The sequence below is a fragment of the Hyperoodon ampullatus genome (assembly GCF_949752795.1).
Source record: "Hyperoodon ampullatus genome assembly, chromosome: 12".
Lineage (NCBI taxonomy): Eukaryota > Metazoa > Chordata > Mammalia > Artiodactyla > Ziphiidae > Hyperoodon > Hyperoodon ampullatus.
The window spans coordinates 61,276,466-61,420,644 of NC_136925.1; the positions used below are offsets into that span (position 1 = coordinate 61,276,466).

Genomic DNA, 144,179 nt, shown 5'->3' on the forward strand with positions numbered 1-144,179 from the left:
CCAGGGACCTGGGGAGTGGGGAGACACCTGCACCCATGTTTCACAAAGTGTCTTCTAAGTCCATCCATGCTGAAAGTGTAATCAGGTCCCACTGCAGACCAACTGAATCTGAGTCTGCATTTTAACAAGAGTCCTCGGTGAATCAGAAGCGCATCAAAATCTGAGAAGTGCTGCTCCGCAAGGTCCTTGTTGCTGCCCCTTCAGCTCCTGCTCTCCATCCCTGCTGCCTGAGCCCAGGCCCTCGGAGGCTGGCGTGGCTCCGCCTCTGCTCAGCACTCTCCTGGGCATGCTCCAGGTTGTCTTTCACATCAGCCACTCTCCCTTTGGTATATAAGTATTTCCTACTTAGGAAATAGTATAGTAAATGCCCAAGTGCCCATCATCCAGCTTAGAAATAAAATGTTACAAATATAGTTGAAACCCTTGTGACCATCGCTCCTGATTCTCTTTACTTCAGTTCTGAGCACAGCCCCATGGCCACAGAGGTACCACTCTGGTGGGACTCTGTAGTGGGGTAGGCACAGACCCAAATGGCACCCTTAGCTGATGTGGGGCCTGAGACAGTATGAGATGGCCAGGGGCGGGTAAGGTCTTAGGACTAAACTCACCCACTTGGTTGGGATAGAACAGATGAGGAAAAATCTAACTGGGGTGCTGAGACACTGTAGCCAATGGTTTGAACTGAGAACTAAGGCAGTGGTGAGTTGAGGGAGAACAGCATTTGGTCAAATCTGCATCCATGAGACTGACACGTGAGCCCAGAGGAGCTTCTAGAGACCCAAAGAGACACAGATACAGGGAAATGGCATCCAGAATGTGTCAGTAGGAAGCCGGCCCCTCCACAAGGCGGAATCCAGAGCCCAGGCAAGAAGTGACAAGAGCAGGGCTGACTTCAAATCCTAAAGAGAATACTCTCCTGGACAGAAAACCAGTGTGGTGGGAGATGGGTATTCAGGCACTGGGAGCTAAGAGGTTCAGTTGCCAGAATTTGGAATCAAAATAGGGCTTAGGTCTTAGAAATAAGGATGAGCTTGGATCAGACCAACTACAAGAGTGAAGATGCAAATTCTTAGACACTGGAGCTACTGAATTTCTTCCTGCTGACACTCAGAACTGGTCCTAGACTTATCTGATCAAGGTCAAGGAACCTCAGCTGGGGAAGAGGGAAAGCAAGGAAAGGAGAGGAGAGAGGAGGCAGAAGCTAAGAACCAGGTATGATCCAACACCACCACTTGACCTCAAAGGGACTTATATTTTTCAGCATTTGTAAACAAGCCAACATATGCCAAGTCCTACACAGAAGTATAAAGATTATTCTGCACCCCCTGACCCAACCCCCAATCGCCACACAAAAAAATACCCCAGTGCCCCAGGAAGACCTCGTTCCATCCCATAACTCACTCTGAGCACCTTCTATGTGCCAGGCACTGGGCTGTGAACCGAGACTTCAAAGGGGAATAACATCTGCCTTGACCTTCAGCAACTCCTGTCCCATCAGGAAATGAGACATGCAAACAGATCGTTTCAGTCAGCATGGAAAGGGCTGTACTGGAGAAATTCCTGGCTTCATGGATTGGGTTGCATGACTGAGTGGAGTGACGTAGGAGAAAAGGGGTGGGGGGGGGAGGAGAGGCAAAGCAGGAGGGAGACACAGAGGGGACACCCAACACGATGTGTTCCATGAACCATAAGGACTTCGCTGCTTCTGAAGCACAACCCAAGGTAAGCACGAAATGGCCAGAGATCATAGGGTATGGAATCTGAGAGCCCCGGGTTCAAATCCTTCCTCTTCCCCACACCATTTGTGTGACCTTGAACATTCTACTTAATCTCTGTAAACCTCAGATTTCTCCTCTGATTATTGGGGGATTCAGGAAACAAGTGCTAGATATACCACTATTACTTAGTAAAAAGTCCATGCTTCTAAGAGGATGAGGCTAAGGATGAATAAAAGACAATTCATAAACAAGGTGTATGCCATACTGCTTACTAAAATTGCTTAACATTTATTGCTTCCTTTAGGATTAGTAAATTTTAAGTCTCCTGAGATACATACGCTAAGAATTGGAATTGATTAGACTCCATAGTAGGAATGGATCAAACACTCCTTGTTCTAAGTTTCCTCCAAAAGTAGTAGTTATTTTATTCTTCTTTGTCCTTATACAGATATATTTAGTGAGACCTACCATATATGCCTGCTCTGACAAACCCCATGTAAAGTACATCATCAACATTCACGGCCCCCTTGCATAATGAGGTACAGTCAATTACCAGTGAGCCATGCCCGTGTCTGCTGGATGGGGAGACAATCTCTACAATCTCCCCAAAGGTAGAAATTATGGTGATTTGTTTCTCTTGGCTTTGTAGATTTTTTTTTTTTTTTACTGTATACTTGCAAATGAAAAAAATAAATCTGGTTATCTCTGAATTTCCAAGAATTTTATCAAAATGATGAAAAAATACTATGAAGACACAAGTTAAGAGGAGCCTGATCATTGTCTGGCTTCCTTTTTGTGCCTTCCTATTCTTCAACTCTTCGTTGAAAAGAGAGAGCATCTCTTCACCAGAGGGTAAAAATACTAAGTACAGAGGATAAGCTATAGAGATAACCTTCTGCTGAGTCAAGACATGGTTGAAATTTATGCCAGGAATTCCGTTCACCACACTGGACGACTGATTCTCTCTGCAGCCAGGCATCAACTGTAACAGCTTCTCCAATGGCCAAGGTCAGTGTTTAATGGTGATGGTTTTGATTTCAGTGAAGAATTCATAAGAGTCCTTGGCTCCTTCTCTACCCACACCAGAACTCTTCATCCCCCCGAAAGGCAGGTTCAGCTCTCTGATGAGCCAGCAGTTGGTCCAGACCAAGCCTGACTGTAACTTCTTGGCCACCCGGTGGACACGCCCCACGTTGCCTGACCACACCGTGGCGGCCAGTCCATATTTAACGCTGTTGGCTCTTTGAATCACTTCCTCTTCACTATCAAAGGGGACGACACACGTCACTGGACCAAATATCTCTTCCTTCATGCAGCAGGACTCGTCCTTAATGTCTGTTATCACCGTGGGAAGCATGAAGTACCCTGCTTGATTCCTGGGGGGGAGGTTTAACTTATCCACTCCCTCACCACACAGAATTTGGGCCCCTTCCATGCGAGCTTTCTTGATGTAACTTCTGACCTGGAGAGGTAAAAAACATACTAACAACTTATCGTTTGTCTTCACGCAAAGCAGAGAAAATTCAATATTTTTGAAGCATCAAGATGTATAAGGTCATTCCCCCCCAAAATCTAAGGTTGATTATATTTTCACTCAGCTGCTAAATACGCCTGAGTGCAGAAGTGCTCTAACTATTATCTGGGCATTCAGCCCTCATAGGTAAGAGGAGGAGAGTTTTTAAATTTAATGTCTAAGTGCTAGGCATGCAGATAAATGCTTTTCTCACATTCTCAGGTAATTCTCTCAAAACTATTAACTACATATTATTATCTCCTATTTGCTGATTATATAATTGAGCCTCAGAATTGAGCCTCAGAAAGGGTAGAGGGTTCAAACGGATAATAGACAGTAAAGCTAGAACTCACACTCAGGTATATTCAGTAGTTAAATACACAGACTAATATTTTCTTACTTTTGGGGAGACTATGTCCATTGCAGAAAATGGGAAGTTGAATGGTGTATAAGACTTAATTAAAAGCCAGGGTGCCCTTCAATAGCTGAGCTTCCAGAACAAATAATTGCTAATGTCTCATCTCAGTACTGATTATATTGTGAAAATATATCTAGGTAATAGAGTAAAGCTCACAATAATGGGAAATAAATTATGTAATAAGTTGATCCAGTGACTCGGAGATAATGACAGATGTTTTTTAATATTGGTTATAGAAATGACTCATTATAATAATGGTATATCTATTTATATTTGAAAATGTTGTTGAAGTCACAATGATACACTCTTCTACCCTTGAGGGGAGTTATAAGCATAGAAGAAGTAGAAAAGTAATCCCCCAAAGTAAAAGTCTAAAACAACAGTCAACTAGTACATCAAAGGCCGGGTAAAGTTTGGAATGATATTTTGGAATCCTACGGATTATCATTTATCTATCTGAGCATTCTGCCCCAATATTAGATTAGTACTCCATTGTAGAACTATATTCATTGTAGAGCTATATGTTTGCCATGTAAAAATAAAAAGATAATGTTGTCTCATTATTAATTTTGCTTCAGTTTATAGAACACTTAATAAGCCATGAAGTCAAAGACGTTTGAAAAATAGAGCATTTGGTAGAGCTTTATATTCCCCACTATTCTTCCTCCCCAACATGAACAATGATCTCAAAGCTTTCCCAGAAAAGGTCTCGTTGAGTTCGTGGGTAGAGTCCACAATAGATCTGGACTTTTCCTTCCCTGACTCTCTTGCTCTTTTGAAGCAACCCGGTCACATTAATTAAAAGATGCCAGAGGCAGCGTCCTCTGTGAACAAGGCGAGTGCAGGTGAGTCTCCAGGGGCCCCTGCTGGATGCAGAGCCAAAACCTTTATCAGTGATTCAAACAGTTCAAGGAGCATTCTGGTTTGAGATGATTATGTCTAAACAAAATTACATGATTCTCTCTTTGAAGCTCTTGGGATAATAAAATACCAAGAGAAGTGTCAGTCTTCAAGTTGTGAACTTATCAAATTATTTAACGTGTAAGTTACACACTAAACTGAATTTCTTTTCTAGAGAAAGTATCGCTGGATGACACAATGATATCTACATTTGCAGCTCAGGAAAACAACTTTGTAACTGTTAATGTGCTATAAAATGCAATGAAATATTCTTATAAAACCTTTTCTTGAGAGGAGAGAGCAGAGAGTAGTTAGCACTTAATATTGAATAGTTTTGGCCATAAAATCAAAGCATAGAAGTTAGAAGAGTGGGCTTGGGAGCACAGCAGTGCTCAAATCCCAGTTCCTCCACTTATCAGCTGAGGGATTTTAAATGCTCTAAGCCTGGACTTCCCTGGTGGCGCAGTGGTTAAGAATCCATCTGCCAGCGTAGGGGACACGGCTTCGAGTCCTGGTCTGGGAAGATCCCACATGCCGCAGAGCAACTAAGCCCACGTGCCACAACTACTGAGTCTGCGCTCTAGAGCCCACGAGCCACAACTACTGAGCCCGCGAGCCACAACTACTGAAGCCCGCACGCCTAGAGCCCATGCTCCGCAACAAAGAGAAGCCACCTCAATGAGAAGCCCGCGCACCGCAACGAAGAGTAGCTCCCACTCGCCACAACTAGAGAAAAGACCGCACGCAGCAATGAAGACCCAATGCAGCCAAAAATAAATTAAAAAAAAAAAAGCTCTATGCCTCAGTTTCCTCACTGGAAAACTGGGATTGACTGTACCACTTATTCACAGGGTTCCTGAGAGGACTAAATAAAATAATATACGTAAAATACTTAGTGTGATACCTGACACACAGTAAGTCTTTTGAAAGTCAGCTGCTGTTGTTTGTGTTGATGTTGCTGGTGATGGTGATGATGATGATGATATAATGCACGGTCTGACACTCACGAGCTAAGAGACTTCAGGGATGCTCCCCACTGTGTACGTCGGGGTGCGGGGTTAACTGACAGAGGAGGACAGGAAACCACAAGAGTGGACCTTAGTTAGACCTGAAGCCTGGCCTTATTGGGGGATATACCCGTGAACTTCCTCTGTGCTTCCCCCCGCCTCACTGTGAACACTCAAGGGTTCTCTTTCTCTGGTTATTTGCATCTTTGGAAGGCTGGCCTAGAGCCAGATTCTCCAGACAGTCAAGCAGGGAAGGATTCTGGAGAGTCAAAAGAAAAACAAAAATGAAAACAAAAAGCAACGCTGTGAAATAGGCAAGGGAGATTTTTCTGCATTCCCTGAGGATAGAATCACCTGCCATTTCCTGTGGGTCTGCGCTGCCATCCTGGGAACCTACAAAGTCACACTTGCACTTAGGAGCCCTTGGCCATTACAAAACAACTGTCACAGCCTATAGCTGGATTCTTCTGTCACTGCTTCACCATCTGTTGTGACAATCCCACAGGATGGAAACAAAGATCCCGTGGCTGATTTTATTTATTTATTTATTCATTCATGCATTTATTTTTGGCCGTACACGGCATGCAGGATCTTAGTTCCCGACCAGGCGACCAGGGATCAAACCTGCGCCCGCCTGCAGTGGAAGCACGGAGTCTTAACCACTGGACTGCCAGGGAAGTCCCTTAATTTGATTTGGAGAAGACAGAGACCTACTGCAGAAGAGGAGGGGTGGAATGCAAAGGTGGCAGCCAGCCCTTCCTTGGCTCGCAGACCCCAAAGCTTCCTGGCGAAAGGCGAGGAAAGACAACTGCCAGTGGAGTGTGCCTGCTGCCTCCTTGATCCCAGATCAAGGTTTGGCACACTGAACTGAAAAGAGTCACAGCCTGAAAAAGACACACATACACTTCCCAAGCTGCTTCCATTGGCTCCCTCTCAAAGGGCAGAAACACCTAGGGCTTCCTCACAAGACCTGAGCTGAAAGCCCCCCATCAGGGGCCCACTTGGTGAGAGACCAGAGGGTAAAGCTGTGACTTCTTGCATCCAGGTGCACATATTCTGGGCAGAGTAGTAGGGATGAAAGGTGTCCAGGGACCCTCTGAGCCACAGCAGGATGGTTCTGAGACTTTATACTGGGGAGGGGTGGGGACTCTGAGCACAGCTGAGAGGAGGGGTCCATCTACAGGACCACAAAACAAGGGGAACCCAGAGCTACCCGAAGTTTTATGTGTGGTGGGATAATGGAAATACCATCTTTATTGTTCTTCCTTAAAAAATAAAAATAAATGGCTTATGATAAACACTATTTTTAAGTTTTTAACTATGAAAAACTATTTTTAACACTGTGCAAAATCTTCCCCCTTAGAAGCAATAGAACCATGGAGCTTTCTGAGATGAGCTACCATCTTTACGAGCTGGACTTCTTAAAAGGGCAGCGTATGAGCTCAGCACAACCAGGTTTTAAGTCATATCCTCTTGGCTGTCTTGTTATCATGGGGCATCATCTAAGGGGCACCCACAGGACCTTGATTACCATTCTCCACTGAAAGGAACCAGGACTCAGTAGACAGAGGTCCTGTTGGCTGTGTGGGGCAGAACAACTCACATGGCCTGAGGCTGCTTTGCTGTCAGAGAGCAGAAATGCTTCGGGGAGGGCCTGTGGTGGAGCTCAGGAGGGCATTGGGGGGGCAGGCTAAAGCGAGGGCCCCTTTGGGCCAGCAGAGATACACTGACCATCACAAATATTGTATTAAAGCCCACAGGCGTTACAATACATTGAAACCTGGTGAGCCTGTATTTGACCCAAGTTCACTAGGCGGGGAAAAAGAGACAAATACTCAGAGTACAACAGAGAAAAGCCCTAACTACCAATAGGAGTCAATGAATGGCATCAGTTTCTCTCACATACAAAAGACAGGGGTCTACAAATCTTTCAACTGCTACAGGAAAGTCAAATACTTTGATTTGTTTCACTGATACACCTCCCCTCATTGGGGAACTTAAATAGTTATTATAACAGTGCCTACGATGGAAGAACAGTTTCTCTGCTGAGTTGATAAAGAGAACTTGGAGTCTCAGGTGAATGGTGAATTGCAAAGGGGACCTTAGATGACACCATGGCCTGAGTCTACTGGAAGATGCTTCTGGGAAGTTAATTCTGTGCCACAGAAAGCATTCGGGAACATGCAGGAGGTTATTTTCCACCACTTATTTGCATGTGTGGGCAGGTAGCATGGATCCCTGTGTCTAGAACAGCCAGATAAGGGAGGACAAGGGAGCCTCTTGCACGTGGTGATGCCTCACTCCACGAGGGTGGGAACATCCACAACTGTGGGTCCACCACAGGCACTCTGGGGACAGCTGCCCATGTGCCTGCAATCTTGTAGGTGAATTTGACTGGAGGAAAACACAGTCATGCTGGCCGGTCTCACTTTAAATAAATGACCACATATTTATTTAATGTGATCATAAATGATCACAGCTCCAGGTGAGCCCTTGGAGCTGCCCCGGCAACAACACGGTCACTTCGAAGCCCATTCTCTCTCCTGATCTCCTGCAAGACTATCTCACACTTTTTCCTCCTTCTTGAAACCTTCAACACCATCTCCCCGTCTCACCCTGCTTCCCATTTTACTGAGAAAACAAATAAGAAGAGACCAGCAAGACTGAGGCTACACCTTCCCACCTACGGGCATCTGTGCTCCACACTAAAGTGAAGGTAAAAGTTAAAATGTAGTAAGTCTACCAGATCTGTGCAGTGTCAGAGAGTTCTTCAAACTTAAGTAAAGGCTCTGTCCCTCACTGGTTAACTGATAGGGGTGTATCACCATTACCTTTGGTTGGCCTGAGTTACTACAGCTGAAAATGAGGTCTTTTTAGCTCTGAAATTCTATGACTTATTTTGGGATTCCCATCAGGTAATGAATTAAAATGACCTTGAAGACCCAAATTCCATAAGCCGCCCAGAGAACATCAATGGCTTCTCCCATGGAGGCTCCCACAAGTCACCCCACCAACTAAGGACAGCATCATTTGGATTGGATTCACACTTCTGGACTCCCGTTTGCTGTAAGCCAGAGGCAGAACCTTACTGCCTGGGGACTGACTGGGAACATTTACCGGTGGAAATCCCTGCCACTCTCAGCCCACATCATTCTCGTCACCTGACCTTTATGCTCTGCAATTTGCCTTCCTCACTCTACTGGTGGCATCTCTTTACTGACTTCTCAAGTTCATTTATTTCATGTAGATGCTGCTTTAACCTGGACTACATTTGTGTATTCATCTCTAACATTTTCAGACTCTGTATCCAGAGACAATTTCCCACACATCATAATTATTAAAAAATAGGGTAGTAATTAACAGTATTTCAAAGCACAGATGGTATTACACCTCGCACTGAGCTCCTCTCAAAATAAGAAATCTTTCTGTGACTTACACACAGGGATTTACTTACTTTCTCCAAATGAGCTTTACTGATCAGAGCTCCCATGTCAGCTGATGGGTCAGAGGGAATGCCAACTTTCCACATTCTGGTAGCTTTTACAAACCTCTTTAAAAATTCACTATAGATGCTCTTCTGGACAAAGATCCTGCTGGTGCAGAGGCAAATTTCACCCTGCCAAGAATGACACATGAGGACAGTGACAAAACAGGAGGGCCCACTCCTTCATGGATAGATCACCCTGCACTTCTGAGTGCCTGTCACATATCAGGCACTGGTCTGGACAATGGGAGACAGTGGTAAACAAGATGAAGTTTCGCCATGTGGAATGCACTGTCTTCTAGGGAAGACAGGCAACAGCACAAGTAAAGCTCAATGAAAAATATAACTTCAGGTTGTGACCAAAACAATACAAGAAAACTAAGCAGAGAATGAGAATAGAAAATAATGGGGGGGGGCAGCTTTTACTCCCTTTTATTAAAGGGAGTCCTAGAAGGCACTGGTGAACAGGGGATATTTGAACTGACCCTTGATTGACGTGAAGGAGCTGGATGGATGAAGATCTGAAGGAAGAGAATTCTCAGCAGTAAATGCAAAGGACCTGCCACAGGAATGAGCTTGGAGTGTGTGAGGAAAGGGAGGAAGGTGAGTGGGGCTGAGGGTGGGGATGGAGGCAGGGACAGGGGTCAGAGAGGTGTAGAAGACAAAGGCAGGGGGTGAGGAGCGAGGCAACATCACACAGGGTCTTAAAGGCTCATAGACTCACACAGAGCTTGCATTTTATCCACAGTATCATGAAAGGACAATGGAAGGCTTTAAGCAGCAAGATGATGGGATCGGATTTACATTTTAAAATGATCATTCTGGCAGCTGTGTGGAGAATAGAATTGGAGAGAAGGAGAGTGGAAACAGGGGAGTGTTAAGAGAGCTTTTCAGACATTCAGATAAGTGGAGGTAGCTTGGATCAGGCAGGATCAATGGAGATGAGAAAAGTGATAGGAGTCCACTGAGGTTAACAAATTCTTAAAGGGGCATGGGACCCCAAAAGTGTAAGGAAACTGGCATAGATGCTCTGGAGAAGTGATAGGATTCAGGATAGATTTTAAAGATAGAACTAACAGGACCTGTTGGTGGATTAGTGAGGTATAAGGAAAAGAAAAAGTAAGAACAAGGATGAGTCCCAGATTTGGGGCCTGAGACTCAGAGTGGCTGGTAGTCTCTTCCCTGGAGAGTCAAACACAAGGCGGAGAGAGCAGAGGTACCACAGGGAAAGGAGAGGGAGGGGAATCAAGAGTTCTTCTCTGCACAGGTTAAGTTTCAGATGCTACCGGACGTCCAAATAGAGGTACTGAGTGTTCCAGGGAGAGGCGCTAACAGATTTCTGAGTGAAAAATCATCCTTATTGTCATTTGAACATAACATGTAATAGTTTACAAACCACATTCTGGACTTGTCAGTATTGTGTATGTATGATTGTACATATATGCATAAATAAATATTTTCATCACATTGATATTTCATCTTCACAACAACCCATCTAACAATCAGGAGAAACAAAGTTGCCCAAGGCTCCTCCATGACGTTAAGTTAAGAAACTTGCTTGAGACTTGTTCAGGTACTTATTTCTAAGTGTGTGAATGCACTTGGGATGCTCTGGGGAGGGATAATAAGGTTTCCAGGAGCTAGGACACCTGGACAGCAAGAAAAGACTGGGAAAACTATAAATAAAGGAATGAGGAAGCTTGGAGAAGCAAAAAAAGAAGTCATCGCCCGATAAAAGCCGTGTAACTCAAGAAGAGGAGTTTGCTGCACAGGAGACGCCACAAGGCTTCTGAGTGACATTATGATTGAACAGATAGTCAATGGAGTAACACAATGTAACCATTCTCCTTTCACTGAAATAGTCCTGGATTGACTTACTCACCCCAGTTTTGCACTGTGATGCAACAGATCCAGCTTGACAGGGCTACTGAGTTAAAAACAAGCAAATAAACAAAGGGGAAGAAAAAACCCAGAGGACATACCTGGTTGGCAAAGCTGGACCTGACTGTGGTCGGAACACACTCCTCCAGGTTGGCATCTTCAAAGATGATGGCAGGATTCTTGCCCCCCAGCTCCAGCGAGAGCTTCTTGCAGTGGGGAGCACTCAGCTGTGTGATCCGCTCGGCTGTGGGCTGGCTCCCAGTGAAGGAGATGAGGGGCACCGCTGGGTGGGACACCAGCGCCTCGCCTACCCTGGGTCCCATTCCAAACACAATATTTACCACACCTGGTGGAACACCTGGATGGGAAGCAGTATCGGTTTCAGTGATTCTTCTCAGTATGTCGAGGACTTCAGGTTACATGGAGATTCTCCTTCAAAGTTTAACGGCGTGAATGGGGTTGGGTGGGAATGTTAACGGCTGTCTCTGGTTCAATAGCAAAACAAAGACTACAGCATCACCTCTGCCTATGCTATACCCCAGGTGGGATTTCTCAGGGGGCTTTGTCCTAAAAAAATGCAGGGTTGAACATTCTATATAATTCATTCCATAGTATTGACTGGGCCTCAGGGGCTGAAGATACAAATACATCCTCAGGCAGGTTGGGCCCCAGGAGGGAGGAAAGCCCTGCTCCAAGCTGGCATCCACGACTCACAGTTCAGTGGGCAAATGTGAAGTAGAGGGAGCATTCATGCACTAAAGAAGCCAGAGAAGAGACTGACTACCTCGGCCCAGGGGAGTGAGGGAGGGCTCCCCCAGGAAGGTGAGTCTTGAGTTGAAGGTCCGGCTCCCCATGATATGGATGCACCATCATCCTCTAAGACTGACTGACCAAGAACACCCCCAAGTAGGTGCCCCAATCTTTTCTATCACGAAACTCTACTGCTCTATATCTGCATGTATTCATTTATGTGTTTTATGGATTTTCCTGTTCATTACATATCGACCACTAGAAGGTACTCCAGGCAAGGGCAGACATGGGGTCTGTGTTTTGCCTTTCATTGTATCCACTGTGCCATGCCCTACTTTGCCATATAGAATGAATACCCATTAAAAAAATTTTTTTTAACACATCACATTTAAAATAAATTAATGATAGCCATTATCAAAAAATCTGGAAACAATAAATGCTAGAAAGGGTGTGGTGAAAAGGGAGCCCTCCTGCACTGTTGGTGGGAATGTAAATTGGTACAGCCACTATGGAGAACAGTATGGACGTTCCTTAAAAACTAAAAACAGAATTACCATATGACCCAGCAATCCCACTACTGGGTATATACCCTGAGAAAACCATAATTCAAAAAGAGTCATGTATCACAATGCTCATTGCAGCACTATTTACAATAGCCAGGACATGGAAGCAACCTAAGTGTCCATCAACAGATGAATGGATAAAGAAGATGTGGCACATATATACAATGGAATATTACTCAGCCATAAAAAGAAACGAAACTGAGTTATTTGTAGTGAGGTGGATGGACCTAGAGTCTGTCATACTGAAGTAAGTCAGAAAGAGAAAAACAAATACTGTATGCTAACGCATATATATGGAACCTAAAAAAAAAAAAAAGGTACTGATGAACCTAGTTGCAGGGCAGGAATAAAGATGTAGACATAGAGGATGGACTTGAGGACACAGGGTGGGAGGGGAAAGCTGGGGCGAAGTGAGAGTAGCATCGACATACATACACTACCAAACGTAAAATAGATAGGTAGTGGGAAGCAGCAGCATAGCACAGAGAGATCATCTCAGTGCTTTGCGATGACCTAGAGGGGTGGGATAGGGAGGGTGGGAGGGAGGCTCAAGAGGGAGGGTATATGGGGACATACGTATGCATATGGCTGATTCACTTTGGTGTACAACAGAAGCTAATGCAGTATTGTGAAGCAATTATACTCCAATAAAGATCTATTAATAAATAAATTAATTAAATAAATTAATGAAAAAGAAGATATAATGCTACATATGTATGCTATTAAAATAATTTTAATGAGAATAAAATATAAAAATAAAAAATTTAAAGAGTACCAGTAAACGCTCACATTTATTGTGTACTTCCTGTGGGTTGGTCATTGTTGTAAGTGGACTACACCCTATAGATCTCCCAACAGCTCTGTGAGGTTCGTCGTATTAATACATTGCTTGATTACGTTTCTTTGAGCTCCGATGTTAATAAGTTAAGAGCTATCTACTGGCCAGTACTTCTCAGAACCATCTTGCCATTTGATCCAGATACTAATGAAATTTTTCTAGATAAATCTGCCTTCTACCCTTGAAAGATTCTGGTTATAAGAGAAAGAAGGCAGTTTAATTGGCAAATAACAATTCAGTAAAACTCAGAGTAGGCGGCTAAGAGACAGCAAAGGGAAGGAAGTCCCTCCAGTGCCAGGATGTGCCTGGGTCACGACAAGGAAAATTTTAAGCTTAAACAGAGCAGAACCAAAATTAATAGGAAGGGCCAGAAATCTGCCATCAGTGGACACTTCAGGAATGAGAGCAAACGTTTGGTGCCCCCAAGGGAAAAAACCAAATATTCTAGGGCTCCCAAAGAGGTATTCATGGTGTATCTATATAAATATTCGATGATTTTATTTCAAAGAAAGTTCATTTACCAAGTCTGTTTGAATGCCCCGGACTAGAGGAGCTAGCTGTTGAAATATCCAGAATGCCTTAGCAGGTTGTTTTAGCTTTCTTTTTTTACACTATTGCAAGTTTCTCTTAGAGTGCTCTAAAGCAGAATTAAGTGATGTAATTCACACCCCTTCCCAATCCCAGTGGAGAAACTGAGGGCTCATGTCAGGTGCAATTGGACCAACATACTCTCAGTGTTTGTTGGAGGAGGAAAGTTTGGCAAAGCCAGCCCAGGGAGGGAGGGAGGATGGGAGGGAGGGAAGGACTGTCTCGGTACAATAGGTTTATTCATTCACAAGAATAGGAGCAATGCTGGGTAAATAAATGGAAACATAAAACTTTCATGCAGACCAGGTTCTGGGTTATATGAAAGAGGAGGGTGATTAGAAAAGAGAAATCATCATAGATCAAGATGTAGCTGATTTTAGGAGTGAGTGGTCTCTGGAACACGGCTCTGTGGCACCCTCCCCAGCTCCCTGTGTATCCAACACAGGATCAAAGCAGAGTGGAGGCCCCACTTCTATCTCACACCAGGGAACCGGCAGTCAAGAGGCAGGGAAGAAACACCTTGGACCTTTGCAGATACTAGAGTTTCAATTTTGCAAGGAAAGGGGTAGAATGCAGTCTCTTTTGTAAGGGAGGGATGGCACGTTCTGGGACAGGAGGGAGGTAGGGATGTTCATATCATGCACCTTCCAGAGGCCTAGGGCAGCCATCGACATCATCCCAAAGACCTAGGCTGGGTGGCCTCATTCCTCCATAGGATACGAGGGAAATGAGCAGCTAAACTAGGGTCCTGAGGCCCAGTGCTCTTCCCTCAATGGGCACAATTTAACCTGTCATCTAAACCCTGGAGTAGGAACTGGCTCAACTTTCCTGGAAGCCAGTGTGTATGTTTTTGCTTTGAGAGAAAAGGCATCCAGGAGAGAGATTGGCTCTTACCAACCACCCCTCTATGCATCTAAGTGAGCCCAGCAACACCTTCCCTGTGGGCTTGAAGGAAACGAGCACAGCAGAGACTGACAGAGCCTGTTCCCCGCCACCTGCCCATCATTCCCATCCAGGCTGGGCAGAGACATGAGCTGAGAGCCTCACAGTGAGGGGCTTCCTGTGGGTTACAAGCTAGAGCCTCCTGCCTGTGACCTTCCAATCCCGGTGCAGTGTCGGCTGAACACTCCAGGCGAAACCAGGAACACACCCTCCACATTTTAAACCATCGGCAAAAGGGGGACAAGGAACTGTAGTATAGCAGCATCTCAGCAGTGGTTCCAAATGCAGGGAAAACTGAGGGGTGTGTATTCAATTCTCTTGAAAATGGGCTGTTTCTCTTGGGCATTCTATAGCTGTGCAAACCAGAGAGGTACCTAGCAATATTCTTTTTTGCATCAAAATCCACTTGTGTTTCAAATGTAGTATTTAAACTGACTATTGGAGACACGGTCTGGGGCAGGCTGGTGTCTGAGTTCATCAAGTTCTTTAAGCCGTTTGCTGTACTGCTATCCTGTGCTCAGGGGACTCTGCCTGTGGAGCCCGTGCAAGGAGGAGCTGTCCTGCAGTAGCACGTTCTGGGGATGAAGAAAGGAAGCAGTGGGCACGAACCCCGTGGATGAAGGGGATTTCTCAGAAGAGGATCAGGGAAATGAAAAATCAGAGATGTCCCTGGGATCTGTTTCGGTGCTAAGCAGATTTCTATCCATAAGAACTTTTCAAATGTCAGTGACCCTACGGTGGCCGAAGCCTACAAAACGTACATCTCCAAAGCCAACCGCGTGCCCCCCCTTAAACCCCATCTCCCAATTACCTGCTTTCTCCAGGAGTTTGCACATCATCCACGCGGTCACAGAAGTCAGCTCGCTGGGCTTGGCTATCACAGTGTTGCCAGCGGCGATCGCTGGGGCCAGCTTCCAGGTCAGCAAGTAGAGGGGCAGATTCCAGGGACTGATCAGACCAGCTAACAGAGGATAACAGAAGCATTGTCAGCAATGATATGCCCCTCAAAGCAGATGGGCCAGACAGGCTTTATGAATGAAAACTCCTTCATGCTACACCAAACTTCAGCTTACTCTTCCAAAATCCCAAACTTTTGTAGCCAACTTCAGGGAACTAATTCTAAACTGTATTACAAGCAGCTGTACCTTTAAAAACTATAATCAGTACAGTTTACTCGTTTCTTGATGACTTACAATTATATTTATGAACAACAGCAATATAAGTTCTGGGGCTAAAAGACTGTCACCTGTCCCTAAACATTCTCAGAATGTGACCAGTTTTGAGATTTGTAGACTGATCTCTGCACTGTTTAAACTTCTCCCTCCTCATTATCAAACAGGCCAGTTACTATTTCTTCTAAATTCCTCCATCTCTGTTTCTAATCTCTTGTGGATTGAGACATAAAATCTCAAGCTGTTCAGAATTATTTGTAAAATAAGAGCAATAGGTTCTGAGACTGTGAAATCCATTTTAGCTCACCCAGAGTATTTTTTAATTAAAAAAAAAAATCTTTCCAGGTTCTCACCTGTATCCTGACTAGATAGGTTTGCTGGGTAAGTAACAGAACCAACATCTACAGTGGGTCTCCATGTAACATTCTGAAACCACCTAGGCTTCTGACCATAAAACGTGAAAAATAAAACCTACATTATGAATAAGTAAATGGATTCACCTTATTTTATACACTGCCCTCAAGCCTGTTTACATTATTATTAGTTTACATTATTAAATTTCCCACTGAAAAATCTGCTTTTTATGGAATAACAATATTTTTGCAGCATAATGTACGAGCATACTTCTTAGGAGGAGGTTTGAGCTTTTATAATGCCTTGAAAATACCGTTTCCGAAGGGCTCAGGTAAAATGTTCCATTTTCTTCCCCTTTAAAATATCTTCTTTTATTCTATCATAATATATAACTAGTAGGGCTTCCCTGGTGGCACAGTGGTTGAGAATCTGCCTGCTAATGCAGGGGACACGGGTTCGAGCCCTGGTCTGGGAGGATCCCACATGCCGCGGAGCAACTAGGCCCGTGAGTCACAACTACTGAGCCTGCGCGTCTGGAGCCTGTGCTCCGCAACAAGAGAGGCCGCGATAGTGAGAGGCCCTCACACAGCAATGAAGAGTGGCCCCCGCTTGCCACAACTAGAGAAAGCCCTCGCACAGAAACGAAGACCCAACACAGCAAAATAAATAAATTAATTAATAAAATATAACTAGTAAAATATGGACAGTGGTTGGTTTTTTTCTGAGGAAATAGTGACATCTAGTGGAAATTTTTAGTTATTGCAGATATTTATATGTCCTCTAAAGGGCAAGAAGCAGGAAATGAAAGAGGGAAGTAGATAATCCAGTCAAGGCTTATTTACCATGTACCTGGCACTGTTCTAAGTGCTGTACACTTACTAATTTACATAATTCACACAAAGATATAGAAAGATAAAATTAAACCATCCTCCCAGCTTCCAGATCAGGATACTGAAGCACACAAAAGTTAAATCACTTACCCCACACATAACCTAAAATCTATGATCTTAATCACAACGCTCTCTGGAAATAAACTGTTTTTTTTAATTACAAGGGACAAAAAGTCCTGAATTGTGAATTTACAATCAGCATCATTCTTTTTTTCTGTGATTCCTCCGATGTTCCAGGAATAACTAGGGAATTTGACACAAAGAAAATAAACTAGAATTGGATTTTTAAGGCCAATTAAATTTCAGATAAAGTAGAAGAAATTTCTACTTTCCTTTTTTTAAAGTCTGTTCCTTTAGATCAATTCTACAGGGCTGAGCATCTCTACATGCAGCTGTGGTCCAGGCTTTCACTGCAGCACCTACCGATGCCCACGGGGGTCCGCACCGTGTAGTGGAGACAGCCCAGGTGGTCCATCTGTGTGCACTCGGATGTGTGGTGCAGGATGGAGGAAGCGAAGAACCGGAAGTTCTGTACAGACCGGGGAATGTCCATGGTTCTCGCCAGGGTTAGGGTTTTCCCTGTAAAAAGTCAACAACAGAAGGCACTGTCAGTGTTCTTCACCTCGGACTGGGAGGAAGCAATACCACACACGTATCCTAGTTCACACTGAAGTAGCCTGTTTCTTCTAGCCTGGGATGGGCGTTCCTTGGTTACAGAGCGTTGATCATAGTTTGATAAAACTATGAAACAATTAGACGTGAGGTTATAAGATGAAGTAGAGGGGGTTAGAGTTGAGTCAAATAATCTTTGTTTTGTGGACTGAACAATTCATAGCTGTCATCAGGAATTCGCCAGATGCTATCACTTCACCCACACCAGCTCTTTCAATTCAAAATCACCAAGCTTTGGACATGCTACAGAGGGGTTGGAATAATGGGTGTTAAGACAGCTGTATTTGCACATCATCAAAAAAGCATGTGATGATATTAACTGTCCCCTCAACACACAGTGGAGTCACTAAGATGGACACATGGCAGAACCACTGATGGGAACCTGGCACAGGATGCTGTGTGGCCCTTGCCTACCCATCATGTGCCCCATGCACATCCTAGATATATGCTTACCTGGATTGTTCCTTAGTTGTCTTTAGTGATACAGGGAGACTCTGCAGTGTCAGGAAGCATTTTCTTCTTAAGGTTTGGAGTCAGGCTGCTTCTTAACTTTAGGTTGCTTTACAGCACGCATATAAATTAAAAAGATCTTGGCAGTGGTTGAGAGTCCGCCTGCCAATGCAGGGGACACGGGTTCGTGCCCTGGTCCGGGAAGATCCCACATGCCGCAGAGCGGCTAGGCCTGTAAGCCATGGCCGCTGAGCCTGCGCGTCCGGAGCCTGTGCTCCACAACGGGAGAGGCCGCAACAGTGAGAGGCCCGCGTACCACACACACACACAAAAAAAGATCTTGGCCTTTCCTAATAGATATCATTACAAAGATTTACAGACATTTACTCCATTACCCTGACTTCTGGGAAGCAGTTAAAAAAATTGGGAAATTGTGTTGGGAGTGGAACAGTGACCAACATATCGGAAATCTTTCTAAAAAACCATGTGACTGTTCTTCAAGTTATCTTTGCTTTTAGGAAACAAACTTATGTTTACCAAAGGGGAAAGGAGGGGGAGGGATAAATTAGGAGGTTGGGATTAACATATACACACTACTATATATAAAATAGATAACCAACAAGGACTTACTGTAGAGCACAGGAACTATATTCAATATCTTGTAATAACCTATAAGGAATAAGAATCTGAAAAAGAACATATATATGATATATACATACATATATACATATATAAGACAATTTGAAGAGCTGTCACATGTATATGTATATGTATATATATATATATCTATATATCTTTCTGAATCACTGTGCTGTACACCTGAAACTAACACGTTGTAAATCAACTATACTTCAATTAAAAAATAAATATCATGCCACAACTACTGAAGCCCATGCACCTAGAGCCTGTGCTCTGCAACAAGAGAAGCCACCGCAATGAGAAGCTTGCGCGCCGCAACGAAGAGTAGCCCCTGCTCACCGCAGCTAGAGAAAGCCCGCACGCAGCAAGGAAGACTCAATGCAGCCAAAAATAATTAATTAATTAATTAATTAATTAAAATTTTAAAATAATAAATGAATCACGTAGTGAAAAGAAACAAATTTGCTTTGAAACTCTCTACTTAGAACTAGTGGAGGGTTGCACCCTCAGCCCTCCTTCTTCCTCTCTCCCTATGTCCATGCCCTTTGCCATACATCTTTGCAGTTCCTTCCACCAAACATACAGTGTATTTATTTCCGTGCCTCTTGAACTTGCGCTGGGCCTTGACATGCTTTGGCTATCAGAATGAAGCAGAAGTGGGCCAGTTGCAAGCCTCGGCCTTCAGAGGCCTTGGCTGGTTTGGCTTTCCATCCTCTACCACTGCCGTGAGAAGCACGTGGGTGGGCTAGCTGATGGGTCCAAGGGGGTGGGGGTAACATGAAGAAAGTGTCCTGAGTTCCATCCACACGGTTAAGAGGCAAGAGAGCAACTGACAACCTGGAAGGAGCGTGTGAACCGCCAGGAAGATAGTGCGTGCACTTCCCATGAAGAAGGGACAGTGGCGCTAAACCCCGGCTCCGCTAGAGAGAGCGAGCGTGGGAAAGAGGGAAGAGGCCGGCACAGATGCCTCTCACCTTGGTCCCTGGATTCAGCCTGAGCCAGCTCCTCCAGGGACTGTTCCAGCAAATCCGCCAGCCGCTGCAGCACCTGCGAGCGCTCCTGGGGGCTCCGGGAGGACCAGCCCGGAAAAGCTGCTCTGGCGGCCTCCACTGCGGCTTCGACCTCGGAGGAGCAAACGGAAGAGGGTCGCCTTAGACTGTTGCTCCCGAGGGTTGGATGAATCCAGAATCCACAGGTCCGTACATGGCTAACGTTTTTCTGCCTAATTGCAAGTATTCAACACTCCCAGTACTGAGTCGCCCACAAAGTGGTGTTTACATGACCAGCAAAGTCGAGGCACCACAAAAAAAGAAAAATGCTCCATTTTGACCAAGGTATCCAGAATGTGGCGATAATAGAATCTATTTGAGTAGCAGGTATACGTTTTCAATAATTTCAAAATACAGAAAATTTCTGAATATCATATGAGAGAGGAAACTTAATTAAGATGTATGGAATCTCTAAACTCTTAATGCAGTTTTGACACACTTGATAAGGTCTAAAAGTTTCTTTGAAATCACATCCCAGACTGTCATTTTCACTTGGAATGACTAATCATATTAGTTATTTATTGACTAATTTTTATATATAACGGAATGTGCTAAATGCTTTACACAAATTATTTCATTAAATCCCTTTTAAAATTCTGTAACATGAGTGTTGCTAAGCCCGTTTTACAGATAAGGAAACTGAAACACAGAGAGCTCAAGTAATTTGCCAGAGGTCACACAGCTAATAAGTGGCAGAATCAGGATGCAAACTCAGATCTCTGTGGCTCCCAAGACCACAGCTGGCCTGCTATGGCATAACCACAGTCCCAGTCCCCTGCCTGGCTCCGCCCAATGGAAAGGTCCTCTGTTGGAGAAGAGGGCATCTGTGGTTGAACAGATAGCTTGGGGACCTGGTTTTAGAGCTAAATCCAAAAGGAAACAATGTATAGGAAGGTATCAGCAAAGCCAGTTCATGGAGGCAGAATGAATTATCAGGGCTTCTGCTGTCTTTCTCCTCTCTTAGGCAAACGTCTAAGCAATGCCTTTTCCAGAGATGGCAAATCCAGAGCCTGTGTCTCTCCCTTCTCCTCTCTCACAGGCATGACATTTATAATCACTCACAGCTTTCTTCCACCACTGGACCCAGGCTGGCTCAGAATCTTTTTCCACAAGCTTCCGGCATCTTTCTTGTATTACATGATCTGACAATTCAGCTGCCCTATCACCCCAAATCGGATCTACATGCCTTCTCGTTTTCTTTATGTAAACAAAGTCGCCTTCGGCTGAGCTAAAATAGGTATAAAAGGATTCTTGTCTTAATTACAAATGTTTGGAAAGTTGGTGGTTGATGCCCTGCTGCCAGCCAACAAGAGGAGGGTTCCTACCTACAGCAGTCAACGTCAAATCGAATCTTCCTACAGTTGTCGATGCAAAACTCTGATCTTTTAGAAAAGCAGAAAACTCAAGTCCAGTCATATTTTCTAAGTTGTCCTATGTCACATGTCCTACATCCATTTAATGTAGAACACATATAATGTACTACATACAATAATATTAGCAAAGGATAATACTTATAAAGCATTTACTATATGCCAGATGCAAAGGGCTCTACATATGTCAGTCTGTTTAATCTCCAGAACAACACTCTGAAGTAGGTATTATTATTATCCCCATTTTATAGATGAGGAGACTGAGGCACAGGGAGGTTCAGCTGTAGGTCAAGAACATAGGTATTAAGCAGTGCAGCTGATCTCTGAAGCCAGGCAGTCGGACCCCAATGCTACGGTGCAAATGTTACTGCGTGTGTGTGACCACTAATCTAAGCATGCTGTGACCTGTAAAATAAGGATGATGATAGAGTCTTATTTATAGGTTATGACTCAGATTTGGGACAATTTGTGTTCAATGGCTTAGTGAATGCACAGCACAGAGCAAACGCTGAATGAATGGGAGTCCTGTTGACAGACTGGCAGCACTGTGAGTGACTTGGGGAAATTGGGCATGTGGCTTGCATGGTAACCATATTTTTCAAGCCAGAAAAACCTTTTATGGTATCAGATGGAATGTTTGCAAGCTGGATTGCTGGGAAATCCAAAATATCTATTCCTCTGCGAGCAGGTGTATCCATCCCTCATTCTCTCTTCTGCAAGGGCTGAGCCATTAGCTGCAGAAAATATTTCACCTGAATTTGGCATACTTGTCAATTTTAACTTTACTTTGGAAAGGACTCTGAGACAATGAGGGCTGGAAAAGCTGGATTTCCCATGTCTATCCCAGGTCATTTGAAGCAAACAAAATTTCAGGTTACAGATTAACCAACAAATTAGCCAATATTTGCAAACTTTAATCCAAAAGTCTAAAGGTTTTTTTTAATGCAAGACAGATTTAGAATATTATTAACAGTAGAGAAAGAATAGCTTAGTTCTTTTTTTTTTAAGAAAAACGTTGCACATAATACTCATTTACATATGAAGGCTACAATTATCTTTTAAATAATCTAGTTCTTTGTGCCTTAAAAAAATAAATTAAAATCCATTTAATTTGAGCATAAATCCATTTAGATGAGTATACATTCATCAGCCACATTTATCACCCCAAATATATTTATCCTCTCAGTGCAATAACTAATCAAATATATCACAAATATTTTACAAAACTCTTCAATAATATTAATTCTACATCACTGAAAAAAAAGTTTTAATGTGTGCACCATTAAGTACTTTGAGTAAGAAAAAGTAGTGTTAAATTTAACTTCAAAAATATGCAGGAATTTGATTCTGCATTTCATCATTCAAATGATTGGTTTTACTTTACTAGATATTTTGAAGACATGAAGAATTATTACAGGATAATATAAAATAAATCCCTGGGTTTTAAGATTTTGTTAATTTTTGTGAAGTAATGCATTTTTTGGGAATCCATGAATATAATGGCAAATTTAGGCAACACTTGGTGGAGAAAAAGGATCACTTAGTAATACTGATCATTCTTACAAATAATGCTTTTTACTAGGCACCCATCAGGGAATGTCTGTGAGTTGTGGCTTTGTGTTAGGCTCCCTGGATTATTATTTGTTTCTGCATATGGTAACCTGAGATTGGTGCCGTGTATCATATATACCCAATTACAAAATAAACCTTCCTAGAACTAAAAACCTTCCTTCTGCTAATGTTTAACAATCCTACACCTTTTCTCAACCCCCTTTGCTCCTAGAAAATTAAGTTACCATAAATCACCAACAGGCAAAGTCGATTTCAGTCTTCTCTGAGTGAATATACTCACCTCTTCTTTTCCACTGTCTGGAACTCGGCAGTACACTTCCCCCGTAGAGGGATCGTAGGAATCTAGGTATGAGCTACAAGGTAAAAATTTCCCATCTATGAAATTTTCCAGCGTCAAAAGGGCCCTTGTTCCAGCCATAGCCAAGGACATGCCTGCCCTTCCCCTTGGCGTTCCTCAGGGAGGTTATCCCCCCACTCTCCCGACTCCTGACTTAGTCTCCTCCTCACTTCCAGACCCAGTGACCCCATCTGCCAATCAGTGAAAGTGGGAGGTGACCTGACATTCTCCGAGAGTATTTCAGTCTCTAAACTCCGAATGAAGAGAGTTCCCAAATATTTCACAGCCGTCCAGTACGTTGTGAGAAATGGATAATGATATGTTAAAGTAACATCAGCTTATGTGTTCATGGCCCTTTAAAATGGTCAAAAGGCATCTGTGTGTATCATTTTATGGGATTCACACTATATTCACTGCTCGAACATTGATTAAGTGCCAGGCCCTGAGGCAGGTCTTTACATGAATTTACTCATTTATTCCACACAACAATCCTATAGAAAGTAAAGGTCATTACTTCCCCTCTTTTGTCCTCGGAGGGGTGAATTTGTCCAAAATTGCATAGTTGGTAAGGGTCCTTTTGTCTCCAAATCATGTGCTTTTTCCTCAGTGCATCACTGCCCTCACCCTCAGAGGTGGCTGAAGGCAGACTTTCTCTTTCCACCACCCACCAGTTTCTCTCTGCCTTGTCGCTGAACTGTCCATCCTAAAACCAGGGCTGCCACCGCAGCCCACATCTTCCCAGATGTGCCATGAAGATGACGGTATCAGCCCAAACTATATACAATGTATGTAACACACCCAGGACTCATGTCCATGATGTATATAAGAAGTTAAACAAATTGGTAGGAGAAATGAACAACCTCATAGAAAGGTAAGCAAAGGATATGGAAAAGCAACTCATAGCAAAGGGAACACAGTGGGCTAATGAGTGCGTGAAAGGATGCTCTGCGTCACAGTTAATCAGGGAATGTGAGAGACAAAGAAGACTGGAAAAGGTTTTTTTTTTTTAATTGAGGTAAGTTGATTTACAATTTTGTGTTAGTTTCAGGTGTACAGCAAAATTATATGTATGTATATATACATATATATATATATATATATATATATATATATATATATATATACACACACACTTTTTCAGATTCTCTTCCCTTATAGGTTATTACAAGATATTGAGTAGAGTTCCCTGTGCTATACAGTAGGACCTTGTTGCTTATCTATTTTATATATAGTAGTGTGTATCTGTTAATTCAAATTCCCAATTTATCCCTCTCCCCTTCCCCTTTGGTTACCATAAGTTTCTCTGTGAGTCTGTTTCTGTTTTGTAAATAAGTTCACTTATATCATTTTTTTTAGATTCCACATATAAGCGATATCATATGATACTTGACTTTGTCTGACTTACTTCACTCAGTATGATAATCTCTAGGTCCATCCCTGTTGCTGCAAATGGCATTATTTCATTCTTTTTGTGGCTAAGTAATATTCCATTGTGTATACGTACCACATCTTCTTTATCCATTCATCTATGAATGGACATTTAGGTTGTTTCCATGTCTTGGCTATTGTAAATAGTGCTGCCACATTTATTTCATCATTAATTTACTAATACATATTTAAGTGGTTTCAACGTGAGAGAGAAAAGGGATCTTCTGAAAGCTAAAAGCTGGCCTGGCACTCACAGCTGGGCCATGGTGTTCTCCTACTGAACACTGACAATTCCTAAACCTGACATCAGACAAGGTTATTCTGTGCTCCTGATGCAGTGAGATAGTGTCGTCACACCTGAGCACAGACCAAAAGGCACCGTGTAAACCATGAAAATGACTTAACATCGCCCTCTTGTGGTCAATATGCATGACTGCTGCTGCTCTACTGCGTTCCATTTCTCCTACCTCCTATATGAAAATTGATACCCAACTGCAGAATTACTCCCACTTTCTGACAGTGCCCAGTCCAGAAGAAACCCCTGCTCACCTGAGCCCTCCCTCCTCATTACCTACATGTGCTCAATTCCTCACACCTTCTTATGAGAAGCACCTAGACTCCATGGCGGTCTCTCTGCCTGCAAAAAGCATCAAAAAAAATAATTTTGACTACGGTTGTGTCCTGGTGGTCTTTGACTGATGACATCAACAAACGATGGGCATCAACATACGCTTGCTAAAGAATTTTCTACCATGATGTCCCCAACCTTAAAGTGTTCAACCACCTCTTCATGATCTGGACATTTTAAATCCTGCCTCCCCAATCCCTTCACCCTCTCCCAGAAGGACATCTTTTGAGACTCTTACCCTGCCTATAAATGATGTCATATGAGTGATGAATTTGTGAGTTACAGTCCCTCTAACTTTGAGTTTTATATATTTAGTTCCTGTGTCCCTTTGTCTTTTGGAATTTAGTGCTGCAGAAAAGACTAAAGCTAATTTTTTGTTTCTTTGAAGATGAGTTTTGGGGGTTTTGTTTTGTTTCCAAGATTGGCTTAATCTCGTTGAAATTCCCTTGTGATGTTTTACATAAAATATGGTGCAATCTTGGGGTCTTCCTGTTCATCATTTTCACCTATCTGCATTCTAGGAGTGGTTTCCAAGGACAACCTCTATATCATCAACTCTTCTGCAATTGTTATCTATTTTACAGGCTTCACTGAATGTTTAAATTTTGCTATTATGATTTAGGCTTCCAGGCAGTCTCTTCTAATCTGTTCTGATTCTTTTCTCAGCTCAGCAATATCCCCCTTACATCTCACAGACACCATGCAGCAGTTATTGAAAGAAAATTTTTGTTTCCTGCAATACACCTGAAAGAAAGCTTTTTGCCTGCATGTGCTCAGGTACTACCGATTTTGCCACAAGCCTCTTATTTCTTAACCATCTTTAAATAAAAAGAAATATACCCAAGCCCAGTATTGGAAAGTACTAATGTGTCAATTACTCCCACCATCTCATAGTCCACCTGAGAGCTAGGAGAATCCCTAGCAGCCAGCTGATTGCTGGTTCCCTTTCTGAAATGCAGGCACATTTGAATCTTCCAGGATCAAGAGGGTCACCCCAGCTCAAGAAAGACTCCAAATTAGAGCTGAGGTTCACCAGACAAGAGGACAGACAGAAGCAGTTTTAAAGTTTGCTTCTAACAAGTTTTCCCTTTCCTTCACTTTAAAAAACAGCCCCCCCCAAAAAAACAGCCCCTTCACACACAGCATTATAATTTTTTATAGAAATAAAAGCTTGTAATTTTCTGACAATACAGATGTAAAGAAATGAAAATCCTCCATGCCACCACCAGTGTTAATTCTTTCACTAACAACTGCATGTGTGAAGGACTACACCAACTGCTGAAAAAGAATCAGAAGCAAAACAGAAGAGGTCTCTTCCCTCTTGGGACTTACATTTCAGCAGAAGGAGAACATAAATTAATCATACAAGTCAATATAAAATTGCACCCACGAAAATATTCCAAGGAGAGAGACAAGGTCCCACTAAAGCACATAGTAACCCATTTTCTTTACACTAGTCAGAGGCCGGGGGTTCCCTGAGAAAACAGCAATGAGCTGGTACACAGGAGTAGAACCCAGTGTTCCACAGTGTTCTAATGAATCATTATCACATAGTTACATGGTTCATCTCACCCCTAGTGTGTTCATATTTTTTTCCTTTTAAAAATCTTGAATATCTTTGGCATTTTCAAAGAACCAGGTTGTAAATCACTTGATCCGTTCTACTTTTGCTCTGCTGGCAAGATTCTAAAGCTAAGAAGGACTTTAGGTGTCTTCAACTAGGATTATTGCTGGGCTCTCCTCATCTTGGCACTTGTACCCATACCTCACGTCAATGTGGGGTTCTGCTGGCTTGTGCCCCACTGTTAAGATTCTCACTGACGTGCTTCTTCTTACTGGAGGTGGGTAGGTTCTAAAGAATGGTTTTTACTGTTGGTGGGATCTTGATGCTGCTACTTTGAAGGCTAAAAGCTGCCCTGTTGGATGATTTTGCCAAGGCAAAACCTGCGCCCCCTGCCTCCACTAATTCTGAATTGGTAGGAGATTGTGGCTTACGGGTTGAATTAGTTTAACTCAAGAGACTCTTTTATAGAAGTATTACAATTTTACTTCAGTATTAATGGTCCCCCCTCCTCACCTAGCCCCCTTCTAATGTTGTCTTTAGGGTGCATTCCTCCTGAATGCTTTCACACTGTTAATTCTCATTTGTAGTTTGTAGTGCTGAGAACGGTGCCTGGCTGAACTGTCAGCCCCATGACGACGGGTGCTCCAGAGCTCCCTCTGTGCATGGATATGGCAGACTCGCATTAGGGATGAAGGAAGGAATGTTTTCCTATTTACATATTTCTGTGACTATTTTAGAGGGAAGTTGGAAAATAATGACCCAGGAGTTTTTATTGAGCCTTCTTATCTAGAAGCATTTTAAAAATTAGCTGTATAATCCTAATTCCAATATATCTAGGTTTCTAATTTTATATTTTTACATCATTTTTAAAAAGCTACTAATATTTCTATCAAAAAATCTTGATTACATTATAAAATGAAAAGAGCTTGACTAATGATCACAACTCCAAGAAAAAATATGCCCTAGAGACAGAAAAGAAATACACCAATATGTTAGCAGCAGTAATATTGATATTTAGGCAATATTACTATGGGTGAGTTTTATTCTTTACTTTTCTGTATTTTCCAGATTTTCTAGAGGGAATGATTACATTTTAACAATAGTTAAAATTATTACTGATCTGCATATTTATGGGAGAAAAAAAACTATGTCCAGAAATTGTTTTCTAAACCAATATTTGAGTTTCTAAAATTCAAATATTGTCATAAATAACGAACGTGTGGAAAAACATTAACAAGTCCAAACATGGACCTGAAATTTTTTTAAGGCAGGTTACCATAGAGGCAATTGATCCAGTGGAGACCCATGAAGAGTCACCGTAAGAGGACAAAGCCACTTGTGTAAAGAAACAGCGTGACCATAAATAGGACGAAGCAGAGACAAGAAGTACCTGAATCACAGTGACCCAAAATGGATGTACTATTTAGTATGGTAAGTGTCAGGGGGAGGATTTCAGACCAAACCCAAGCTTGGGCGTGCTCGCCGGACACCTTGTCACTTAACCCCAACCTCCCACAGTGGGTTCTCTTAATATTACCACCCCTCAACAACAATCAATTGTAAACATAATGTAAATAAAAAGATCACTCTATCACAATTTAGGAAGGAAGAAATAAACTCATTTTTACTACTGCTGCTACTATTTGTTTTACGCTAAATTTGTATTTAAAATTCTTAATGCTATCATGACCTTGTATGCTATACAGAGTGGATGTTTCTTGTTTTTGCATCCCACCCCCCTCCCCCCAGCCCCAATCCATTTCCCCTTCTTCATAGCATCCTGAATTTCCTTCCAACCCTTCCATAATTCTCAGCTACGCACTTCGGGTGATATTCACATCACAACTAAAGGATGCCCCAAGGAAAGAAATTAAACTCAGTTATAGTCCATGGTGAGATGTTTCTAGGACTTCTGGAAAAGACATGTTCTTTTAGCCTGTCCTTGCCCTTGATGGAGGGTCTGAGGATCTATGTGTGGAATCGCAGGGGGTTCCGTATGGAGTCTGAGGGCAAAACCAACACTGGAGAAGGCAGAGTACAGATTAGTCCTTGCCTGACACTGTGACTCGAGCAAGACCAGCTGAAGTCAGGGCTACTGCAGGTCTTTCTTTTTTGCTTAAGTCATTTTAAATTAGGTTTCTGTCAGCTGTATCTGTTAAATTTCTGACTAATATAAATAAAACACTTTTTTGCCTTAGCAAGTTTACTCTCAAATAACAGCTACACATATACTTTTTAGTAAAGAAATGTGTTCACCTTGTGATCGTCCACCAAGCAGCACATTCATGTTCTGTACACTTTACCATATGGATGTTATTCTTCAATTAAGAAGAAATGCTGTTGAATATGGTAAGCCATCAATATATAAATCACACCATTTCCCAATATAAAAAAATTGTATCAGGGCTTCCCTGGTGGTGCAGTGGTTGAGAATCTGCCTGCCATTGCAGGGGACACAGGTTTGAGCCCTGGTCTGGGAAGATACCACATGCCGCGGAGCAACTGGGCCCGTGAGCCACAACTACAGAGCCTGCGCATCTGGAGCCCCTGCTCCGCAACAAGAGAGGCCGCAATAGTGAGAGGCCCGCGCACCGCGATGAAGAGTGGCCCCCACTTGCCGCAACTAGAGAAAGCCCTCGCACAGAAACGAAGACCCAACACAGCCAAAAATAAATAAATAAATTAATTAATTAAAAAAAAATTGTATCATATGGTCCATCAGAACACAGTCCCAGCCTCGGCTGAGGACAAAATCCACTCGAAAGCAATGGTACCCAGGAGGGAGCTCAACAAATACCTGTTACCTAAATATACCTTGGAGTTCCTTGAAACTTTAAAGAAAAACATGACTCTTACTCATAGGGGACTTACAGTCTACAAGGAATATGAGATAAAGTCATCATACATGTAATTATAAAAGTGAGAATGGGAAAAATAAAATTAAGTTATGGTTAGAAATGGATGAGATTAAATTTGATCTGCTATTAGGATAAAAAGCAAGAACTCACGTGAAAGAGTGGGGAAACCCTCAGGTGAAAAAGATCCCATAAAACCCAGGTCCTACTTAGAATCTCATAAACATCGAAGAAACACAACACATTTTGTTGTTATGCTCACACTAAGGCATTTTATTAGCTGGCTTTACACCTTAAATAATATCTTGGTTACCAAAGGAACAATTTCCAACAACTGCAAACTAAGCAGTTCCAAATGGTTGTTTGTTGAAGGAAGAACACTCACTGCTCAACACAAAATACCTTTATTAACCTTCAACAAATCTTTTCCTACAGTTAACTAAAAAACTGCTCAGGTCAAATATTAACTACCTCAATAACCCATTTTAGTTATTCTTCCTTAAAAATGTGTGTTGTAAGTTGAAATGAAAAGAGAAAACTGTAAAGGTTTTGTGATTTGGCTGGAAGTAGAGTTCACGTCATGATGATTCAATGTCTTCTAACACATATTTCTGATAACTTCTGTAAGTCTAAGCAAGGTAAACCCATTAGTAACATTTCAAAGGAAAAGCTATTTTTTTTTAATGAAAGTGCAATATTTGCCTTTCTTTGCCAGTTGGCAACTTAAAATTTTTGTAGGAGTGGTGAATGATACTTCTTTGCAGCTGATTATAGCTTGAATTTTCTCTCTCATTTAAAAAAATATCAATTGCACATTGTTGCTTTAACTGAATAACTGGATTCTTTCAAAACACGGAGGTTAACTATCTCATTGTGTTTAGAAACATAGTAGAAATTCTGACCCATCAGCCTTTTATCTGTAAAAGAAAAAAAAAAAGCATTTGCTATAATTTAACCAATCACATTATATGAACAACAACAACAAAAGGAAAAAATGGCAGTGGAGTAATCATTACATCAGGTGAAACTTTTTTGTTTTTCCTGCAACTTTTTTCCTTCCCTAGTCTTGTTATTTGAGATTTTCTATAATCTCTCCATTATTTTCCACAAGAGACTGCATCTTATTTTTAGAATGCTCTTTTATAAAGAATGTTTTGATAGTTAAATGTGATGCTGCCGCTGCTGATATTAGGTAACATTTACTGAATGCTTTCTAAATGCAATCACTGTGCCAAGTGCTTTATGCAGACCATTTCATTTCACAACTCCAGAAGGTAGATTCTATTACTCCATTTTCATAGATGGATAAATTACAGGACAAATGTTGTTCTTCTGCAGCTAGGAATTAGTGGAGCAGTAACTCAGACTTAGACTTAAGTTTAACTCCAGAGCCTTTTACATGGTACACGTATAACTGAATTTTGAGGCAACCTAAAGCCCTATGTCCAAAGTATCCATCCAGTTAAATGAACTGAGTAATTTTTATGCAGAAAACAAGCATATGAAGTAATGAAGCCCCTTTTAAAAATACATGCATACCTCGGAGATATTGTGGGTTCCGTTCCAGGCCACCTCGATAAAGTGAGAATCGCAATAAAGCAAGTCATAGGAATTTTTTGGTTTTCCAGTGGATAGAAAAGTTATGTTTACACTATACTATAGTCTATTAAGAGTGCAATAGCATTATGTCTAAGAAAACAGTGTACATACCTTAACTTAAAAATACTTTATTGCTAAAAAAGGCTAACCATCATCTGAGCCTTCAGTGAGTCATAACCTTTTTGTAGGAGTAACATCAAAGATTACTGATCACAGATTGCCATAACAAATATAATAATAATGTAAAAGTCTGAAATACTGCAAGAATTACCAAAGTGTGAAACAGAGACATGAAGTGAGCAAATGCTGTTGGGAAAATGGTGCCTAGAGACTTGCTCAATGCAAGGTTGCCACAAACCTTCATTTTGTAGAACGCAGTATCTGTGAAGTGCAATCAAATAAGGCATGCATGTATTCATAAGATCTATATTAATCATGATAGTGTGGAAGAAAATTTAAATCACTGAAATTCTGGTTCATTTCTGGCTATTTTCTCCAAAACTCAACTGTACCTTACATTATATATTAATGTTTCAGAAACATTACTGATATATTAACTGAACTTTCTGAAGGAATGAACTGAGAACCAGTTATTTAAAAAAAGAAAATGTAATGAGGGCACTTTGTTAAACAAAACCACTACCCCCAATTCATTTGACTCCTATTAAAGTCTATTCTCATGATTTGGACTGCATACAGATGATCTGAACTGCATACAGATGTACTTTTCAATGGATTTCCTTTAATTTTGAGCAATATTACTGGTGGAGAAGACAGTTTGGAAGTCTCGTTATGAGAAGATCTAAGATGAAACATTTTCTTCCCATCATTCTTTTAATCTTTAATAAAATTTTAAAATGTTGTTCTAATATAACTGCACTCCCGTTAAGCCATAAAATCTCAGTAATCATTCTTAAAAAGTAGAAAAAGAGGGCTTCCCTGGTGGCACAGTGGTTAAGAATCCGCCTACCAATGCAGGGGACACGGGTTCGATCCCTGGTCCAGGAAGATCGCACATGCCGCGGAGCAACTAAGCCCGTGTGCCACAACTACTGAGCCTGAACTCTAGAGTCCGCGAGCCACAACTACTGAAGCCCATGCACATACAGCCTGTGCTCCGCAACAAGAGAAGCCACTGCGATGAGAAGCCCACGCACCGCAACGAAGAGTAGCCAGCCCCCGCTCGCCACAACTAGAGAAAGCCCGTGCGCAGCAACAAAGACCCAACGCAGCCAAAAAATAAAATAAATAAGTAAAATTTTAACAAGAAAGTAGAAAAAGACATAATAACCACGGACACATAATCAGTCACTTTAAAATACCTCGGTGACTACACCAGCAGCTATGGTAGAACCACTGTAGCGCAGCATGAATCTCCCCAGCTCTTTAAAGTCTTTGTACAGCTCAAGAGCCACTGGTCTTTGTGTCTGTAGCTCCACCAATGCATTCTGGCCTTTGGTCAACAATCTATCACGAAAAATAAAATGGAAATCTAATAAAGGTAAAGAAATGTAATTAAAACCTGAAAAATATTTCACATTCCAACTACACATCAACTTAAGTGTTTCAAAAACTTAAAAAGTAAAAAGGGATTTTCTTAAAATGAAAATATATGCCTTTGAATTTGGGGGGGTAGTTGAAAGAAATGAGAGGAGTAATTCTAGATTTAAGAAATATTAGCTAGTTCGTGTGTGTATGAGTGTGTGTGTGTGTGTGTGTGTGTGTGTGTGTGTGTGTGTGTGTGTGTATTTTTTAAACAATCCTCCAAATTGAACTCTATCCTTTGAAGGACACTATAATCTAAAATACTCAAGACCCCTCCACCAAAGTCTTCCCTTTCATTCCCTCATGAAATGAAAGAAAGTGATGCGGTTGCATTTTAAGAAAGGAATGCAATGTCCTATGTCTTCCATAGTAAAATCCTAATTGGTAGACTATGTGTTAAAAAGTTATCTTTAAAGAGGATAATCTCCTAGTGCCAACACACTACCCTAGATCTCTCTCTCCCTTCCTCCTCTCTCTTTTCTCACATAGGAAGAGTGGTTCTTTAACAGACGTTCAGGATAAAATCATGTAAGATTCTTCCACAGTATGATGTTTATAGGAAATGAAGGGAGATGAGGCACAGGCCTGATTGCAAACAGCTTCACACAAATAAGCAAAACAACCAAGAATCCTTGTGCACGGGCCCCACCAGACTTACTGAAAGAGGGAGAACCCAAAGGGGACATTCTGAAATGTTCTCTAATTCAATTTTGATGTGTTCTAGAAGGATAGAGAACAGCATTCATAAACTCCCCTTCTGAAAGATTAATTCAGGGACAGACAGATAGAATAAGCCAAGGGTTCTAAAAAAAAGTATTCCCCAAATTCTAAATATTGGTTTTGGGCAATTTCAGCTTAAGGTCCCATTCCTTAGGAAGGAGAACATCTAATATACTCATAATTTGTATTAAGTTTGGTTCTAGAAAGTTTGATTCTATCCCATAAAAAGCAATCGAGTCTACAATGTGCCAGGAATGGAAACAAAGGGGAAAGGCCAAATGGTGTTGGTGCAAAATAAAAGGACAAAGCTACAAATACGGTGACAGGAAAAACTAGCATGAGAATATATTAAAACCTAGAATTAGCATCATTGAGCTAGAATCTGCAGCAGGAGCAGGGAGGGTAAAATTCAGGATTACATCTGATGAGCCAATGTCACATTAAGAATTTTCCAAGTCAAAGAGCCTGGCTCCTGCCAAAAGAATTTTTTTTTTTTTTAAGGAAAACATTTTTTTTCATCTGAAAATACTGCAATATGTATCTCTAAAGGACAAGGAATCTTTCTATAAACATAACCACAAACCTATTTTTTTTTATATTAGTCTCTGTTTTACAACAAAGTGAATCAGTCATACATATACATCTGTTCCCACATCCCCTCCCTCCTGCGTCTCCCTCCCTCCCACCCTCCCCATCCCACCCCTCCAGGCGGCCACAAAGCACCGAGCCGATCCCCCCGTGCCACGCGGCCACCCCCCACCATCCATCCACCCCACGCCCGGCAGTGTATCTGCCAAAAGAATTTATGTGACCCAGCTAACTAGATTAGAATCCTGGGCCTGCCACTTGCTAGCTTTGTGATCTCAAACATGTTATACAATCTCTCTAAGCCTCAGCTTCCTCATTTGAAACATGGGAAACATAATAGTACCTGCTTCATATGGTTGCTGAGAATGGAAACCATGTGAAAGCACTTATGACAGAGCCTAGAAAATAGTGGTCCTCAAGAAACATCAGCCATTAGTTCTATCACACTTCTCAGTACATTATGGCAGACACTCATGCTAGAAGCTAAAGACTCAGGTTAAAAATAAAGAACTATCTTTAAAAGAGAGGTGAAGTAGCCTCTTTTTTCTAACTAACGGAGAAACAGGCATGGGTTTAGAACAGTGTGAAGATTCTTTCTTCTACGTGCAGCCAATCCTAAATTAACCCTCTAACCACCTTGGCCTCTTACACAGGTGCAAATGAGGAGGAACACCCCAGGACTGAAAAAAAAGGGGATTTTGGGTGGGATTCCCCACAGGGCTGAAGTGAGGAAAACCCCAAAGCTGAAGCAGCCAAACCAAACTGTGGTCAACCTTTAGTTGAATTAGAGTAAGAAACTCAAGATTCTCAGGAAGCACCTCCTCTGAAAAATCCCGTGCCTATCCCAGCCAAGGGGGAACTGTCCACACCTAGACCTAGATGTTAATGGTAAGCAGAGGGGACCAACATGTGGTGACCACCTCAGCCTAGGCACCAGGTGGACTTCAAGCAGAAAACAAAAGTACTTTCCAGGTGGGAAAAAAGTGTTTAGTTCACTCTCTTCCTGAGGTATTCTTAGCATAGGGCATGATTCCCATGAGGAGGTGACAAGAAAGTTAAGACGCACAATCAACTGGAATTTGGGACAAGTGGCTAGGCATAAATCAAATTCATCTTCAAAAATGTAGGACTGATTTTTTTAAATGCCTTCATTTTTACATCATCAGTATCTAGGGCTTGATACTTACATATAAACTTATATTTACATTTTTATTTACAATTCACACCCATCGCCATCATATATAACTGAAATTATATCTAGCATTCCTACCTAAACAGGAGCTTAAATATTTTTGTGTTTTCATCTAGTCCTTTAAAAAAATGATTTCTGGAACAAGTAAAACCAGACTTCACTTATCACAAAGAGAAATATTATACAAATGAATTAATCTGTAAGGAATGTGCTTAAATTGTGTTTATTATTTAAGCATTAAAACACTTACTTAGGCTTTTTCTTTGTGACTTCACCAGTGCTTTTGTTCAAGACGCTAATCAGTCGTTTAACAACAGCAGGTTCACTGATGGTTTGGTAGTGCAACAGCACCTAAAACAAAAAATTGTAACACTACAAAGCCGTTCGCTGCAGCATCTCTGGCACTCACACTGAATCACGTTAGCCTCAGCACTACTGCCTGGAGTTGCAGGATCTCCAGCTGCTTCCCCTAAGTCCCACCACTCCAATCAGGTTGTCCCTTAACTCACTAGGGGAAAAGGTCATGGGAAGCAGTTCCAATTTCTCCTCCACCACCTGTGTAAACTTGAGTAAATTACATAACCTTCCTTACAGGATTATGATGAGAACTAAACAGCAGAGACAGTGTCTGGTACCGCAGATGTTCAACAAATGTGAATTGTTTCACCATAAAAATGAGGGAAGGGGAATCGCATGATATTCAGCAGTAATGAACTGTATTCATTGCTGGATAATGAGAGTAAAATATTATATGGGAGTTTAGACAGGCTTTGAAGTCAGGCAGACCTGAGTTCAAATCCTAACTTTACACATTCTAGTTGTGTGATCTGGGGCAAATCCTGTAATTACCGTTTTTCCCCCAATATCCCCAGCATCAGGTCTCTCGTCACTAAATGAGGAAAACCAGATAATGTTATTTTAAAGTGGTGCCTAACACATGGTAAACCTGAATGAAGTTAACTGATGGCCTTATATATTAACTATTACTGTTCACGTTTTATATGTAAGGAAATGCACATCAAATAGGTTAAGCAGCAATAAGGGTGCCAAGACCACTCAATAGGGAGAGAACAGTCTTTTCAACAAACGGTGCTGGGAAAATTAGATATCTACATGCAAAAGAATCTTACACCATATACAAAAATTAACTCAAAATGGATCAAAGACCTAAACAAAAGGACTAAAACTATGAAACTCTTAGAAGAAAACAGAGTGGGAAATCTTCTTAATGTTGAATCTGGCAATGACTTCTTGGATATGACACCGAAAGTAAAGGCAACAAAAGAAAATGTAGATAAACTGGACTTCATCAAAATGTAAATCTTTTGTACATCAAAGGACACTTAAGAGTAAAAAGACAACCCACAGCATGGAAGAAGATATTTGCAAATCATACACTGATAAGGAATTAAAACCCAAAATACATAAAGAAATGAAAAGATGCTCAACATCACTAGTCCTTAGGGAAATGCAAATCAAAACCACAATGATGGGGCTTCCCTGGTGGCGCAGTGGTTGAGAGTCTGCCTGCCGATGCAGGGGACATGGGTTTGTGCCCCGGTCCAGGAAGATCCCACATGCCGCGGAGCGGCTGGGCCCGTGAGCCATGGCCGCTGAGCCTGCGCGTCCGGAGCCTGTGCTCCGCAACGGGAGAGGCCACAGCAGTGAGAGGCCCGCGTAGCGCAAAAAAAAAAAAAACAAACCACAATGATACACCCCTTCACATTCATCAGTATGCCTGTTATAAACAAAGAAACAAAAAATCACCCCCCCAACACCCACACACACAAGAAAGGAAAATAACAAGGAAGAGGAGAAATTCGAACCCTTGTGTACTGCTGGTGGGAATGTAAAAATGGTGCAGCTTCTGTGGAAAACAGTTTAGTGGTTCCTCAAAAGTTAAACACAGAATTTCCATACAATCAAGCAATTCTACTCTGAGATATATACCCGGAAGAATTGAAAGCAGGGGTTCAAACAGATACTTGTATGCCAGTGTTCACAGAAGCATCATTTACATCTGCCGAAAGACAGAAACAACCCAAACATCCATCAACGGATGAATGGATAAATAAAATGTGGTAAATACTTACAATGGAATATTATTCAGTTTTAAAAAGAAATGAAATTCTGATACATGTTATAACATGGATGAACCTCAAAAACATTATGTTAAGTGAAATAAGTCAGACACAAAAGGACAAATATTGCATGATTCACTTATATGAGGGACGGAGAATAAGCAAATTCATAGAGAAACAAAGTAGAACTGTGGTTACCAGAGGATAGGGGGAAAGCGTGATAGGGGGAGTTATTGTTTAATGGGTACAGAGTTTGGGATAAGGAAAAAGTTCTGGAGGTGGGAGGTGGTGATGGTTGCACAAGGTGAATGTACTTAAGGCCACTGAACTGTACACTTAAAAATGGGTAAAATGGTAAATTTTCTGTTACAAATAGTTTATCACAATAAATCAAAATCAAAACATGAATTTAGTTAAAGTCTAACCCATTCTTCTTTTTTTTCTTCTTAAATATATAGACAGTTAACCATATAAACTAAGGGAAACAAAAATATTTATGTATTAAGGAACTAGTCCCTAAATAGTGAAATTTAATTGCTTAGGAAGCCTCTCCTTGGTTAAATTTTTTAAAATTGTGAAAGTTTCTTCCCACAGAGAGTGGACTAAATGACAAAACGTGATCGTTTTTTTCTGAAACAAATTTCATCCTGGTATTCGTGAATCAACATAAGCAAGTAGAATCTCATAAAGCAGCACTGAAAAACTTTTAATTCATAAAAGAAACTACAGTACACAGGAAGACAGTATTACTATTCAAAGTAACTACCAACCTCCTGACCTCTCCACCTCTCCATTGGCAAAAATTATTGCCGCATGAGTAAAAACACAGTAACCAACCTCTTCAGTTTCTCGCCATTGGACATACTGCTTTCTAAGAATGAGTGCCATTCGTTCATAGCAATTTCTTGCTTATCAACACATGAATTTTAAAATTTAAAAGAAGTATTTGCAACAATAACTGTTTCTTTGGACAGAAGCTTTTGCCCCTCCCCTTTTTTAGCATATGGGAGAAATGGAATATAATTATAAAACTAAAATACTTAAACACTATTTTATAAATATAATTTTATAGGATCAAGTTTACATAGAAATAATTATAAAGAATTATAAGCAAAGCACATGATTATCTCAAATAAAGGTGCAGAGGTATAAAATAAATTTAAATGAGCTAAATAAATTTATTCCCAATCTTTAAAATACTATCACTAATTTAAATAAAGTTTAAAGGTCTATTACTATTACTGCCTTACTCTTATTTCAAAGATGCATCAAATGGAGAAAATGATCTGTTTATATTTTTAAAGGCAAGCCATTTAATTCCACCGAGAAACATTTTTGATTCTCATGCAGAACCTGTACTATGTAATAAGCTGATCAAGAAAAGAAAAATAAGTCTAATGGGGAAAATGTCCATTAGTTAAATGGCAAAAGCAAGGTTCCAAACTATAAACAGAGTATGGCCCCAAATAGCTGAAAAAAAATTTACACATAAAACAAAGAATTCATGCTATTCACAGTAGTATCTTTTCTGGATAAGTAACAGTATAGTATAAAATCCCCCTCTTCCCATAAATGTGTATGTTCAAATGGTGCTAGTCAATGATAACCTGCAAACCAACCTCACAGCTTCAGCGTAATTAAAGTTTACCTAGGTCAAGCATCCCCAAAATATACCCATAGATACCAATGTACACAATAAAATACTCTGAAATGTAAAGAATAGATAATTATAGGTTACACAATTATAGAAGATTTTTTTAATAAGATGTTAAATATGATTTTTTTAATTAATTTATTTATTTTTGGCTGTGTCGGGTCTTTTGGTGTGCGTGTGCTTTCTCTACTTGTGGAGAATGGGGGCTACTCTTCGTTGCAGTGCACAGGCTTCTCATTGTGGTGGCCTCTCTTGTTGCGGAGCACGGGCTCTTGGGTGCACGGGCTTCAGCAGTTGTGGCTCGAGGGCTCTAGAGCGCAGGCTCAGTAGTTGTGGCACACAGACTTAGTTGCTCTGTGGCATGTGGGATCTTCCCGGACCAGGGCTCGAACCCGTGTCCCCTGCATTGGCAGGCGGATTCTTAACTGCTGCGTCCCAGGGAAGTCACAGAATTTTCTTATCATTTTTATTTTTTGTGTGTTTTCCAAAATTTTCCATAACAATGTATTACTTTTATAATCAGAAAAACTACAAATAAGCTTATTATAGAAAAAAAAAAACAGAAAGACCCAATCTAAGAAGTAACATTTGGAACTCAGCAAAAAAGTATCTACCATTTTCCCTAAATGATTTTTTTATTATCATCAGTTTGTATCCTATTGATTATGAAATTTCTTCTCAATGCCTTTTTGAAAAAAACATCCCCAGACTTAAGGATCAAAATAAAGATGATTTTCAAATTCCAATTTCATGTTTTTCTGAATGAGAGTAATACAAATGTTAGTTGAAAATAACCATAGCATCATCACTTATAAAGAGAGTTACTACTTTTTAGGATAAAGTTATATTCAATTTATAAAAATAGTAACAAACATTTTGAAACTTACAGGAAATCCTTTAGTGATAGGAATTTCAATATTAAAGATGAGGATTCGGGCTCTGAAACGAGTGCAAACCTTAATGGGTTCTTTGGGGCCACAAAATATGCAGCCAACACTGTAACAACAACAAAACAAAAACAAAAAAGGAGAGCAGGTAGTTGGGGGGATAATTAAATACACATCCAATAGGAAACCTTTAAAACCATTAACAAGGTAAAACAATCCAGTAAATTAGGGACTTTTTCTAAATAGTCCCTTTTGGGTTAAAGCATGGCTTTACACCATTATTAACCTTATGTCATTTTCATACATTACAGTTTTCCCTCAAAGAACATGTCAGGTACACACGTTGACGCATATTAATTTAAATTTTAGTAGGTTCTGCTTATCATTCTTACACTTCCACAAGTGCCTATTTTTGGCCAAATGAGATTCAGAATTAACACTCATTCTCTCATTTGAGCTGGTGAATTGCAAATTTACGCGTTTTGAGGTCCTACATCCAAAACAATGGTCGCTTAAACTCATTTTCTCACTCACTTGATTTTGATGACATCCATCCCAACCAACGTAAGACTAACATGATCGCCCGCTGCCGCCCAGTCGACAGGTTCATCATGCAGAGTGATTCCTGGAAATGAGTAAGAACCAAAGCATACAGTGAAACACCTCAATATCAAACCATAACAACCAAGGGAGTTTGGCTGATTTGTGCCTCATCAGTCACTACTCATCATTTTCAATATGAATGGATTGAGATTGAGAAGTGTTAACTGTAAGCATTGAGGAAAACACACTTCCTCTAGACTTGACTCTTCTGGACCACCACCCTAAACATAAAGTGACTTGTATTTGTCCATAAAAGGCTGATTTCTACTTATTTAATCAAGATTTTTTAAACTCATGTACACGAGTCGTATATTCATTAAATAGGCCCCATTCTAATATTTCTCTTATATTAATGGATATAGGCATAATAGTACAGTCCCAGTTATTTTCAAGACATAATAGATGAGACTGGGGAAGATGTCTAGTAGTATTTAAGCTTCGCTCTAATTAGACAACCACGTAAACAATCTCTGAGTAACCCACAGGGCATCGGTACTCAGTCAGATGGTACCCTCGGCAAGCCCCTTCATTATTCCTGACTCAAAAGAACTGCTTCCGGGGCTTCCCTGGTGGCGCAGTGGTTGAGAGTCCGCCTGCTGATGCAGGGGACACGGGTTCATGCCCCGGTCTGGGAGGATCCCACATGCCACGGAGCGGCTGGGCCCGTGAGCCATGGCCGCTGAGCGGGCGCGTCCGGAGCCTGTGCTCCGCAGCGGGAGAGGCCACAACAGTGAGAGGCCCGCATACCACAAAAAAAAAAAAAAAGAACTGCTTCCCAGAGAGACAGATGCACAATGATAAATAGTTTTATGAAAAGGAGGAGATTAATAGTGTAAGAAAATTTAATTTAAAAATGATCCCAGCTATTGCTACCTTTATTACCTAGGGAAAATCCTAGAGTATAATTGCAAAGGGCAATAAAACTCAGGTATTTGAATAAAGGCTTTTAAAAGGTTTCTCATATTTTCTGATTCTGTGGGGCAAGTTCCTTTCTATAGGAACTTGAGTCTTATGATGAAGACAGTATGTAGACCAACAACTGGGGAACAGTTCTTGATTGACATGTTTTTAGTAAATTACAATTCACCCATCTCTTCCTGAAAATACTTATTTTTTCCATGTAGCATACTCTTAAGTGAGTTTCTTTGAGACTCTTTGGGAGTTCAAGGAGAACTTTAAGGGCTCTGAGACAACCTAAAGTTTTATTCAAAGTTTCATGTAGGTGCACATCTGAGTTAATCTGAGAAGAGGGGCCATACTTTCATGAAGGTATCAAAGAGGTTCCTGACTCTAAAAACGTTAACAATTATGATATTTAAAAATGTTTGTCAAATTTTCAACTAATTAAATTTAGTTTTTACATGTAAATTTAAAATGACCATATCTGAGTTTTGGTATGAAATGCGGAATTGAAGTCAGGAGCTAGCTACTTACATAGACTAGAGATTGCCTTTAGCTTAGGATTTAAGAGCTTTCATACTAGAAGTTCAATTAACAATATAAAATTTTCTGAAGATAATATATAATCTGACTTCCTTCCCCCAAACATGTTACACTGTCCTACATGTGATATTTATCTTCTTAAGCACTTTCTTCATTGGAGAAAGAAGTTCTTTTTTAACACTCTATGAACTTATATGTTAATCAAGTGAAAATGTAATTTAGAATTTCCACTTGTTGGTAGCAGATTTAGTCAGTTCTCTTTTTTAGGACACTACTGGTTAGTGAGCCACAGAAGCACCTAAAGTGTTCAGATGGAAGCATGCATTAAACAATCAAGTAAATCAATCAAAAGCATTAGGGTTAGAAATTGAGGACTGAGAATCTCCAAGTTGGGTTAGAAGGGTGGCTCTCAAGGAGTGAAGCAGTGCTTCTCATATGGCTTCCCTTTAAGAACCACTGGGTTAAAGATAAGTGGTTGGAGTTTTTCTGGTAGGGTAGGGACAGGAAAGAAAGAGGGAAAGAACACAGAACTTTCAGAGGTGACCAAATTATGATTTTGGAGCTCACAAAGGAGCCAATCTGTAAGGTCTATGACCATGGTTTAGGGTCATGGTTTTAATTCATGTCTGATTATATTAAAAAAAATTTCTTATTCTCAAAAAGGTCTTTAACATATAAAGAAATTCGTATTTCAATAGTATTGCAGCTCTTGATCACTTTAAGAAACAACAGCAGAGATAATTTAACCTAAATTTAAAGATGAAGAAGGGAATGAAAGCCAAAGTTATTTCCATTTAACCTTTTTCTTTCTACTTGCTTAGAGATCAAGAAAATTTTGTTTGATAAAAATAATATACACTTTTTTAAAAAGAATCATTTTCCACAGACCTTTTGTTTGCAAGTTTACTTTATAGTATAAAACAGATCTTCAGTTTTATGTTGAAGTCAGAAGTTTAGTTGGAAGCTAGAATAAGGTAAGTGCAGAATTATAAACTTTTAAGCAGAATTCAAAAAAGAAGAACATGTATACATGTAAGGTCAAATGATCAGAAGATAGAAACAGTTATAAGCTATTATGAAAGGTCATATACATGCAAAAGCAATAATTGCGGCACTTAAAACTAGCTCAATTTCTCTTTTCAACATTAGGATTCTCTCCATTTGCATCTTATTTTCTTAAGTCTTCCTGTAAAAAATTTCTTTTGGTATAAACATGATCTAGGTTGTTAACTTATAGTAATTCTGAAATACACATTTCAAAACAACAGACTATAGCACTCTGCTTTGCCATTGACTATTTAGTGCCAGGATGCCAGACTTAATTTCTGCTACTGAATACTATTTTAAATGTATCTGACAGGTGTCTATACATCTGGTTCAATCCTAGCCAGGCTTCTAGAATCAATGTCAAAAAAAAAAATGCTACCACAGTTAGAATGTTATATGTACATTTATACACACACAGTCACAACAGAAAAAAATCGTTTAATGTTTTCACATTTTTAACTTCAACAGTTAGTATCATTTTGACAGTCAGTTACAATTTCAGTAAGAGGTTAGTTACTCTGGAGTTAATAACTAAACTACTTTTAAAAATCTGCCGTCTCAACTTAAGGGTTATTTAACAAAAGAATCTTGCAGAAGAATACCTTTTGCAGTACAAGTTTCATTAGGAGGCATCGCTAGTAGTCGGTCACCAGTTTGGATAAAACCAGCTTCAATTTTACCAGTTACACAAAATCCAGATCCTTGATCTGCAGAACATGCCAAAATTTTATAATGATTCACATAACAATATCATCTATGTTTAATACTGCTAGCTATACTAAGTTCCCTAGTAGTTATATAAAACTAGTTCAATGAACATTAAGCAATGATCATTTCAGAATTTTTAATATATCTACTAAATATGACACACCACATTCTACTCTTGATTTTCTTATATATAAAAATATTTATGTTAGAAAAAGTGGGAATTCATTCCTTTTTCAATTTTATTGAAATGAAATTTATTGAATACTTTCTAAGTACCAGGCACAGTGCTAAACTCTGGGAATAAAAGATGAAAATATAAGCCCCTACCTACAAGGAGTTTACACTAGTGAAGAGAAAGGCAAAAACAATTACATTGTCCTGAGACAAATGTTATTTATAATGTGCAATGGAAACAAAACAAGGCTCATCAAAGAATCCATGATGATGGGGAACGACTACACTTTAGCGAGGCACTTAGAAGAAGGAACAGGAGTTTACCAGATCGTTTGTGTGCATGTGCAAAGGCACAGTCATAACCAAATGTGGGACGTGCTAAGGCCCATGCGTCATTTATATGGAACTTATATGGGGACCATTTGGAATAATGAGGGAAAGGGCAAGACAGGAGGCAAAAGAGATAGACATGGGACAAATAATAACGGGGCCTCATAAATCACACTTAGGGCTTGAATTTCATCCTCAGTTAAGTAATGGGAAACCAGAAAAGAATTGTGAATGGAAAAGTGACATGATGGTGTTTCTGTGTCAGAGAGATGGGGAGGTTGACTGAAATGCATACATGGACTACAGAAAGGGAAGAAACTCAAGAATTTGAGAATAAGGTATGACAGATTTAGGGTGATAAGGTAAATGGGGGATAATGGCAAAAACAGAAAAATCTGAGATGTGCATTAACAGTGAGATAGGAAATTAAAGAACAAGATCCATTTTAGCCTTGGTGAATTTGAAGTATCTGCAAGACATACAGATGGAGAAGAGGCATTCAAGGGGGCACCAATCACACCAAACCCATGAGAATGGTACCCTGGGAGCACACTCCCTGTGGCGATGCCCAGCAGCAGTTAGCAGATGTATCTGCAGAGTGACAACAGGTTTGGGTTGGAGATTTGTGAGGCATCAAGACGCAGGAGATAGATGAAATCATGGATGTCGGTCCAAAGGGAGCATGTAGAATAAGAAGAGGACTGAAGTGACAGAACACGAGTCAAGGGACAGAGAAAGAGGAGCCCACAGAGAAGATACAGAGAGGTGAAAGGAACAGAAGAGCAGGAGAAAGTCGGTCACGGAAACCAAGGGGGAAAAGTTTCAAGGTGGATGTGGCTACGAGCCTCAGAAGTAATGCCAAATTCAAGTAAGATGGAAGTAAGATAGAACTGAAAAATGTGTACTGACGTTGGCAACCAAGAGGTCATTTGATAATCTCAGTGGGAACTGAGATTGAGGCAAGCAATGCAGGCAGAAGCCAGGAAGCTGCCTGAAGAGAGAAGAGGTAAACAAGTAGAGTCAGCAAACCCTATTAATCAAAAAGAAAATTAAGCACCTCTTATATTTTAAATAGATAATAGGCATTTTGAAAAGAATTACCGTACCTCCTCTTCTACTAGAATGCTGGAAAATGATAATAATAAATTTCAATTTCATTGAATGATTTTTGCGAAGCACCTTCATTTATTCATTTATTAAACAACATTTATTAAGTGTGTGTTATGTGCCAGGCACTGAGCTAGGTCTTGCAAATATGGATATAGAAGTGATAGTACTTGCCCTCAAGGAGTTCACAATCTAAGTGAAATAAACAGCACAGCAACAATTATAAAACTGCATGAAAAATGCAGTGACAGAGGATACAGAGAACAGAGCGACACCTTAGGGTATGTGTGTGGGTGACCTCAATTATCACCCCAGAATTATCACTTTATTGCTGCTCAGTTCCAGATCTACTCTCTACTTCCTGCTCTGTGATAATGGAGATCTGGGGAGCAGCTGACATCTTTACCATACTGATTATTCCAATATATAAGTTATATATTGGAATAATAAGTTACATCCTTTTATTTATTAAGAACTTTTATTCCATTTCCATTTTATATTTTTCTGTGTGGGGCCTTGTACACCTTAAACTGGATGTATTCTTAGGTATTTAATACAACACCTCCTCCAACACCTCTTCTGAGTTTGTCCTTCCTTGGGTTCTCTTCCTCAGCCCTAGGGTACCATATAGTGCCCTTGTATCTTACAGTCATTCTTTTTAATATATTAATAATCCTTTATATTAAACTTCCCATTTTACATATGTGTGGTATCTATTTCCTGACCCAGACTGCTATATATGGGTAGGAAATGGACAAGTAAAGAGAGAGAAGAGCACAACATGGGTAGACATAGTGGCAATAAAAACCCTATGTGATTAGGAAATACTGAATGATCCAGTTCAGCTGAAGGATTCAGAAACTAAAGGAATCTAATGGGAGAAAAAAACTATGAGGCTAGACAGATAAAGGATCAGGGTTTTTTTATACTTGGAAGGTGAGTATGAGATGGGAAAATGGTAAGTAAACTGAAGATTCTTCTGGGCAGGGGTGTTAAGTAACTAGAATTGTATACCACTGGCATAAAGAAGGAAGAATCTGAAGACAACATAATAACTTTGTCCAACAAAAGAGGTCAGGAGAGAATGGAAAGGCAGGGACCATACTGAAGAAGGCCAATAGAGGTAGCACTTACCTTTAAAAACATCAGATACACATAATCTAAAAGGCTTGTCAACGGATCTTCGAGGAGGCTTGAAGGAATCTGGAAAAAAATGGAAAAATGGCAAGGTTTAATTTTCAAGTAATTTTTGACTCATGTCCAATGAGTCCACTATACTCCCATGTCTCTCAGAAAATAATTTTTTAATAAATACTAACAGCAAATTGACTGTGATTCATATAATACTCTAGTTTATAAAATGTTTTCACATGTGTTTTCTCATTAATGTCACAACAGTCTGTGAGGTAGATAGAGCAGGCATTAATTAAACAAGAAAAATTTAGCATCAGTTTAAATATTGCATATAATTTCAAAATTGGTGACCTAGCTCCTCTGACTACAAATCCTATGCTTTTTCACACATATCATGGTCCCCCATAAAGAACTCTAAATAATAATTAATATCAAGTTCATAATGCATTAAAATTAATATGGCAGTATCCTTACCAATTTGTTCTAATAAACAGAGTCCTTTGTACCATTTTGTAAGTTCACTTGACTGAGATCTTGTGATTAGATTATCACCACTGAGACCACTTGTAGGGATAAAAGCTACATCACTTTCCTATAAAAAAGATTGAACATATGAAACTCAATACAACATTGTTTTTAAAAAGTTAAAAGGTTCACTATTAGCATAACTGTACCAAGTTTGCAAAAGCAATACTGTACTTTTTAAAAAGTAATAGAAATCAGAGAACTACTGCCCTGAAGTTATCTGATACAACAGTTTTCAACCTTCTTGATTTTGTGGGAGGGAAACTTACAAGCATTAAGCATTGAGTGTTTCCAAAACACTCAAGCATTTTTACCTAGTAACATAGGCATATTTCACATTTTTACTGGAGAAATTTCTCTCTACTAGTTTCCACATTCCTCTGTGACCTCACTAAACCTATACATCTAATTTAATAGGTGGAGAAAAAGTCTTCTACTTATACTAGATCCAAGCCAATTTATAAATTGTATGCAATTTTCTAAAATGAAGTAATCCAGGGAATTCCCAGGAGTCCAGCGATTAGGGCTCTGCACTCCCACTGCAGGGATCCCTGGTTGGAGAACTAAGATCCTGCATGCCACGCGTGGCATGGCAATAAACGGTCAGTCAAACAAACAAACAAACAAATAAAATGAAGTAATCCAAAGAATGTAAGATATACATAATACCAGGGAGAAATAAAAACAAAAAGAATTAAAATACTGAACAAGAATAGCAAAGTAGTTTTTTCTCTCATATCAGTAAGATGAGACTTAAGGAAAGTACCCAAATAAATTTAAAATTATCTTACCTTAAAACCTGCTTGCTTAAGAAAGTGCCCAAGTTTTCCAGTAATCTCTTGAAACCTTTCTTGTTGCCAATTAACCTGATAAAGATCCAATTTATTTTTAAAACTATGCTTCAGACCATGCTATATATAAAAATTTAAATTTTTGCAATAAAATATAAAGTCAAGACTATAAAATATAATTATAAAATCTATTAAATATGAAATCTATTAAAATTAAAGCTCACAATGTCAGTTCTTACTATTAATATGATCTAAAAGTAAATTTTCTTACGACAGAAAGGCTGGAAACAAACTCCAATGTTTATAGAATTTTTTGGATATGCTAAAAGAGACTTCAAATGTGGGGAGAAAAAGCGAATAACTTATTAAATTGTGCCTGGACCAACTGCTGAAATAAAATAAAATTACTGACACCCCCCCCAAGTCAAACAGACATCTTAGTATATGTATATGTAATATGAACTCTAGATAACCATTCCCATGCTATAGTATTTAGGAGTAAATGTAACAATGTCTGTAACTTGTAACTTACACGGAAATTCATGTCAAAATAAGATAGATTAATGGATGGATACAGGGGTAGATAGACAAAAATGAGATAAAGCAAGTGGTAGAATATTATGTAGCAGGTATAATATGGGTGTTACTGTAAAATCCTTTCAACTTTTCTTTATGTCTGAAAATTTACATACTAAAATACTGGGAAAAAATAAAAGGTATATGTAATAATGACACTATAAAAGAGCTATGTAGAAAAACTTAGGTGAATATGAATTTGATCTCAGGGTAAGAAAATACCTAAGCATAATGAAAGAAATCAAAAGGAAATAGTAATATCTTTAAATTAAGCTTACAAATTGATTTTTTTAAAGTTTCAAAAATGAGCAAACTATATAAATTCCAAAAGAAAAAATACAAATGATAATATACAAAGTATATTTAAATATTATGACCATTCATAGAAGAGTAAGTTTAAAGAAGAAAAATCATGTTTTATATATCAAATTGGAATACAATCTTTTAATAACAGCAGTGTTGATAAGAATTTGGGGAAGTGAACACACCATACAGAAGTAAATAACTAGAACTTTTCTCAAAGGTATTTTCATCATGTACAGCAAGTCTTAAAAAAATATATATATATGTATATCCTTAGGCCCAGAATTTCCATAGAATAGACTATTTCTAAACACACACACACACATACACAAAACTGGAAATATTCAAAAGTAGGGGATTGTCCGAATAAATGTTAGTGTATCTTTAAAATACACTAGAATAAAGCTATAAAACCGGCCTCTTTGCCTCTTTGCATAAAAATTATTAATTACTTGGAAACATGAACAAGAATATTGTCAATTTTTTAAAAAAGTAGATAATGAAACAGACTAGAACCCAATATTATTAAAAAAAGATTTTTACGTGTAAAAATAAAATGGATGGAAGTACAAAATGAAAAGTTAAAAATTGGGCGGGGGAGTTAGAAATATAGGTTATTTCAGGTTTTCTTTATACTAAAATAAATATGCATTTTTATAACTTAAAATGACTTTAAGATTTATAAATTAATTCTGAAAGTGAGAATTTATCTTCTTGCTTAAAAATTACTAATATCTCATTTATTTAATATTAGCATCATGAATTTATTTTTTTAAATATGACAACTGGACTAAGAAAATGTATACTAGTCACACCTGAGGTCATCAATATGGCAGAACATCATCTTAACTACCATCGAAAACGAATTCTCAAGAAGCCTTTAAATACCTGATCCATTTTATTGACTGCAACTGCGAGCTGGGTCACTCCCAGAGAACGAACCAAGAGGCCATGTTCTCGTGTTTGTCCCCCAGTCTCAAATCCAGCTTCAAACTCTCCCCTGCTGGCATCTACAACTAAAACTGCTACATCTGCCTAAAAAAGAAAAAAAAAAACAATCAAAACTAGAAATAATGTCACAGCCATTTTAATTCAAAGGACAGATTATTAAATTAATTGTGTTGGTGAGATTTTAAAGGCAGACTCTAACCTGACACCAAATACAAAGCAAATCAAAGGAATTACACAGATGGATTAAAATTTTAAATAGAAGAAAGTACTAGCATGTGACAAAAAAATAATGACATGAATAAAAAATTCCCATATTTGATTACATAATAATTATGATAACCAGGCAAAGGAGGAAAAACATAAAATTAAAACATACTTAAACAGGGACAAATATTTATAACATTTAAGGTAAAAGTTATAATCTTAATATCAAGTCTTTATCAAAGAAGAAAAAAAAGTACAGCTCCATATAAAACTAGTTAAAGGATACAAGCAACTTGCTAAAGAAGAAATATAAATAGTCAATAAACATTAAGAAAATTCAAATTTATTAGAAACCAAAAAAAAAGGACATTAAAAACACATCAACAGGACTTCCCTGGTGGCGCAGTGATTGAGAGTCCATCTGCCGATGCAGGGGACACGGGTTCGTGCCCCGGTCCAGGAGGATCCCACATGTCGCGGAGCGGCTGGGCCCATGAGCCATGGCCGCTGAGCCTGCGCGTCCGGAGCCTGTGCTCCGCAACGGGAGAGGCCACAACAGTGAGAGGCCCACGTACCGCAAAAAAACAAAAAAAACCCACATCAACATATTCCTCCCTTCTCCAACTTTACAAATCGCAATGTCAAAGATTTAAAAGACAAAATTATTACACAGGCAAGGGTGCAGGGAGACGGGCATTCATATACATTGCCTGGGGGACAGTAAGTCCACCACCTTCCTGGAGGGTTTTCTTTTTTTTTTTTTTGCGGTATGCGGGCCTCTCACTGTTGTGGCCTCTCCTGTTGCGGAGCACAGGCTCCGGATGCACAGGCTCAGCAGCCATGGCTCACGGGCCCAGCCGCTCCGTGGCATGTGGGATCTTCCTGGACCAGGGCAGGAACCTGTGTCCCCTGCATCAGCAGGCGGACTCTCAACTACTGCGCCACCAGGGAAGCCCCCTGGAGGGCATTTTCACAGTAAGTATCAATAGCCTTAAAATTATGCTTATTTTGTTTCCCATCAACTCTGTATCTAGGAATTTATCCTAGAGAAGTAATTATGGATCTACAAAGAAATTTGTCAGAGTACTGTTTATAATGATAAAAAGTTGTCAATAAATGAATTTTCAAAAAATAGCATAGGTTCCCACTATTCCTTTGTGTTGTTGATGCTTCTTTATGTGACTCCACTTGCACCATATGAATGCAGTGTTTGAAAATTTGCAGAAAACAGTTTGTGCAACCATAGATGTTCCTCCATTCTCATTCTCATCAATGATTTCTGTCAGTGCATCATCAGGACATTTCTTAAATGAACACTCCATCTTTCATTTACCCCTTTCACAGTTTTTGCCTTGTATGCATACCTGTTCTTATAGAAATCTGCTTTTCTGTAATTCAGGATATAATGGCTAAATTTGGCACTCCCCTCTTCAGCTATCTCAGACTGTTACAAAACAATCACTTTTTCTCAGGGGTCCTCTTATATTCGATTCACATCAAGTGCTCTGGCCTTTTGATCAGAACAGAGTCCAGAACAGCTTTTCTCTTTGTTGTTTCCTCAATGACACTTCATGTTTCTGCTATCAGTTTTTAAAGATTTTCACATGTCATCATATAATCCACACCATAATGGGAAATGAAATGGTCATAAAGTAAGTAAAGAATTTATCAGATACTTTGTTCGGAATACAACAGAAGTTTATAATTTAAATCATAAGTATCATGTACATACTTTGGTGGGGGCAATTTACACTCTTATTTCTATTCTTTTTCCTTTAATTCTTACCCAAATATTCCTTCTGCTTTATATCTACTCTTAAGTGCATCATTCATACCCAATCCTTCATGACTTCTAATGTTAAACTCCTAATTTCTTCAATGAGATCCAGTTCTTTTGATCAAGGATTCTTAGTTAAGAGCACAAACTAAAGCAATCAATTTGAAAACTGGCTCTTTCACTCATGTGTAGTCACTAGCAGGTCTCACACCTCAGGCAAATAGACAGCTATCCCACCTCACAGAAACACTTGGGGACAAATGTAGTTTACTTAAAGCCCTGACCTTCCAAATCCTAGGCTCAATGACTGTAAATCTCCTTCTCATCAGGTTTTGCTAATAACTGTCAAATTATATTTACTTTTTTAGATTAAAAATTGAAAGTCATTGAACTGGTATTAAGATACCTAAGTCAGTAAGTATTCTTCCTGATCCTCTTTCCTATTAACATCTCAAAAAAAATTACTGGGCAATTTCTCTATTCTTTCTAAGCAACAGCTTGTCTTTGGGAGCGCAAATGCCTATACATTTTCAAGGAAGCCTTTTAAGTGGTAAAAAGCGATCTCTCCTCATCCATCATGTATACTGTGTATATTCTTCTTGTAGTACATCTGTGTTAGCCTTTCATTGTTACATGTCTTACCTTTCTACACTGTGATTTCCTTGAGGAGAGGCTACATGTACTATATGCATCTCTGTATCCAGAAAAGCCTACCACAGTACCTCATACACTGGGTACGTTACTTAATATCTTTGAGCCTATTTCTTCATTTGTCTTATAATGGAATTCAATTAAATAATCTCTAAAATCCTTTCCTACCTTAACTCCATCAGGAGTTTGGAATAAATGTTCTTTACGACTACTCTGGACTCTAAGATTCTAGGATTAAAAAACATTTCAGTGTCATTGTGTGTTCTGGTGTTTGCCTCTCCCATTAAACTATCAAAATGTGCTTTATAGTCCATCATATCTCCACACTGCCTACCATTGTGCTTGGCACATAGCAGGCATTCAGTAAGTTTTCACTGAATGAAAACATACATACAGACACACACACACACACACACATACACACATACACATACATACACATACACACACATACACATAAGGAAACAAAGAGAAAAATATCTCCTTTGGTAAATGCAGTGAGAAGTATATCAATTTAAAATGGGGCTAATATGTATTTCACAGAATTGTTACAAGGATTAGATTAAACTAAATGCATGCAAAATACCTAGTAGAGTCTGGCCTGTATTCAGTACTCAATCAATGTGATAATTATTACTTTTCAATCTTCCTTATCTCATTCAGTCCATAGACTGTAAATTAATATTCTGAAACTATATGTCAACTTCCTTAAATAGAATCAAATACTTCCTTATTTATCTTCAAATATATTCTAATTTATTCATATAACATCCTTTTTAGGTTGACATGCTCATAACACTTGTTGATAAACATTCCCTTTAAATGGGTGGAAGAACTCAGAAAATGGTCAATCACTGAACACTTTTGCCAAGTGACACAAACTTTTGAACTCTCCATATTTTCCAATAGTCATCTATTATAGAAGAAATCAATGTCCTATATGTGTAGTTCTATTTGCATTGTTTTAATTATTTAAAGTTATTATCTTTGGTTTTTTCAGTATCCTCATTAAGAATCATGTAAGCTTACAAATTGCAATGGCTTTTTAATCTTAAGAAAGCAAATAAACCACAGGGGGAAGACTCCCAAGCTTCACTATTTCTGCATAAATTAACTCTTTAAAAAGATATACGACTTGAATATAAATATAGTAAAAAGGCAGATGTTGAAATATTCACTCCAACTTAGTAATAAATGAATTATAAAGCTATACCTCATTGAGCCCTTACCATTATTTTTACTACAAAGAAATTCATAGCTTTTATACATTTGCTTTGTTGTAATAAATTAGAAAAGGTTTTATAAAGTACCAATAGAGATCATGAAAAATACATTTCTCTATTTTTTTTCAAATTTTTTAAAAAGTTAAAATTTTAATATTTTAAAAGTTATAATCCTAGCATTATAACCTCAGCATCAGGAAATTTTATGTACAATCAGTGTACTTTGGTTAAGAAAATATCTGGTACCTGGGCTGCTCCTGTAATCATATTTGGAATGAAATCCTTATGGCCTGGAGCATCCATTAATATAATAACTTTGGTTTTGGTCTCAAACTTTGTCATACCAACATCCATTGTTACTCCCCTTAAAGAAAACATAAAATGGTTAGAATGCACTATAGAAATAATCAGTGTTATGGATTAAATTATTTACTAATATAGGTGAAATGACAGTCTAGAAAGTAATAATGGGAATTCTATTATATAGTCTATTATTTTGAATAAGTAGGCTATCTGGAAATTCTGCTGTAACAGAATTACACTGATATGGCTTTAAAACAAGGTTTGGATACAACAAGAGCTTAATCAAAATGATTGATGCTTCCCATTTCCTTTTTTTTTTTCAGTAAGAAGCCATACAGATTGTGAACAAAAAAAGATATATAGGGACATATCTGGAGTGGGAAACAATAAATATTGCACATAAGAAAAGATAAAAATGAAGAATGACCACTATCAGAATGTACCTTTCCTCATTTTCTTACATTTATGCTTCACTAATTATAGAAATAAACTTATAAAACTTTCATTTGTAAGGTTGGTCAGTATGTTACACATTTAGCAAACAGGAAATATCAAAGGAGATGCACAATTTTTTAACAGTTGAGAGACAGGGACAGTAGTGGTTTTGCATCCCATGTCATCCTCTTGGAGTCCAACACAGTGCCTCTCCTTAGCCACAAAAACACAGATTCAGATATAAGAAAGCCCAGGAGGGTCTACAAAAGTAGCAAGTCTTTCTAGACTTTAGGAATTTAAAAAGGGAAATCATGTGGGCAATAAACTAGGTAATTATTCATCCTGGTTTGCCCAGGATAGTCCATAGTAAGGAATGAGCACTCCCTTCTACTGCCAAAGTGTCCCAACAATTATAATGGTAAATTATGTGTCCACCCTAGCAGTCAGGTAACTGTGGGTCTCCTTAGTCAAGTTATTCTAGTTTAATCCGAAACCATGGGCCATTTGAGTTTGCAAAAATGATACTTAATTCTCTTTAATAATCCCCAAATAACTGCCTGAGAATAGTGATGAACCAAGACTAAGTCTGAGCTCCTCCCTGGACTGCTTTAACCATACTCTTTTGACCCAGCTCTGCTCTGCATTTGTAACTGAGAGGATATGAAAATGTCACTTAGGCTACTAATTTCTGTCCAACACCTGAGCAGAACAGAGGATTTATAAATACTTAACATGGTGGGATAAGCAATTCACTGTATTTTTGAAATGCTACTAAGGAATATATAGCGGTGAATTAAAACTCCCATTATGTATATGGAAGCTTCTGCTACCCACAGAATAAAGGAATATTCTAAAAATTGTAGCATGCTGAGCAATAGAAAACTACCAGCAGCAAAAGTATGACAGCCAACTAGCAGATTTATTATTAAAAAACACTAAAATTATTAATTATTCTAGGAAAGAGATAGATTATTAGCTTACTTGCCTGCTCAACTCACACATGAAGTAAATTCAAACAAAGCCATTCTAACTTAATTATACTGTCCTCAATCTCTTTACCTACTTAATAGATGGTACAAAGAAAACTAAAAAGCCATATATCAATAATCTGCTTAATAAGCTGATAGGTGGAATTTTAGTCTTCTAATACTGACATCATACAAAATTCTGTTTTCCAATATTTGTTTTCCAAAAATGTGTAACTGTCCAACTATTTTTTCTTACTAGGTTGTAAAACAAGCTTGTGATACTATGAAGAATAAGAAAGACACCTACAAGAAAAAAACAAAACAAAACTCAAACCACTATGATATAAAATTCTATTTACCAGAAGAGCTAAGGAATATTGTGACCTGCTTTATTGAGAATTATCTTATATCAATACTCCAAGAAAATAAACATACATACTTTTAAAAAGTATGAAAATCCAAATATGTTCTCTAATCATATTCAGAATGAAGACATCAGAGAACAGAGTAACTTCTTTGTTGATTCAGGACTTTCAGAGGGCTTCAGTCTATTATTTTGAGACAGTAGGTATATTTGCCATTTCACTTAATTATAAGTGTCCTCTTTCTTTCCTGACAAAGGTGCCATTGGCTTCCCCATCCCTACCAGTTCTAACATGAAATATCCAAAAAGACTTCAAGAGAAATACTTTGGCCAGAAGTATATGAATATCTATATTCTCCTAAAATCTCACCAAAGTTAGCATTGAACACAGTAACACAAACAGGAGTAATCGAATGGATTAGATCTACCTGGTAGGAGACAGGTTTAATTACTTGTTTGTTGACTCTGTCTCATAAAAGCATAGTACAGAAAGTATAAAGATGAATTAAGCCTGGTAATTTGAATTTACTGGTCATTTTGATTCTAGATAGAAGACAGTTTACTACAAAAAGTTACCTTTCCTTTATAACCTGATATAATAATCTTATGTATATTAACATTATATATATTAATTTTAAATTAAGAGTCTTACTCATAATACTCATAATTCAAAATCAAGACAATTTGACATATACTCAGGGAAGTGACAACCGAAACTTCTCCCACAGAATAATTAGCTAAGGGTTTTTACTGCCTTTTTCTCTCTTTTTTTTTTAACTTTTAATAAACATTTTTTAAACTATTTTCATAGAATTTGGAAGAGTAAAAAATGTATGTAGACTACAATGAAAACTACAATAAAAACATTTCCCTGATAATTTGAAAACTTTTTTCTAAAAATGGTCTCTAAAATATTTCATGCTTTGTTTCATGCATATTCAACACATATTACATACTTATTTAAAAGACTATATACCATTTCAGAATGAAAATTTTGAAATATAGTGACTACCTTTCCCTTTCTTCGCCAGTCTCATCCAAGACCCATGCATATGCAAACGAAGCTTTGCCAGCCTTTTTAGACTCTTGTTCATACTTATGCATAGTTCTTTTGTTTACATTACCCAGAAGATAAAGCAAATGGCCCATCAGAGTACTTTTCCCAGCATCAACATGACCTAAGGAAAATTGATTGAGGATTAATATTAGGTACATTTTCTAGATGTTGTTCACATTGAGGTGTTGCGTGAATATGTAATTCAATAGTTCATGTCAGTGTTTAGAGTAATAAATACCAATTTTTATCAAATAAGAGTTAAGACGTCTAAATAGAGGGGAAAAATCATGTCTCTTTAAAGGGGGGAAAAGTTCCTTGATTTCTGGAAATTAAGATTGTCAACAAGACAGGCAATTTTCAAATGTTCACAAAATGAAAATGCCACAACCAAGTCTAATGACCTCTTTAGTGACTTGGCATTATTTCACCCAGAGTGACCTTGGAAACTTGACATTATGATGCAATGGCTCCTTGCTTCATGTCTATTTACACCCACACAGAAATGCAGAGGGGACCGAGTTTCCATGCTGCCACTAGCAAGTTGGGCTTGAGCAGTTGACTGACAATCCGGAGGAACAAAGGGCATTACCAATGACCACTAGGTTGAGGAGTTGCTTCCCTCCTTGCCGCTTTTCCAGCTCCGCTTTGATATCTATTTGTTGCCTCAGCTTGCTAGACTTTTTCACTGGTGTTGGTGTTGAACTCTGCTCTTCTGATGCTTGAATGGTGTGGGATGGAAGAGCTGATTTAGAAGCGGTCTCAAGTACATCAGAAGAAACAAGGCTGGTATCTTCACTAGAATGTCCTTTTTGAGGTGTGTGGAAAATATGACCATTTTCTTCAGCAGTTACTCTACAGAAAGCATAGGTAGGAATAAAGTGCTTAGAACAATTCGACTGACATCCTATAATGTCAGAAAGGCAGAGAAGTTGTCTCTTCATATTCCTTACACTTGCAGACCAAAAAATGATCTTCACTAAGTGGCTAGAGTCTGTTAAGGTGGAAATGATAAGTAGCTAGACCCAAACCACACAAATACATACATGGAAGATCCCAGGAGAAAAACAGACGACCAAAAACTAAGATAAGAAGAAAATATCCCATAGAATAACTGAAATTCAATGTGTTAGCCCATAGCTTAGCCATACAATCCTATCAAAACAGATGGCATAAAGGAGATATTTTGTAAAAATTGGCACTGTGCTCCTGGAGATAAATCAGTACTAAAAAAATAGCTTTATCAGTTTTATCCCTAACTCATTTCTCCAACCGGACAGAGACTTACAATTTTTTTTGCTCAAACACTATCCTTAAGGGATATATCACTAAATGTGTACATTTTCTTATTACTTTTGGCAAAAGAGGTTTAATTCATTAATTCAACAAACACTGGATTCACTAAAAACTATATTAACATATACTAGCACTGATGTTGAGAAGAAAAGATAAAGAAATGAAAAAGTTATCAACTGATCCCAAAAGCTTACAATCTATTGAGGAGCTCAGATATGTAAAGTAGAAGCAATACCATCTAGCTTAACTTATTTCCTCCTTGACAATGACAATGCCTCCAAAAGTAAACACTGATCTTAGTTCTTCAATAGTTCTTGGACTATCCTCCATAGAAACTATACCAGTGCTATGCCACGGATAGCTATAAAGGATGTAATCTAATCAACAAGACTATGATGTGTCTTACCTTTTCTTCAATGACACAGAGTTAGGACAAAGAACAGGTTAAATTGCAAGTTATTAAGAATGAAACCAATTATATGTGACAATGTGGATCTGGCAGAGAAGAATTACATACAGAAAGCAGTTTACAAAAATAACTTAAGGATTGCAGCGTAATGGAAATGTGTACGAACAGTAAATCTGTCAATATTTTCTTCTTGCCCACAATAACAAAAACAGATTCATTGTTCCCCTTCAGGGTGTTTTTACATGCTCAACATTGACCCTTCCTCCTATGCCTCAGGAAAGAATCACATTCGTTATATTTGCAACTTCATTAAAAGTCTCATATTCATTCCCATTTTATTTTGGTTTTGCAAATCTCCACTAACCAACTTTGGTGTTCACTTTTTAACACTGCTTAAACAGATTAGCTTCATCTCAAACTACAGGGAAAAAATATAAGTATGTGGAAAATGTTCCCATTCTTTTTTTTAAAAGAGTCCAACCGACTAAGTTAAGTAAATCAAATTTAAACTATAATTTGCAAACATTTATTTGAATGACCACAGCTAGTTCTCTAAAACAAAAACATGACAACTCTGCATTTAGGGGAGTAAAAAAAAAAAACCCCTACAAATTACAATGAAAGTATTCAACCAGAATGACTAGTCACGTCACAGAATCTGCTTCTGATCAGACCTGAGAGAAATCACAATCTCTGGCTGCAAATCTTTCTGTTTTCAGTGACAGAGGCTTTTCTTCAAAGGAAAGCTCACGCTAACTCCAACATGGAAAACAGATAAAGTAGAACAGCTATGGCTGACACCGTGGGTTGAGGCCTGAAACTCAGCTCACCCACCAATCCAGGCAGCCCTGCTCAGGATAGGAAGAGCATCACAAAACATGGCCTGACTCGATTATTTCATTTACAATTCAGTAACATGAAAGGTTTGCTTTTCTTTCACTTTCATAATAACATTCCCTTCAAGTAAATTTTAGGCAAACTGCAAATTAGTTCACTAAACTGTACAATGTTAGAGAAAAGGGTCAAAGTAATTAGAAAAGCATCGACGAAAGTCTGTACTTAGTAGAAACTTCTGCATAATATGTAGTAAAAGTTAATGTTTTAAGATTTTGAAAAATCTCAAAGATGAGGTCTAAAAATGACCATTCTGGGTTCAGGATTATAATTACTGACGGGTACAAAAGAAAGTATAGGTTGGTTGAATATTTTTTCAGGTGCTTTCTGGTATAATTTTGTAACCTTATCTACTATTTTAAAGTGACCGGTCTGTTTTTTTTTTAAACCATCTTTCCAAGAGTGGGAATATTTCTACATGAATCTAGAGGCTTAATCTTTCTTTGTGAGTTATTTAAATGATACTGGAAAGCTAATATTTTAGATTGAAGAGGTTAAGCACAGAGTTATTTGTTCTCTATGCAAGGTTCTAACGATTTTTACTTACTGCACTTTCTAGAGAGATATTTACTACCTTTACTATTAGTGAAGAAAAAGTTTGCTGTTTCAGTTTCTTCTAAGAAATGCATTATCCTTTTTTTATAAGCTGCCACTGGGAATCACACTATGTAGAAATCTATGATGCTGAAATCTTGACTCAAAAGTGTTTAATTATGTTTCTCTGTGCTTTCTTGAGACCAAATCAAAACAGCCTAAGTATTATCCCTATTATAAATATCCCCCAAAAATCCTATAAAATTATTTGAAGTAAATATCGCTTGGTCCTTGAGCAACAATATGCATTCTGAGTATCTCCATTTGTACTTGCAGACCTTTCACATTCTGATGACTTCTCCCACAGGGCCACATCAAAATATTGGCTCACAGGCTGCTTTTTACCTTTATACTATTTCCAGGTTTATTTTTAAAATAAAATGTATTTCTCCAAGGACTCTGATCAATAAATATTTAAATAACTGTTCTATGAAAGGAATATGATGATGAACATTAATGGTCCCTGTCCTCATGAAGCATATAGTCTTGTAAGACTCTGAAAGGCTTGCATTATACTTGTAAAGCATAGAGCTGGGTTTCTAAGAATTATTTACTTATATTTACTATTTATTTTTTTCTTGATCATTTATTACCCATTATTTTTATAAATATTCACATAGATAACTATGCATTTACTTCTAATATACAGATAGATTAATATACATAGACAAGTCTAGAATCAAGCCTATTTTCTCATTCCCTTTTCTTTGTACTATGCTCATCTGCATGTTGCTTTCTAAGCCTCTGAAACCTTCTGCATAAGATTATAAAATCCTTAGAACAAGGAATTGTGTATTCTATTTACTTTTTCTCTCTCAATGAAAATAATTCCATAATAGGATTAAATGGCACTCAAGACATGAGAATAACAAAGGTACTTATGATTCTTACAAACCAACCTTCATTCAGAGAGAAAAGACATACATTGAGCTTTTTGTTACTGAATCAGGATTCAGAATTATTTTAACGGGCTAAAGTTACTCAAATTAAAAATTAACTTTTTCATTCATCCATTTAACTAACATATACTGAATGCCTACTATGTCCTAGATATGGACTTCTTTCCCTCACTAAATTTGAAATCTAATGAATAAAGTCTTGCTTCTATAAAATAAAATAAAAAAATGAACTAGGTAATCATTAACATTCTTCCCAACCAAGACTTATGGATACTTCTATTAATTTACATAAAAGAATGTTGTAAGGGAGAAAAAAATGGCTGCTGAGTTTGTATTTCCTGAAATTGGGGGGGGGGGGAATCCTCTATTGTTTATATTTGATAATAGTGTTTCGTGTCTGATAGACAAAATATATATAATTTATAAATAATAGATTTAGGAAATGATTGAAAAGCCTGAAAACTTTTAAAGAAGTTTAAAGTTAATGTCTTTAGGGGAACTAAGATCCCACATGCTGCACGGTGTGGCCAAAAAAAAAAAAAAAAAAGTAAAGTTAATGTCTTTAAACTGTGCTGTTACGTCTCAAGCAACCCACTTCCCTTGTCTATAAAAACTCCTGAGAGAATCCTAAAGACTGTGAAAAGAAAGAATAAGAGTGCTACTAAAGTATGACTTATTATCATTTCTCACTAGATATTTGCAATTTTAGATAAGTTTTATTTTATATTTTGTCTTTGTTATACTGATCCATTTTATTCAGTATGAAAATCTGAGTTTAAAGATAATAGTAAAAAAATTTAATTAATGATTCCTTGATTCACCAACTACATTTAATTCCCAAACACTGCTTACTTATGCCATCTAGTGGCAAAGGATTCCCTACCTCACAATGCTAGATTTCACAAAATCATAGGTTTTTAACGTTAAAGTAGCTATATTTAATCTGTATAAGGAAACTGACAGTGAGGTAGGTTAATATACATAGGTAAGTCTAGAATCAAGCTTAATTTCTCATCCTCTTTTCTTTGTACTATGCCATACTGAGGACCCATTATACTTCAATGATTATATTATGCAAAATTGAAATAGATTCTCTTTCTTACAGTCTAACAAGGAGACAATACTAATTTCAAAAAAGGGGGGAGGGGTTAAAAAACCTTACCCAGGCACTTCAAATCCCATAGTTTGCTTCTTTCCAGATACAGTCATTTTAGTAACTTTTGGCACAATTTCAGATTCACTTCGAGATGACTGGGAATCTATTGATTTTCCTAATGAAAGAGTAAAATATAAAAGGCTAGTTAATTCAAATTGATTCCTAGAAACATTTATTACATATTAAATACATATTATGGTAATTTTCACAGAATCACATCTTTATATGTATTTTTTCTCTAAAAAATATTCAGCGAAATTTTAAAATGCTGAAAGAAATTCTTCTGTCACCCTATTCTGGGAAATCCCCCATTGTCAGGACTCTGCTGTGCTTAACCTCCACCAAATCTCTTCCTAATTTTGAACTGACTCTTAAGTTTCAGTATTAAGAGGTCACAAGGTGGTTTCTGCATTGAGCCTCATTCTGACATTATACCTAGACCCTGTATCTCCCTCTCCTACCACACCCTTTCACAATACTAAAATTGTCCGTTCAGTTAGCAGATGGCTAAACTATTTTTAATCGTGATACCTATAAACTGATGAGCAAGTTGAGAGTCTGCTGAATTGTGCTAGATACTGCATATATTTTACTTGCTCACAATACTAGACTTAGTAAGATATTTGATATCTCCATAGAATATGGGGGAAGAAGTCAATATAGAAAAAGTAAATTAAGAACATGAAGGAGGATAAATTACGAGCTAGATCAAAGTAAGACTTTTATGCATTTGATCCTTTAAAATATATATATATGTAATTCATGAAATCCTTCAGAATGTATCTTTATTATTTTCAGTAAGAGTACCATCAGGATTGGGTCCACATAAAACTATGGAAACTGCATTGCTACATTGGTAAATATATACACAGAAATTACTTTTAAAAATTAGAAAAGATAAATTAATGTACATAATTCATTCAAAATGTTTGCTATTTGCTTACTATATGCCAAGCACTACACTGGAAATATAGTGGTGAACAAAAGCAGACATAATCCTTATACTGAGAGAGCTTACAGTCTAGTGGAGAAAACTGATCACAAAAAATAAAAGTAAAATTACAACTGTTATAAGTGTTATAATCTGTATATGGTACTATCAGATTTGGTGACAGGGCACATGAATTAGAGTGCTTCCATAGGAAAATGAGAGTTAAGTGAAGACACAAAAAATAAGTAGGAATAAACTACCCAGAAAGGAAGAGCATTCCAAACAGAGAGTAGCTGTATGAGGGCCCTGCTGTTGGAGGCAGCATGGCCTTCAGATGGAGTAAAAGCAGAGGGGAGAGGGAACATAGTTAAATGGAGCTGAAGAGGGTGGCAATGGCCAGGCAATGCAGGATCTTTAAGCCACAGCAAAGATCCTAATGTTCTTTCTAACACAATTGGAAGCAACAAAATGATGTAAGAAAGTGGGGGGAAGGGAAAGAGAGGAGAAGATAAAACAAAGGGTCAAACTCAAAGGAGAAGTCTGGGCTGGAGCATATATTTATGATTCATCAGCACACAATTAGTTGTTGAAGGCACTGACATAAGTGAGATCACCAAGGGAGAGAATACTGAGTAAGAAAAGGAGTGGTCTCAGGACAAAGCCTTGGAAGAAATTCAACCTTTAATCACAAGATAGAGGACAGCAAGAAAGAGGACAATGAGCCTGCAAAAAGGTGACAGAGGAGGGCCGGGGAGGATGGTGCCCAGGAAGCTAAGGGAAGTGGCATCACCAGAGTCTGAAGTTGCTGTTCAGTCAAGTGAGACGACTGAAAACATTCACTAGTGACACGATTCCTTTAGATAAAGGTCATTGGTAGAGTTAGCAAGAACCATCTGAGAGAAGTGGGGGAAGGAAAAGCCAGAATGGATTAAAAAAATGAAGGTGAGAAAACAGGCAGCAAGTACACGTCCACTATCTCTTATGCGTAATTTCAAAATCCAAAAGCTCTGAAAAATTAAGGTTTTTTTGTTTTAACTCATTCGGAAGCAAAACCTGACCTGGACTAAAGTGAAGCTTTTCGTAGCCCTTATTTATCCCACTTCAAGTGGAAAGCCATACATTTCAGTGCAGAAATAACAATGTGATGATTAAAGGGTGCTGCCCCAAAGTCCACTGGGATTATCATACCAGAGATGTTAATGCTTTTCTCAATCCAAAAAATCTGATTTCTGAGTCAAATCTGGTCCCAAGGGCTTTAGATAAGCAATTGTAGATATGGACTAATGACTCTCTCAAAAAAATCTGGTTGGAAAGGGAGGAATGTGGTAGAATGGTAGCAAGAGGGAAACATGGCATCATCTGATGGAGAACGTAAAACTGAAAGGGCTGGCTGAAAATATCAGGAAGAAAAAAGATCATGTCAGATATTTTAGAATTTCTGAGAATGTAGAGAGGGATGGGACATAAAGCACAGGTAGAAATTGAACTAAAATAGGAGAAAGGCACTTTTACTGTAACAGAAGCCAAATCTCAACATTCTCATACAATGTTGAGAAGCTAGAAGATGAAAACCCCTGACAGTTAGCTTCTATTCTCTCCATAACATAGCAACAAGTTACCTGGTGAGACTGAGGGTGAATAAGAAAAGTAAAAAGACTGGTGAAGCAAATAAAGTTTTCAATAATCTTTGCACAAAGAACGAGTTGAATACACACAAAAATAGGGGAATCGTTGGATAGTACTGAGGGCCTATTTAAGATCTACGATAACGAATCTGCAGTGGAATCCATCTGCCTATCCATGTGGCTTTTTCCAGCAAGGTTCAGCCATTCAGGAACAGGCACAGAAAAGACACTGGCTGCTTCATTCAGAGTGAAGTTTCTACCCAACAGGTACAAAAAAAAGGGCAGAGTAACAAGGTGGTTGAAGGTACTGGCCACAAAAGGGGGGAAAGTTATTGAAATGATAAATAATGAGCTCTAAGCTGAATTAAACAAATAAAATGACAAAGGAAGAGCACTGATGTACCGAAAGAAAGTTGAGGGGTCCAAAGGTCAAGAAAAGGTAACAATGTAAGAAGTACAACTAGGTGGCTGTTGTCAGAATGGGACAAGTGGTTTCATGATTTTGGAAGAGGGAGTTACAGTGAATTGCTGACGAGAGGGGAAGGTCACTGGAAATGAGGTGGTCAAGGAACTGCAAGCCCAGGCCGCTGGACTTGTTTCTCCACATTGATGCACAAGCTACGATCACGAAGAGCTTAGGGTGTAGAAGAACACTGTCAGCCAGCTGCCAAAGTCTTAATGAATAAGGAAAAGTAACCATGAGATTGTTCAGGAGAGGAGAGCAGTGAAGAGTAATAAAAGGTTGGTTCGGGCAAAAGACAGAAACTTCAAAGGAGCAGAGATTGAAGGGGAAAAAAGGAAGGAGTGGGGGTGAAGGAATAATTGTTGGAAAAGGCAGAAAAGAAAATAAAGTTGACATTCCAGACCCTGGGGTTTGAGAGGATACATGAAGTAAGGCAAGGAAGTAGAAAAAAACACTAGGAAAACAGATTGAGAATTGTGGAGGGGTTTGATTTCCATGATAAAAGCAGTTCCAAAGTTCTAGCAAAGGTAAAAAAGAGTGAGAGGTGAGTGAGTGATAAGGAAGGAGGAAACTGAGAGCGTGATGGTGATGGTGATGGTGATGGTGATGGTGATGGTGATGGTGATGGTGATGGTGATGGTGATGGTGATGGTGATGGGGAGGAGGAGGCGGGGCAGTGGTGTGTGTAGGTGGGGAGAACACCCTGACTGATAGAGGCATGGCAGACTTTGGCCTCTGTCAATACAGGGAAAAAAACCCATAAAGCATAAAAACGTCTCAGTCCAGGCTATACAGGGCTAATCCCCACTTCCTATTAAGATTAATTTTAATACCTTCTATTTTGTGTGTAAAAAATCCCTTGACTCACTTATACATTTAGTACATTGAAATACTGTTAATGTTGACTTTTTTAAAAAAGTAGGTGGGTCTTTAAGCAGAGAAAAGTCACAAAATGAACCTGTAATATTTCTGAGGATGCAGTAAATATATTATTTTTCATTTCTGGCGATCCTATCTAGAGGATATCAAACCTCAAACCTAAGATGTAGTACTTCAAAAATTTGGTTATGTAAAGGAAAGTGTTTTTTAGAGGAAAAAGTACTACAGATCTGAATATCACCCATTAAAGCAATGGTTCATAAACCTTTTTATTTAGGTCAGATACCCCTTTGAAATAGCTAATGAAAACAATGGGACACTCTTGGCAGAAAAATACACCACACACAAAATTTTGCATGCTATTTCAAGGGGTTCAATAATTCCAATCCTAGAAGCCTCCACTTGAGAGATAACCTTGATTCAGGTTATTTTGGAAATATGTTAATTCAATTTGACATTCTCCATAGTCAATGAAAACATACATTTAGTAAATTTTCCAGTAAGCTGTTATTCACAGCAATGTGACATACTTTGACTTATCCAACCGCATTACACAGTCCCCCTCATAACTAACATCATGCTGATGACAGGCAAAATCTACTGACAGGTCAGAAATGAACTAATAACTAAAATAATCAGTCATGGATCAGTAAGAGGTACATATATCCATCACATAAAAGTGTAAAATGTTTACTGTATTCCCTCATCTTCCCCAACCAAATAACAAATTCATTTTCTGTATAACAACCTCAAGAAATTGAGCACTGAAAGTCCCAAAACAATGGCAGCATGGAATGAGTACTGGATGGAAATAAGGAGCTTGGATTCTGATTCCTGCTCTGCTACTAATTAACTGTTACCTACCTTACAGCTTAAACAGTTCATTTAATTTCACTAGCTTCAGTTTTCTCATCTACATAATGAAGTAAATCAAATGGTTTCTAGTTCTGTGGATGTATGTGTCTGTGACTCCCAAACCATTAAGATGTCCTTTAAATCAAATAGCCTACTAGGAGGTTAAAATGTGCCATTCCAAAGAAAAGTACCAATGTCCTCCCCCAAGTCATGTAAAACCCACCCACCAGATCATGGTCACCAGAAAGAAACATGTTCTGAAGATTCATATATTAGTGATTAATATATTAGTGATTAGTGTTCAGTCTCTAGTAGGATGAAGAATTGATCATCTTTTAGATTTTTCATTTGGATGAAAATAACAGCTACCCAGTTAATCAAGTCCAATCTGCTTGTTTTGTAGACAAAAAACAACAACAACAACAAAACCAAGGAACAAAGAAGTGACTTCACCTTAGCAGCAGGGCATGTACTTAATTAATCAGCTCACCTACCTGTCCACTTCTCCTTTCTCATACTCCAGTTGTCTCTAAAGCAACGCTTCTTCTGTCCCTAGTGGTTACCCCTTGCTGGGCTACTTCCTCCAGAGTTCTACTGTTTCCTTCCTGGGGCTAAGATCTAAGCAGCAAAATCTACTTGGCTCTGTCCCTTGAACATGAAATTATCTAGGTCCCTTTCCTGAAGACATTTTTCAATGTATATTCCTTTGTAAAGGATTCAAAGCCAAATTCCCCTAGCACCACACGATTGTAATAGACTTGCTGAATTTAATGAAACTTCCTGCTTACATATCCACAAGATTTACCCTCTCTTGACTACTTCCTTTGGTCTTTACAACACAATCAATATTAGACTACCAGCTCTTTGAGGGTAAGAAGTGCCTCATACACCTGTCCACATAGTACACAGCACACAGCACAGTGCTCTGCTCACAACAAGCATTCAAGAAACAGAGTTTAATGAGCAACCCCTAAGGGTTTAAGTTTTGAAACCATGAGTTGATCTCTATTGTTTTTGCAAGTTATCTTAGTTCTCTTCTTAAGGCAATAACCTCAGTTTACTCTCTACCTACTTCCTGCACTTATTATCAGCCACCTTGGACTTCCCTGGTGGTGCAGGGGTTAAGAATCTGCCTGTCAATGCAGGGGACACGGGTTCTATCTCTGGTCCAGGAAGATCCCACATGCCACGGAGCAACTAAGCCTGTGCACCACAACTACTGAGCCTGCGCTCTAGAGCCCGCAAGCCACAACTACTGAGCCTGGGTGTCGCAACTACTGAAGCCTGCACCCTTAGAGCCCATGCTCCACAAGAGAAGCCACTGCAGTAAGAAGCCCGCGCACCTCAACGAAGAGCAGCCCCCGCTCGCGGCAACTAGAGAAAGCCCGCGTGCAGCAACGAAGACCCAACGCAGCCATAAATAAATAAATAAGTGAATGAATGAATGAATAAATAAATAAATAAAATGCCAGCCACCTCCTAGTGTTTAGAGCGCTGGGTTCTAGAAAGCCCACCTGGCACTTCCTATGGGCACTCTTGCACGCTTTCCTGCCAGGAGGTTTTTATATGCTCTTTTTTTTACCTTCACAGCAACCACGCAGAACAGGTATAACTATTCCTACTTTACTTTAGAGAAACTAAAGTTCAAAACAGTTGATTTGCCAAAGATTATGCAGCCTTGGGCAGTGACAGAGCTATATTAAAAAAAAAAGATATGAATCACATTTTTTTCTTTGATGTGGACCATTTTTTTAAGTCTTTATTGAATTTGTTACAATATTGCTTCTGTTTTATGTTTTGTTTTTTTGGCCCCTAGGCCTGTGGGATCTTAGCTCCCTGACCAGGGATCGAACTCCCACCCCTTGCATTGGAAGGTGAAGTCTTAACCACTGGACTGCCAGGGAAGTCCCTCAAAGAGTTTATACACTGTTCTGAGACAATTATGAACACTGTGGAGATTAAGTTGTAGAAAGAATAAGCAAGAGTATTCTAAGTATGCACCTGAGTAATTAGGAACAACTTAACAAATGAAATGAGATTTGATCTGACCCTGAAAAATAAACAAAAAGGAGGAGAAAATAACATGGAAAAGTCATTTGTAAGGGTTAATGGGGCAAATATTCTGAAAAAGACTGGGCAGTGATCAATAAATTTTTAAAGACTATATAACTGAAGCTTTGAAGGAAAGAACTCTTTAAAACAAAAAAGATCTTTTATAGATTTATTTCCAAGGACTATTTTCTCATTCAATAAGTAGAAAGTAAAACAATATTAAATATTCGAAATTAGGGAAGATAATAACTGAGACTATTTAGAAATGGGAAAGGCTAAATTAAGAAGAGGTAAGAGAAAAACCATAGAAACTTATATGTAATAATGATTTCTCCATAAAATATGCTGCCATGTCTCATGAGTCTATAATTCCCTAACTTCTCCCTAGCCATTAATGAGGCATCCCCCACTCTTCAGTCCTAGGGTGCTTTAAACTCTACGGATATCTTCCACCCTGCAGTAATCAGTTCTAATATCAGCATGGCTAGAAATCTAAGGCTCTGCCACCAAAACATTCACGAACTTGAGCCTTGACCTAGTCATCAAATACTCCAGAGACCGAGTTTATCCCATGTGCAAAATAAGGATATCACCACCAATACCATCTACCTGACAAAGATTTTGTGATAAATATTATACTTGTAAAAGCACACCAGCTATTTTAAAATATTCTCAACAACAACAAAAGAGACTTTATTCTATGGAATTATCTCATCATTGTTCATAGAATATCTTTGCCAGAAAACTCATAAATCAAAAATAATTACTGAAGTTTGTGGTCAATACATATTTACTGTAAGTATCTTTAGTTTGACTGGATGTTGTTGCACCCATTAACCGCCTTTATTTTTTAAATGATTTTAGGCATTTATAGGATCAAAAAGTGCTAGAATAAACATGCACCTAGTCACAGATAAACAGTAACACAAAAAGTATACCTCACCTTGGCTTGAACCCAGTGGTTTTTTTAATTTGCTTAAGTGTCATACAGTTAAGTTTCAAGAGTACATACAAAAAAAGAGAAGAACATGCTAAGCTGATGTTCATCTGGAAAAGTAAATGTGAGAGAATGACCAATAAAATTTTTAAGTTAAGGATAATGACAGGGGACTAGAACTACCAAGATATGAAATATCATAAAGCCGAAGTTAAAATGTGGTAATGGCACAAAAATAGCTTGATGAATTAGAATAGAGCATCTGTAAATGAACCAATTAATAGTTTATTTATGTTTGCTATACATAAAAATAAGAACTGAATGTTCTTATAGGAATATATAGGTTACACAGTTTTAAGTAGGAATTCAACATATGCAAAGAGATGTTTCAAATCAGTGGGAAGAGAATGGGTTATATTCAATATTGTATTGGGAATACTGGCTATCCATTTGAGAAAAAGACTCTATCATACGTTCATGGTGTTTCATATATAAATTCCTTGTTGATTAAAGATATGAAGAATAATATAAAATATATTTAATTTTCAGGTAAGGAAGACTGACAAATTTTACATAAAATTAAAAATTTTCCGATTAAAGATACCACAAGCAAACATAAAAGTATGTGAGGAAATACATACAAGGGGTTAATACGTGTGTGTGTGTGTGTGTGTGTGTGTGTGTGTGTGTGTGTGTGTATAAAGAGCTCCTACAAACCAATAAATAGACCAGTTCAAAATACACAAGTCAAAGAAAAGTGTGGCAGAGGAAACGGGGGTGGGGGGGTGGGGAGGGATAAGCAGGAGGAGCGAGGGGAGGACTGAAAAGAGGAGATGGTGGAAGAGGGGGGACAAATGGATAAACGGCGCAGAGGAATAAGTAGAAGGATTTCTACTTTTTTTTATTAGCATCCAGCATTGCAAAGAGAAATGGGGAAAAGCGCACTATCTGACACCGTTGGCAAGAGTACAGCCTGGTACAACCTTTGGCAGGGAGAAATTTGATAAAATAAAAAACTTTACTATATACACTATATTTCTGGGAATGCATTCTACAGAAATACTAATGCTACTGTGCAACAATATATGAACAACATTGTTTACCGTGAGGCTGTCTGTAATGGTGAAAAAACTGTAGATGTACCTCAATAAGGGAATGGTTAAACAAATTATGATGTATCCAAACAATGAAATAATTTGCTTCAGATAAAATAGTAAACCTACATGCATGAAAAGAAAATAACACATTAAATGGGAAAAGCAATTGCAATATTATACAGCAAAGATGCTATATTATTATGTTATTGGCATTAAAAAGTCTACAAGACTGTAAGTGAACTTTTAAAAGAGATTACTTCTACAGACAGAGAAATATCGTATGACATCCCTTATATGCGGAATCTAAAAAGAAATGATACAAATGAACTTATTTACAAAACAGAAACAGAGACTCACAGACTTAGAGAACAAACTTATGCTTACCAGCGGGGAAGGGTGGGGAGAAGGGATAGTTAGGGAGTTTGGGAATGACATGTACACACTGCTATATTTAAAATGGATAACCAACAAGGACCTACTGTACAGCACAGGGTACTCTGCTGAATGTTATGTGGCAGCCTGGATGGGAGGAGAGTTTGAGGGAGAATGGATACATGTGTATGTATCGCTGAGTCTCTTTGCTGTGCACCTGAAACTATCACAACATTGTTAATCAGCTTTACTCCAATATAAAATTAAAAGTTTTAAAAAAAGTTATTACTTCTAGAGAGTGATATTAGGAAAGAGAGGAAGTGACTTTTCATATCAAAATTTACATACTTCTATGTTACAATGACTATGTATAATTTTTATAATTAAAAACCTTTAAGTGAGAAGCATATATATTAAAACATTTCAAAACATTAAAAACTTATTTCTATACTATTCTTCAGAGATGCTCTTGATTTTTTCTTATTTCATGTTTTGAAACAAAGGTACAAACTTCATCCAATCAATCATTCAATGACAACTTTATATTCAGAATGCTCTAGTAAGGCTGAAAGTAATGCTCTAAACAGTTTTGTCTTTTAAGTAACCCCTTGTTAGGTTCTGAGGCTTCTTGAGAGCAAGGACTGAATCTTCTGGATTTTTCTATTTCCGCAACCAAAGTACGTGATACATGGCACATCATTTATACATGTTTGCTGAATGCTGAATTGAATAAACAAAATCATTTCCTAATAGCTCTTTCAATGCTCTAATAAATTCCTAAAGGAATGAAGGTGAAAACTAAAGGGAATTATAAATGTGATGTCTTTGAACATGTTATCTCTTACGGGGAAAAAAAAACATGGTAAAATCTATCCTGCACTTCTCAGATTTTCTAAAGCAGGATTTCTCAACCTCAGGACTACTGACATTTTGGGGAGGATATTTCTCTGATGGAGGCAAAGGGGTGTCCCAGGTATTGCAGGATGCTTAACAGCATCCCCAAAATGTCTACAGACAGAGCCAAATGTCCTTTGTGGGGCAAAATCACCCCCAGATGAATACTGCTCTAAATAGTTATTAACAAAAGAATTAAATACATATTATACACCCAATAACCATTCCATGTCAAAATCCTCCAATTCAACTCTCACTTGAGAGTCTGGTAAAGTAGGTAAGACATAGACTCTGCTGCCAGATAGCCTGGGTTGAATACAGGCCCTGCCACTTTAGTTATGTGACTTCAAGTAAGTCACTTCACTTCCCTCAGTGCCTACTTTCCTCATCTGTAAAATGATAACAATATTAGAACCTACCTAATAGGTATGTTAAGTGAATTTAATGAGTTAACACATGTAAAGTGTTTAGAGTAATGCCTGGCATATATTAAGTACTGAATGATTCACACCACATTGAATCTATAGACACAAATTACTCTCTGACAATCACATATTAATTCATGATGGGGAGGAGGGAAATACCAGCTGTATGACACTGTGCTAGGTATTGGAATAGACAGATCAAAGAATAAGACATGATTCCTATCCTCAAGAAACCTTAAGTCTAATAGAGATACCACACAAACATTATTACAGTGTGAACTGCTATAATGCAGGTACAGTGACAGTGCATAGGAAAGGTACTAACCCACCATACTGGAAGAATTAGGCAAGGTTTCCTTCAAAAGATTCCTAATGAATCTTGGAGGGAAAAATAAGGAAAGGGGGCTCAGGGAACGTGACACAATGCATACAACTGACAGCAGATCGGCATGGCTGCGATATAGGGAAAGAGATTAATTGTGTGAGACTTAAGGACAGAAACACTGGCAACTCATTTAGGGCCACATATAACATTTAGGTACTTAACTTGATTTTGAAACATAAGAGCCACTAAAAGAATTTAAGCATTGGTATGACATACCATATTGTGCTTTAAAATGAACTGTGGAGACAAGACTGAGAGAAAGCACATAGAAGATTGTTGTACTGATATGTGTAAGAAACTCTATGAACTGACCTAAGATAAGAACGATGGAGATGGAGAAAGGGTTATTTAAAAGATACTACAAGGTAAAATTAGGAACGTTTGCTGCCTGAATGTATGTAGGAAAGTGAAAGAACAGTTCCCAAATTTTCTAGCGAGGAAAAGTGGATGCCTATGTCATTACCCAATAGAGAATACATTCCAGAGAACTAAGAGAAGTCTGCTGGTCAGGATATTGCTTCTCTTGGATAGTCTTTTATTCAAGTGCAAAATTAGAGCAGTCCATAGAGGAACTGCTTCCTCCTAAATAGATGGATATTGCCACCAAATATTTTGTGTTTTTTTAAACACTGCTTAGACGCTATCTTGGGTCTTTATAGAGTTTTTCAAGTTAAATTATAACATTTACTTGGCACAGGGGACACAAGATGACTAATACTCTCTGTTATCAGGTAGCTTTCATTCTAGATGTGATGGACATGTAGAATGACAAGACTGAAAGAAAATATAAACAAAGAAATTAAGAGAATTTTGCATGAGACCACAAGTGCTATGACTACAGCTGAGCAAGTACCAGAGCATAGGAAATAAATAAGAGGGGACAAGCATGAGAGACAATATAGCAACAGAATATGGTGATGAATTAAATGTTAGGGAGGCAAAAAAATAGAGATCTAAATCCCTAGGACTCTAAATTAGATATGAATATACAACACATTGGATCTGAGATTCTCTCAAGACAAATAGAAATTGGATAGAAACCTGGATAATTGAGTCTGCAGAACAGAAGAAATGAGGGCACCATTAAAACACAAGAAGTAACCTGAGACCTGGAAATGGATGAAATAACTTACAGAAAATGAAAGGTGAGAAGGTAGCAAATGTCCAATGAAGGAATGCTCACTAACAGAGGCAGGCAGAAAATAAGCATTCACATTCCTTGTACAGTCCTTACATGGAATTGAGGTTCATGCAATCATGCAAATTTGCAGGTTGTATTATTAAAGGTCATTTGGTGCAGTCCACCATTTTACAGAAGAAAATTTAAGTAGATTTCTAAAGATCACGTGCCTGATAAATGGAGTCTTTTTCTCCAGGCTGTTTCCAAGGCACCCTCTCCTTTCTACCGTGTTTCTGGTTGCACTTCCTCAGGACCTCACGGAAGTGGATTTCCCAAGATAACCAAACCAGGTTTATTTTGAAGTTAAAAGTATACGAAACTTGCTCAGTCAAGTACCTCTATAAAATGTTAATGCTTTGTCCAAATCATGATTTTCTGATTTTTAGTACCTACTCAGATACTTCTGATAATAATGTTAAAATCAGTAATGCTGACTTCATTTAACGTTTGCATTTCAAAATCTCCTAAGAATATAGTTAGAGCCTAGCAGTTAAATCACTCTCAGCTTAACAAAGAAGTTTCTATTTAGTACAATTTTAATTTCCAGTGGGAAATTACAAGGGTAGGCTAGTCTTCCTCTAATAACAAACATCTAGATACTATCTTCTTAACCTTTTGCTTATGCTCATTTTAGGTGGAGAATGTGACATTTAGGGTCTAAAGCATACATTATAGCATAATACTATCAATTTTAGGTCACACGTGATAATCCCAAATTCTTGAAAATGATAAGTCCAGACCAAAATGATGTGACTTGAAATAAAAAACCTTTATTGTATATTTTCATGGAGCATATACTGTTTTCATCTGTATTGTAAAATATCAATATAAGTATGTGCCTTACCTTTCCAACTAACCTCTGAGCTCCAAGTGTATTTTTAAATTTTTTTCCACAAGATCCAGTCCAGTGGCCTAGTACATACTAGACACTCAAATATTTACTAAGATTACATAATCTTATATATGGAAAAAAGTAATATATTCTCTGAGCCAGGGATTCTCAGCTTGGGAGGAGAAGGTAGATCAAGAAAACAAGCACAGCCTTGCCCCTGCCCCCTCTGAAAATCACTGTCACTGACAGATCTGATGCTGACAGGAAAGTGGTATATCTCAGGTGTCCTGGGACAGAAAAAAATATTGAGAATGACTTATCTGGCATAAAACTAATTTTATAGATGAAGAAGTGAGGTTCATGTAAGTTAAACAATTTGTCCAGTTTAACATTCTTTGCAAATTATATCTTGTTGCCTGGTTTGAGGTTCATAACTAAAAAGATGTTTGAAGGTCTGTCTCAAGTCAGGAAATTAGTTCAGATGACCTTTTAAGGTTCCTGCCCTCATACTCCTATTTTTAAAAAATAACTACTTAGCCTATTCAGTGAGAAACTCTCCCCCACATATATATCATTAAATCTCTAAATGACATCAACTGTAAAATGTTTGAACATTTTAATACTATTAGCCACATCAAATAGGGTATTAGTTAATGAAAACTGTTCTCTAGGAAATAACATTCTTAAATCCAATTAAAAACAACCAAGGTTTGTTTTTTGGTTTGTTTCATATAAAATCCATAACTAAACATGAGAGGATTACAAGGGACATTTAAAAAAATAAGCTTGTTTACCTGATGGCATTAAGTAATTTCGAATTTGAATAGGACCTATAAAGATGTGAAAACACTAGTTCAGAACAGTAGTTTTTGTTTTAAATTTAAAATGCCTTTTATAATTTTTTAATCAATATTTTTAAAGTAGTCTGTGGATCAAACTGGGATGTAAAAATTGACTCCACGTTTAAAAATGTGTGCTGCAGTTAGAAAATGAAAAAAGGGAAAACACAGGATACAAAATTGTATGTATAACTGTATGTACAAACCTTAATAACATAAAGAATAAAAATGCATAGGAAAAAAAACTGAAAGGAAATGTGGCAAAACACAAGATTTTGGGGTAAGAAAATCATGAGTGGGACTTCCCTGGTGGTGCAGTGGTTAAGAATCCACCTGCCAATGCAGGGACATGGGTTTAAGCCCTCGTCTGGGAAGATCTCACATGCCGCGAAGCAACTAAGCCCGTGCACCACAACTACTAAGCCTGCGCTCTAGAGCCTGCAAGCCACAACTACTGAGCCCGTGTGCCACAACTACTGAAGCCCATGCGCCTAGAGCCTGTGCTCTACAACAAGAGAAGCCACCGCAGTGAGAAGCCCGTGCACCACAACGAAGAGTAGCCCCCGCTCACCACAACTAGAGAAAGCCCGCACGCAGCACTGAAGACCCAACGCAGCAAATAAATAAATAAATAAATGACAAAAAAAGAAAAAAAGAAAGAAAATCATGAGTGTTTTTTCCCCTTTTTCTACATTAAAAATATATTACTTTGATATTTAGGAAAACAGTAAGTTAATAGGTGATTTGAAAGACTTCAAAAGGAAGAAATTCTTTTTGTATTTATATGGTTAAGATAGAAGACAAGTTTACAACTTAAAATCATTCAAATCAAAACACCTTGAGTTTAAAAAACATTTAAGGTTCTTTTTTTTTTAAACTGAGGTTTTCCAGGTAAATATACTTTTTGCCATCAGTCATTATAGTTCCTATAAATGTTTCAATATGGGGATACACACCAAAAAAAGATTTTCAAAATTTCAAAGAAATGAGTGTTAAATTTTCAATGAAAAACTATTTCAAATAGAAAATCATTTCACTGAATCTGACTACATGTTTAAATTCTAGTTACCAGATGTACATTCAGAAAGCACACCAACTAGGCTACAGAGAATAAACCACTTCCTTCAATATTACAACCACACTGTGATTTCTTTAGTATGAATTATGCTTTCATTTTAAAACATCCTTCATATAGCATAAACTGCCTCATCAAATCCATTATGCAGTACCCATCTCCTATGACACAGAAGACAAAAATGTTGTATCCTAAAAAAATATTCACTGGGATCAGATTTCAATTTTCTATAAATATCATTGAGCCGGCAATCTTAAAAATTAAAAAACTTTTGATGAATAGATTTCAACCTTATATTGGGCTGGATTATATGCCTTGAAGTAGTATCCACAAAATTTTATACTCCATGTAATTAATTTAAATTATATTAGGACCAATAAGAGTTCTTGCTACTTCAAGAGTTAAGAAATAAAGGCAATACTATGATACTAATAACTTTCCTTTAAAAAAGCCATCTATATTTCATTTTTAAATATTGCTATAATAAAAATTTTGTTAGACCAGAAATAGGACAGCCTATAAAACAAAGCCTTTTTATTTTACAGAATGAAACTGTATATACCAAAACCGTTTTTTAAAAAACTAGTCAAATGTAGCAGTGTTCCTCACCATTCTTCCCTAGGCCTTCTGTTTTAACTTATTCTAAACTGTTCCTGAGAGATCTCATCCATATCACCATCGCTGGAATTATCTATCCTTAAGCATCTCCCTAACAAGTCCTGTTAATTCTTCATGTCTTAAGCTTCGGCATGATGTTATTACGGGCAAAGCTAAGAATGTATATTTGAGAAATGCTTCCTCAACAACACAGAATAATCTAAATATAATGAGCTCCTACTGTCTGCCAAGAAATGCTATAATGGCTTCATTTAAGACTTTATTTACATCAAAACTACCCTAAAAAATAAGAATTATTTTTATCCTAATTTTGCAAATGAGAAAACTGTGACACAGGGTGTTAAGTAATTTGCTAAAGGCACACAGCTAACAGATAGGTGGTTCCACTAGAATGTAAATCCAAACAGTCTACACAAGCAGCTGTGCTCTTCCAAATTACTGTGGAAACTAGCAGTGAGAATCGACGACTTCTAGTCATAAAATCAGAAAAACGCTAAACATTTAGGTAGAGGAAAAGGCACAGTAGAAATAAAAGGCTCATAGTATGCATATGAGCTGAAATAAGGAAAAGAGTTAATAAGAACCTTGCTGAAAATTTCAAGAAAGGAGTCCAACTAGCAAGAGATGATAAATGATAATTAAACTGGCATTAATAATCAAATTAGGGCCTCCCTGGTGGCGCAGTGGTTGAGAGTCCGCCTGCCGATGCAGGGGATACGGGTTCGTGCCCCGGTCTGGGAGGATCCCATATGCCGCGGAGCGGCTGGGCCCGTGAGCCATGGCTGCTGAGCCTGCGCATCCGGAGCCTGTGCTCCGCAACGGGAGAGGCCACAACAGTGAGAGGCCCGCGTACCACAAAAAAAAAAAAAAAAAAAAAAAAAAAAATAATCAAATTAAAGACATGAATTTTCATTAATATTCTCATTATTTAGGTGTCATTTACACCATTTTATTTTAGTGACTGTAAAATACACGCATGTGCACACATACATGGGCCTATACAGATTCAACTTAATCCTTATTTCAACTTTGTCTTCAATTTCTTTCCTAAATTCTATCTTTGAGATTTTCAAGAACATGATTGTAAAAAGGGAGAGGCTGCTGTATTTGAATAATCCTAAACAAATTTAAGTTTTAAAAAGATCTACACAAAGGGGGAAGGGGGAGGGATAAATTAGGAGTCTGGGATTAACATATACACACTACTATATATAAAATAGATACTACTATATATAAAATAGATAACCAACAAGGACCTACTGTACAGCACAGGGAACTATACTCAATATCTTATAATAATCTATAAGGGAAAAGAATCTGAAAAGGAATAGATACATATAACTGAATCTCTTTGCCATACACCTGAAACCAACACATTGTAAATCAACTATACTTCAATTTAAAAAAAAAAGAATTAAAAAAAAAGATATACAGTAGGTCACAGCCATCTCCACACTTCATCTTGAATTCATAACTGGGGCAAAGAGTCATTCCTAAATAACTTAAGAAAACTTGGTAATATCCAATATTATCCAATATCCAGAAATAACTCCATAATAACAAATGCAATGAACTTTAAAGCAATTAGTAAAGGGAAGGAAAGGGAAACTAATATTGTTTTAATATATGGTACAAGCTGGGTTAAGGATAAATCATAATACTTTGAGATAGATAATATTTTTGCCATTTTAAAGAAAAAAACCAAGTCTCAGAGAAATCCAGTACGTTTACAGATAGCAAATGAAAGAGCTAGATTACAAAACAATCATCTGAGAGCTATCATCCTTTTCTACTATACCACATGCCACTGGTCAGAGCATAAATCTGATGCATCTTTTAAATTCTAATGAAACTCTGAAAGAAAATAAAGTTCGACCACTTTTTACACTTTACACAGAAATAAATTTTAGAGGAATTAAATGTCTTAAATGTAAAAAACTCACATAATAGTTCTCTCAAAAGAAAACTGAGAATATTTATAACCTAGAGGTTAAGGTTCTTTTGTTTTTTTTTTAATCCAAGACTGCAACCTGGTAAGTTAAAAAAGACAGATATAATGGCATTCAAATTTTAAATTTTTCTGGAAAGATACCATAAATAAAGAAAATGAAAAGATTGGGAAAATTATTTACAATGCATATACTAATAAAAGATTAATATCTATAATACCAAGACTTCAATTAATAAGAAAAAGACAACCCAATTAAAAAATGGGCAAAGGATATAATTAGCAATTCACAAAACAAATTCAAATGGCAAGTGAATATATGAAAACATACTCAACTTTGTTAATGGTCATGGAAATGAAAATTAAAGCAGCAATGAGACATTAATTTCTTACCTGTCAGATTGTCCAAAATGAAACATAACACCTCTCATAAAGCAAAGGCCATATCTATTTAAAGCAAACAGTATACCTTTAAAATAGCAATCCCACCACAGGGGATCTATCTGGTAGAATCTAAAGCCCTAGTTTTTAAGGATATGTACACAGATGTTCTATAAACAGAATAGTTCATAGAAGCAAAAATTGGAAATAAAATGAATATCCTTCAATATGGGAAATCTTGAATAAATTGTAGCACAGCCATACCATGGAATATTATGTAATTACCAAAAAGAATACATTGGAAAATACTCCAGTTGACACTGTATTATAAGGAAAATGAAAATTATAGTACATCCTTTTTTTTACAATAGTAATGAAAAATCCCTCTGTGTATATGTGTCTATTTTTATATATTATGTGAAAATAAAGAAATACATGGAAGAGTCTATATCAGGCTGTTAAAAATGGCTGAGAAGACAGGTAATCCCCTCAAAAGGGCTTACATAAAAACATCATGAATGACTTAAAAAAAAAAGTGAGTGGAAGTAATATAAACCCCTCAATGCATTAGACTTTAATATAATCACTTTTTATGTCACTTGTTCCTTAGATGGTAGTAAAAGAACACTTTATTTCTTTGAACTAAGTTCAGCTATCACTTGTTGAGCATTCTCTATGTGCCAGACACTGTGCCAATTGCATTACATGGGTTATTTTACTTACAGAGACTTATAAGTTAGGTACTGCTTTATCGTGAATAAATGGTATTTTAACACTGCCAACCTGTAACAGCATGCACAATGCACCATGGATACAATTTTCAGGGACACAAAGGTGACTGTCATCACAACAAGCTCCCCCACCCAAAAGGCATAATCGATCTCTGACTCTTAGCTACTCTGTTAATGAATGAAAACATCAATATGAATATAAAATCCTTTCATGGAATATAATTATCCTTTATAAACTAATGCTATCAATGCTATTACGATTCACAGTTAAATACAAGAAGTAAATTAGTACAGTCTTCCCAAAGGTAACTTCACAATGTGTACTAAAAGCATTAAAAATGCCTGTACCTTTTTATCCAGCAATACTACTCCAGAAAAATCTTTTATAAAATAATTGAAAAAAATGCACAAAAAGTACAAAAATGTTTACTGAAGCATTTTTGGTAAAAATACATTGAAAAACTTAAGTTCCTATAATAGGTATTTGGTTAGATAAAATAACAATACTATGAAGCCTAAATTATTGGCATACCAAAAAGTCTGTGAGTGGTCGCTAGGGACTAAGAAAGGGGAAAATGGATAGCTGTTGAATGAGTATTGAGTTTCAGTTTTACAGGATGAAAAAGTTCTGGAGATTGGTTGCATAACAATGTGAATATACTTAACACTACTGAACTATATGCTTAAAAATGGTTAACCCAGTAAATTTTATGCTATCTGTATTTTACCACAATTAAAAATAAAATTTAACAGAGTTAAAAAAAGCTTCTAAGTCTGCAGCATATGATTAAGTTAAATGGGTTAAAAAGTGGAGTGGCTCCATTAAAAAAAAAAACTAATATTCTCTATATGTAGAAACACATACACAAATTATAAAAGATAGAACTTCAAAAGCATCTTATTCTGAATGTTGGCTCCACCATTTACTAGTTTTGTGGCCTTGGGCAAGGTGTTTAGCCATTTTTCAGCCTCAGAGCCTCCTGGTGACATTAGAATAAAAAATAAAAATCCCTCTGTGATTATTGTTAACATTAAATAAAATAGCAGATATAAAGAGTTTAGTACAATATTTGGTGTGTAGTAAGTGTTCATTAATATTGCCTACTATTATTGCTTAAATGCATCAAAATGCTAACAGTTCTGAATTCTGAATAATGGGATTAGGTATCCATTGGCTCATTTGGACTTTCTAGCTTTACTCAATAAACACTGTTACTTATTATTAAAGCATGTGCTTAAAGATGGCACCAAGCTAGCAACTATTAAAAAATTAAATTCTTCAGAATTTTAAATCAAACAGAATTGTTTGCTTAAGTAAGGAATAGAAGACAACATAGTGATTTAAGATTAAATGAACTAGAAAAGGACTTCATTTCTTAGGACCACTAATTTGCAAGGATTTAGAAAGTGACATCAATTCTCTATATAGGAATGCCAAAGTCTGTAAGTAATACCAGTAGAAAAAATAGTTGAAAGCAATTTTTAAGTACCTAACTAATGATAAAGCTGGTTTTCCTAACAAGGGATTTAATTTTATCCGTAAGATACTTACCGACAAATACAAAATAAGATTGAGTTATTATAGTATAAAAACTTGTTGCAAGTAATATACAACAATGAAAAGGGTGATGAACTAACACAATATTGTAAATCAACTATACTTCAATTAAAAAAATTAAATTTAAAAAAATTTTTAAAAGCGGTGTTTAAGTTCAAAAGAACTCAGTTTGAGCTACAATGTGCCTCTAATAGCTGTGCGAAATAACAAATTATTTATTTCATATGAGCCTCAGTTTCTTCCACCTACCTCACAAATTCTCATAATAATCAAATAAAATATACACAAAGCCTGACACAAAGTTTACATTCAATGTATTAATTCACTTCCCTATCTTCCCTTGAGAAGTATCAGCTCCCAGAACAGAATACTTTTACACATAGCCAATAAAAAGAAACAGGCAACTTGTTCAGAGGGAAAACATCCTGGCTATATTTGGTGCTTCTATTAAACCAGACTTAGCCCCTGAGGGGCTACTATAAAGTTCTAAGAAAGAGTCTGGGGCTTAAATCTATGTCCTCAATGGCTACCACATTTTTCTGATAAAAAGCGAACATGCAGTACATGTTGGCTAAACTGAATTGTATTTATCGGCTCCCATTCTAATCCTAACCCCTTGCTGAATACTTAGCAATTCTTTAGCACATGCCAAGCACTCAAAAAATATTAAGAAGTATATATAATTGCCTGGGAATGAAACAAGAAAGTATATACAAATATATGTAATCTGATTATAATTTCTATGGTTTAAAAAAAAGCAAGGTAATTAGGATTAAAAGAAAACTGCATTTAACATTCATGCAATTCTTATATGGTACTAGCTATTCGAAGAAGATAAGCTGTTTTGAGAGTCTAAAGCAAATTATTTTTAAATTAAGCAATTAATGCTTCAGTTTTTCCAGTGTAGGTGTATACACAAAGAGAATCTTAAGACATATCTGAGAACATTCTGAACTACTTTTTTTTCACTGAAATAAACCACTTCCTTTCAAAAGCCCACAGAATTTTAAAGCAGAAAGCCAATTCTAAAGTTTTCTGTACAAGTATAAAATTCTTCTAACTGCTTTAATAAAATTACTCAGTGACAGAAAAATTAATGAAAATATTTTTCAAGGAAAAATATATTTAAAAGGGGACATCGGAAAAACTTCAGTTAAATATAGCTATTTTAAACTCTATATTAAAAAGTATTAAAGCAAAATAATATATTTTAAGTACATTACTGAAAAGTTCATACATAATAGATTCAGAAGTGTTCATAACATCCTATAGTAATCATTTTTCTTTGTAACGCAGACTTTTCAAATTAATCATAGTCTTTATTTCCAGGATAAGGATAAAAATCTCATAATATATTTGACCGGAGAAGGGAGAAAAAAGAGGTTACATCTCTTCTTAAAGATCTAACATCACTATCACTCCTATTTAGTTACTCAGGTAATGTTGAAGAGACAAATACAGCACAATAATCAAGCTAAAAAAAATGACCTTGTTCCAAGTGTTTACAACTCTGCTTTATCTTTAATTTCTTGTACCTTCTCTAGGGAACAATCTGCCATTGAGATGCAAGAATATGATAATCATCAGCTGAGTATAGTTACAAATAATACTTTACAGATATTCAAATAGTACTATGCAGATAAACTGTATGACGTTTGTTTAATAGACCATTAATACTACAAAACTAGCAAAACAATGCTAGCAAATAACTATATCCTCATTATGTAAAATTAGGCTTTATTTTTTGTAAATGAAAAAACTTTGTTTGAAGGAAAAATGATGAAATTCAAAGGGAAAGGAAAATGATGCATAATAGGTTTCTAAACAGTATGAGTAAACCAATACTACTCAAGACAAATCTTAGCAAAAATAGTACCTGAGGACTTCCCTGGTGGCACAGTGGTTAAGAATCTGCCTGCCAATGCAAGGGACATGGGTTCAAGCCCTGGTCCGGGAAGGTCCCCCACACCGCGGAGCAACTAAGCCCTTTCTCCACAACAAGAGAAGCCACCACAATGAGAAGCCCGCACACCACAGGCTTTTCAACTATTCCTTTTCTACTGAGCCTGTGCTCTGGAGCCCCTGCACCACAACTACTGAGCCCGCATGTCACAACTACTGAAGCCCGCACGCCCAGAGCCTGTGCTCCACAACAAGAGAAGCCACCACAATGAGAAGCCCGCGCAGCGCAACTAACAGTAGTCCCCGCTCGCCACAACTAGAGAAAGCTAGTGCGCAGCAATGAAGACTCAATGCAGCCAAAAATTAATTAATTAATTTTAAAAAATAGTATGTGAATTGTCCAGTATTAAAGTATATTTCTCCAGAGCCTCCAACTCTTTTAAACAATGAATTTTCTTAATGATATGATTAATATAAACATTTATTGGCTACTTTATTTGTGAGGGAAATGGAAGTATCAACTTTAAGAACCATATAAAATGTTATTATTATTATTATTTTTTGGTCACACCGAGCAGCATGTGAGATCTTAGTTCCGTGACCAGGGATCGAACCCCCAGGAATCAAACCCATGCCCCCTGCAGTGGAAGCGCAGTCTTACCCACTGGACAACCACGGAAGTCCCCAAAATGTTAAATTACACATGATTCCTTTTCCATATTTGTGAACCAACTATTTTTTCTTTAATGTTTACTTTTATTTAGATCAACTATTTTTCTAAAAGAATCAAAATAAACCCAACATTAGAAAAAGACTCAACAGCAATCGAAAGAGTTAAACCTCATTTCACACAGTAATATCCATTTTGTCGAAAACTATTTCTCTTCTAAGTTTCTCTTCTAATCATAAAATTTTAAACCATAAATAGTAAGATTTTTCTGCCCAGAATTTTCCTTTCAAACAATAATACTATGTGTATCTCAACTGCTGGATTTTTTGTGGAAAAAAACCCAAGAGTCTATGTTACTTAGTTTTACAGTTTTGGCAATGAATCCCCCTGCCCTTGGTAGGTTTAAGGTGGCAAGGAAAATACCAACAGAAAACAGACTGTCCCATGATTTTACCCCCTAAATATACACTCTTTTAGCAGTTCACCCATATGAATGTATAACAAAGTTATATGATAACCCATTCTAAGGTTATTTGTATTTGCTATAATGGTTACTTTCAATATTATATATGTTAATAAAATGAACTAAAACATTATCCAAGGAGACACATAAACATTTAATACATCATTTTAGAAATTAAAGAGTTCCAACTTATTATAAGATAAAAGGTTAATTTTCGTACAGATATTAAGTTCTCAATCAAAATTCTAAAAATATTGAAAATTTTTCCAAGTAAGTATAGTAAAAGAAACTTTCTCCTAGACTGTTCAGTGGTATGTCATTTTAAAGTCATGTTGATATGGACAGTAGAATTATTATACCTAAGCATCTAAACCTTTGGAACAAGGTCTGTCATATCACACACCCAGAAAGAAATTATTCACAAGCCTCTCAAATTAATCTAGTTTCACAGTTGATAGGGGCATTTAATCTAATCAAGTGCTGCTGGAAAGATATATCCAGTTAAAGAGACAAAGTGAAGATGTTTCTATCCCACTTTTCCCAAAAAACATATCACACACACATGATAAAAGAAAAGATGATAAAAACAACAGAAGAAAAAGTTGAAAAGTAAGCCAGCAGAGCTCACAAGAAATACAGATTAAAAAAAAAAAACTACTTAGAGAAATAAAAAAAGCCATACTAGAAGCAGTGGAATGGGCTAGCTAGCAACATATAATAATAGAAAATGATACGGCAATGTCTGCAAAGCCTTCCAAGAAAGAAAGAGGAACCAAGAACTATTATTTATAATGCAGATACAGGTCACAGAATCATTTTCACACACTCAATGATTTGGGAAATATTTCAAATGTGTATATTTTGGGGGTAGGGGAAGGTGAGAGGTGGAAAAGATGTCAAAGTCGAACAAGTGATAAACAGAGGCCTAATCATAAGAAACCAATCAATTTTAAGATAACTATGGTTGGTTTAAAACTAAGGAAATTTTGAGTACAGAATCTAAGAAAATGCTATAAATCTTGGCACTACATATATAATGACTAAAACTATTAGGAGATAAAGGGAGAGAAGAGGTCAAGTATGAAAAAGTATAACTGATGAGCTCAACTTTTAAAGCCAGGATTCATTAAAAAACTGTTTAAAGTTAATTCAGTTAATAAGAGTTTAAATATATTATAAAAGGTGTAAAGGTAAATACTTACTCTAAGAACTTAAAAGATCAACAAAAATTATGAGAAATAAAGAGGAGGTGAAGTATAAGTGTGTTAATTTCTTCATCTTTCATGAGAGATCAACACATACATACTGTTTAAAGTTGGGAAAAATTTTAAATGGTAACATGTTATTATATTATAAAGATAGGGACTTCCCTGGTAGCACAGTGGCCAATGCAGGGGACACTGGTTCAAGTCCTGGTCCAGGAAGATCCCACAGGCCGTGGAGCAACTAAGCCCGCACACCACAATGAAGAGTAGCCCCCGCTCGCCACAACTAGAGAAATCCTGCGTGCGGCAATGAAGACCCAACGCAGCCAAAAAAAGTAATTAAAAAACAAACAGGGCTTCCCTGGTGGCGCAGTGGTTGAGAGTCCGCCTGCCGATGCAGGGGACGTGGGATCGTGCCCCGGTCCGGGAGGGTCCCGCATGCCGCGGAGCGGCTGGGCCCGTGAGCCATGGCCGCTGGGCCTGTGCGTCCGGAGCCTGTGCTCCGCAATGGGAGAGGCCACGGCAGTGAGAGGCCCGCGTACCGCAAAAAAAAAAAAAAAAAAAAAAAAAAAAAAAAAAAACAAACAAACAAAAGGATAAACTACAATATTTCCAGGTTATCAAAGGGTATATACAAAGTCAAAACAAACACAGACCATATATTAAAATACATAAATATAAAAGACAACAACATTTTTTTTTTTTTTTTTTTTTTGCGGTACGTGGGCCTCTCGCTGTTGTGGCCTCTCCCGTTGCGGAGCACAGGCTCTGGACGCGCAGGCTCAGCAGCCATGGCTCACGGGCCCAGCCGCTCCATGGCATGTGGGATCTTCCCGGACCGGGGCACAAACCCGTGTCCTCTGCATCGGCAGGCGGACTCTCAACCACTGTGCCACCAGGGAAGCCCAACAACATACTTTTTAAGTGACAGAAGGTATTACATCTATCCTATCAATGCCATAAATGGGAAAAAACTATCTGTCTCTGACAAACCAAATTACACACAAATACAGAAAACGCAGCTAAACCAAAGTGACTCAAAACACTGAAAGCAGAAGAATGGACAAATAAAACTTAGAGAAAGCAGCAAACATGATATGAATGTTAAACAAGCTGAATTTAAGGCAAAAGGCATAAAACAAACAAACCAGGACCTTTATATTAATGAAAATTTCATAATCCACGGAAAGATCAGGTATCTTATATCAAAATGTACAGGGTGAAATGTTTATGCAATAAGATATATTTTAACTTACCTCTCTGCCTATAGCCAATCAAGGAAACAGAATTTAAGTAAGAATACTGAACTCTACAAAAATTTGAAAAGTAACAGAAATATATCATATCTTGGTTTCTTAAGACAGAATTCATATACTTGACAGAGGCCTATGAAATCATTATAAAACTACATTGGACCACAAAGAAAAACTCAATAAACTTCAAAGAGTAAAAGGTACAGACCACATTCTCTGATAATAGCACAATGAAACCAGTAATCATGACAAAAATAGCAAACAAAAATCCCACCACAACCAGGGATTAAAAAAAAAAAAAAAGATTCTTGGCTTAAAAAGAAAATCAAAATTAAATTGTGGATTATCCAGAAAATAACAGTTAACTCTAAAAGAACCCATATGCTACAGCAAATACAGTAAGCAACCTAAATGTCCATCAACAGACGAATGGATAAAGAAGATATGGTACATATATACAATGGAATATTACTCAGCCATAAAAGGGAACAAAATTGGATCATTTGTAGAGACGTGGATGGACCTAGAGACTATCATACAGAGTGAAGTAAGTCAGAAAGAGAAAAACAAATGTCGTATATTAACGCATATATGCGGAATCTAGAAAAATGGTACAGATGAACCAGTTTGCAAGGCAGAAATAGAGACACAGATGTAGAGAACAAACGTATGGACACCAGGGGGGAAAGCGGGGGCGGGGGAGGGGGTGGTGGGATGAATTGGGAGATTGGGATTGACATATATACACTAATATGTATAAAATAGATAACTAATGAGAACCTGCTGTACAGCACAGGGAACTCTGCTTCGCTGTACAGTAGAAACACAACATTCCAAAACAATGATACCCCAATAAAAATTTTAAAAAATAAAAGAATAATTAGGTTCTTGGCTTAAAAAGGAAATCAAAATTAAATTGTGGATTATCCAGAAAATAACAGTAACTCTAAAAGAACCCATATGCCACAGCAAACACAGTACTCAGAAGAAAAACAATAACTACAGAGACAAAAGTTAAGCAAGAGAAAATAGGAACAACGCATATCAACTTCAAGGGAGTGGGGAGGAACAAGGAGAGGGTAGAACTTGGATTTTAACAATTTATTTCTTAGAACAGAGAGAGAGAGAGAGAGAGAGAGACCAGAAGTATGTGCAGCAAATGTTACCTTCTGTTGAAACTAAATGGTGGGTTCATGAGTGTTTGTTATATTATCATCTGTGTTTGAAATTTCAAAAATTAATATTAATTTTTAAGGTAAAAAAGTTTAATGTATTTACATTAAATGTTCTACTCAGAAAGGTAGAAAATAAAAAATAGAAGAGATTAGGTCATAAACTCACAAACTAATGAATTAAAACCAGTAGAACTAATTACCAATTTAGGAGCCCATCTTTCGGGAAGAAAATTAAATTACAAGGTAAAACTCAAGAGGAAAAAAAGCGGGCAGAGGGGGAAAGTAGAGGAAAGAAAACAATATTTAAAATAAAAATGGAGATTTAACCATAGTATAGAAGAATCTAAAATAATAGTAAGACAATGTTTGTTACAATGCTAAACAAATACATTTGTCAACCTGGATGAAATGGATAGTTTTCTCAGAAAATTTTTCAGAAAAGTTTTCTCAGAAAAGCTTCCAAAACTGACCTTAGAATACTGAGAAAGATAATTCCTATCATAAAACAAATAATTTCAATGCTCTTCACATTATTTAAGGATACAGGAAAACTTTCTAAGCTCTCTATAAAACCACGAGAAACCAAAACCTGACAACACACACACACACACACACACAACTGTAAATTAATTTTATGGATAGAACAATTTTAAATAAAATATTTTCAAATAAAATCCATCCCATTAAAATAATAATCCACCATGACCAATTAGGAATGTTCCAGTGTAGACCAATACTAGAAAACCTATGTAAATAATGTAATGTTTACTGTCTAATAGTGTAATGCTAAAGCCTTTTACATCTATGAAAATGGTTTATTTTTTTCTCCAAAAATCTTTTGATAACATTAAACAGCCCAATAAAAATTAGAACTAGATTTTTTTCAGTAATTTGATAAGTTGTTTCTAAAGCTCATGTGGGAAAAACAGCCACGTGAGGTAATTCAGGAAAACTATGAAAAAGGAGAAAAAAAATAAGACAGCCTATAAAATATTTAAAAACTAATAGTAATAAAAAGCTACAGTAATTAAAAATTTGATACTGGCATAGAACAAGACAAAGAAATGGAATAGTACAGAGTCCCAAAACAGACAAGACAGATGGAGAGAGAAGAATTTAGCATATGTCAAAGATGGCATTTCTAAGCAGGTTAAAAAAGAAAAAGGATGTATAATACAACAAAAGGTAACTATGACAAATCCAGCCATCAAAAAAGAAAAGACTTTGGCAGGAAAACTCTATTTCTACCTTATCCCCTAATAGCAGCTAGACTAAACACGCAAATGTTTAAAAAAATAAATTAAAAAAGAGAGAGAAACTGTCAAACATATAAGAAACAAATAACTTTTTAAAATTATCTTGTAGTAAAGTAGAACTTTCAAACAAAGGCCCATAAAAGATTAGTAAATTTGAATATAATAAAGTCAACAATTTGTCTTATAAATAATGATCTAAAAGATGACAAACTGAAAGTAAGAAAAAGTATACGCCATGCATATAACAAAAGAATTTTCTTAGAATTTAAATATAAAAATTGAATATATTAAATACACACATACACATATATATTCCTATAAGTCATTATGAAAGATAGCTAGCAGAAAAATGGGTGAGGATTAGGAATAGGTAGTTCTAAGGAGGAGAAATACAAATAGATTTAAATATGTGAGAAAGCAGCCAGCCTCACTCATTAAAGACATATAAATAAATGAAAAAAATAGTTTCCAATTATCAGGAAAATAACACCAAAAAGAGTAATAATCCTATCTGTGAGCATCTGAACAAAAATACTCGTAAAATTGTGGGAAGGAAATTAGCACAGCCGCTATTAAGGACGATTAGGCAGTATTTATCAAAAATTTTAAAGTATATACTTATTGGCATAGAAATTCAATTTCTAGAAACATAGGATGTTCATTTTGGGATCATTTAGTGATAGCAAGTTAAAATGTTTATCAACAGAGGCTGTTTAATGTACAAACATATTATGGAATTCTACACAGCTTTTAAAAAGAGTGAGATTGATCTCTATACACTGGTAAGGAAAGATCTGCAGTATACTTTGTCAAGTGATATAGACACTGAAGTGTTTAGTATCTTCCCATTTATGTAATGATATATATACATTTGATATGTGTAACATGCAAATAGTTTCTAGAAGAATATAAAAGAGGTTTTTTTTCAGATTTGTTTTACAGCTTCCTCTAGGGAACAAGATGTGGGACACTATTTAAGAGTGGGACTTACCTTTTACTTTAAATCCTTTCCTACATTTATGTGCCAGACGTATTCTAAGCTGGGAATATAGCAATAAACACATAAAAACTCTACATTCGTAGGAATTGCGTGGGAGGGTGGGGGGAGACTGGGGAGCAGTAGGGAGACAGATAAAAACTGTGTAAACACACACAATGTCAGATGATGTAAGGGTTGTGAGGAACAATAAAGCAGGGTTACAAAGGAAAGGAACTATATGTGTGTGGGGGGGGTTATGATTTTATATGGGGTGGTAATAAAAAGGAATACAGTGAATTATGGGTACATATGAAGGTTCCCCTATCTCAGGATTAGGAGTAAAGTGAATATAAACTACAACCTCAGGAGGAGAAATGGAGGGGGAAGGGCAAAGTACTGTAGAAGCAAAGGAAACTCAGGTAGGTGTTCTTGGGTGGATTTGGGTAGTGGGTTACACAAAGCGAAACCAGTTGATAAAAGGTTTTATAAAATAAAGGGTTTATATAGGGGAACAGAAAATTAGAGCTACATTTTAGAAAAGTTACTCTGGCTGTATTGCAGAAATTGTTTTGGAGCAAATTAACTGAGAAGTAAAGAAGCCAGTTAAATATTTTAGTAATTCTGCCCAAAGCTAATAGCCTTTAAGAGGAAAAGTAGCAATAAGACCAAAGAGTAGTGGGTCAAAAAATGTACAATCAATCCTCATTTTAGGATTCCATATTCATGAATTCAACTGCTCACTAAAAATAATTACTTTCGACAATTTTGCAGTCTCTTGTGGACAAGTGCAGAGCAGGACAAAATTTGAGTAGCCCAGCAGGCACGTTCCCAGCTGAGGTCAAACAAGGTGACATTCTGCCTTCTTGTTTCAGCTCTCATACTATAAGCAAGTGCCCTTTTCATGACCTCTTTATTGCCATGTTTTTCACATTGACCTGTTAGTTGGTAATTTTGCTGTTTAAAATGGTCCCCAAGAGTAGTCTGAAGCACTGTTTAGTGTTCCTAAGCACAAGGCAGCTGCAATATGCCTTACAAATAAAAGATTCATGTTAGATAACACTTTGTTTAGGCATTAAGTTATAGTGCTACTGGCTGTGAGTTCAATGTCAATTAATCACTAATATATAAATAATATATATTAAATAAAGTGTCTTTAAACATACATAAAATAAGGTTATGTATCATTTAGAAGATAATTACATTATTTCTATTCCTAATCTATCAATGCTCTTAATCATAATGCAAGTAAAAATGGCTTTGCACTTCAAAACTGGTATTTGAACCAGAAAATGAACCAAAAAAACTTAGCATACCTGAGCTACCAAGACAGCAGTCAGTCAATAAACAGCAGCTGGTGCAGAATATGCACTTAGTGCAAACAACTGCTGTCACTAGGAATGTATCCGTGAACAAGCAGGCACTTGTCTACCAAGGGCCAATGGCCAAGGGTAGAGGGACAGTGGGTCTTCTTGGTTCCAGTCTCTGAATCTCAGAGATCTCAGTCAACAGGACAAGAGCATGTCAGATACATGCCTGACAGACCAGTAGCCGTGAAAACGGAAATAGGGAGACATTTAACAATTGTTACCTTCCCTATCACCCTGTAATACAGAAACTTTTTCCCCTAAAAAAAAAAAATCTCATAAATAGTAGTTACAATCCTGATCAGCCAACAAAGGGAGATCTAGTTCACTCTACAAGATCTGCTATATGGCTTAAAAAGTATATTTCCACTTGAAAATTAGTTTGTTATAAAAGAAGGTAATATAACAGTAACACTGTTCAACTTCAATATGGATTAAACAAGTATTTGTGGATTCATGAGCAAAGGGACCACTTGTGTAGCATTTAATCTATCAGGAATTATTGTCAGTTCCAAACAAACACTTAGAATACAATTCACTTCTAAACTGGAGACTGCCTACACTATATAAACCTAGTTGATGAGTCATAGACTAATAGTTCAAAATTACTAAAATGTTTGATTAAGGTTCAACACTAGAAAAACAAAATCAGCAGTTGGAGTAATTCAAACTTTAGAATCAAGCATAAAATATAACTTGTGATTTATATTATCTAAGCATCAGTATGATACGCACTGAAATCTGCAATTAAAAACAAAAACTGAAGACATCACAAGAAAGTGTTTGGTCAAGAACAATGAAGACACAGGCTGGCTTAAGCTTTCCCACCAAAACACTGGATATAAAAACATCATACACAACTAAAAAGATTGGAATGTCATTCTGAAAATAAACAAGAGACAAAAAAAACTATCAAATGCATAGTAAAGTAGCTGTGAGAGAAAAATATTTCTTTACTGGGAAAATATAGCTACTTTATTCTCATTAAGAAATAACATTTTATATATTTTTTCCTGCAAGAAATAACTAATAATATAAAAACAGCATCTTCTTAGGCAAAAGACCCTAAATTCCTAATTAGCAATATTCCTCGGTATTCCTAATTACTGGAAAATACAAATTAAAAATTCAAGTTGGCCAGCGTTATCCTTAGCATTAGTAATTTCTTTCATTCTACTGATTTCTTTAAGGCAGCGGTTCTCAAGTAGAAGTAACCCATCATAATCAACTGGGGACCATTTTGAAAATACACCTTCCCAAGTGTCATCACTCAGAGATTGATTTCACCATATCTGGAGTGAAACCACAGTACCTGTGTTTTGAAAAACACTCCCCCAGTGATTCTGACCGCTAGTTGAGGATGACTGCTTTAAGGGATGAATTACGTACTTGTTCTACTGACTAGAAGAGCTCTTATTTGGCCTGCCATTGCTGAAATTTTGTCATTATAGCACATAAAGCTGTCAATAGCAAAGAGGAAAACTCCACATTTCATTACTTATAGTAAAAAAAAAAAAAGTGAAAGAAATCTGATAAGATTATCTATTCAAAGAACATGCAACCATACTTGAAAAGACTTTATATATATTTATTTTAAAGTGTTCATTTAGCACAAATGGTTTTGAAAATGTATAAAAATAATTTATGTATTAATCCATCTTTAATATGTACATGGTCCCTTAAAAGGATTTTCATTTCATTATCATGAAAAATGTATTTCAACAACCTCCACAGTATTATTAAAAGTCAGAAATTTTAAGATTTTCTAATAGAAAAGTTTTAGTACTCACCTGCAGAAAAATAATGAAACTGGGAATGATTTCACTAATATTTTAAAATATAATACGGTCTCAGCTATGCTATGCCACATATAAGAAAAATCTTCATCACTAAGCCTAATAATCCCAAGTGGTGGCATTTTCATTTAAGAACAAAGCACAAAATTATTTTATAAAAGAAAATGTCTCATCGTAAAAACTTATAAAGCTGAATGCTTTAAACAAAAATAGCTGTGGTTTGATTTCACAATATCAAGTTTCCATAAGCACTTTGTAAACATACACCCATTGTAGGCTATCAACTTAAAGCCAATTATCACTAAAAGAAGACAGAGTATAAAAAAAATATTTCAGTGCAAAAGTACATATCAACTGACGTTATCAACTGACTTAAGACAATTTTAATACAAAAATCACAACTTAAATCCCATAATATAAAGTAATCCTATAAAGACTAATTTAAAAGAAAAAGCTCTACAACAGTTATTAAGTTTTCCTTTTGTTACTATTCTCTAGTAAAAGCTCTCTTTTGATTAGCTTTCACAGTGTCATCAGGAGATGCTGATTTGAAGTCAAATGGTGTTATTGTTATAAGAGGACTTATTTCTTTGTCCTTTACGTCTCGAACTTGTCTACTATAAAGAAAAGTCTTATAGAGGTTAAGAGTGCGTCGCTTGCAGCTTTTCAATGGGTAACGAAGACACAGTGTTGCAGCAAAAGCTGAAGGTCTGGCAGCAAGGGCCTTGGTCCAAGAGACAGAAAAAGGTGGTTTCCTAGTCAGAGAGCCTTTACTGTTTTTCTTATTATCCTCAGAAGAATTGGAACTTTTCCCTAATTTTGAACTTAGAACTTTAGTTCCTGGTATTGGAGCAACAGATTGGTCTACTACAGGTTTTGGAACAAAATCTGGGGCTTTTATGAGGACACTAAGATCGATATTAGAATCTATTCCAGGTGACCTCATTTCACATAAACTGAGCATACAGGAATCTTTCTTAATCTGAGAGTTGTCTATATCAATTGTTTCTGCAATCAAATCAGAAAGTGACAAATTCTCAAGGTCTCTTGTTGGAGAAGCTTTACAAAATGCCAAAGATGACAGAGATCCTGTTAATTCTGATATTCCAGTCGAAGACTGATACCGATTTGCTAGTTGTGACAAGGGAAAGGATCCCAAACTTAGATCTGTGAAACTGGCAGATGGTTGGTTACAAAGATCAGATAAAGTAAAGCATTGGCTTGGATTGTTCTCTTTGTGCTCCTGAAACAGTTCAGCTAAGGATGGACTTTCACATTGGGAAAACTGCAAGTTGTCATTTTTTAATATGCAATTCTTGGTGCTTTGTTCAACTGAAGAAACACTTCCAACTTCAGTCATTTTACTAGCATTTAAATTACCAACAGCCATATTTTCCAATGAGCTAGTTAAGAGCAAAGGATTATTTAAACTTTCTAAACTGTTTTGTACTGGAATGTTTTGCAAATCAGGTACTGAATTATTTTGAATAAATAAAGCGTTATTAGGTGTTGTGCTCTTTATCATCAAGGATTTTAAATCTGGTATTCCTTTGAACACAGAATCATCTTTGGAAATACATTCAGATGCATGAGGTCTTAACAAATCAGCATCTAGACTCTTTGAAAGTAGACTCTCCAGACTATCTGTGGATGATAATCTGACTGATGGCTGACTTTTACAAGAATCTCTTGGCATATCATCAATTAGGTCAGCTAGCGACAGCTCTTTTGTTAACTTACATGATTCTAGTTTCTTTTCACTTTTAGGTCTGTCAAGTTTCTTTTTTTTATGGAGTAAATAGTGACTTGGTACAACCGAAGAATTATGATATAATCCATATTTTGCTACGGGGCCAGAAAAATCAAAGGGTTTGCTACTGCAATCCAAATGGTTTGCAGATTGAAGACAAGAGCTTTGAACATTATCAGCTGAAACTTCAGAGGAAGATAATAAGACTCCTTACCTTACAAGAGCCATTAATTTTCAGATGAATAGGTTCACATATGCAGAAGACAGTCACAGCAACCAAAAGGAAACATGAAATGAGGCATTTAATTACTAAATGTTTCTTTTGACTATGGCATGAATAAAGTGACACTTGATCATTATTTAATAAAAAGCGAACATTCTAAAAAAAAAAAAAAAGGATTTTACCTTCCTTTAACCATCTTAAGTGACCTTCATACTTTGTTCACTGATATATACAAAGGTAATTACCAAGTTAGTCAATGTTCTAATTTTCACAAATTTTATAAATGTGAGGTTTTAAGATACTTAAATTATAGTCAGGATTGTCTCAAACTCAAAACATTTAAAAAACCAATGGCAAGAACTAGGTTCATCTTCTGTATTTTTAATGTATTAAAAACATGCAAACAAATAATACCCTATAATTTCTACTGTGATCTGGGATAAACTATTAATATAGATGACACATTACAGACTCATTCTCATATTACTGGACAGTTAGAAGTGCATCCCACCCCCCACCAAAATAAAAAAACTTTTAATTTACATAAAAATGACCCTTATTTCATAGTAACAGACTGTATACAATTTCGCTATGGCAAAAGTCTAGTCTTTAGGTTATGAGAAATATCAACCCAGTTAACAAATCACCATGCTCCTACTGAGAGGCATCATACCAATTCATATAATTGGTTCCCTTCTCTTGTGGACTAAGTTCTAAATTTAACCCCAAATACTAAAATTTAAAATTAAAGATCTGGCTATGAAATTAAAGAGTGGTAGAATTATAATACTTAGGATATTTATATAAAAGTAAATTATATTCATAAAATGTTATAACCATAAAGGGATTTTTTTGACATTGTCTGGCTATTAATTTCTATCTCCTGACCCACTAAAGTTAAAAAAAAAAACCCCAATAATAAAAAGCAAAAAGTGTTCTGTCTTGCTGTTATCTAATTTTATTTCCCTTATATTCTGTTAGGTACAAGAACAAGCAGGGAAATAAAAAAAACAGGCTTTAACAGAGTGAAGGGAAAGCAGTCATTGAGCTTAAAAATTCACAAACTGGAAAATCAATTGATAATAATTAAGAATTATTGTAACATGCAAAATTTTCTGCCCATTTTTCTTAACAGCTCAATCAAATCAAAGCCTCTTTCAAAGCATTAACTGTAAAACTAAAAGAGAACAAGTAAAAGCATACCTTTTGCTATCTTTCCTGTAGATATTGCTCCCTCACTCTTGACCTTCAAATTCTGCATTTTATCTTGCTCCAGAACCACTGACAAAGCCTTTTGCACATCAAACTTGTTCTTCAGAACTGCTTCAATCAATATGTCATCTGGCACAGCATCTCCAAGTACCTCCCTCATGTGATCAAGGCATGAAAAAAGACGAGCTAGAACAGACAACAATAATTAAAAGCTATACTAAGTGGTGTCATGAAAGAACCCTCAATCTTCAAAACTGAAAAAAGGATTTGAAACTATAGTAGGATGTTCAACTCATTTTTCCTTGGCAAAAATTACAGTGATTATATTTTTATCAACAATATACCTAGCTTCCCTTACCAGAGGAACAATTTCAATAATTAAGAAATCACTACAATAAATGTCTCCAAAGTAATATTGACTAATCCTTGAAAAAAGCGTAAATTGTATACACTAAAATCTATTTCAGTCAATGAGGATGATGAGGTCTATACTGATGATTTTTTACGTGTGTAGAAAGGGAGGGTTAATTATGAAAATATTTCTAACTAGTTAGTGAACCCAGTTAATCACTAAGTATATTTCTTAAATTTCTTGCATTACTACCTTAACTATTATTAAGTACTTTCTATTTCAGGCTAACTTCAGTTCTACTCAGCCAACTAAAATCATCCTTAACAATGCTTTAAAAATGGGCAAGATAACTTGGCATAAAAATGCCATAAATATTAGGAAATCCAATAGATTAAGGAAAGAATGGACATTTCTTTTTTTTTTTTTTTTTTTTTGGCCACACCACACAGCATGTGGGATCTTAGTTCCCCAACCAGGGATCAAACCCGCGCCCCCTACAGTGGAAGCATAGATTTCCAGCCACTGGACTGCCAGGGAAGTCCCTGGACATTCATTTTAAACACAAAAATTTGAATCTGGATGTCTAAAATCTTTAAGGATTTTTATTTTCTGATGACTATGTTATTATAAAAAGTAATCACTAATAACATTCAATAATGACGTAAATTCCATGAGAGCAAAGGCTTTATATCCCTAGATCCTAAAATAGTACCTGGTACCTAAGGGCCACCAAATAAAAATGCATGAATATATTAATTTATATTTGTATAGCAGTTGACAATTTTCAAAATATTAATATATATATATGCATTATACATATACACATATGTATATATATCCTTTGTAATCCTCACAGTAACTCTATGACTTAGATATATCAAATTCTAAGTCATAAAGATAAGAGGACTGAAAATCATGGCACTACTAAGTTTAGCAGTAATCAAAACATAACTCAAGTTTTCAGACTCCTTAATCCAGGGAAACCAGTTCACAGAATGCACTGTACATTACATTTTTACATGCTTACATACTGAACAAGGAATCTACTAGCAATATCCTTTATTTATTTTTATTTATTTATTTTTTTTTTTGCAGTACGCAGGCCTCTCACTGTTGTGGTCTCTCCCATTGCAGAGCACAGACTCCGGATGAGCAGGCTCAGCGGCCATGGCTCACGGGCCCAGCCGCTCCGCGGCATGTGGGATCTTCCCAGACCGGGGCACGAACCCGTGTCCCCTGCACAGGCAGGCGGACTCTCAACAACTGTGCCACCAGGGAAGCCCCAATATCCTTTCTTTTAAAAAACAGAAGTATTTAATACTTTTCCCACTGCTCCCTTTTTTAATTATTAAAAATAAATTCTCAAATATTTGGCTAATTCTGCTTTGCTTGAGACCAAAATTAAGTATAGGCTAATAAGCTAAACTTGAAAAATTATACCTATTTCATAAATACATGAATTACTAAAACTGGAACAGAATACTTAGTATATAGCTAGCATCAGGGCCTCTTCTAATTAATTATAGCAACTGTTGTCTATACATACACAAAGAGTAGACATAAAGAGTCAGGCTGTCTTGGTTCATATCCTAATGCCACTTACTAGCTGGTGCAACTTCAGCCAAGTAACTTTGTGTCTCATTTTCTTCCCCTGTAAAATGAAGACAATACCTGGCCTACCTCATAAGGTTGTTAATGAAGACTAAATATGCAATTACCTGAACAGCACTTAGAAGAATACCCGGAAAGCAGTTAGTAGAGGTTAGCTACAATCATTATTATTGTTATCATGCAATTACTCACATATGTCAGGTGGGAATGATTAACTTTCATTCTCAAACGTAACTCTGAATTTCATACCTCCTTAATCATTCTGAGGCACAGCAGAGAAAGTATAAGACTTCAACTTTATTCCTACCCTCTCCCCCAACAATGACAACTATAACACATTCTTTAAAAATATAATCGAAACTATCAAGGAATTTATACAGCAGCTCCTCTACAAACTTTTATCCAGATTGACAAATGTATTTGCCGAGTTGATGAATTTTTTTATTCTCTGTTGTTTCCCTTTCCGCTTTCTAATTTTGTATATTTGTGCTTTCTCCATTTTTCTTGATTTGGGTAGCAGCTGACATATATTTTACCAATTTAGTCAAAGATCAGCTCTCAGATTCATATACTCCCCCTTTCCTGTTTTTAAGTTGTTATAAATTTTCAATTTAAAAACATTTCTAGAACAAAGCCACACTCCACAGAAAGAGCAAATCAGCTCAGCCCTGCTCACTACCAACGGATGGCATTACTGTTATACCTGGTGATTTTAGGTCTACTACATTGTTCATAAATCTATAGCTTGAGTAGTATGTTTGAAATAATGTCATATTTGAAATTTATTTATAAAAGGCAAAAACCAAAATATAAAATATCTTTGTTAAAATGTTTAAGAGAACTAAAAAGAAGCAAACTCAGAACCAATGCCATACCATTTACAAATTCTACCTTGAAACTTAATTTACATGACTGTGACCAATCAGGACACTGTATAGTATTACTTCAGACTTAAAATTTTTTTTTTAATAAAAACCAGACTTTTGGAACCTAACATTTTGCAAGGAAATGAGCTTCTGTAATCTAACCATAAGCTCTACATAGAGCTTATGAAACAATAAATATTGCTAAAAGAAAACAAATCATTTAAGTTTCTGTCCTAAGGAGGTTTCAATCAAAAATTCCAGTTATTACATAACAGCCACACAATTTTTCAACCATACAGTTAACCATCTAGTCCTCACAATTCCTTGAAGATATAAGATATAATGGTAGTTCATACCATTACTACCCATGATCATTATTATGAACAATAAAATTGATAATTTCCGGTAAACTGATTATTAATCATTTTCAGATAAGAAACATAGATAGACTACTTTTTACTATACCTTGATCAATTCCGCTTAGCTGATGGTTCAAAAGAGAACTGGAGGATTCCTTCAAATCTTCATAATCATATTCTTCTACAGGTTCAACAACTGAAGGTTTGTCACGTCGTGAGTAAATAAACTGAGCAGCTAGAATATACAATGATTAAAGAATGCTGTACTATAGCCATTTCCCATTAATTTTCTTTAACAACAGTTAAAATAAAAATCAAAGATTCTGACCTACCACCTACAGTCATTTGCCCACATTTATAATAATGGATGAAAACAAAACAAAGACAAAACATATCGCACCCAAATTCTGCTCAAATGTCCTTACTAACCATTCACTAGCCTCTTATAATTATCTCCCTTCTTTCCTTCTATCTCATAAACACTGAGCTTACTTTCTCCACAGTTTTCGAAAATTATCTTTCCTAATATCTCATCCTTGCCTACTACTCCATCTTCCCTGAAATTGTTTCTTTGATACAAATACTTTAAACCTCATATCAAATTTGTTCATTTGCATAATTAAGAAAATACCAAAAACAGACTAGATTTTCACTTTCCAAGAACTACTAATTTTGCCTGAACCCAAGAGTTGACCAAAATCATAGGCCTTAACTTTTTTTTTCTTTAAAGATTTTTTTTTGATGTGGACCATTTTTAAAGTCTTTAGTGAATCTGTTACAACATTGCTTCTGTTTTATGTTTTGGTTTTTTGGCCACAGTGCATGTGGGGATCTTAGCTCCCCAACCAGGAATCGAACCTACATCCCCCTGCATTGGAAGGCGAAGTCTTAACCACTGGACCGCCCAGGAAGTCCCCATAGGCCTTAACTTTCAAACAGTTTATACTTCAATCATACACTGAGACTGTATATTAGTGTCATATACCTAACTTTGACTTTCAGACAGAAGTCTGTGCTACTCTGCAATATTGGCAGTGTCATTACTCAATATATAACTGGGCATTATATTTTTCATTAATAGGTAGAAAGACAAAATATCAAAGTGCCAACATATGCTTGAGTATCATACATGAAATACATGTGAGCAAAGGAGAGAATATTCATGAATGCCCTAAGTGTTCACTCTTCCACGTCAACTGGATGTCCACTGAACTCAAGTCCTGGAGAATGTGTTCAATTGCCAAGGAATAAAATTAAAGAATAAGTTTAAGAAGGATAAAAACATCAATACAGTATTCTAAAGGCAAGGTGTTATCAAGGATTTTATATTATTTAGCTTTCTGGAAGCGCACATAACATGTATGTCTATTGCTCAGAGTTCCCACATTTGACTTATGTGCATGTTTTCAGGAAGGCACTATCCATGAAAGGGAATCTCTAACTGCATTCAAAATATATAGATAACACATATATAGACAATAGAAAATACTATGACTTAAGGGTAACACCTATACTCAGAAGGTCATGGCGTAAGTGCTATTTATTTATAGTATAAATCAATGATGGCCTTACAGATTAGCAGGAAAGGCAAAAAAAGAAAAGGTAATGACGTATTTTAAAAGCCAAATGAGTAGTACAGATGACAAGTGCTACAGAAGCACAGAAGATTAAGTAATCACTGAAGACTAGAGCAGTTATAATAAAGAAGGCAAGAACATCAGAAAAACTGAAGAAGAGGTGGAAGACAACCTGAACAAGGAGAACAGAATAAGAGAAATAAAGAGCAGTTGAGAGAATTCAATCTATTCTGCTATAACGCATGTTTCCTTAACACAAACTAGTTTATACCAAATGGTCAACAGGGGAATGATGACGGTAACATTCAAGTTGCTTTGGTTTATGAGATTTTCCCCCCAACACTTTCCAATGCAAATACAAAGTTCAGTAACACCAATCATAGAACATTATACTGTAATTGGAATTGTACTTTAATGCCAGATAGCCCCACATTCTTCCTCTTGGCTCCATTTGGCCATGTGTCCTGTTTTGTGCATGCTTACCGCTTGGCTCTCTAAGACCTGTGAGTATTTTGCCTTCGCAACATCAGTCATTAGTTTCAACTCTTCCTTACACCTCTATCAAGCTTTCACCTTTTTGTTAAATGTAAAGTCCCATATATATTGGAATATATCTTTATTAGGAAGTTAATGTAACTTTCCAAATGTGCAAGCATTTTTATTAGATGATTATTGGTTTTATTAGTATTGATACTTTACGGGCTGAGTGGTCTGTCATGATCCTATTTTTTCCCAGAGGTTTTGCTATTTTTTAGTATACAATTTTAAAGACCACAAGGTTTTTCAAAAATGTACATATTATGCTATATATATATATCACTATTTTCCCTCCCTCTTGTGCAAGTAAAATACAATACTGCCATTTATAAAGGAAACATAGTTAAACAGCAGGAAAAATACCCTGTTTCACAGATTTTCTAAGACGACCATTTTTTTCATATGTTAAAAATCTCAGAATGAGGGATGTCTTACAATCAAATGGCATCTTAGTATTATGTAATACTTTGACTGACAGCTGATTTTTTTTAAGTGGTACGTAAAATAACAATATGTCTTACAATCCATGGCATTTTAGATACAATAAAATGTGGTAGCGTTAAAAAATGTAAACCAGGTCATTTTGTGCCTGATGATTTTCAAACTACTTTCGTGGCTGTAATTAACTATTCAGTTTAGCCTAAAAGTAACAAATATACTTTCCCCAACTTTCTCTCATAGCTCTGAACTGTGAGGAAAAACCTAAGACAAATCAAAAATTAAGTGAGAGAAGAAATCAGATACGTCCGTGAACAATTTTCACTTAGGAAATATTGACAGGGAAAAAGGAAGTTATCAAAATCCAGGCTTCTACTCTACCCCCAAGGAGGTATTATTCTTCCTGGGGGCTTTTCCTACCCCCTCCCACACACAAATCCAACTCAGAAACTGTGGCCATTGTTTTAGAAGTAAATGATGGTTGGATTTGCCCGGGAGTGCAGAGGGATGGTGGGTAGGAAAATTCCCCAGGGAAAGTAGCTGCTGGGGAAAAAAGAAGCATCCAGATCTCTGAAGTTGAAATGAGAGCCAAAAGGCAACAAATATGATTAAAAAAAAGAGTGAGAGAAAAGCAATGGAGAGAAAAGGATAAATATAAAATGCTCTTCTTTTCTAAAAATTTAATCACAAACTTTGACAGAAATGCTTTCTGAAAAATTGGACACCCATAGTGACTTTTACAATTTAAAGCATTTTGATAAACATAAAAATTCAGAAAATTCAAAACCTAACTCCTGCAATTGCCTAATATTGCTTCCTAAACATCTTAAAATAAAAATCATGTGAGGCACTCATTAAAGATACAGCTTTCTAGGCTTCTTCCCCTGGAGATTCTGGTTAAGTGGTGTTGGAATGGGGCAGGGAATCTCTATTTTTACAATTACTCCCAGCTGATTGGTATCATCAGGGAAGGTAGGAAAGAGCCTACAAGTCTCCCCTTTCATCTGTCCCAGATGTAGTCCACTTTGTATACTGTCATCAGTTACTTTCCTAAACATGACCCCCTTAACTCAAAAACCTTCAATAAGCTAAAACTACACACCTAAAATTAAAAACCGTCTTCCACAATTTGGCTATTTCCTTTCTGAGCCCTCTTTGTGCTGCAACTGCACTAATCATGTGAGTCTTCCCAAACACGCCTCACTTAGAGGCCACTGCTCAAGCACTGTTCTTTCCTCTCTAGGATGCCATTCTTACTCCCAAATTTACCAGTCCCAATCCCACCTCCTTCCAGAAGCCTTTCCAGACTCCTTCAGGCAGGACTACTTCTTTACCCACCATACTGTCATTTAAAGGGAACTTTTAAACAAGCTTCCTTACATGTTAACTGATGCTCAATAAATTAACATCGAATGGACTGAATACGGTTAACTACTGTTAAATTAATCATACAAGGAGACCATGAGACTGAAGTGGCTCTAATGCCTTGGTTGCAAAGGGAAAACCAATCCAGAGTCAATTCCTGCAAAGGCCTCAGGATTAAGAACAACCAATCACAGAAAACCAACTACTCTCCCCCAAATAATGTAGTGCGTTAAGCTGTAGCCAACCAAATAATTCCCTTGCTTTGCTTCATGTCTTCTCTATAAAAACCTTGCCCCAGCTCCTGCTGGTGGAGTGCTCCTAACCACTTCCAGTTTGGAGCTACCTGATTCAAACTGATATCTGCTCAAATAAACTCTTAAAAATGTTAATATGCTTCAGTTTATCTTTTACCGCTTCTAATTATATTACTTGAAACAAGATTTATAACTGTTCAAAGTTTTATTTATAGGCTCCAGCTCCCTAATGTATGTTCAATATTCAGCATCAAAGTCAATCTTTCTAAAGAAAAAAAAAAAGCTATAACATTTAGAAATCACCTTTCCATTGAGAAAACTGTGTTTAGTAGAGTTTAAAAAATACATAATAAAATTTAGAGAAACTCCTATTAATTGATAAAGTCATTCAATTACCAGAATTCATTAGACCATGAATTCAATCATCTCTTCAATGACATTAGCTGCTTCTTTAAGAACAGAAAGTATCCTTCTAAAACTATTCATTTTTTAATTTAAAATTGCTTGGAAAAATATACCACTAAAGAGGAAAAGTGTCTGATCTGATATTACTACTACTTTATAGATGTTCTGGAAAATTTAAAAATCCAAAACTACATGGTTTTGTTAAAAATACCAGTTTGTCACAGAAGAAAGTCAGAACCATTTAACTATCTCCTGCTTTGATGAAGTCGGTTGACTTCCTGGAGTATACAAAGGTAACTCTCAAAGAGTCAGGCTGTCCTGAATATGAACCACAGACAAGACACATATCAAGGGCTGTGAGAGACAAGGGATAAACTATGACCTCAAGAAAGGTAGGCCATAAAAGCAAATCTCAGAAAAACACCTTCAGAATGCCTGACCCTGTGTAGTGTTAGCTCATTCCTCAAGGTTAAGCATGATTTATTTAGACAAGCCTAGATAAATGAATGCATTAATCTGCAATATTAAGATGTCTTTCAGTAGTTCCTCTCCCTATGAAGGTTTCCTTGTGCAAGCCATAGTCAACCAACTTCCAAGTAAACCTTAGCTCCTGCAATTATCTCTTGAATCTATCTGCAAATCCCCTGCTGTCACCCCTGTCCTAAACAAATGGTTCTCAAAGCAGTAGCTGTATCCCACCCTCAGAGTTTCTGACTATGGGGTGGGGCCCAGAATTACTTTTCGAACAAATCCTCAAGTAATGCAAATGATACATGGACCACATTTTGAGAACACAGTCCTGAAATATCCTCATCTCCTCTAGATTAGTATAATAGTCTCCTAACTACTCTATCTACAACCACTTATGTACCACCTTCAATCCAGTCTCTATTATATGAGATTTTTTTTAAAAACTCAAATCTAATTATCACACCCACATCACCTTCTCAGTTTCATGAACATGCCATGATCTTTACTTCACTTGTAATACTAGTTAGTGCTACCAGACATTACTTTGTCACATAGTCAACTGATGATAATGAACTGCAGGCACCCCAAAAGGTTAACCCATAGAGTTTTATTTAACACACTGCAAATGACAAGTGCCTGGGAGGTTCCTTGGAAAAACTGAAATTTTTTTTATCCCTAATCCCTACAAAATATGGTCTTTTTGAATCACTGAATAAGAAGCTTTAAAGGAATGCTGATTAAGCCGCCTCTCAGCTTCTAACCCAGTCTCTTTACTCTGCTCTGTGACGCTGGGGTTGAAGTCTGCAAAGCACATTTCTTCTATGACAGCTGGCTCCCTTTTAGGATGAGCCAACAGGGAGATGCTAAAGGGAGACTGGAAGGCTGGAAGAGGAACACACATGCTCCTTTCCTTTTTGTTTCTTATCTGGTCACCATCACCCCAGCAACACTTCATCTTGCAGAAATCATTTGTTCCAGTAACTGCAATTTATATCAGTTTGCAGTTTTTCCAAAACTCCCAGAACCAGCTTCAACCATGACCAGACAGCCCGCTAGAATTCCCTCTTCAAAAGGCTGAAGCCCAGCTTCACAGTGTCCCTTCAGACACCAGCCACAGAGCAGCCCCTCCTCAGGTCTCAGTCCCAGCTCTACAGTCCCTCCTCTGAACTTCAATGGCAAAGCAACAAAGCAGAACCCTCTTGCTACGCATCTAGGTCCCAGCTCAAAGGAGCCCCCCACCAGGTTCTAAAGGTTGGCTTCAACCCTGTCCATTGGTTCCCCTAGGAACTAGAGATGATAAATGCTTCCTAAAGTTACTACCTCCTTGATATTTTGGTTTGCATTTTTTGTCTCTAATACCTAGTTAACAACTTTTTACATTAGAATCTCTCTGGCAAAACAACTGGTGCAATTTCTGTCTCCTAATAAAATCGTGACTGATAACAGTGTAACATTAAAGAAGAGAAGAAAGGCTCTGATTAGTTAGGCTAAATGATTAAAGTACACATAAAGAGCTAGATGCATTACAGAGTAATAAGTAACAGGAAAAAAGATGACAGGAAGAGTAGAGGTGCTATGACAACTTCTAGAGCACCTATGCCTTTATAAAGAAAAAGAAATTCTAAAAAGTCAGAAGGGACATACTTGGTCTTCAGAGACTAAGAGGAGGCATAAAGCAGGTTCACAAAACAGCTCAGGAGACGATAAGTTATTAAAGACAAGGCACACTGATAGAAATTTTAATTACTATATTAAACCTTTCAACTTGTGGAAAATGAGTTTTATGAATTATATTTATGCTGTACATAACTATACGTAATTGTACCCGCTTTTATGGCATAGTAAAATTTATCAAGGCATTTTAACCAACTGTTTATAGAGTAGGCTAAAATTTGAAAACAAACGCATTGTTAGGGAAATTAGTGAGAAAAAGGTCTGGATCAAAGACACTGTCTCTCATGTACCACAACGTTCATTGCAGCACTATTTACAATCGCCAGGACATGGAAGCAACCTAACTGTCCATCAACAGATGAATGGATAAAGAAGATGTGGCACATATATACAATGGAATATTACTCAGCCATAAAAAGAAATGAAACTGAGTTATTTGTAGTGAGGTGGATGGACCCAGAGTCTGTCATACAGAGTGAAGTAAGTCAGGAAGAGAAAAACAAATACCGTATGCTAACACATATATATGGCATCTAAAAAAAAAATGGTTCTGAAGAACCTAGGGGCAGGACAGGAATAAAGATGCAGACATAGAGAATGGACTTGAGGACACGGTGAAGGAGAAGGGTAAGCTGGGGCAAAGTCAGAGAGTGGCATGGACATATATACACTACCAAATGTAAAACAGATAGCTAGTGGGAAGCAGCCACATAGCACAGGGAGATCAGCTTGGTGCTTTGTGACCACCTAGAGGGGTGGGACAGGGAGGGTAGGAGGGAGACACACAAGAGGGAGGAAATATGGGGATATATGTATATGTCTAGCTGATTCACTATGTTGTAAAGCAGAAACTAACACACCACTGTAAAGCAATTATACTCCAATAAAGACATTAAAAAAAAATATATATATATATAAAGACACTGTCTCTGCTGTAAAGAACATAGGAAATGTTTTTGTTATATGGTCACAAAGAAGAAAATTTTCAGCAAATGAGACAGAAGATGCAGCTCTTACGTGGAATCCTACAGGAATTTGAACTCTAAATCACTTTGCAGTTCCATCAGAAGTTTGAATTACATGTATTTGGTTTATTTACAGTAGATAAAGTACTCTATGAAGGGAAGTCTATGCATAACACTTCAGTGTTTCTAATATTCAAGATTTTCCTGGGAATATAAAATTAATTGCTGTCTGCCTTCAGAAGTTTTAGATTTTCATTATTGACTAAATTACCATTTTAGTCAATTCAGATTAATTGCATGCTGCAAAGAATATTGGAAAACCATAGTTTTCAGAGTTTTCTTCAAATTGTTTAAAGTCAAATGATGGAATCAAAATTTTAAATTCCATTTGTAAGTAAAGAAATTATTTTATATACCTTTAAAGTTCACATACAATTATCTTTCTAAATGGTACATAATATTACAGTCTCCTGGAACATGCTTGTCCTAGAATGACAATAACATTTACTTAACATTTTTAAATACCCAAATAATGAAAATCAAATTATTTTTTAAAATTCACCTGTTGATGGTGAAATACAATAATCATCCTCTACAGACTGGCCATAGAGATCATCATCTTCAAAATCTAAAATAAAAATACAAGAGATAAATTCACTTACAAGTTCTTTTTATATTCTTAGTTATTAATGAGGAAACATCTGAATTCTCTCCAAAATAAATAAAATTAAATTAATTAAATTGTTCATCTAAATTAAAGGAACTTAGAATGTCCACTTTTCAAAAAAATTCTAAAAATTCCACCCAAAGTAGGTATTTACCGACTTTCTATATTTATAAAGACATACATGTTTTTAGATTTTTAAGCTAATTGAGTTTTAAGAAGTTTTTCCAAGTTTTCACTTCGTGTGATCAAAGAATAATCCCATACACCATGTACTTGAATTGTCCTTCCAGTATTAACAAAAATCTGAAATAAGCCTTCCATCCATTTTTTCACCAGATGCCTGCTCTAACCAAAACATTTATTTTCCATACAACTGACTAGCGCAGGGTACACAATCAGACCATGAAGGCAGTTTTTCTTCATGTAAAGCTAGGTAATGCACAAAACCCAGCTTATCCTAAACTCCCCTCTGCTCTAGCTAATTGGCCTTTTTTCAAACTGACTACAATATGCTCTTTGCCCAGATTTTCCTACGGCTGTTTCCTTCTCCTAGTTAAGGTTCCAGCTCAAATGTCATCTATTTCAGAAGTGTTCCCTGACCACTCCGGGTAAAGCAGCAAGCCCTGCCTGCCACTTTTATTCTCTAGCACACTCCTCTAACTGAATGTCTTCAAAGCACCATACCTGGTTCACTCCATGGACTATAAGCTCCTTCAGGGCAAGACTGTCTAGACAACTACTTGACACATGCTTGGCATAAATTAATACTTGTTTTATTATAAATTAATGAATCAATCTATAAAAACCCACAAAGCACATAAACATGTTTACATAAGTGTATTTATTCATTCAACAAATACTAACACTATGCCAGGGGCGATCAGAGACATTTGGGGTACAAGACTGAGTGGCAGGCACATTCCCAGATCTCTACAAACCTAAAATCTAACAAGGGAAGACACAGGAGAAAATGAGCAATTACAAAACGATATTACGAGTGTTTGAGACATAAGAATACAGAATGATCTAGGAACACACACAGGAACAACAAAAGCAGAATTGGGAGTGGGGTGGCTAGAGAAAGATCCCCAGGAATGTCATATTTTAAACCAATTCCAAAGGATAGTTAGCTAATTTCTGAGGGTATTCATGTAGCAGCAGCAGGAACAGCATGTTCAAAGGCTGAGACCAAATATTTATGGCAAAGAAAAATTACATAAATGCTACTATTGGATGAAAATGTGTAAATTTTTACACAGTCAATAAATTATTAGATCACAATCCCGACTTAATAAAAAATTATTAGCAAATAAATGAGAAGCCATTCACAAAAAAATATATTTGGATATTAAAGACAACAAGAATCTTTTTACACTGGGTCAGTTTTTCAGTACTGAAATGAACCCTAAAAGTGTTACAGTATCAGAAGATAAAGAGAATTCTTTCCTGGGATTTTTGTAAAGTGGTTCTTTTCCTCAACAATATTTTGGAGTATTTACTGCACATAAAGCATTGTACTGGCTAATGGAGCAAATATAAAAATAAAGTATGGGCTTTGCCTTCCTGGGACTTTTATTAATTAGTAGGTGAGGCAGTCTTGTAAAGTACTACCCATATTACAGAGAAGAACACAATGAGAGTTAAGGAGAGGAACCAATAGATTTTGGAGCACAAAAATCTCTGTAATGAAAAAAAATTCCCTGTAATGAAGTTATATTACTTTTGAGAATTTTTAAATTATTATCTGAGAGAAGGGGAAGCTTAACTGAGAAGAGAGAAAAACTGGACACTTAAAATAAGTAGAACTTTCACAAGCAAGAAAAGGGGATGGACCTCCGATGCTATAGGAACAGCTTGGTTATGATGTCATCAACTGTTCCAAAGAAATCTGAAAACCTGATGTGGGGTGGCTAAGGTGAGAAGATACTTAGCACTCACTCCCTCAAGCCAAGCACCCCTCCTCCAGGATGCCTTCCTTCACATACGAGTTCTACTTAAAGCCCTCCGACTCAGTCTGAACAGCTGTTCTCACTTAAGTAGCTCCCACAGCACTTCACAATCCTCTGTTACTTGTGTATCTCCCTCTTTAAACTCCCTCAAACATTTTGCTGTTGGTCCCCAAAGCTCAAACAGTACTCCAAGCACTCAATGTTGACTGAGGACATGATAAATATCTATTAAAGAAATGCGTAAGTAGTAATTAGACCTATTCGTGTCTTTTACAGCATATTTGCAAAAATATCTCCCAGGCTAAAGTCATTTCTCAGGTAACAGTGGTCCACAGGCAATACTTAACATCAGTGTGTAGGAACAAACACAAAAGATTTACCCTGTAAATCTAACAGTTACAGCAGAACAGCTGAATGTAAGCATTAAGTCAATCCTTGTTTTACAAATAAGAAAGTTTCATGGGCCTGTTTGAAAGGGGGGTCGGGGAGAGAAGCTCGAAGTAGGAAAGTGTGTAGCCGACCTGGGGGGAAACAATGGGAGAGGTAATAATGCTTACGTGGGTAACTATCACCGGATCCCAACCTTTTCAAAAGTCCTTCCCATATGAGGCCCTGCAGCATCTCCCCTACCCTAAATAAAACCAATCCCAGAAGGAAAAAATCACTACTTAAAACAACGCCATTCGGTGGAGCTTAGGCGTCCTGTAATTTTCTCCAAATGAGCCTCCTCTGAACGCCAGCCTGGCACCACTGACGAGAAACTAACATATGGAAGTGAGTGCCAACCGGCTGCGATCCCGGCTGGAACTATGAAAATGACGTCCCGGCATAACCCTGCCACCTACCTTCATCGTAGTTATAGCCTCGGACATTCCGATGCCTGGCCATGACGGAGGAGAGGGCGTTCGCCACAGCCGCTTACAAACTACCAGCTCAGATACTGACAAGACGCCAGCTGCGGCCTGGCGAACACCTATACGCCATCTTGGCTTCCGGCAGGCCTCAGCGCTGAGCGCCTGCGCACGCACAACGTCTTATCTGAGTACGGCAACCTCTCAGGGTCATTCGCCTCTCTGAGGACGCATGCGCACTCATGCTCACGGGAGGGGTTCGTTTCGGCAAGGCCGCGCCTACAGATAAATTGACTGACGGGGCTTTCGAAGGAGACGAATTACACCGCTTATAATTTGTTAATTTGGACTTAATATTTCGAGTCGGTATCCTTGACCTACGCCGGCGTTCCAGATTATTTTCCAAATTTGGTTTCTGATAATCTAGTGAAAAAGCTGACTGTGTGCTCAATAAGAGCACGAACCTTGTTTTATCCAGCTTTCATCTTTGCGGCCTACTTACACGCTAATAGGCATTAACAAACTTGTATACGTTTGGTATAAGAATTAGTCCAAGTTTTAAGGCGAAAAAAAGACTCTTCATAAACGGGTATATTTTCATTGAGAACCTGGCTACAATAGGTCACCATGCATTTGTGTATGCAACTCGTGGTTTCATGTATGCGCTCCATCCTGCATTAATACCTCTAGTAAACACCTGTCTGCCCTTAGCCATGTAATGATTATCATCAGATCATAGAGGATTCAGTGAACATTCATTCAACACAGTAACATGCTAAGATTACTAAATATAGCTTCTTAGATACTGGCCTTAAATGGTGATGAATGTTGTAAATGAATAAATCTATAACCTATTATTAAGCGTCATTTCTTAGGTCACAAAGTGAATGATGCTATGTAAAAAATCAACCTCCTTATTTTACTGAAGAAACTACACTTTAGTTTTAGTTTTATATTTTTGAAGTGGTGATACATCAAATTCTGGAAATAAAAGCTTACTTAGCTTTTTATTATCCATAATGGAAAAAAATAATGATACAAATTCAACTCATATTTGTAAGTGGCTTGAATGGTAACTTACACATGCGTTTGAATGTGTCTAACCACCAAATGTTTGTTTTTAACTATCATTGCTGTTCAATGTAACTCCAAGACAAAATTTTACAGAAAAATAGTTGCTAATTTTATATGGCTTAAGTGTTTACTTTACACTTTTAGGTAATGTTTATGTTGTAGCCTGTTTCTTCGTAAAATGGAGATAGTAATAGTATGTAACGTACAGAGTTGTGAATAATTATCCTTGTAGAAGGATTTCACACAGACAAGACAAAGGTTTGGGCTATGGGTTGTAAATTGTGACTAGGAAAAGTATTCTGGGGACGGGGGGGCAGCAAAACTAGTGGAAGATAAGGGATGTTTCAGGAGGTTTGTACAAACCCATTTCAGCGTCAATTCCTAGTTTCTGTTGATAAGGATGGTATCTTACCTGTCTTCTGGTATAGGAAGGACAGTTTTCTCACAAGAAATTTTATGACCTGCTTTTAGGTGGAAAGGAAAAGGCCTGAGAGCCCTTCTTGATGTTTCTCAAGTTACTTCAATTCAAAATAATCAATATACCAAAGCATATTTTAGGGTGACATGCTCTGAACTCCTTAAGTACTCAGTAAATTCTAGTTCTCTACCCCACTAATTGGAAAGCTTTATGTTTATTTCTCTAGCACCCTAATGTCTGGCACTTTGAATGTTTGCTAAATAAATTAATGAATTTGAAAAGATAGATAAAATATATAATAGATATAATATCTTGCTATGAGATATTTAACAAACACCACAAACAACTATACAACTAATTCGTTTTAATATCAATTTTTAAAAAAAATTATAAGTGAAAGTAGCGTAACTACCTTATAAAGTTTTTAACACCTTTAACACCTTATTGAAGAATCATTGACAAGGAATAAACTGCACATATTTAAAGTATACAATTTGATGAGCTTTGACATATATATTCACCAGCGAAACCATCAACCCAACCGAGATAATGAACTTATCCAGATTTGCAAAATTCCCTCAAGTATCTTTATTATCTCTCCCTCCTGCACCTTGCTACCTCCTCACCCTGGCCTTAGGCAAAAACTGATCACCTTTCTGTCACTATAGATATAGATTGTATTTTATAAAATTTTATGTAGAGGATGTCATATAATATGTATTTTTTCTTCTCTGGCTTCATTCACTCAGCATAGTAATTTTGAGATTCATCCATGTAGGTGCTTGAATCATGTACAACTCTTTGTATGGACATAAACTTATTTATCCTGGGTCAATACCTAGGAGCAGAATGGTTGGATTATCAATATGATGTTATCTTTAGTTTTTAGTTTTTTGAGAAACTGCCAAACTGTTTTCCGAAGTGGTTGCAATATTTTACATTCCTACCAGCAACATAGTTCCATTTTCTTCACAACCTTGCCAGCAATTGGTATGGTCTAAAGACGTTATGTGTGTTTGACATTTCTGTATCCTCTTTGATAAAGTGTCTGTTTGAATCTTTTTTCAATTTTTAATGTCAATTTTAATTTTACTTTGGAGAGTTCTTTTTATATTCTGATACAATTTCTTTGATATATAATTTGGACATACCTCTTTCAATTTGTAACTGGCCTTTTCATTCTCTTAATAGTGTCTTTCAAATAGGAGAAGTTAGTTTTGATGAAGTTCAATTTATCAATTTTTTAATAATGGATTGTGCTATTGATTTCATACATAAGAAACCTTTGCTTAACCCGAGGTTACAAAAAGTTTCTCCTATTTTTAAATAAGTGTTATAGTGTTAGGTTCTACATTTAGATTTATGATCTGTTTTCAGTTGATTTTTGTATATAATGTAAGATTTGGATCAAAGATTGTTTTTTGGTATGTATTTTCAATCGTTCCAGCACCATTGTTGAAAAGAAGGTCCTTTCTCCACTGCATTACATCTGCATATTTATCAAAAATCTGTTGTTCATATATGTGTGGTCTATTTCTGGACTCTCCATTATGTTCCACTGATCTGCTGATCTTTTGATCTAGCTTGACACCAATACCATGCTGTCATGATTATTGTAGCTTCAAAAATCTTAAAATCAGGTATTGTTAATCCTCCAAATTTCATCTTCTTTTTCAAAATTCTCTTAGCTATTTTAGGTCCCTGGCATTTCCATATGAATTTTAAAATGAGGTTATCAATTACTACAAATATTCTGGCTGGGACTCTAATATTTTGTTGAATCTATAGATAAATTTGGGGAAAATTGACATTTTAAACATGCAGTCTTTCAACACATGCACATCATATGTCTAATTTCTTTCAATAACGCTTTCTAGTTTTCAGTGACTTGTTTGCACAACTTTTGAAGGTTTAATTCTAATTGTTCCATAATATTTTTATTCTATTGTGAATAATATATTTTTTAATATCAAGGTAAATATATATAATTAAACTATTAAAATTAATAAGTTGTTTAGCACCATCAATACCCACAAAACTGCACTTATATATAATAAGAACAAACAGTAGGGAAATAAAATTTAAAAATAAATTAGCTATATTAGCATAAAAATATCAAATACCTAGGATGAATATAGGAAAAATGCGTAAGCCCTATACTGAAACTAGAAAACATTGCTGAGAAAAATAAAGAAAATAACATTAAATGGAGAAATATACAGTGTCCATGGATTGGAAGAGTCACTATTATTATGTTAAATGGAAGACATGTCAATTCCTCCCAAGTTAATCTATATTTGATATTATCCTAGTCAAATCCTACAAGTTTCTTGATGGAAATTGACAGATTCCGTAATAAAAATGGAGCTGCAAAGATCCTAGAATAGCCAAGACAATCTCAGAAAAGAATCAAGTTGGAGGACTTACACTATCACTAAGACTTGCTTTAATGCTATAGTAAGTACAACAGTGTGATACTGACAAAAGGATAGACAAATATACTATTGAAACACTGTGAAGAAAGAAATCACATGTGTGATCATCCAATTTACAACTGAGATACCACTGCAGTTTAGAAAGGAAGAGGATAGTCTTGTCAATAAGTTGTTTCACCACAACTGTAGAAAAAAAAAAAAAAACATAAGAGAATATCTTTAGAGCATGAAGGGGGGCAAAGATTTTTAATCAGGGCACAGAAAGCACTAACCATAAAAGAAAAGATTCATAAAGTGAACTTTATTAAAATTAAGAACTTCTGTTCATCAAAAGACAACATTCAGAAAGTAAAAAGGCAAGTTTCAGCCTAGGAGAAAATACTTGCAGCAAATATATCTCACAAAGAACTCATATCTATAATACACAAAGAAACCTATGCACCCCCCCAAAACCCCAACAATTTAAAAATGAGTAGAAGTCCCAAAGAGGCACTTCACAAAAAAATAATATCTGTAATGGGCATTGAGCATCCTCAACGTCATCCATCATCAAAAAATGTAAATAAAATCATAATGGGTGTACCCCTACCAGAATGACTAAAATTAAAAGCACTGACAATAGTAAGGGTTGGCGAGGATGTGGAGCAGTCGGAAGTCTCATAGCTAGTGCATGTGCAAATTGGTATAACCACTTTGAAAACTTTCGTCAGCATTGCCAAATACTAAACATTTGTATGCCTTGTGACCCAGAAATGCCACATCTAAGTACAGACTCCACAAAAATCAGTGCTTGTTTACAAGAATGTTTATATCAATTTTATTCATAATAGCCCCAAAATGTAAACAAACCAAATGTTTTTCAACAGTAGACTAGATTAATGAAATGTGGCATATCCATTTAGTAGGAAAATACACAGCACTGAAAAACAGCAAGGGAGGTTTTATACATATGTAAAATTTTATTGTGCTGTATATTTAAGATATCTGCACCTTTCAGTACATAAGTTATACCTCTATAAAAAACTAAATAAAAAGAAAAATGGGGGGAAAATCCTTGGTATATTCAAGCCTATCTTTGACATAGAATAAGAGACTATATATACCATACAGTTTTCAAATGTTTTCTTTATACCCTCTAAGTGTCCAATTTTAAACATATATATAAAAACTAAGAACTTTGATATATCTGGGTTAGAATTCATTTGGTAATATATCAATATTTCCCGGAGTGCAGTTTGTTTTCTGTTTTCTATTCTAAACCAATCAATTTAGACTGAAATTTAGAATTTTCTATTGTTGCTGAAACAACACTACTTTGGCAGCTACTTAAATACTCATAGGAATTTTGGAAAATACATTATGGTGACTTCTGTACTCCACACTTCTTAAAAAGAAATAAAGGAATTGCTCTTACTCATTAAGAAAGGAAGAGTTGGAAGAGAGGGAGAATCATTTTAATTGTGACAGTAGACACAGCGTGTGAGAAAAGTCTAGAGTTTTCTAATTAAATGCCTAGGAAAGTATGGCCTATAGTCCAAAATGTAAAATGACATATGTAAGTAAAGGATCCTTTTGAGGTCCTTTGCAGTTCTGTGATTATGATTATACATTAATAATGTACATCTATTCATCTTTATTATTACCAAGTATCTGTAAAACTATAAACAGGTGACTTAATTTTCCTACTGACCTTCTAAATTAGTTACGTAACCCTCTGTCTCACCTAATGATATTCTTACCCTTCTCTATGGAACTTCCTCTATCTTCGTGTATCATTCATTTTTTTCTTTTCTTTCCTTTTTTCTTTCATTTTTTTCTTTCTTTCTTTCTTCCTCTCTCTCTCTTTTTTTAAACATGCACATAGATGAGTGAAAACTGGCAAGATCCAGTGAATAGGTGCTACATCAAGATAAAGCTTTTCCCCCAAAGGGCTTGAGGCCATCCAGGGATTCCTTGTTTGACAGAAGCATTGACAGCATAACTAAACAAACAAGAAAGTGTTCAGGGAAGCTGAAACAGATCTTCAAAGAAATTCAGTGGGTGATTTTAAAATTTCTGTGTGGTATTATAGAGCTTAATGCAGAACATATCAAAACTTTGAAAAGGCAATGGTGGGGTTCTGAACTTCATAAGGCAGAATGATTCCCTACAAGAACAAAATAGAAGTCCAAGTGTTCTACATTTAGATGTGAACTACACTCATTGGGGAATACCAGCAAAACAATAATGCCTGGGCAAAACCTCCCTACACAGATAAGTTCTTTCAATCACCAATCCTGGGCTGTCTAACTGTCAAGCACTCTGTCATAAAATATGATAGTAAATATGGTTCAGGAATTCTTTATAAGATGCACTTTTTCAAGTCCGTGTTTTTCTAAGTGTTCTAAAAATAACTACTCCTCCAGTTTAAAATCTTTCAGTGGAGCCACATTACTTACAAAATAAGTCTAAATCCTTAGAAAGGCATTGGCATCCTTTGTAATTTTACTGCTGCCGGGTTTCACACATCATCTGCCATCACTCCTCCACCCTACCTGAGTCAATCTACACCATAGTTCTTGTTTTTAGTGTTTCATGCTCTTCCTGCCCCAGGACATTTGCAGATGCTACTCTTTCTGCCTAGAATGCCCTTCAATCTCCATGCCTTCTTATATTACTCAGGAGAACCCCAGTAGCATCACACATTCTGTGATGGCTTCCTTGACTCTCACATAATAAGCACCCCTACTCTGGACACTCAAAGTACCCACTGGTTGTCTCTGTTATAACACATATTAATAATATTCTAATTGTCTATGTTTGTATCTATTCATCTCCCCAGCTAGATATAAATTCCTTAAAAGCAGGACATCCTTTAGCTTATTTTGTATCACCGGCATTCAATATAGTGACTAGTACAAAACCAGAATAAATAAAATACATTTTGTTGAATGATTGTTGAGTAAATTTATAACATAAAATAAATATTTGTAAGGTAGAAGAATTTCATAACTTTGGAGACATCAATATCAATAGGATTCTGGAAAAAGAAACTTTTTGCAAGGAATGAGAATGAGAGAGTGGACAATACGGAAATATAGGCTGTGAGTAGAAATTTCTAGATTGCAAGTCTCGTTTATATATACCCAAAAGAAACAAAACACATGTTCACACAAAATGTTGCAGACAAATGTTCACTGCAACATTATCCTTGATAGTCAAAAGGCAGGATCAAATGAAATATCCATTAATTGATGAATGGATTATTTTTTGAAGTGGTAATACCACACAGTAGAATATTATCTGACAATAAAAAGGAATGAAATACTGATAATATGCTACAACATGGATGAATCTTGAAAACATTACATTAAGTGAAAGAAGTCAGTAAGAAAACATATATTGCATGATTGCATTTACAGGAAATGTCCAGCAAAGGCAAATTTGTAAAGAAAGAAAATAGGTTAATGACTACATAGGGCTAGGGAAGTTAGGGGCAAATGGGGAGTGACTGCTAATGGGCAGAGTGTTTCTTTTGGGAGTAATGGACTTGTTCTAAAATTGACTGTGGTGATGGCTACACATCTCTGAAAATATACATAAAAAACACTTTAAAAGTTGTACACTTTAAATGGATGAAATGTATGATATGTTAATTGTATATCAATAAAGCTGGATTTTTTTGAAGAGTCTCAGTGAAATTCAATCTCTTTCAGATAAATATTTAGTCAATTTGAAGATCAAAATTTCATCCTTGAAATTGAGAAACATGGGTGCAGTGAGAAGCTTCTGCAAATTCTCAGCAGAGAAGGAGAAATATCTAGCACAGTAGTTAAGAGCTACCTGAGTGAAAAGCCTTGTTCTTCCATTTACCAACTATGCAATCTTGGGTCAATTGCTTGTCCTCTGATGCCTTATTTACCATGCTGTAAGACGGTGGATAAAAACTGAACAGCCTTAAAGGACAGTGAGGATTTAAATGTCCTAATTCAAGAAACTACCTGAAACATCTCCTGTTATATAGAAAGCATTCCAACAATTCTCCTTAGGCCCCATTGACTTCCATTGCAGTGGACGAAGCCCATCTTGTCTTTGAATGTTATGTCAGTCCCCACTGAGATGGGATTGGTCTGGTTTCGTGCCTTGGTGCTGACATCCATCACACTGACACCCTTGAACTTTACCACTACCTCCAGTGGTAATGCCCCCAAGAGGCCTTCACAACTTTACTTCAAGCCTCTTGGTCCATCAGAATGTTTAGTACTTTCTTGCCCCTTGGCAGGGCTGATCATTCTCAAATGTTTTCTCAGCTCTGTGCTGTAGCAAGACAACTTCAAAACATTTTTTTAATATAAGTTTATTCCACAGTGATCATTCCCTTAGTACTAAAACATATTTTATATGAAATTATTTTGTACTTATATTTGATGGTTAATATGTGTACTTTGTTGCTTTATGACAGAATGATGCTTTGAATTATACCTGTAGAATTCTACCATGAAACATAAATGCATTTGAAAGATGCGTGTTGAAAGAATGTTGAAAATGCCAGCAAATCATAATTTAAAGTAAGTCATCAAGAAATCTGAACTCACCAAACTATAAACTCATATTTGTATTTCATGATGCCAAGCACATAATAGATTTTTTAAAATATTTGTTGAAAATTTTATACAAATAGAAAGATTGAATTATCTTTCTATTCTCTCTACTGAAAATATTACAAAATTATTGTCATGGGAAGAGGTAATCAAATTATATGCAAATAGAGATATAGGAAAAAGTATTATAGAAGTGTGATAGGCAATTCATAGCTGTATTGTTGTTTTTAAGGATTTTATGATATTGGTGGTATTTGTCAGCTTTTAAAATAAATTTATAACCTTTTGAGATTCTTTTTTTCAATCTAAATACATACCTACTTTTCAAAATAATTTTATAATTATTTCACGTTTCTCTTCCTAAAGAAGAACTCCAAAACTGAATAAGCTACAAACCCCACGAAACCTGAATCTACTTTGATAAGCAAAGTCAAGGATAAATAAGCTGAATTAACAGGCTAACTTCCTCCATTTTACTCCTCTCCTTCAAGCATCGATCAGCAGTTGCACCTTAAAAGTCTACAGTTTCTTAGACAAGGGATAATGTAGAGCAGTGGGGAAGATACCAAATAAGAAAAGAAGGATCATGTGGTCTGATTGTTGCATTGTCTGAAAAAGCATGAGCAAGGGAAATGTATTAGTTCTGACTGGAAATTTGAAGAACGTTGGATAAGAAAGATATTTGGGTGGAAATACTTCAGTGAGAAGATGAAATACTTATTTGTCCATTCTGGTCTCAATTCAGGCTTGCTGGAAATACCTTGTTAGTGCACACATAACTTCTTGGATCTACAACCTGTCCATTTCTTTGTGTCCTCTTTTTTTTTTTTTTACATCTTTATTGGAGTATAATTGCTTTACAATGATGTGTTAGTTTCTGCTTTATAACAAAGTGAATCAGTTATACATATACATATGTTCCCATATCTCTTCCCTCTTGCATCTCCCTCCCTCCCACCCTCCCTATCCCAACCCTCTACGTGGTCACAAAGCACCGAGCTGATCTCCCTGTGCTATGCGGCTGCTTCCCACTAGATATCTATTTTACGTTTGGTAGTGTGTATATGTCCATGCCACTCTCTTGCTTTTTCAATGCTGCCTGTGTTATGTTTAGTTTAGGGACGTATAAGGCACCTTAGCCATGGGAAAGAGGTGTATCCATGGTACAAAATGCTGCAAGGCACCAACAGAATATTAAAAACAAATCAAAGGGCAAAGCACTTTTAAGTTCCAAGGGAAAATTCAAAGCAAAGAAAATTTGCAAATTAAACTTAAAGGAGAAAAAAAGCATAAACATAAAAGGTAGGGTTTGAAAAGGTAAAATAGAGTTTCATTAGAAGTCATTTAGAACAGTGAACTGTTTGAGGAATTTCCTTTCCTTGCCTTGTCATGCTCTGTTTTCTTTGAAAAGGCAGAAGATGAGGTATGGTGTCAATGGGTTGTCTAATAACCTAAATCTGGAAAAGCTCTGAGAAGACAAGAGTAAAATAATTTAAATCAAACCCATTTAAGCCACTTGGGATAGTTCTTAGAATTTCTTAAGAGGGGCAAGTTGGAAAATGGGAAAAGCAGAAGGGAAGCATTTTTTTCTTTCTCATCTCAATATGTGTGTAAGTCTGAAGGTGTTAGTCATCTTGGCAAATTGGGGTATGCGACAGTCACACAACAATGTTGCCTATATATTAGACCACTGATTTTGCACACTATCCCATAAAATCTGTTAGCAGTTTTGGAAAAAATCACACTGAGAAGAGGCCACTTGATACTGATTAACTTTTTATGTAATTTGACCAAAGGTAATTTAGGAGCTTTGCTCCTAATTTTTACTTGAACTAGGAAAATTTTCAATATGATTAGTCATTTTCTCCTTAGTTTTCTTATACTGATTTGTGATTCTAGGGGTATGATTTACATAAGCAAGATTTTTTTGACTATGGTTGAAATGTACATAATCACATTGATATGACTAGAAGGTTTATAGTCATGTTTGCATTTAGATAAATAATTGAATAGACATTAATCCTTTTCAAGTAGAACATTGAGCAATTACTCCTAATGGTTTCCCATCACAATTGTGGTAGATTATACTTTCCTAAAATGTTTGCACCAGTATATTCCATCCAACATATTTTCCTTACCGTGTAATGCTGGCACTCTTCCATTGAGAGATAGGGGGCTATATATCCCCACTTAAAACTGGGTAGACCAGTGCCTACAGTGGAAGCAATGTTATGCGTCTTCTACACTGCCATCAGAGATGATGCAGCTTCCACCTAATCCTCTTGGGATGCTCATTCTTGGAACTTAGCCACTTAGTATTGTAAAGACACCAAATAGCCACATGGGAAGACCATGTGTCAGTGTTTCAGCATCAGCCTTAGCTGAGGTCCCAGATGACAGCCAGCATCCACAACCATGAGGCTTCAGATGATCCCAGTCCCCAGCCTTCTAGATGCCTCAGCTGATGCTGAGTGGAATAGAGAAAACCTGTCCTCACCAATCCTACTCATATTGCAGATTTATGAGCAAAAATAAATGTTGTCTTTGTTGTTTTAAACCAATAAGTTTTGGGGTGATTTGATATGTAGCAACAGATAACCAGAATAATTATCAACCCAAAAATATTTCAAGGGGAGATAGTAATAAATACTGCCATGTTTTAATAAAGACTTCACATACCTACAGACTGATAATTCATAAAAATATTAACGATAGTTAAAGTTAATGTTCAACACTATTGATTATGATCATTTGTATGACAAAGAATAAAAGTTTAAACAGTCTGTTTTAAGTGAGGTTTTGGTATTGTGGTGGGGTGTTTTTTTTTGGTTACTAGCCACAATTCTGAAAACTGCCTCCTAGGTATTCCATGAATAATCACAAAAGATCTTTTTATTCTACTCCATTGATATTTTATACTAAGATAACTCAGGAAGCTTAGTGTAACAAGGACTTGATTTTCTAATTTAAAAATTTATGTTATGAAATTCTGTAGTCTCTACTCTTTAACATGTTACCCAACACATTCATTTCCTGAAAAGTATTAAGGAACAAATATTTTATTCAAAGGTTTATACTTTTTTTAAAAACCACAACTCAACAAAGAAACGTTTGATAAAATGCCCCCTTCCCAAGTGATTTAATATGGGTCATTTATGATTTTTTAAAAAATATTATTACAATGTTATTACATTTTAATTATGCTGATAATTGATTCAAACTTATCTCAAAGACTTTTTATTCCTTAAGTCATTTTTTGAGTAGTGAAAGAGAAAGAGAGCAAGAAATTAAGCAAGTTACCACTACCCATGTCACTAAACTAGTCTTAATCAATTTCAATAAATACACAACATTCTCTATAAGAATGTTTTTAAAACTTTAGTAAAATGCTTAAGAATTAATTGTTCCCTAGCAGGCATTTTATTTTAAATTTATTTTATTTATTTATTTATTTTTGGCTGCATTGGGTCTTCGTTGTTGTTTGGGCTTTCTCTAGTTGCGGCGAGTGGAGGCTGCTCTTTGTTGCGGTGCACAGGCTTCTCATTGCGGTGGCTTCTCTTGTTGCAGAGCATGGGCTCTAGGTGCGTGGGCTTCAGTGGTTGTAGCACATGGGCTCAGTAGTTGTGGCTCATGGGCTCTAGAGCTCAGGCTCAGTAGTTGTGGCACACGGGCTTAGTTGCTCCATGGCATGTGGGATCCTCCTGGGCCAGGGCTTGAACCCATGTCCCCTGCATTGGCAGGCGGATTCCCAGCCACTGCACCACCAGGGAAGTCCAGTCAGGCGTTTTAGACCTGGAAAAAAGTGAGACAATGCTTTTCCCACACTCAGAGCATATTAATGTACATACATTTGTTTTAATGTGCTGGTAAGTATAGGTAAGTCATAACCACTGACAGTCAATGAGAAAAAAAAGAGAAAACAATAAAAAGTTTAAGAGGAAAATGATATTGGAAATTAGGATTTTTTTTAAAAAATCACAATTTGGCCAACAAGTCCAACAGGAAGAGCCAAACTGACTGGCCTTTATATTGGCCCCTCTTTCTTCTTCTCAGCCCTGGACCCAGGGCTAATGTAAGAAAATGAATACCACACTCTAGAAAAAAATGATTGAATAGCTTGGAACTAATTAGTCTAGAGAAGAGAAGACCAAAGGAAGCTACAACTGCTATTATGAAATATATTAAGAACTTCCCTATGGGTAATGGAATCAATTGATTTTGTGTTGCCCTAGAAGGGTGGGCTTTACAAGGACAAAATTTCAGTTGACTACGAGGACAATTTAAACAAAGTTTTTCAGCAAAGGAATGGAATGTCTTAAGAGATAGTTAATTTCCCATTATGGAGAACATCCTACTGAGAAAATTCTAGGATTATTTCTTCATTTGGCTAGAGATTGCACTAGTTGTCCTTTCAAAAGCTCATGCATCTCTGGTCTGTGATTCAATTTTTAATCAAATAGTAAGCTAAGGCAAGAAATTATTTTAAGCAAATAATAGACTGAAAGAAAAGCATTGGGGAAGTAACAGAGGTATAAACGGGGAATTAGCAGAAAAAAAGAGAATGGAATAGGAAAAGACAAGATCAGTAAAGAAATTTAGACAGACATAATAAAGCATTCTAACTTCAGAATGATGGTTGGGATCTTGAACCAAAAATGCAACCAGAAGTTGACAGATTAACCAGAATAGAATGGGAATGAATCAGAAAGTCAATGTGATGCTTTAGAGGAGTTGATGACTGTTAAGACCCAGTGCCAAAGATAGGTCAGGCACTCAGTGACTTTGAAAATATAGCAGTTTAGGTGGGAAAAGCCCAGGACGTGGGCTAAACCCTTGACCATATATTTTTGCATAATACATACCAAAGAGTTACATGAGGGGAAGGAGGGAGGAAGGTGAGAAGTTGGGAGAAATGGATGGAAAAGGAGATGAGAGAAATTTGTGTGAAGGTGAGGGAGAGAACTTTCCAAAAGGCCTGCAGAACTTACACATAATGGTTTTATTTATCCGTAAAGCAAAGAGAATTATTTTCTGGAAAATAAGTAAAATCTAAGCCATTTACACCCTTGTATTTGTTAAAGATTACACACTACTTCAAGAGGAAGGTGTGCTAATATCTCCACATCCTGGTCAAATTCCAAGTCAAATAATTTCATTTTCTCTACCTAAACCCTCTGCTGCTTATTTGAGGGAAGTCATGCTTCACTTCCTTAAAAGCTAATAAAACGTGTCTGGAGTTGTTCACACCATTATACTATGTGGTAGAATGTGATTCGCAGATTTCTAAAAATCCACAGATTCTTTATATCTCTCAAAAAAGATGCTTTAAATTTAGGTTGTTAATATTTTTCCCAACAGTAACATTTTGGATCTTTATTTAGTAATATATGTCTTTATTATGTTAGCAATATATGTTTACAGAACATCATGGTTAGGAATATAATTTAATATGATTATTTTTATATAGCAAGGTGGCATCTTTCCTAAAATTACATGATAGGAAGCAACTTCCAACTTTTCTTATATTTTGCATGGTTCTCCATAGAAATCCAAGAAAATATCAACTTCTGCTTGCTTCTTCACTCCACCTCTCAGTTGTCAGCCTTTCTGCGTTCTCTTTTACATTAAGGCAAGACCTAACTTGGCTTGGTTATTGGAAAATCCTAGCATCATAGGAGGGTGGAAACTTGGCCCTAATCCAATAAACTTTCATGATACTCTTTCAGCTTCATTTTGGTTAATGAAAGATTAATCTGATAACCAGAAATAAAGGAACTACTTAACAATATGTCAGCTTACTATCTAGTTTGCTTCACATGTCTAAAGTGTAAAATTCTATCACCCATTGCTAGGATAAATGTCATATCTTGCAAAGACTAATCTTGTTCAACGGATGCACTTTTAAAATGTATAAATTTACTTGAAAACCAATCTGATAACAAAAACATGCCTGCAGAAGGATGATTCAGTTGTATCCATGTACTTGTCACTCAGAACTCGCCCCCCCCAAAAAATTATGTGATGGGGCTGGGTGGGTGTTAGAAGCATGCAAAGTCTTGATAATAGGAAAACATTAGCCACAAGATGAAAAGAAGAAACATTTATTTAAGTTCCAGGCAAAAAATTGTCTCATAAGTTTTTTCAGACTTTATTACATGAGTACAAAGAGACAAACTGTCATTTTGCCTGAGAAATTAGTAAATCTTTAGAAAGGTTTTATTTACTTTGGCTATTATCTTTATTTTAAAATTGAGATTAAACATATTGCCCTGACTCATTCTCAAATGTTATGCTTGAAATTGGGACTATAATTCTTCTTTGCTTCAAACATTGTAGTCCATTTTGCATACTAGTAAGGAGGAAGAGCTCTCTTTTTTAAAAATTAATTAATTAATTAATTTGGCTGCGTTGGGTCTTCATTGCTGTGCGCAGGCTTTCTCTAATTGTGGCGAGCGGGGGCTTCTCTTCGTTGCAGTACGCGGGCTTCTTATTGCGGTGGCTTCTCTTGTTGCAGAGCATGGGCTCTAGGCACGCACACAGGCTCACTAGTTGTGGCTCACAGGCTTTAGAGCGCAGGCTCAGTAGTTGTGGTGCAAGGCTTAGCTGCTCCGCAGCATGTGAGATCTTCCCAGACCAGGGCTCGAACGCGTGTCCCCTGCATTAGCAGACGGATTCTTAACCACGGCACCACCAGCGAAGTCCGGGAGAGCTCTCTTGTAGAAAATGTGCTCTATCTCCCCTCTATTTCCCAGTTTCCCCTATTTTCTTGCCCCAGAGTCTTTATTTAGTTAGTTGTAAATATACTATAGTTAATTTTATTTGTAGCAACCGTTGGCCAAGTCCAATAGCCAATAACTGAAAATGAGGGTGGTTTTCTATATATTCATTAATACTTTAATAGGGCACTTTACCTGTGTCAAATTTCAAATGAGAAACTGATAGGGATAGAATAGGATAGTTATGCAGGTAGTTGTAGAAATCTCAGTAGGTGATTATAGATAGGGAAACCCAGGAAACTTCGGGAGACCACTGTAAGATGAAGATCGCTCAAGAAAGCTATCGGAACGTTGTGGAACGAAGCAGGCTTGCTTAACTATGAAGACATAAATAAAAGCATGAGGTATGCTCCAGGTCATTAGGTGAAAGAAAAATGTTACCACTCTTCTACTGATTTGAATAAGCGCTATGACAGTCTGACATCATAGGGTCAGACACTCTCCTGCCCAATATGAAGGAGGAGCTAGTGATGTAAGTCTGACGTCTACTCAGAGAAGGTGGTCTTTTCCCATCCCCCACTTTCCTTTGATTAGAAAATTTTAGCCCACTTCATCCTCGGGGCAGAGCCTCCTCGCCTGCCCGCTTGCATCTCTCACAAGCATCCTGTATTAATAAATCTACTTGCTTATCACTTTGCCTCTCGATGAATTCCTTCTGCGCTGAGACACAAAGAACCTGAGCCTCAGTAAGTGTAGTCACCAGGTGAGTGATTCTAATTAAAAGACCACAGGTTCAAGTCCCAATCTGTGGTACACGGTCTCAAAGCTGTTCCTCTAAAATCTAATTAAACAAATCCAAGATAGGAACATTTTTAAAAGTTCACAAAGTCCAGCCCTAAAAAGCCACATTTTCCTAATTATTTCAGCCAGCCCCTCCCTACCTCAGAAACAAGAGCTATGCATACATAGTCAAACAAGAGTATTATTATTGGACGTATTGGTCAGGTTTCTGTACTATTCTCAGGGATTTTTTAAAAACTTTTTTTTTTGGCTGCGCCACAGGGCATGTGGAATCTTAGTTCCCCTACCAGGGATTGAACCTGTGCCCACTGCTTTGGAAGCACGGAATCTTAACCACTGGACCGCTAGGGAAGTCCCTAAAGCTTTTTTTTTTAATTATAGTAAATTAGGATCTCTATCCTTACTTCGTGAATGGATAATTAATTGCTCTTCACCTGACTTTTTCACATCTATTTGACTTCATTTTACCATTTTACTATGATATAAGGTAGCAGGAATAAAAATTATCCTTCCTTCCTTGCCCCTCTTCCTCACCTCCTCCCTCCCTCCCTTCCTTGTTTCCTTCCTTCCTTCATTTCTTCCTTCCTCTAGTTAAGAGCTTAGGAATTTAACTAAAGCACTTGTTTTTTTTCACTTTTTAATATTTTTTGTTTGGTTGGTTATTGTGTGTTTGTGCTTATGTCTTTTATCTTTTTATTTTCTTTTTTGACTGAGTCTTTTTTTTTTTTTTTTTTTTTGCCTGTGTCAGGTCTTAGTTGCAGCACACGGGATCTTCATTGCAGCATGTGGAATCTTTTGTTGCAACACACAGGCTTCTTTCTAGTTGTGGCGTGTGGGTTTTTCTCTTCTCTAGTTGTGGCACACAGGCTCCAGAGCCCATGGGCTCTGTAGTTTGTGGCACACGGGCTCTCTAGTTGAAGCACGCGAGCTCAATAATTGTGGCACATGGGCTCAGTTGCGGCATGTGGGATCTTAGTTCTCCGACCAGGAATCAAACCCACATCCCCTGCATTGGAAGGTGGATTCTTTACCACTGGACCACGAGGGAAGTCCCTATTTCTTTTGTCTAATTAGAAATTTGATTAAATAGACCTGTGGAAAAACTCATGTTATTTTTATTTTTATCTTTATAGAATAGCATCTCACCTCTCACATCTTTAAGAATTTTATTAGAAAAATTCACATACAAATAAATAGCTTTCTATTCCTATGTCCATTTAAAGTGCAAACATAAAAATTATTAAGTGAATTAGATGCAAGGGTTTTTTAATTCCATTTTAGAGAACTGAGCAAATAATGATGATATTTTACATTTGAGTGTTTTAGGTAAAGCCAAAGCATGACAGCATCTGATTTCCTCTTTGAGGTCCTGAACCTCTAGTACTTTCATGAACCCTCAAATGCTAGTATTGTCTCAAATTTTTCTACTATTGACTGAATATGCGTCAATGTATTATTTCTTTTTAGGGGTTGAGAACTTTGTACTTTAAACTGGGCTTCCTAAAACCAGCATGCCTAAACCTGAAACTATAAGTGCCTAGTCGTTGGAATCTTGGTCACCAGAAAAATCAGTGAGGTTCAATATTGGGAAAAGGGAAAACACATTCACTCAGACATTTTTCATTCATTTATTGAACACCTACTATATGATAAGCCTTTCATTAGAAACCAGAGATACAAACTGAAAAAGAAAAGATAATATAAAACTGTAGGAGAGTCCAATCTAGAGAAAGTAATATTGTCATTGAATATGAACTTTTCTCGACCTGGAATCCTCTTTCTCCATTCCCCTTTCTCTTGACTCCTTCTCACCTGCTCCACATTCCTCCTTCATTCCATCCCACTTTACATCCCTTGTTCAATTCCTATTCCTCTTTCAGGGTTTCAACTTAAACCTTGCTCCTTGAACACAAGGAAGTCCTTCTCCAACTCCATAAACATAGATACATGGGGTATAAACTAACAATTTTTCCTTAAAATAAAACCCAACAATTTTATTATACCACTTGCTTGATGTCTATCTTTGGACATTTAAAGCAGGAAACATCCTGATTTTTTTTTTTTTTGCTACTATATCCTTAATACCCTGCACATTTCCAGGCTCATGGTAAGTGCTCAGTAAATACTTTTAAATGAACAAATGAATGAAAAGATGCAGTTCAACATTTATAAAGAAAAAAAGTATTCATTTAACAAATAAGTTGAGTAAAATAAAAAAATATTTTTTAAAGCAAAGATTAAAACATGATAGGGGCTTCTGTTGTGGCTCAGTGTTTAAGAATCCGGCTGCCAATACAGGGGACACGGGTTCAAGCCCTGGCCCATGAAGATCCCACGTGCCGTGGAGGAACTAAGCCCATGCACCACAACTACTGAGCCCGAGTGCCACAACTACTGAAGCCCGCATGCCTAGAGCCCATGCTCCTCAGCAAAAGAAGCCACCACAATAAGAAGCCTGCGCACCAAAACGAAGAGTAGCCCCCGCTCGCCGCAACTAGAGAAAGCCAGCACGCAGCAACAAAGACCCAACACAGCCAAAAATAAAAAAGAAATAAAAATCTTTCTATTTAAAAAAAAAAAGATTAAAACATGATAGTACTGTGACTTCAGCACTATAACCTTCTGTTGTTCAGAGTCCATATGCACTTTCAAGTCTTTCAACAGAATGTTACACTAAGCTCTACAACTCCATCTTTATTACCTTCTGATTTCTAGTTCTAGATTATAGAACCATCAAATTATCTTGGAAACTATGCGCATATATTCACTTTTTTTTTGCTAAATGAAAATGCTTAGTAATGAAATAAAAATATACATCTCTGTATACGTATTGAAGACCAAAGAAAAATTAGTGTTTTTTTAATGCTGTGGAATGCCTCTTTTCCTGGTGCCTAACATAATACATTGACTTCTAACGCTGTCAGAAGTCCAGCTGAGGTCACTAATATTCAAGAGCAATGATCTAAACTGTGTGAGCCGATTATAAAGGGTTTCAGCCCCAAACCCACCCTTTATACTTAGGTTTGTGTTACTGGGGCTGAGACTCTGCAAAGTACATTCCTCCTTTGCCATCTGGCTCCCTGCTGGGCTCAACCAACAGAAGATGTTAGAGGAAGGCAGAAAGGCTGGGGCTGAAGAAAGGACTTGCCCCCTCCTGTCGGCTTCCTGTTTCATTGGTGTTGTCTCAGCAAAGGTCTCTCATCCTGGCAGAGGCAATGATTCATCTCCTGTCAGCCTCGTGGTGTCCCACACTGGTACAACCAGGGCCCAGTCAGGAAAACAAAAACAACACCAAGTTAATGAAATGAAAGATCAAATACGTATTAGAAAACTGAAAAAGCGAAAGGGGGACACTGAGGTAAAACAGATAAGCAATCCCAGGGAGCAGCTGCCACCCAAAGGCTAAAAGAAAGAAGGAGGAGTTATCAGAATCTGGAAGCCTCGGACATCCCTGGTGGTCCAGTGGTTAAGACTCCGTGCTTCCAACGCAGGGGGCACAGGTTCAATCCCTGCTCCGGCAACTAAGATCCCACATGTCTTGTGGTGCTGCCAAAATATTTAAAAGAAAATAAAGAACCTGGAAGCCTAGAGGAAGGACCCAGCAGAGCCTCTGAGGAGGAGCCATGGCTTGTTGGTACTGAAACCCCAGGAACTCAGAGGAAGAGGTTAATGGAACTGGGACTTAGCCCTGAAGTTGGAGGTGCTGCCTGGCTGGTACAACATGTAGAAGAAAAAAACGCAGTTTGAGCCTAGACTATGTCCACTATTGTGATTCAGGGATATCTAAGTATCTTTACTGAGCTTTTGAGATTTGCCTGAGAGAAGTTAATTTATATCAGTTGATATATTTGTTAGTTTGCTTCTTTGTCTAGTTCTTTGTTTTGGCTCAAGGAGGAGGAAATAGATTTTAATGATCAAGTGCCTATGGAGAGAGATTGGAGAATAAAGAGTATGCATGGCATTCAAGTCCCAGCTGGGTCTCTTTGACAAAGTTGGAATCCTATAAGGAGAGAGAGAGAAAATGCAAACAGGCGTAAGAGATCATATCCATGAAGTCTTCATAAAACACAAGGCACTAGGGATACCTCTTAGACTTCCACATGACAACGTGTATCACAAACTGCAGGGAATGAGTGATCTGCACCCCAGTTTCTGGCAGAAACACAGGGCCACACTGGCGTGATAAGAGCTAAATTACATACGGTGGTGTTCAGCACACAGTGGTACCACTGCAATACCGAAAATCAGAAAACGCATGTGTCTAATAGGGAACAGAGCTAAAGATGTAACTCAGAAGAGAAGTTCTTCCACAAATCTTAGATTCTTCCCTCATTATTCTCTACTGTACAAACAGCTTTTGAAGTAACGTTTTGATATCTCAGCGAGGCATTCATTAAATAGCTATTGATATTTTCAGTTTAAAGCACAAACTCTTGTATGAGATTCAGAAACGTTTGTAGGTTCCCATTGATAATACATATCCCTGTTGTGAAATTTTGATGCAGTTAAAATGTGCCAATTAAATTAGACATTACTAATTATGTGAAACATGGGAAACACAAATCACAAATATTTAGGCTAAGTTAATATCATGCTTGTATTTATGATATGCTTTATTTTGGGGGGCCTTTCTCTCACTTAGTCTCTCATATAAAGAACCCCAAAAGTCAGCAGCTTCTGTGCATTAAGCATATGTTTTACTATGAAAAGTAGTGTGCTAAGATGTTTGAAAAGGAACATGGAAGCTGTGTCACCAAATTCTAACCATGAATTTCCTTTAGAAGCCTTTAATCTTAAATTAGATGAAGCAAGCCTTTACAGATGCTTTTCATAGTGTCTTCTTCAGATTTTTTATTAATTTAAAGAACATTAAATGTCTAATCATGCTTTAGGGTATACACAAAAAGATATCAAATGCAACAGAACATTTTAAAACATTCTGAAACATCACCATTCCATATGCTGGAGGGCATACTGCAGAATTACAGTGAATTTTTGGGATCGTGGTAACACTTTTTATACTAACAATGGTATTTAAGCAGACAATCTGTTCAAGACTTCTCCTTGCCCAATTATTTACACTCTAAGTCTATTGTAAGCCTGACACATTTATTTCTGTGAACAGCAAGTATTTTGCTATAGAAAAAAGGTGTTTGTAAGCATTGCCACATGGTTCTAGGGATGTCTGAGTACAGTAAGAAAGTCATTTTTTTAAATTAGAAAACAAAGGCAATGTATAGACTAGAAAGAAGCAGTGCTGATTTTTGCTGTTTAAAAATGTTTTAGGAATTTTTACATTGCTTTTAACTTAAGACACAGAAGATGTATAGTATAAAAAGTAATTCATTTTTTACATAATAAAAACTTTCTGCCTGAGGTTGAAAGTATACCTCAACCCATAGGCATACACACATGCACACGCACACACACACACACACACATACAGCCCCTCAGCAAAGGTCAAAAGATTTACTAGTTAAAGGCATTTAAGGAAATCTCTGACTAATTCCTAACTGATCACTAAGCTACCTGAGCAGAGACTTTAGTGGCCACACCCAACAAAACATATAGACCTTATAGAATTACTTTGGAAAGTCACTAAATAAACAGACAGCAATAGCAAAAACAACAAATCCTTGGATTTCTAGATTTCCAGAGTGGCCTTGTTATATTATTTTAAATGTCCAACTTTCAACATAAAAATTACAATACACACAAAGAAACAGGAAAGTATGGCTATTACAGGAAAAAGGTAGTAAATAAAAACTGTCCTGAAGAAACACAGATTTCGGATTGCCTAGACAAAGACTTAGATCTGCTATTACCTACATGTTTAAAGAACTAAAGGGACCCATACTAAAGAATTACAGAAAAGTATGAGAATGATGTTTCATCAAATAAAGAATATCAACAAAGAAGTAGAAATTATAATATATAAACCAAATAAAAGTTCTGGAGTTGATAATTACAATAACTGAAATAAAAATTTCACAAGAAGGGCTCAATATCAAATTAGAACTGACAGAAGAAAGAATCAATGAAATTGAAGATAAACAGATTGAGATTATCCAGCCTAAAGAGCAGAGAAGTTGAGAGAATGAAAAAAAATAAACAGAAACTTAGAGACCTGTGTGACAATGTCAATTGTACCAAGATAAATATAGTGGAAGCCCCAGAAGGAAAGGAGACAGAGAAAGAAGGAGGAATATTTGAACAAATAATTGTTGAAAACTTTCCAAATTTGATGAAAAACATTAATCTGCACATTCAAAAAACTCAGTAGATCCCAAATGTGATAAACTCAAAGAGATTAAGACCTAGACAAATCATTGTCAAACTGTAGAAAAGCAAAGATAAAGAATCTTGGAAAACCAAGAGAAATGTGACTCAACATGTACAAAGGATCCTCAGTAACTATAAGATTCTGACCTCTAATCAGAATCTAATAAGGTCAGAAGGCAGTGTGATAACATATTCAAACACTGAAAGAAAAAGATAGTCAACCAAGAATTTTATGCCCAGCCAGAAATGAAGAGGGGGAACTTCCCTGGTGGTCCAGTGGGTATGACTCCATGGTCCCAATACAGGGGGCCTGGTTCAATCCCTGGTCAGGAAACTAGATCCTGCGTGCATGCGGCAACTAAGAGTTCACATGCCACAAATAAGAGCCTGCATGCCACTACTAAAAGATCCTGCATGCCACAACTAAAAGATCCTGCATGCCTCAACAAAGATCCCATGTGCTGCACCTAAGACCCAGCACAGCCAAAATAAGTAAATAAATAAACAAAAATTTTTTAAATGAAGAGGAAATTAAGACATTAAAAAATAAACAAAATACAAAAAATATTAAACGTAGGCCTTCAAGCTGAAATGAAAGAACTCTAGATAATAATTTGAATCCACATGAAGCAGTAAAAACACCAGTAATGAAAAATATACAGGTCAATATAAAAGACTACATACATCCATTTTTTTTGGTAATTCTTTTCTTCTCCTATTTGATTTAAAAGACAACTGTATAAACAACAATCATATGACTGTATTGATGGGCTTATAATTTATAAAGATGTAATTAGTATGACAACACTAACACAATGGAGAGGGAGGAAGCAGAGCAATACTGGAGCAAAATGTTTGCATACTATTGAAATTGTCACTCAATACAAATAGATGGTCTTAAAACTTACATGTTAACAATAATGCCAAGGAAACCACTAAAGAAATAACAAATATTTATATATATGTATGTATATATACACAAAAAGGGAATTAAAATCTTTATTTTTTTATTTTTTTATTTTATTATTTTTTTTATTAGTTTCTGCTTTATAACAAAGTGAATCAGTCATACATATACATCTGTTCCCACATCCCTTCCCTCATGCATCTCCCTCCCTCCCACCCTCCCCATCCCACCCCTCCAGGCAGTCACAAAGCACCGAGCTGATCTCCCTGTGCTCTGCGGCTGCTTCCCACTATCTATCTACCTTACGTTTGGTAGTGTATATATGTCCATGCCTCTCTTTCGCTTTGTCACAGCTTACCCTTCCCCCTCCCCATGTCCTCAAGTCCATTCTCAAGTAGGTCTGTGTCTTTATTCCCGTTTTACCCCTAGGTTCTTCATGACATTTTTTTTTTAATTCCATATATATGTGTTAGCATACGGTATTTGTCTTTCTCTTTCTGACTTACTTCACTCTGTATGACATGTGGCACATATATACAATGGAATATTACTCAGCCATAAAAAGAAACAAAACTGAGCTATTTGTAATGAGGTGGATAGACCTAGGGAATTAAAATCTTAACACAAGACTATACCAATTTAACATAAAGGCAGGTGATTATTATCAAATTTCATTCAACTCTTTGGCTTAATGTGGTAAAATTAAACCACTGAGTTCTTATTTGTCAAGATGAGCATAAAATTTGTCATGGAAATCAAAGCAATTTTGAGAGGAACACAGGACATTATTAATAATTATGTCAGGACAAAAGGCATAAATAGGAAATGTCTCTGGTTAACCAGTATGTAAGATCACCCTACTTCCCTACTTTTAAGAGAAATGTTTAGGTATTTTGAACAATCAGTTTAACTATACTGTATCAAAATTGTTTTGGCTACTAACTCCTAGGGCAAATTGGGCACTATGTTTTAACATTCTGGTAATCTGGTTATGAAAAATTACTTTTAATGATTTAAATATGGCCACTACCACCAAGTAAATATTTTGCTTGGGATTGTGTTGGTTCTATAGATCAATCTGAGGAAAATTGTTTTGTAAGTTTTCATTGTACAGGCCTTGCAATATATATTGTTAAACTTACCCCTAAGTATTTCGTGCTTTTTATGCTATTGTAATCTGTATGTTTTCAACTTGTTTACTGCTATTGTAGAATTGATTTTTGTATATTGACCTTGTATTCTGCAACCTTGATAAACTCACTTATTAGCTCTAGTAATTTTTTATAGATTCATTTTACCCTGTTATAAGGCTAAAATTTTAAATTATTGATATTAATGCTTGCTACTGGTAGGGATACCGGAAACTGGTATTTGAAAAAGCAAATATTAACAGCTTTTTGGAAAACATTTTGATAGCATCTATTAAAATTTAAATTAAAATATACATATATTTTTAGCTCAGCAATCTTACTGCCAGGAATCTATTTCATAACCTGTATAAGGATATATATACAAAGATGTTGATTGCAGCTCTCATTTGTAATGACAGGAAATTAAGTGGATATAACCAATAGGTGAGTGGTTAAGTAGTGGTATATCCACCCTTTTTTTTTAAGCTAGCTTAAATGGGTTTCTCAGACTAATGGGAAAAACCTGTTTCAGCAAAGGACTGTATAGTACACCAATAATATTTCATTTCCACATCCCATTATGTATTTGCTGAAAACTATTTTAAAGATCTAATACTATTCAGTGAAATCTTTTTTATTCTTTATGAAGCATTGTCTTGCTGTGAGAAGAGGTATCCACAAGTGTTTATTCCTTTTGAATTTGCATACTGAACTTGCAATTTTTTATTCAATTGACAGTGGATATTCATAACTTATTCAATAGAAGTTACTCAAATACAGAAATATGTTTATTTACCCTACGACTAACTTTTTTTTAAACTCAGGTATTTATCACTCCTCCATCATTAATTACTTAAAAAGAAAAACAAACAAACCAAGGAAAACTTTATTCTGACAAATGATGAGATGACCATGATTTCCACATACCTCCTTCATGCACACTTTTAGTGTTCATTTGCAATCTGAAATCATTCATTATATCACTATGTACCATATTAAGTGCTGATTTTTATTGCTCTATAGATTTTATTGCTCTTTGAAGAAAAACACAAATACTTTTCTAATAAAAGTAAAAGTAAAGAAGTAAAGAGGTGTTATGGTCAGATCTTATGCAAGAGCATCAACAGCAGACCATGGTTATCTTCCCAAGGCTTGACATATGAGAGGACTGATTTATAGCAGATTCTTGGAACAACTACTATCTGGACGACTTAGCAGAGAAAGTGAAATACAAAGACATAAATAAACTCAAAAATAAGCCTCTTTTGCATAGTCATTAACTGCAGAGAATACGCTTTGTGCTCTTATGAAGAAATTATTTGAAACATCTGATGAAGAGAGGAAGCCAGAAGCAGTGACAAATGTTTCAAAAGGGGCTTACAGAGGGTCACACAGAACGGACTGGGGAAAACAGGCTGATTATTTATTTCTTTTTCTGTGTCTTAAAGAACGATAATTACAACAAAATCTCTTTTTACTTTTTTCTTTACCTAACATCCCCTTGCCTAAAATGTCCTTATTCTGCTGTAGTGCCCTGAATTTCTACAGTTAAACTCAGTTCTCAGAAATATTATATTTCCTCATCTTTTGCCATGAACCAAAGAGTTCACATAAGAATAAACTGAAAAATAATGCTAAGTACATTCTTTTGAGATAAATAACCTCATCAGCAATCCCAGACTACAGCATAGTCTTATAAGAGCTCAAAATTCTTGGAACTAACTATTGGTCTAATAGTTAAGGAAACCCTCCAGTCTAATCAACAGAAATATTAGCTTGGTTCCTGCTCTGAAGGAAATATACAGTAATTTTTTTTTTTTGCAGTACGCGGGCCTCTCACTGTTGTGGCCTCTCACATTGTGGAGCACAGGCTCTGGATGCGCAGGCTCAGCCGCCATGGCTCATGGGCCCAGCCGCTCCGCGGCATATGGGATCTTCCCAGACCGGGGCACAAACCCGTGTCCCCTGCATCGGCAGGTGGACTTTCAACCACTGCGCCGCCAGGGAAGCCCTACAGTAATAACTTTATTGAGTATTTTCATTCATTTGATTAGCATAGCCAGCTAATTTCAATAAGTATAATGGCTTAGAATGAATATTTCCTTCAATCTTTTGCAGGTTTTATTTACAGTTGCTCAACCCTTCATCTATTCAGAGGGAAGATGCCAAATAAATATTTACTGAAAATCAATACATTTTAACTGTGATGTAATAGCCATGAAAACGTCCTAATTAGAAGTAGTGTTTATAGTATGAGTCAAATATAGGAAACCATAATTTTATGAAGAGTGACAAAAATAAATGAATGAATAAATAACTGGATGGATAGATAGACAGACAGACAGATAGTAGTTTCTGAAATTCAATCTTCACTCTAACCAACCTGCTGAGAATTGAATTCATGCTGCAAATTTAAAGCATGGACCAAAAAAAAAAAAAAATCAAAATTAATGAAAAATCTTGTAAACTTGGTGGAGATGCTGCAATCATCAAAATAAGTAGCAGTAAAATCACCGTAACTTAGAGCTGCCTTTTACTAAAAATTATATGTAGGAAATATTTCATCAAGAAAATCCTAAGAAAGAAGAAGAATCTATGTGATAGACTTTGGGTTGTCAAAGCAAAAATTATCCATGATAAATAAGAGGTGGAGGATGATGATTACAATCCATTTTTAAAAATAAATTTATTTATTTTACTAAATTTAGTTTTGGCTGTGTTGGGTCTTTGTTGCTGCGCAGCCTTTCTCTAGTTGTGGCGAGCAGGGACTACTCTTCGTTGTGGTGCGCGGGCTTCTCATTGCGGTGGCTTCTCTTGTTGCAGAGCATGGGCTCTAGGCACGCAGTCTTCAGTAGTTGTGGCGCACAGGCTTAGTTGCTCCGTGGCATGTGGGATGTACCTGGGCCAGGGCTCGAACCCGGGTTCCCTGCATTGGCAGGTGGATTCTTAACCACTGCACCACCAGGGAAGCCCACAACCCATTTTTTTAAAACAGTGACGTTGGTATACATCTTTGAGTCAAACCTGGGACTCCTCTTCCCCTACAAATAGATAAGGTAGGCTGTAAAATTACCTCCAGTTAAGCTGTCGGCTTAGGGCTGGGGCTTAATTTCAGAAGATTTGCTTTACACTACCTTGGGGCCTGTAGGGGAGCCCCTCAGCAGAGAGGTGTCTGGAGTGGAGCATGCTGATTTGACATCCCTGGCACATCCACGTCTACAGACAGACAAAAATGCTGCTGTGGATTGACTCTAAGGATGGCCTGATAAAGATCACCTAATTCAGGCTGATGTTTTAATGTGTTTTGCATATGCAATTATACGGTAGAGAGACAAATTCACCTGCTTTCACTTTGCTTTCACAGAGGTAGTTCTCTTAATGCATTTTCTCTTTTTGTTTATGTAATAATTTACTCTGGGTTGGCTGGGTTCTAAATTTATTATGATTTTGGCAAAGTTTCTGAACTTTGTGTTTCTATATTACACACCTTGTGTCTGTTACTACTGTTGTGGTTCTACACTCTGGACTTTAAAGTCTCAAAGATAATCACGGTAAGTCAACATCAGTGGCTCTGTTTAAAATATTCCATCAGCAGGAACTCAGCACAGATAACCTTCCCTTGAACACCCCAGGCTCTCAGAAACCCTTAAAGATCTTTATATTTAAAAGATGTGTTTAAAAAAAAAACACCTATTTTTACTTAACTTCATCAGCATTTGAAAGAAGATAAGGAAATTTACGCTGGACCCCATCACTTGAATAGTATGGTTACTTCATTGTTAAAACTAGGAAAAATTAGTCTGAGATTTAGAAAGAGCAACTAAATAATTTATTCCAAATTCTTACCCATAATGACTAGAGTATGGGAAACAAAAAGAGAGAAACAAAAATACTGTTTTAACATAGTAGAAAGAGTGTAGGCTTTAGAGCCACACATAGACACAAATCCCTGCATAAGTGCATTTTGTGACGCTATTTAATATCATTACGCTTCAGTTTCCTTATCTATGGAATGGAGATGATACCTCCTCCATGGCATTGCTGTGAGGATGACAGCATGATAGGTGAACTCTAATAATTGGCACTCAGTATACACTCAATATATGGATGCTGTTAGTAGTAGGAGGGGCTCTTTCTGCTCATGGTATAGACAGTGGTTAAGAGCTGGATCAGGGTATTTATAATGATCATGTGGAAAGACTGTGTTCCGTGGTGATGTCATGGATATAGGAATTAAGACAGAACTTTCTAAACCTTTTATGAGACTCAATGAGAAAGAAAGAGCTGGGAGTGTTGAGGGCTAAGTGTCAGGACAGCGATGGTTAAGTTAATGCAGTGCCTGATGGTTGAGCACACCTATCTTCTTCCCCTTCCCAGCCCACAAATCTTAGACTACTGTGTGAGCTTTGTACCTTCCCGCATGAGGCAACTAAGATCTCCCCCCACAGGTCCCAGTTGGCATATCTACCAATGACTCTCACCAAATAATACTTGTGTCCTGCCTACCTTCCACACTTCCTAGCCCTTCCACCACCAAAAAATATATATTATGATTATGTTTTCTTTCTTTCAGCAAAATATTCTGACATTCCACATACAATTGCATTCCAAACCTAAGTTCCGCTACTTTAATAATGATAGTGTGTGTGTGTGTGTGTGTGTGTGTGTGTGTGTGTGTGTTTCCTTGAGGGAATCTTACCCTATAAACCATACGGCAAAGGGACAAGACAGAACATGAGTCACAGTGCACATGGGAACAAACAGCCAGACAGGAAGACAGGCGGCGTCACAACAACTCAAGAAGCTGGCAGTTTCTGGGCTTCTAAAGTAGAATAAATTTTTTGTAACTAGGCAAACCACAGCTACCTGTGTGGTTGGTGTGTACCTAAAGGCCATGGCTTTCCTATCATCTGATCTCACACAGAGCTGGAGTGCATCCAGTGAGCAGGTGTCAACGGTCCCTGAAAGCCAGTTTTTAAGAGACCAAAGAGGGGTCAGAAAGACACCTCCAGCTGTTGTCTCAGAGTGATATGCTTTTGAAATCGAAAGAAACCCAGGTTTCCTGAGAAATTGCTATCAAGGTTGAACAGAGATTCCAGTACACAAGCAGGCAATTTACCTACCATTTATCTTTATTGAGCACCTTCTTTGTACTGCACCTCCCCATCTTTGTCTGTTTAAATCCAGCTGTTTCTTTAAATCTCAAGGAATCATCATTTAGTACGGACTTTCCTTCCTTCCCTGAAGAGTTCAAATCCTCCTTTTATACACGCTGGAAATATTACTTATCTCTCCTTCACAGCTCTTACTACAGCTGAGTTTTACACTTATATTCTTCTTGGATTAACATCAGTCTCCTCCACCAGTTGTAAGTACCTTGGGAGCAAGGGACCGTCCCTGACTTTGGTCACCTCCATGTATATCCACAGTGTGTAACAGGCACTCAATATAAATTTGTTAACAATTGCGGATCTTTTTGTTCCCTGCAGTCTTGCATACTCTTAAGTAATAGCTCAGCTGACCTGGCATGGGGTCAGCTGGGATAAAGTGAGTAAATATTGAGACAGTGTGTATTTCTTTCTCTGGGAGCCAGAAATCACCCACACCAGTGGTGAGCTGGTAGGCCAGTTCCCAGTAAATAAACAAATATATAAACAAACAAACAAATGAACCTGATTTGCATTGTTTGTCATTTTCCATGGTATAAAGACTCCTACCATATCCAATTTCAGGTTACCATCAGGAAGTCATTGAAGCTAAGTTGGGAAGAAATGTACACAATCAGTTCTCAGGAGCCAGTCTGAACCAGCACTAGCCTACTGCTGCCTCACACCCAGGGATACTCTTTTTTTGTTTGTTTGTTTGTTTGTTTGTTTTTGGGGTTTTTTTGCAGTATGCGGGCCTCTCACTGTTGTGGCCTCTCCCATTATGGAGCACAGGCTCGGGACACGCAGGCTCAGCGGCCATGGCTCACGGGCCCAGCCGCTCCGCGGCATGTGGGATCTTCCCAGACCGGGACATGAATCCGTGTCCCCTGCATCGGCAAGCGGACTCTCAACCACTGCGCCACCAGGGAAGCCCCAGGGATACTCTTGATATTCTTAAATATTGCATTGTTGCTATGGTTTATCATATCTATAGACAAAAGAGCAACCTACAATAACTTTTGTCCTCTGGTAACATGTAATTAGAGAGCTCATGAAATACAGTCACATGCAAATGATTCACCAGGAAAAGCCAACACCATTAGGAATGGCATGTTAATTTTTTAATCTGCGTAGGATTGAAAATATAGTTAGGATGCTGTGGGATGGGACATAGATTCACATTTGCACTCTGGGGAAATAGTGACTTGGAAACACGGATTCTCATTTTAGAATGTTGCTAATTTGATACTAGGAAAATAATGTTTACTCTATAAACAGGTTCTATGGGCCTCAATAGATGGGAGCAATCGATGGAAGTATTGAAAGGGGAATTGAAAATTTACATAAACAGGTTGTCTGTTTCACATTTCTTATTTATTTATGCGCTCTCTAGCCAGCTACTTCTCTTTAGGTTTTGGTAGTGCTTAATATTTTACTTTTAAGTCACGTATTTAAGCTAACATTTATTGAGTGATCACGTGTGTTGAGAAAATCTATAGGAGCTAGGGCTTTAGATCCAAAAGGTTGTTAGTTTTAACCACCTGCAACCCTCACACGTATAGGACTGAAAATTAACACTGATTTTTGCTAAATAAAAGTAGTAGAAACCAATTATCTAAAGAACTATTATTTTCTTAAAAGCAGCTGTCTTGCCTATGTATTGTAATATTTCTAAAATCTACCAGAGCCTCTGGAGCTTTCAATAGCCTCCACCTTCGCAAATCTTTGATACTGGAGGAGGAATGATTACTGTCGACAATAACATATGGAGCCAAGTCCAGGCTATATGTTGGTGAGTGGTAACATGGAGAACACTGTTGGAAACAAACAAGGCCCAGCTCCCAGTAATGGGCTATATGCCTCCTGGACACACTCTGAGGATTAAATGTGATATGCTGACACATGTTGAAGCCTCTAGCACAGTTTTGGCCCAGGTAGGTACTCAGAAAGCCTCCATTTAATTAACTATAAACAAATATGTGAAACAAGACCTCTGTAAAAGATCTTAAGGTTGAGAACATATTTTATAAGAGGCACAAGATTGAGGCCATAAATGGGGGCAGATATGACAATAGAGTCTTTGATGTTGATAGAAAGTCAAACTGGAAAATATTCATCTTTCAGAAGCTCAAATCCACCCACACTGGAAATTGTCACTAACGTACTCTTGCCCAGGAATAACATGTACTCCAACTTATAAAGCTAGTCTTGTTCTTTTACTCTTATATAGAAATAGGTCAAGAAGCAAAGAGAGGACAATTTATAGTTCTAACAAAGCCAGTTTTATATACATTTGGAACTTAACTGGGCAAAAAATGCTGAGCTAAGTTAGACACTAAAAAAGTGGGAAGTTATGTGGCTCAGATGTTTTTTCTTAATGCTGAATTTTTTTAAAAGTATTTATTTATTTATTTATTTATTTATTTATTTTTGGCTGCATCAGGCCTTAGTGTGGCACCCCAGATCTTCACTGAGGCATGCAAGATCTTTCGTTGTGTCACACGGGCTCTCCGTTGCAGTATGTGGGCTTCTCTCTTATTGTGGCGTGCGGAGTTTTCTCTCTCTAGTTGTGGAGCGCAGGCTCCAGGGCGCGCGGGCTCTGTAGTTTGTGGCACTCAAGCTCTCTAGTTGAGGCACACAAGTTCAGTAGTGTGGTGCTTGGGCTTAATTGCCCCACGGCATGTGGAATCTTAGTTTCCTGACCAGGGATCGAACCCAAGTCCCCTGCATTGTAAGGTGAATTCTTTACCACTGGACCACCAGGGAAGTCCCATGTGGCTCAGGTTTTACACAGTCTAGAAAATCATTATCCTTCTGATATTCTAAATATCATTCCTTATTTTTTTAATTAATTAATTTATTTATTTTTCCTGTGTTGGGTCTTCGTTTCTGTGCGAGGGCTTTCTCTAGTTCTGGCAAGCAGGGGCCACTCTTCGTGGTGTGTGGGCCTCTCACTATCGCGGCCTCTCTCGTTGCGGAGCACAGGCTCCAGATGGGCAGGCTCAGTAATTGTGGCTCAGGAGCCTAGTCGCTCTGCGGCACGCGGGATCCTCCCAGACCAGGGCTCGAACCCATGTCCCCTGCATTAGCAGGCAGACTCTCAACCCCTGCGCCACCAGGGAAGCCCCTATCCTTCTGATATTCTAAATCTCTATCAGGAAATGCTCTCAGCATTGAAATATCTTATATCCATTCTGGCAGACTGGACAATTTCCCCTTCACCTAGTTGCATTGCTTGGCTCATGATAAAATCTCC

The 144,179-nt window shown here is 37.1% G+C and overlaps 2 protein-coding genes across 5 annotated transcripts; both read right to left on the bottom strand.

Annotated features, from left to right (window-relative positions):
* Positions 1-2,691: 2,691 nt before the first annotated feature.
* Positions 2,692-23,188, bottom strand: ALDH8A1 (aldehyde dehydrogenase 8 family member A1; the record flags this gene model as incomplete). Of its 3 annotated transcripts, XM_079716831.1 has the most annotated exons (7): positions 2,692-3,180; positions 9,011-9,172; positions 11,023-11,279; positions 15,414-15,563; positions 17,442-17,597; positions 19,754-19,901; positions 23,051-23,188. In XM_079716831.1, the coding sequence occupies 7 exons, from the start codon at positions 23,186-23,188 to the stop codon at positions 2,728-2,730; spliced, it is 1,464 nt and encodes a 487-aa protein (XP_079572957.1). In that variant the 3' UTR covers positions 2,692-2,727. The 3 variants fall into 3 exon arrangements, with proteins under 3 accessions (XP_079572957.1, XP_079572958.1, XP_079572959.1); XM_079716832.1 differs by lacking the exon at positions 15,414-15,563; XM_079716833.1 differs by lacking the exon at positions 9,011-9,172.
* A 6,782-nt stretch (positions 23,189-29,970) lies between these two features.
* Positions 29,971-111,470, bottom strand: HBS1L (HBS1 like translational GTPase; the record flags this gene model as incomplete). Of its 2 annotated transcripts, XM_079716384.1 has the most annotated exons (18): positions 29,971-30,499; positions 32,504-32,648; positions 35,477-35,577; positions 39,849-39,957; positions 40,383-40,473; positions 43,544-43,648; positions 46,395-46,463; positions 46,869-46,986; positions 47,711-47,785; positions 49,478-49,624; positions 53,642-53,759; positions 56,478-56,643; positions 57,112-57,374; positions 61,774-61,882; positions 97,084-97,278; positions 100,387-100,515; positions 108,529-108,594; positions 111,428-111,470. In XM_079716384.1, the coding sequence occupies 18 exons, from the start codon at positions 111,468-111,470 to the stop codon at positions 30,488-30,490; spliced, it is 2,061 nt and encodes a 686-aa protein (XP_079572510.1). The 2 variants fall into 2 exon arrangements, with proteins under 2 accessions (XP_079572510.1, XP_079572511.1); XM_079716385.1 differs by lacking the exons at positions 29,971-30,499; positions 32,504-32,648; positions 35,477-35,577; ... (9 more) ...; positions 57,112-57,374; positions 61,774-61,882 and adding an exon at positions 94,395-95,866.
* Between the last annotated feature and the right edge of the window lie 32,709 nt (positions 111,471-144,179).